Source organism: Mesoplodon densirostris, chromosome 7, assembly GCF_025265405.1.
Source record: "Mesoplodon densirostris isolate mMesDen1 chromosome 7, mMesDen1 primary haplotype, whole genome shotgun sequence".
In the NCBI taxonomy this organism is placed as follows: domain Eukaryota; kingdom Metazoa; phylum Chordata; class Mammalia; order Artiodactyla; family Ziphiidae; genus Mesoplodon; species Mesoplodon densirostris.
The window spans coordinates 9,889,316-10,031,092 of NC_082667.1; the positions used below are offsets into that span (position 1 = coordinate 9,889,316).

The following is a 141,777-nucleotide window of genomic DNA, read 5'->3' on the forward strand; positions in this document are numbered from 1 at the left end:
TCCCTCAAAAGCTGTGGACAGGGACTTCCCTGGTGGAGCAGTGGTTAAGAATCTGCCTGCCAGTGCAGGGGACACAGGTTCGATCCCTGGTCCGGGAAGATCCCACATGTCACGAGCGACTAAGCCTGTGCGCCACAACTCCTGAACCTGCGCTCTAGAGCCCACGAGCCACAACTACTGAGCCCGTGTGCCACAACTACTGAAGCCTGTGTTCCTAGAGCCCATGTTCCACAACAAGAGAAGCCACCGCAATGAGAAGCCCACACACCGCACCACAGTAGCTCCCGCTTGCCGCAACTATAGAAAGCCCGCATGCAGTAACAAAGACCCAATGCAGCCAAAAAATAAATACAATTTAAAAAACTAAAAAAAAAAAAAAAAGCTGTGGATAAAATACAGTTTCGGAAGCAAGGAGAGGGTTGTATCTAAGGCTGCCAGCAGCCCGACTAAGGCAGCCCTGACCCGGGAAAGGCTTATGGAAGTGGAGCAGGTCCTGGGGCAGGGGCAGGCCCAGCGATCCAAGTCCTGGGGCGCGCAGAGGGCACAGGGTGTAGCAGAGGCGGGACTTCGAGTGACAGGAACCTCAACTATGTGGTGACTCAGGCTCTGGGCAGCCTAGGCCCTTCCTTCCCTGCTCAGCCTGATTCTCCTTAAACTGGACTTGAGAAGTATGGGCACAAGAGGGAGAGAAACCCTGGGCTGGTCTTCCCTTCCCTGGGGAACTGGGGGAAAAGCAGAGGAATTTGGAGAGGACAGCAGAAAGGCAGATCCCAAAAAAGGAGAGAGGAGGCTGGTGTTCCCCTCTCCCAGCCCCTCCCTCCCTGCTCCCTGCTCCCTGCTGGGGAGGGGAGCTGCCTGGGGCGTTGGCTGCTCTGTTCATTCCAGCTCCCTCCCTCGGCTCCTGTTTACAAGTCCATCCGCCCAGTCCCTAGCTCAGCTCTGGGCTCTTTTTTTCTCTCTCTCCCTCCCTCCCTCCCTGTACAGCCTCATTCAGTGCTGTTTTCCCCCTTCTTTTCCTTAATCTTGGGTCTCCATTTCCTATTATCTTTTTGCTCCCCCAGCATCCTGGCACCCACAGCTCAGGTGCCTCTAGGCCATCTCTCTCTGCCGCTGGGAATCCAGCTGTCTTGATGTGGTCACCTGCCCTACTCTCCCTGCTCACATCTGTTCCCCGTCTCTTGCCTGGACAGCCTTTCTTTGCCTTCTTACATCCCAGAGTCTCTACTCAGGGCCCTGTGTCTCATCTCTTGTTCTCTAATCAGCTTTAACTTGGGTTCTGCTTGGGCCTGAAGATTTCAATTAGGACTGAGTGTAATGGGAGGGTTTCCGGTATCCTAGCTGTCTGATCTGCGTAATTCAGGAACTCCTTATTTGAAGCCTGAGGTTTAACACAGGCTGGGATTTGAATTGAGCTGGAGGAGGATGGTTTGATTTGGCTTCCTATTTTGGGTTTGGGTTAGGAGTTTGGGGTTTGAGAATTGCTTAGAAAATAATGTTTGGATCCCAGAATCGCCCAATAATTTTGCTGTTCCACGAGGGAAGATGATAGATTAGAATCAATGAAAGTGAATGGAGAAGGACCTGGTGCTTGGCAGGGATGCTCATCTCTGGGCTGGTGTGGGTATGAGGTAGAGGTGGGGTCTGGGAGATCCCAGATGGCACGAAGAATGGGTAACAGTAATTTCTGTGCTTCTAAAGCTGACATGCCAAAGGGCCCTCATCCGGGGAAAAAGTCTGCTTTCAAAGAGACTGCAAGCAGACTGCACACTTCGCTTCCGTTCTGGGATCAGAGTTTAAAAGCCATGATGACTCTTGGAGCAGTTGGCTTCTTTTCTTCCTCGTCGTAACACACTGATTTCAGAGAAGGGGACTGTGGAGAGAAGGGAGGGGAAGGGGAATCCCCTGGCCTGGGGCCTGCCCACGGAGCTCCCCTCTGTGGTAGCTATGGAAACAGGCATAATAAGAACAAAACAGAGGCACGTTGCCTGGCAACAAAGGAGCCCAGGGTTCATCACACACATACTACATACATATCAGGGAACCCCCAGGGAGGGCGTGACACTTCTTGGGGAGCTAGGGTATCCCAGTGATGAGGAGTCCTAGAGCTTACCTGGCTTTTCCAGTGAGTCTGGAGGACTGGTGTGGGATGCTTCTGAAGGATGGTGGTGTGGCAGGGGAGGGCTCACGTCCTCTCAGATCCCTGGGGAGCCCTTATTTTGACAGGGAAGTCCGAAACAAAGGTTTTCTTTGCGACGTTGGAACCAACTGAGGGGACACATAACTAAAAAATAGTGTGTCTGTGTGGGGGGAAGTAAGGTAGGGGTGTAAAAGATCTGTAAGAAAAGATAATGTCCAGTTTCTCCAAAGCATAGGACTCGAGTACAAGGTAAGGTGGCATCAGAGGATAGTGCCTTCTGGACTGAGCGCCTTGAGGGCAGGGATTCCATCTTGCCAAGTACTCCATTACCTGCACAAGCACCACCAGCACCCCCCCCCCCCCCCAGCGGCCTCTGACCCAGTGCTGGACACAGTGAATGTTTGTGCAGCTGCATGAGAGACCTACACGTGGGGGAAGTGCTCCCTGGGGCTGAGAGCAAGGGGAAGCTGACTTCCCCTCGTGAGAATCATGGGGTACAGGATGCTGTTGTATAAAGAACAAGGGCTTTGGGGCCAGTTATACCTGTAGTTCATTCATTCATTCACTCATATAACCAAGTGTTCTGGAGTGATTGCTTGGTGCCAGCCACTGCTCTAGGCATGGAGTATACAGCAGAGAACAAAGAATTCCTGCCCTCGTGGAGCTTAGACTCCTGCTTCTGAGGGTTGTGTGATTTTAGCTAAATCACTGCCCCTCTCTGAGACCCTTTCCTTCCTTCATGTGAGGATTAAACGAGCTGACACGTCAAGTGCCTGCAGCAGTGTCAGGCACAGTCCCCACTGAGGTAGCTTTGGGGAGTGAAAGCTGGGGGCTACAGCAGTGGGCGGAAGGAACAGGGTTGGCAGAAGTTTCTAAAAGTGTGTGTCTCCAGTTGCACCATTGCCAACTGTTGAAAATATTCCCTTCACCTGGGCTGAGGAGGCTGACCCTAAGAAACCCCAGCTTTGGTCTGGCAGGCACGATCATGGCTTTGTAGGGGGCAGGGTCTAGGTTACCCCTTATCTACCCTCCTAGCCTAGAATGGGGCAGGAGCCAGTCCCCAGGACCACCTCCCAGCAGGTATCCTGACCCTCCTACCCCTGAATGAAGTACCTGGACAGTAATCCCTGCTCTGTGGCTGCTCCCCAGACCATCCTCTCCCACCTTTTTCTCTGTTGACCAAGAGGGTGGCCAGAACAAACAATGGAGCAGATAAGTTGGCTCTGAGCCCAGGACACTAGCCTCTGCTCTTTCACTCCTGGGGGGCTGATGGCGCCCAAGCCAAGGTGAGGGGACAGTATCCACACCCGTTCCCCACTCTTCCTTTCCTGCTCCAGCCCCTCCCTCCAAACTCCCATGGCCATCTTTTCAGAGCTATCTTTCTGAAAAACCTACCTGTAAATCAGCTCCCATCTTAATATGCACTGGAAACCCTTGTACTTTCAAGGAACCAAATGACTCATTTCATAAAGTTAAAATCCTCTGGTAAACTGTTAACAGTGATTACTTTGGGGGAGAGGGACTGGGTGTGGGTGGGAGATGTCTACTTTTTATTTTTTTTTGCGGTACGCGGGCCTCTCACTGTTGTGGCCTCTCCCATTGTGGAGCACAGGCTCCGGACGCGCAGGCTCAGCGGCCATGGCTCATGGGCCCAGCCGCTCTGCGGCACGTGGGATCCTCCCGGACCGGGGCATGAACCCGTGTCCCCTGCATCGGCAGGCGGACTCTCAACCACTGCGCCACCAGGGAAGCCCCATCTACTTTTTATTGTTCTACTTTTCTGTACTGACATTCTTCACCCTATGGAGGTATTGATTTTGTTTCAGAAACAGCAACAAGGATTATCCGACTTGTAGGATCACAGGACACTTTGTCTGTATCCTTGGTTCATATTTAAAAACCGAGTAAATGTTATTTAAAATGAGATAAGGGCTTCCCTGGTGGCGCAGTGGTTGAGAGTCCACCTGCCGATGCAGGGGACACAGGTTCGTGTCCCGGTCCGGGAAGATCCCACATGCCGCGGAGTGGCTGGGCCCATGAGCCATGGCCGCTGAGCCTGTGCATCCGGAGCCTGTGCTCCGCAACGGGAGAGGCCACAGCAGTGAGAGGCCCACGTACCGCGAAAAAAAAAAAAATTACAAAAAAAATGAGATAAAATTTAAAAAGCCATTGGTATAAGGAAATAACTAGCTCTTGGTCTCTATTTTTATTTTTTAAAGCATCCCAAAGTTGAAAAGTTTAGATTTTTTCTTTAAATAAAGTAGGTGCTGGGAAAGGGGTGCAGACCACAATGGAGGTGGAGGTGATTCTTCAGAAAGTCTGGGTTTCTGATTGTGTGCTTGTGATATGGGTGGTGGAACCGCCTCTGCTGTGGGTTTGAGTCACTGTGTGTGTGTGTGTGTGTGTGTGTGTGTGTGTGAGAGAGAGAGAGAGAGAGAGAGAGAGAGAGAGAGAGAATGAGAGAATGCTGGTGCCCAAGTCTGTGCTTTGACTATGTGTCTCTGCATGTCTATGCCTGTCTGAATGTCTACACATGTGTCTCCACCTTTCTGTGTCCATTATCTGAGTGTCTGCCTGTCTGTGGCTCCTTTGGCTGTCTCTTCCCTCCCCCATGCCTGTACCCTGTGCTGGTAACTGGACCTGGGACACAGCCCCCAGGGCTGGCAGCAGAGTTGGCTGCTGGGTATTTTTAGCCTGTAAACATGCTTGCCATTTCAGAGGACAGGGCCGCTGGTCTCAGCCCCAGCCCACTCATGATCATACAGCGAGGAGGGCGCTCCCTGCCGGGGCCAGGTCTTCTCAGGTCCCCAGCCTGGGGTCTCCCTTCTGCACGCAGCATTCCAGAGGAAGGAAATCTGGCTTCGCGTGGGTAGTGGGTGGCCATCCAGGAAGGAGGATAAGAGAGCTCACGGGGGAGAAGCGAATGAGGGTGTAGCCAGAAGGCCCCTGCACCCTGTCATTAAGCGTTTAATAAAATCTCCGTGTAGTTAGAAGTGCCTGTGGGAAATGGCTTAAATTTGGAAACTCAGCGTCCGGCCAGTGGGGCGGTGGACGGAGGGGGTCGGAGAAGAAATAGGTAGGAAGCGAAAAGCGGGGGGGGCAGGGAGGTAGACAGCGGGCTCTGCTCCTCCAAGGGGTGCAGGCCTGACTCCCGTGTCGCTGCAGCGGCCGGAGCAGCACGGTGGCACGGGGGTCACTGGTGACCCTGACTCCAGCAGGTGGGGCGAGCGTCTCCAGGTCGGTTCTGTGGGGGGAGGGGCTGAGGGGCCCCCAGAAAGAGGGAAGGCGAGAAATGCGCGCGGCTGCGTGGAGCCTGGGAACCGAGTGAGGAGCCTGGGGCCGAGGATTTGAAGGGTAGCTGCCCGTGTTGAGAGCAAACTCAAAGGTCCGCGTCAGGCTGGCGGTCGCGGCTGAATCACCCAAGCCCCCCAACCCCTTGGTCCTTCCTGAAAAATGGGCTGATTCGCAGTTCCAGCTGTGAGGATGAACCTCAGGGAGCTTCGAGGAGTTTCTTGCCGAAGAAGCCACATAGCGCATCCTTTGGGGGTAGATCCAGGCCCGGGCCAGGCCGAGGGGCAGTGGATGGGGGGAGGGGAAGGCAGCACCTCGGACGTGCGGCGCCCCCGGGTCCCCGCGGCCCCTAGTGCCCTCCCAGCAGCCCGTTCCCTGGTGCCTCCAGGGTTGGCCCCGCTCACCAGTCCCAGCCCCGCTACGGCCCCGCCCGGCCCCGCCCTCTCCCCACCGCTAAGGGCAGACCCGCCCGCCCGCCCCAGCCGGAGTTACAAGAGCTGCCTCCGCGCGCGGGGGCCGGGCCACTCGGAGCAGCTCCGCCGCGGGGACTGCACCGCCCGCCCTGCCGGACCCGCCCCGACCGGGGCTCGCCGCCCGCAGCAGCCGCAGCACCGCGACCTCGGGCCCCGCGCTGGCTATGGCTGTGCCCTGGGGCTGAGCGCGCAGGTAGGGGCGCCGGGCGCACCTCGGCGCAATCGGGGAACGGGACTCCGGGAACGCGCGAGGGGAGGTGGGTGGCAGGGCTTGGGCGAGGCCCCTTGGGCGGGTGTCACTGGGAAGATTCAGTTCGGCGCAAGGTGGGCAGCCCCGGGCCGCACGGGGAGGCGACGCGTAGCGCCCTGGGAGCCGAGCTCTGCCTCCGGAGTTGGGGCGCTGGTAGGGGCGCAAGTTGGGCAAAGTTGGAAAATCGCTCCGAGGCGCGCTTTGCTCCAGTCTGTCTTTCTCTCGAGGGCTGACTGTGGTCCCTGCTGCACGGCCGGGCGTCCGTTCTTGGCCTGGTGGCCCCTGTCCCACCCCCTCCTTCTCCGTGGGGCGGTGGCTCAGCGCGCTACTCCGTTCCTATTCCATGTTTACTGGAGAAGTTTCCGAGATCGCGGCGCGGCCCCTCGGCCCCGCCCGGCGCCCCAGCGCCCCCGCGCCGCGCACTCCCTCCGCCGCCGTCCCTCCCCGCGCCCCACACCTCCGCCCCTGACTTCGCGTCCCGGGTCCTCCCGGCCCCACCCAGTTCTGCACCACCAGCCTCTTCTTTTCTTGCTCCGGGCGGCCCCTCAGCCTCCCTCCAGCTGCCCCGCCCTAGTCTTGCCCCTCTGTGTTTCCAGCTCCAGAAAACTCCCTTCTTCCGCTGGGGCCGTTGAGCCTAGGAGTTTGCAGCTCGCCCGGCAGCGGGACGGGTGGGAGTGGGGGTGGGGGACATAATTGGGGAGATGCCTGCCCTGGGGTGGGCGGGGAGGGGGGCTGTGCCGCGGCATAGCCCTCGGGACCGCCCCTTCCCCTTCCGAGGCGGCGCTCTCTCCCCAACCCTACTCCCAAACCCGGCCGGGTGGGACAGCCCCCGCCCCAGCGCCTGGCTCGGCGCCAGCAGCCTGAGGAATGTGGTGGTTGGAGCCGGTGACTAATTCAAACCAGAACTCGGGGAGGAGTGGTGAGGGGCAAAGGGGAGGGGGGCGAAGGGTCTGGTTAGGGAGGCGGGGGCAGGAGCCCGGCTGGCGTGGGAGGAGGGCTCAGCTGCCCTCCCTGGCTGGAGCCCTCCTCTCCAGAGACGCGCTCCTGGAGAGGCGGCTGGGGGGCGAGGTCCTGCCGTGGAGTTGGAAAGGCACTGGGCTTAGGGTGTGTTCAGAGAACTGTTATGTAAGGCTTTCCCATGCAGGGAGAGGGTGTGCAGTGTGCGAGGGCCGGCCCTGCTGGCGGGCTCGGCGCCCCCTGCAGTGCCAGGGCCTTGGGAGGCGGGGGCGCAGCCCTTTGGCGTCTCTGGCCACGAGGGACACGTGGGGTCTGAGCAGGGCTGACTGTGCCCCATGCGTGGGAGGGGAGCCGAATGGGCAGACGGGGCATCTCACGGCACTAGCTGGGCCCCAGCACCACGTGGGGACAGCTCTGGCGCCTCTGCGAGTCGTGGCCACGGAGAATTGTGTGCCTTGTGGGTGTGCGCCTTTCACAGGGCGTGGCTGCCACCGAGGAGGAGGTTAGGCGCCCCCAGGGAGGCTGCCGCTGGGTGCCCTGCTCTGTGGAGTGGATTTGTGGAAAGGCAAAGTGGGATCCTCCCATGGCAGTGAGGTCCTTAGAGAATGACCTGGACTTTCGGGAAGAAAAGGGACCCAGATATTTACCTCTGGGTCCCCAGCACAGCGCTGGGCTGCCAATAATTGGTTTTGAAACAGTTTATTAGAATCCAGCCTCTGACTGCAGGGATCGCATGCCCTGTGCACAGCCTAGCACATGATAGGGATTGGGTTGATTTTGTGGGACACGGTGACACATTGGAGGGCTGCGGTAACAGGTGACGGTGAGGGATTTTGGGGAAAGGAGGGAGAGATTGAAGATGCCTTGGAAGGCATTTTAGGGCCTCCTCACCTGTAATGTGTCTAAACTCAGGGAGTAGATTCTGCTTTCATTTCCCCCCCTCTTCCCCTGCCCCCCATGAGGGAAATCCGTGGGGCAGGGTACTCACTTCCTTTCCGAGGCTGAATGGGGCAGCTTCCTTCTCCTTGGCACCCAGGGATGTTGGGTTGGGCCAGCACTTGGTGGGTGTGTGTGCAGAGTGGGGAGTAGAAGGGAGCCCCAGGATGAGGGGGTACCTCCTTGCTCTGAGCTGGGAGCTGTGGGATGAGGTAGCGGGGAGAGGACCTGGGACCATGAGAGCTGGGCTAGCAGAAGTCAAAGGGTCTGGACTATTGGCAATGGGGATTGGAGGGTGTCTGAGCCCCTCTCCAAAGCCCTGTCTTTAAAGGTTATATGCAGGGACATTGTTCAGAGAACCAGGACACAGAGGTAGCCACAGAAGTCATGTGGGGCTTAGTGCTGCAGCTGTGGGCCCACAGCAGTGATGCAGGGGTCCTGGTTTGGGCAACTTCTTGCAGAGCTAACCCCACAGAGCTGAGAACTTGTACCAGCCAGACTTGGTTGAGGGGCATGCGACTACAGGTCCAGGGCTCAAAGTGGGACCCAATAGAGTGAACCATGGGAGACCTGTGGAAGGAGAAAGCCAGCATCAGTCAAGGGCAGGGTATGGGCTGGGGGTCCCCAGGGTCACCTTAGTCCCAGGAAGGCCGTGGGTGGAGGTGCCTGGGGACCGCTGGGCTGGATTCTTAGGCTCACTTGGAATTGGCTGGCTGGCCCTGGCAGAGCACGCCACCCAGAGCCTGAGGATCTTGTTTGAGGGGTTGGGGCAAAGCTGTGGGAGTGGAGGCGTGTGTGGGGCTCTGGGGTGTGGCCATCACCTTCCTCAGGGGGACGGACAGAGAGGCAGACGGGGAGAGCTAGTCTGACTCCTGCTGGGAACTCTCCCATGCCGGCTCTGTCCTACCCCCCACACCTGGAAGCCCCAAGCTTCTCTCCCTGGAGCTGGGCTGATCAGGTACGTGTGCACACGAGGAAAGGAGGTGGCCCCTGGAGAGCGGTGAGAATGGGACGTTTCAGCTGGTGGGTGTCTGGGGCCTTCTGTTCTCCCTCTGACCCCCATGGGCTTTATCCAGGCTCCCAGGGAGCTGGCATTTCCCTGGGCTCCGACCATCCCACTGGGCTCCCAGGCCTTCCTGAGAACAAGCGGTTTCCTCCAGGCCTGGGGGAGCCCGAGGAGTTGTGAGGACCACGTTGGGGGGAGGGGGCACAGCGGGCTCAGCAGGAACGTGTTTTGATTGAACCCTTCTTCCTCCCTGCTGGCCTCAGTCCACATCCGGGGGCCCGCTGGGCTGTTGTCCTGGAGGTCTTGGGTCCGGGGTCCCTGTTTCACTGTGGCCTTGAGTCCCTGTGACCGCTAGTGTCACAGTAGAGAGATATGTGTTATTACCTATGAGAAGGCGTCTCTGGCTGTGCTCACTGGTCCTGAATGTGTCACCTCTGCTTGCCTCTGGGGTTTATAGGGCAGGGGACACCAGTGGGACTCTGTCCCAGTGGTGGAGGTTTCATGGGGGCTTCAGGGGCTGTAGGTAAGGACTCAAGTAAGTTTCTCCGTCCTGGACAGGTTCCAGGCCCTGGAATTTGTGTCCAGAGGCCCCAGGGAGGGTGAGCACAGACGTGGGAGTGAGGCTGCGCCGATCCAGGCTGAGCGAGGCGCCGCACAGGGCCGGTCTGGGAGGGGCATCCTGCCCCGTCCCCGGGGGCTGGAGCGGAGGTTCTAGGGAAGGGGAAGCGCCTGGTTTTGCGTCCTGGCCAGGCTTGGGGGGTGGCTCTTTGGCAGCTGAGCCGAGTGGCCTGGCCCCGAGCCCCTGCACTAGTGTGACCCGACCGCTGGGCGGAGAGATCCGCCTTGGTCTTGTCCAGACCCGGTGAGACAGCGAGCTCTTCTTCACCCCTTGCCCCAGTCAGGAGGACCGCCTCCCCATCCCCCATCCGCAAGCTGCTGTCTTAATCCCAGCCATCCAGGGTCAAGGCCCACTCTTCCCTGGCGAGGTGGCCAGGTGTGGGGACTGCCCGCTGGAGAATGGAAGCTGCCCCCAGTCCCTGCCACAAGGAGAGGGGAGTCCATTTTGGTCAGGGGAGGAAGAAGGAATCTCTCTCCCTGTTGGAAGCTTGAACTTGGAGCGTTGGGGCTGCGGGAGTGGGAGGGGCCAGGGGACAGAGGTGGAGAAAGGCGGCTGGGCGGAGCCCTGAGAGCGGCTGGCTGGCTGGCTGGAGTGGGGGTGGGGGGCTGCCCTGGAAGTCGAGGGGCAGGAAACTCTAGCGTGATGGTGAGGGGCCAGGGGAAGGTGCTGACGCGGAGGAGAGGGCTGGAGTGATGAGGCTGGAAAAACTTCCTCCAAGTGGGAGGTGTGGGCGGGACCAGCAGCCCTGGTAGCCTGGGAGGAGCTAGGCTGGCGCACGCGCTAGAGGGAGGCACGGAATCTGGGCACCAGGTTAACAGGTATAGGCTCCCTCCATGATGCGCAGGGCCTGGGGCTGCCCAGACAGGTGTCTGTGGTGAGCTGGGGGAGGCAGGGGCTGTGGGCCTGCTCTGAGCTGTGAGGAGGGGGGACTGAGGAGTGTGTCTGCGCGCCCGGGTTGTGTGTGCTTCCTCGTGTGTCTTTCTTTGATTGTTTCTCCAGTGCTCACGTTGCCCGTGTCTTGCAACATGTTCGTCAAATTCTCCCTGATAATTCGACCTCCCCAACACACTATCCCATTCAAGTTGAAGGTGCCCGCTGGGGGTGTGCCATCCAGAATCAGCTGACCTCAGCTGAGCTCTTGGTGCCAGCTTAGACTCTGAATATAACTACGCAGTGCTACTCCAGTTAGAACGGGGCGGGTTGTTTTCCAGACCAAGGTCTGGCGGCTGCATATGTGGAGGTCCGTTTGGAGGCTTCGGCGCTGGAAGAGAGGCGCCCCCGTATTCCTCCGTGTTCCTCTGGACCTGGGATTTCCCAGTGAGTGGAAATGTTTGCCTTGCCCTGCCGGTGCCTGTCTCTAGAGTGGGCCTGGTGCCTGCCAAGCCCCAGAAGGGGATGATTCCCTTGGTCTTCACCGGCTGGGGTCCAGAGAGTCTACAGGTGAGCTGGGTTCTGGGTGGCTCAGGATCTCTGACTCCTGGGGACACAGCGTTGATGAGCCTCAGAACCAAAAAGGCCCTCAGATCCTGGGCTCCGGGATGCCTGGGACTCTGCCCGTTCTGGGTTAGCTGTCCCCAAGCTGGGCCAGGACAAGGCTGGCGTGTGGGCAAGGAAGCTGATGGCCACTCACCCTTCCTCTTGTGCTGGTGGAGCTTGATGGGCATCACTGCTTCTTGGGGTCCCTACCCGTGCCCCTACCCAAACCTCAGCCCCTCTCTTTCTGTGTGTTTCTGTCCCTCCGAGACATCCTTCTCCCACCATGCCTGCCTCCCTCTGGATGAGCACGGAGGCCTCTCCGCCTTCCTGTGGACGTCTCTCCGCCTTCCTGTGGACGTCTCTCCAGCTCTCTGCCCCGCTCCAGTATAGGTCTCTCGGTCTCTCCCTCCCGTGTATCTCCCTTGTGCATCTTTCTCTGTGGTTTCTCATCCTCTGTGTGTGTTTATTTGTGCCTTCGTCGCTGTCCGTGGGTAAAGAGGCCTTGGCGTCAGAGAACCCCGGGCTTGTATTTCAACTGTCTCATACTCGGGCCAGTCATTTTACCTTGGGGCCTATTTCTGCACTCTAAAATAAGGATATTAATTCTTAATCACATAGGGTTGTTTGGGGAAGGAAGGGGACCCCTTGGTGCCCCAGGCATAGAACAAGCACAGTCCTGGGGCACCATAGGAGCTCTACAAAATTCTCTTTCTCTCCCCCTGGGGCAGGGGCTGGGGGTGGCAGTGGCGGTTTCTTTTAATGTGGAGCTTTCTCTTCCTTTTTTACCGCCCGCCCGGGGAGTGTTCGTGAGCCTAGACGGCCTCTCCGGGTGTGTCTCTCTTTTCTCCGAATATCTCAGCCCCTGGTCCTGGTTATAAGTGTTCACAGCTTTCCCGCTGGTGGAAGTCTCTGGCTCTGGTTGTGAGTCATCTCATTGTTCTGAGCTTGGGGACTGCTTCTCCCTGGCCTGTGTGTATGGTGGGTCGGTTTGCTCGTGTGCTGGGTGGAAGTTTCATTGCTGTCAGTGTCCTCCCCACCGTGGGTGGGTGTGCTTCCTTCTGCCTTGGAGTGCCACCTCCTACGTCCCGCCTGTGCTGGGCTTATGCACAAACTTCTGTCCCTCTGCTATGTATCTTGACTTCAGGGTTCGTGCGTGGAGGCCTTGAGGCCCGTGGGCCTGACTCTCGGGTGTGTGTATGTATCAGTTCCTGTCATCTTGACACTGACGCTGGCTGCGAGGTTGTCTTTGGCTGCTGCAGCAGTTAGGCTGGGTCCCCTCCCTGGCTGTTTTCCTACTGGCTCTTGGGCAGAAGGGGCTCTGTTTCCTGGGAGCAGTGGGAGAACATGTTCCTCTGGAGGTAGCACCTGGCGGAGACCATCTTCCTGGGGCAAAGAGTCTGTTTCCTGGGCCTTCTCCCGGATCTGCCTGGGTGTTGCCCCCAGTCTGCAGAGGTGGCATGAGCAGAGCCCTGCCGCTCTGCACATCCTCTTTGTGGTTTTGGATTGTCAGGGCAGCTTCGCTCTTCTCTAGCTGCTTCTGGCCTGAAGTACACTGTCCCTGCAGCCTCAGATGCGTGTCCTCTACCTTGAAGCTGGAGTGGCCTCACCAAATCACTCCTTTTTTGCCCTCCAGGCAGCCCTGTGTCTTAGCGGGTCTCCACTCCAGCCCCTCCCATCACGAAGGTTACTGTGAGCCAGTGTCGGGTGGACTGCAGACAGGGAGCTAGCTGTCCTGGGTTCTAGGGCCCCAACACTCCCGCATTCTCAGGGCTCTGGACCTCTCTCTCCCCATCTGTAAACAGCAGGCGGTGCTGTCCCACAGGACTTTGCAGCGGTAGAAACGTTCTGTATTTGCGCTTCTCATATGGTAGCCCTGCGTGGCTGTTGAGCTCTTGAAGCGCGGCTACTATAACCAATGGACTAAATGTTGAAGTTAAATTGACTTACATTTAAATAGCCACGCGTGGCCTCAGTTTTCTTCCACTCCGAGGGCTTATGCCACTTGACTGAATGTGCAGAATTCCCCAAAGCTCTAGAGACCCTGCTTTGGGTAGCAGCAAGGTGGAGCCCCCAGCCCCCCGGGTAGCTGGCTTCACCTGACTTGTGTGGGAGGAGAAGGAAGGCCCATCTGGGCTCAGTACAGGCCCCAGGGGTGGGCGAGATGGAGGGCTGGGACCCAAGTGCAGAAAATAGGCCCTTGCCACCGTGGCCTCGAATCCCCTATCAGCACCCCCGTGTCCGGCCAGGTCAGATGAAAGAGGAGGGGAGTCTTTCCTGGCTGTGCCAGGAGGTGAGGCCTGAGCCAGAGCAGGCGTGGTGGTTGGCAGCCCTGCCTGGCCAGGAAGCCAGCGGGTGCCCTGCCAGGGCCAACCTGTAGCCTTGGGTCCAGCGCCTCCTCTTCTCACGGGCTGTGGCCCTTTCTCTGCTCACGATGGCCTCCTCACTAGCCCCAGGGGTTGAGGCATGTGGCACATCCCTCCTGAGCCTCCCAGCTGTGCTTCCCTGGACTCCGGGGCTGGGGCTCTGTGCCGAGCAGCTGGCAGGGAAGCTCACTGCCTCTCACTGGGCCCCAGCCCCTCTGGCACCCAGGGGTCTGGCCCGTGAAGCACTTGGTCGATCGGGTTTTAGGCGTGACCCTTGGTGTGTCTGGAGCTACTGCAGCCGCAGTGACTCACTGGGGAAGGAGGGAAGGTGGGGCTGAGATGTGGGCGAGGGTGAGCTGTCTGGCTTGCTGCCCCATCGCCGCTTGCTGGCTCAGCACCAGGATGCTGGGCTGAAGAAAAGGGGCCCCGCTCAAGGAGGAAGAGGGGCGTGCCAGTGCAGTCGGTGGCTTCGGAGATCTGAGAAGCCCTCGGGTGGAAGCCCTTTCCTTCCCTGCCCTGCCTGGCTCCTTGTCTGCAGGGCTGGCTTCTCAGTGCTGGACGCCGGGGGAAGACACCATTTAAGCTCCAGCTTGCTGTTTCACTATGGGTAGGGTCAGCGGGACTTCCGGTAGGAAGGGAGGAGGTGATTTCCTCAGCTCACACCTGTGCCAACTGGCTGCCCGCTGGCCTCCTAGCCGGCACCTGTGCTGACATAAATACTGCGTGAGCGAGTGCAGGTGGTTGGCGAACAAGGTGTCTGCGGCTGTCTTCACCAGGGTGGTGATCTGCCTGACACTGGAAGTCCTAAGTGCCTATGAATTTCCACGAATCCCATCCTCAGAGGCAAACTCAGCACCTTCAAGACTCCATTTAGATTTCATTCCCCCAGAAGGCTCCCAAGCCTTCTGGAACATTCAGAGGCTAAATTGGTCACACCCAGAGCACCTTGCTCATAACTTATATCCGGGACAGGAGCTAAGTCTTTTAACTCTCCATATCTGGCACGTGGAGTGCATTCAATAAATGTTTGGAGTGAAGTTAGGTAATAGCCTGACGCAGTGTATAGTTCAGTGCTGGGCTGAGCTGTGTCCGTCCCTTGCTAGTTTTCTCGGCAGTGTCCTGTACAATGTTGGACATACAGGAGACGATCAGTATGCATGTATTTATTGATTGGTTGGCTAATTTCTGGGTGTCAGCAGGTTCAGGGAGGAGCTTTGGGCGGGTTCTCCACGATTTATAGCACCCCCCGCATGGTTTCACAGGTGTACTTCTGGGTGTCTGGAGGCTGGAGGCCTGCCTGGTGTCTTCCCCTGCGCCTCTGCAGCCGACAGTTCATCCCGTGGCTGGAGGGTGTCTTTGCTCCCTCAGTGCCCGCACCTATGGGGGCCTGGTTTCAGGGCCCAGCAGGTGCAACCAGATGCACGTCCTTGAGGCAGCACAGCTGGACCGCAGCCTCTTGGGCTTTTGGGCCGGTGCTGGGGGGCCTGGGGCTTCCATTGTTTGGCCTCTGCCTGTGGCAGGGCTCCTGGAGCTCCCAGCTGGCGAGCGTCCCCCTGGTTCTGAGGCCGGGGTTAGGGTGACCCGGAGTCACTCACCGTCGGCCACTGGGGGACGGAGGGCACCACCAGCCCTGCTTGCAGGTTGCCAGTGGCCCCCAGTACCGGAGAGTCCGAGGAGGGGTCTCGCACAGGTTAGAGCTGCAGGCCTGATGTGGCATCGGAGGAAGAGTTACAGGCTCAGAGCCCGATCATAGCTGCTGTGTCACGGTGCACCCCGGCCGGCTGGCCTCTCCGAATCTCGGTTTCCCCACCTGCACTGTGGGGGCAGTAACATCTCCTGCCTGAAGCTGTTACAAAGGACCTAATGAGAATGGGGATGTTGGGAGGCTCCGGTGGGCCAGAGCTTTTCTCACATGCTTTCTCTCGCTCCTTCAGTCCTCATGGGAATTCTTTATCATCTCCATTTTCGCAGATGAGGAAATGGAGGTTCAGAGAAGTTAAGTGACTTGGCCCGGGTCGCGCAGCCGGGCAGATGCAGAACCAGGATTGCACTCTGAGTCTGGCCTCTTCCAAACCCCCTTCCTGTGATCCCAGGCTGGAGAGTCTTGTGTGAATGGAGCTGTTGACAGTAGCAGGGTTGGGGATTTGGTTTGGCCCGGCGGGCAAAACATCCAGCCCTCTCTTGCACAGCAGCTGGTCGGGGTTTCGACAAGCCGAGTGCTGAGTGTGAGCCTGATTGTGTCCTTCTCCCTAGGCTGTGTGACCGAGATTCCCAAGAGAGAGACACTCCGAGGAGAGGAGAGGAGAGGAAGGAGGGGCGGGCTCCTGGCAAGGCATCCGCTCCTGAGCCAAGTCCTGCGAAGGTCAGTAGGAGGGAGGGTGACGAGGGCGGTGGAGGTGAGAGGATGGGGAGGGTAGAGACCCAGGAGGCACGTGCTATCGGGAGGCAGGGCCGGGGTGGGGTACAGGACGAGGGGCTGGTTGCCTCCGCTGCGGCTGTGTCCACTTTCCACCTTGGGAGCCCGCCCACAGTGGAAGCAGGCACCTCGGAGACAGTGCCCCACACCCAGGGGGATCCCTGGCTTCCCCATCCCCTCATGCCCCCACTGCCCCGTTTCCTTACCTCATCCAGATGGAGAAGGAGGAAGAGACAACCCGGGAGCTGCTGCTGCCCAACTGGCAGGGCAGCGGCTCCCACGGGCTGACCATCACCCAGAGGGACGACGGTGTCTTTGTGCAGGAGGTGATGCAGAACTCCCCTGCGGCCCGCACTGGGGTGGTCAAGGAGGGTGAGTCACCTCGGGGTGCGGGCTACTGCTGGGGCGGGGAGGGGAGGGTGCGGGAGGGAAAGGCAGGGGGCAGCACAAGCGGGTGGGTGGTTGCAGAGGGCTGGGTCCCAGTGGCATCAGGATGGCCGGTACGTAAGCCCTGCCCTCCCCTGCCCGCTCTCTATCCCTCGTTCCCTCACAGTCCTCGCAGCAGGTGGTCCTGAGGGCTGGTGGACACGCTGTCCTCTGTTCCGACGCCGCCACCCATGAGCTCTGCCACTTTGGGCGAATTAATTGGCCTCTCTGCCTCAGTTTCCTCATCTGTACAACGGGTGTTACCACACCTGCACGTCAGTCCGAGGGCCCGGCATAGAGTGGTTATGTGTTGTTTCCCCGAGACCCTGGGTGGTCTTACCCGCTTCCTGCTCCTCCCTGCTCAGGGGACCAGATTGTTGGTGCCACCATCTACTTTGACAACCTGCAGTCAGGAGAGGTGACCCAGCTGCTGAACACCATGGGGCACCACACCGTGGGCCTGAAGCTGCATCGCAAGGGGGACCATTCCCCTGAGCCTGGCCAGACCTGGACCCACGAAGTCTTCAGCTCCCACAGCTCTGAAGTGGTTCTGGTGAGTGCCTGGCTGGCCGGCCATGCCCTTAGCTCCCCCGACCACGCCGACGGGCCGGTCCCCCTTCCTGAGCCTCTGTCCGCCCACTGGACCTTGCTCGCTTGTCCTTCCTGGCTTCTCTCCTGCTCTCACCCTCTGCTCTCTGTAGAGCCAGGCTGTTTCTCCTTTTCACGTGTGGCTGCCGCTAAAAGTCTTCCATCAGACTCTTCCGAGGGTCCCCGCCGGGGGAACCCACTCATTGGTCTGGTCCTTGGTGCCAGGAGGAAGTTGGCTGCTTTGCAAGCATCTTTGAAATGATTTCACAGGTGCCCAGTTCTGCCTCACAGACATCGTTTTTCTACTTCCAGAGGCCTGGACTCATCTGTGAGTCAGAGGCTGGGCAGCAGAGTGCCTGAGGGACAGTTCTCTGCTGCTTCTGATGGCTTGTTTATTTAACACATAATGAGTCCTCAAAGTGGAAGTGTTAACCCCGGCACAACCAGGCTCAACAAATGCTTTCCGAAGGGTCCCTGGGAGGATTCTCCTCCAGATTAAACAAACAAGCTAGGCAGTTGAGAGGTGAGAGGTGAGAGGTGAGAGCTGAAGGTCCAGTCAACACAGAGCTAGTCACCAGGAGGTGTCCATGAGACCTGCTGGGCCGATTTGAATCTAGAACTGATTGTAAATCCTCCTCCCAGACTCCACTGTCCAGGAGTCTACCTGTCCCCACTCCCCATGGCTTTTGCTTACCAGAGATTCCCCAAGTAATTTCTGTTTTCGTCCTGTGGTGTGGCTGTCAGCCCCTCTCTTCAGTCCCCTGTGCTGTGTCCCAGGAGGCTCCGTGGACCTCCCTTATGGTCCCGGCTTCTTTGGGAAACAGGCAACCATGCTGTGGGCTGGGCTGCGGCCAGGCGGCTGTCACTCACGCAGACTCTGCTGCAACCTGTGGGGGGCGTGTGTTTCTGCAGAGCGGGGATGACGAGGAGTACCAGCGCATCTACACCACGAAGATCAAGCCTCGGCTGAAGCCAGAGGATGGAGTGGAAGGGGAGCCTGGGGAGACCCAGAGCCGCACCATCACGGTGACTAGGAGGGTCACAGCCTACACTGTGGATGTGACAAGCCGCGAAGGAGCCAAGGACATTGACATCAGCAGCCCTGAGTTCAAGATCAAGATTCCACGGCACGAACTGACTGAAATCTCCACTGTGGATGTGGAGACCCAGCCTGGGAAGACAGTGATCAGACTGCCCTCGGGCTCGGGGGCACTGTCCCCCACCACAGGCTCCACTGTGGACATCCAAACAGGGTCCATTTCCACTTCAGGACCAGAGCTCCAAGGTGCTGACCACTCGAAGGTCCAGGTCACCGTGCCTGGGATAAAGGTGGGAAGCCCGGGTGTTAGTGTCAGTGCAAAGGGCTTGGACTTAGGTAGCAAAGGAGGGGTCCAAGTCCCAGGGGTGGACGTTTTGTCTTCTCTTGGGGGTGGGGCAGCAGAGTGGCAGGGCCCAGCTCTTGAGAGTGGCAATAATGGGAAAATTAAATTTCCCTCCATGAAGCTGCCAAAATTTGGTGTCTCAACAGGGCTTGAGGGTCAGGCCCCAGAGGCAGGGTTGAGCGTTTCTGCCCCTGAATTCTCTGTGGGGCACAAGGGTGGCAAGCCAGGCTTGACCATTGGCGGGAACATCCAGACCCCTCAGCTAGAAGTCAGTGGTCCCTCTGCCAGTATTAAGGGGTTTGAGGGGAAGCTGAAGGGCCCCCAAATCACTGGGCCATCCCTTGAGGGTGACCTGGGCCTGAAAGGTACCAAGCCACAGGGGAGTTCAAGGGTGGACATCTCTGTGCCCAAAATCGAGGGCAGCATCGCTGGCTCCAGGGTGGAAGTTCAAACTCCTAACATTGATATTCATGGGCCAGGGGGCAAACTGAATATGCCCAAGGTGAAGGCCCCCAAATTCTCTGTATCAGGTTCTAAGGGAGAGGGAGCTGGCATTGATGTTACACTTCCTGGGGTCTCTGGGGATGTTGGCCTGCCTGAGGTTGCTTCTGGGGGGCTGGAAGGGAAGATGAAAGGTCCTAAAATCAAGACTCCTGAAATGATTGTTCAGACACCTAAAATCTCCATGCAGGATGTGGATCTGAGCCTCAGGTCCCCTAAACTGAAAGGAGACATTAAGGTTTCTGCTCCTGGGGTTCAAGGTGATATTAAAGGCCCTCAAGTGGCAGTTAAAGGTGCCAAAGTGGACACAGAGACACCCAGCCTAGAGGGGACCATGACTGGCCCCAAGTTTAGGGGTTCTTCTGGGGAAGAAGGAACCTGTAAGATCTCTATGGCAGATGTAGACTTAAATGTGGCTGCACCAAAGGTGAAAGGGGGTGTGGATGTCATGCTTCCAAAAGTAGAGGAGAAAGTCAGTGTCCCTGAAGTTGATGTCAGAGGCCCCAAAGTGGATGTCAGTGCCCCAGATGTGGACATTCATGGTCTGGACTGGAACCTGAAAATGCCCAAGATGAAAATGCCCAAGTTCAGCACTCCAGGAGTTAAAGGGGAAGGGCCAGATGTAGATGTGAATCTCCCCAAAGGTGATGTCAGTATTTCAGGGCCCAAGATCAGTGTGGAAGCCCCAAATGTGAACACAGGGGGCCCGGTGGGCAACCTTAAAGGCCCTGATGTTCAGCTGCCTGAAGTGAGTGTCAAGACACCAAAGATCACCATGCCTGATGTGGATTTGCATGTGAAAGGCCCAAAGGTAAAAGGAGAGTATGATGTAACAGCAACAGAACTTGAAGGAGAGCTGAAAGGCCCCAAAGTGGACATTGATGCCCCTGATGTGGACGTTCATGGCCCAGACTGGCACCTGAAGATGCCCAAGATGAAAATGCCCAAATTCACTGTGCCAGGAATCAAAGCAGAGGGCCCTGAAGTGAATGTAAACCTGCCTGAGCCTGATGTGGACATTTCTGGGCCCAAGGTAGATGTCTGTGCTCCAGATGTGAGTATTGAGGGACCAGAGGGGAAATTGAAAGGACCCAAGTTTAAGATGCCTGAGATGAATATCAAAGCCCCAAAGATCTCCATACCAGATGTGGACTTACATTTGAAAGGCCCTAGTGTAAAAGGAGAATATGATGTCACAGTACCAAAGGTTGAAGGTGAGATTAAAGTTCCTGATGTTGAACTTAAAAGTGCCAAACTGGACATTGATGCTCCAGATGTGGATGTTCATGGCCCAGACTGGCACCTGAAGATGCCCAAAATGAAAATGCCCAAGTTCAGCATGCCCGGCCTCAAAGCAGAGGTCCCAGAAGTGGATGTGAACCTGCCCAAGACTGACATTGACATCGCTGGACCCAAGGTGGATGTTGAACTTCCAGATGTGAATATTGAAGGACCTGAAGGAAAGCTGAAGGGTCCCAAGTTTAAGATGCCTGAGGTGAATATCAAGGCCCCCAAGATCTCCATGCCTGATGTAGATTTGCATATGAAAGGTCCCAAGGTAAAGGGGGAATATGATGTTACAGTGCCAAAGCTGGAAGGGGACCTGAAGGGGCCAAAGGTAGACATCAGTGCCCCAGATGTTGGAGTTCACAGTCCTGATTGGAACCTAAAGATGCCAAAGATGAAAATGCCCAGATTCACCAGGCCCAGCCTTAAAGGAGAGGGCCCAGAATTGGATGTGAACCTGCCCAAGGCTGATGTCGACATTTCTGCATGCAAGGTAGATATTAGTGCTCCAGATCTGAGCCTTGAAGGACCAGAAGGGAAGTTGAAAGGCCCCAAGTTTAAGATGCCTGAGATGCACTTCAAAGCTCCCAAGATGACCCTGCCAGATGTTGACATGGATTTTAAAGGACCCCAAATGAAAGGGAATCTAGATGTGTCTGCACCAAAAATAGAAGGTGAGATGAAAGCTCCACATGTGGACATCAAAGGCCCCAAAGTAGATGTTAAAGCACCAGATGTGGAAGTTCAGGATGCAGACTGGAGTGTGAAAATGCCCAAGATGAAAATGCCTAAATTCAGCATGCCAAGCTTCAAAGGCGAGGGCCCAGATGTGGACATGAAACAGCCCAAAGCTGACATTGATGTCTCAGGACCCAAGGTGGACATTGAAGCCCCAGATGTGAGCCTGGAGGGGCCAGAAGGAAAGCTTAAGGGTCCCAAGTTTAAAATGCCTGAGATGCACTTCAGGGCCCCCAAGATCTCCATGCCTGATGTGGACTTACACTTGAAAGGCCCCAAAGTCAAAGGGGATGTGGATGTGTCTGTGCCCAAGATAGAAGGTGAAATGAAAGTGCCCGATGTGGACATCAAAGGCCCCAAAGTGGATGTTGATGTCCCAGATGTGGACGCTCAAGGCCCCGACTGGCAGCTGAAGATGCCCAAGATGAAAATGCCCAAGTTCAGCGTGCCCGGCTTCAAAGGAGAGGGCCCTGAAGTGGACGTGAATCCACCCAAGGCGGATATTGATGTCTCAGGACCCAAGATGGACATTGAAGCCCCAGATGTGAGCCTTGAGGGGCCGGAAGGGAAGCTCAAGGGTCCCAAGTTTAAGATGCCTGAGATGCACTTCAAGGCCCCCAAGATCTCCATGCCTGATATAGATTTACACTTGAAAGGCCCCAAAGTCAAAGGTGATGTGGATGTTTCTGTGCCCAAGATAGAAGGTGAAATGAAAGTGCCAGATACGGACATGAAAGGCCCCAAAGTGGATGTTGATGTCCCAGATGTGGATGTTCAAGGCCCCGACTGGCACCTGAAGATGCCCAAGATGAAAATGCCCAAGTTCAGCATGCCTGGCTTCAGAGGAGAGGGCCCAGAAGTGGATGTCAACCTACCCAAGGCTGACATTGATGTCTCAGGACCCAAGGTGGACATTGAAGCCCCAGACGTGAGCCTGGAGGGGCCAGAAGGAAAGCTTAAGGGTCCCAAGTTTAAGATGCCTGAGATGCACTTCAAGGCCCCCAAAGTCTCCATGCCTGATGTGGACTTACACTTGAAAGGCCCCAGAGTCAAAGGGGATGTGGATGTGTCTGTGCCCAAGATAGAAGGTGAAATGAAAGTGCCCGATGTGGACATCAAAGGCCCCAAAGTGGATGTTGATGTTCCAGATGTGGATGTTCAAGGCCCCGACTGGCAGCTGAAGATGCCCAAGATGAAAATGCCCAAGTTCAGCATTCCTGGCTTCAGAGGAGAGGGCCCTGATGTAGATGTGAACCTGCCCAAAGCTGACATTGATGTCTCAGGACCCAAGGTGGACATTGAAGCCCCAAATGTGAGCCTTGAGGGGCCAGAAGGAAAGCTTAAGGGTCCCAAGTTTAAGATGCCTGAGATGCACTTCAAGGCCCCCAAGATCTCCATGCCTGATATAGACTTACACTTGAAAGGCCCCAAAATCAAAGGGGATGTGGATGTGTCTGTGCCCAAGATAGAAGGTGAAATGAACGTGCCCGATGTGGACATCAAAGGCCCCAGAGTGGATGTTGATGTCCCAGATGTGGATGCTCAAGGCCCCGACTGGCATCTGAAGATGCCCAAGATGAAAATGCCCAAATTCAGCATGGCTGGCTTCAAAGGAGAGGCCCCTGAAGTGGATGTGAACCTGCCTAAAGCTGACATTGACATCTCTGAACCCAAAGTTGAGATTGAAGCCCCAGATATGAGCCTTGAAGGTCCAGAAGGGAAGCTCAGGGGTCCTAAGTTTAAGATGCCTGAGATGCACTTCAAGCCTCCGAAGATCTCCATGCCTGACATTGATTTAAACCTCAAGAGCCCCAAGGTGAAAGGTGATGTGGATGTTTCTCTGCCCAAAGTTGAAGGGGGTCTGAAAGGACCAGAGGTTGACATCAAAGGTCCCAAAGTGGACATTGATGTCCCCGATGTGGATGTTCATGGCCCAGACTGGCACCTGAAGATGCCCAAGATAAAAATGCCCAAGATCAGCATGCCCGGCTTCAAAGGAGAGAGCCCTGAAGTGGATGTGAACCTGCCTAAAGCTGACATTGATGTCTCAGGACCCAAGGTGGATGTTGAAGTTCCAAATGTGAATATTGATGGTCCAGATGCAAAACTAAAAGGTCCTAAATTTAGGTTGCCAGAAATGAATATAAAGCCTCAGAAGATATCCATGCCTGATGTTAGTCTGCATTTGAAAGGCCATAAAATGAAAGGAGATTATGATGTTACGGTTCCAAAAGTAGAAGGAGAGGTTAAAGCTCCTGACATTGACATTGAAGGTCCAAAAGTAGACATTAATGCACCAGATGTGGGAGTTCATGGTCCAGACTGGCACCTGAAGATGCCCAAGATAAAAATGCCCAAGATCAGCATGCCTGGCTTCAAAGGAGAGGGCCCAGAAGTGGATGTGAACCTACCCAAGGCTGACATTGATGTGTCAGGACCCAAGGTGGACACTGATGTTCCAGATGTGAATATTGAAGGTCTAGAGGGGAAACTAAAGGGTCCCAAGTTCAAGATGCCAAGCATGCATATACAAACACACAAAATCTCTATGCCTGATGTTGGACTTAATCTGAAAGCCCCTAAACTGAAAACTGATGTAGATGTTTCTCTTCCCAACGTGGAAGGAGACTTGAAAGGTCCTGGAATTGACATAAAACCCCCTAAAATGGATGTGGATGTTGGTGATATAGATGTTGAATGTCCAGAAGGAAAGCTTAAGGGTCCCAAGTTTAAGATGCCTGAGATGCACTTCAAAGCCCCCAAGATCTCCATGCCTGATGTGGACTTAAACTTGAAAGGCCCCAGAGTCAAAGGGGATGTGGATGTGTCTGTGCCCAAGATAGAAGGTGAAATGAAAGTGCCCGATGTGGACATCAAAGGCCCCAAAGTGGACGTTGATGTCCCAGATGTGGATGTTCAAGGCCCCGACTGGCACCTGAAGATGCCCAAGATGAAAATGCCCAAGTTCAGCATGGCTGGTTTCAAAGGAGAGGGCCCTGATGTAGACGTGAACCTACCAAAGGCTGACATTAATGTTTCTGGCCCCAAAGTGGACATTGATACTCCTGATTTGGATATTGAGGGACCAGAAGGAAAATTAAAAGGTTCTAAATTTAAGATGCCTAAGTTGAATATCAAAGCTCCCAAGATATCCATGCCAGATGTGGACTTGAATTTGAAGGGACCCAAACTGAAAGGAGAGATGGATGCTTCTGTGCCAGAACTAGAAGGTGATCTCAAAGGTCCGCAAGTTGATATCAAAGGTCCTAGTGTGGATGTGGAGGTGCCTGACGTTGATCTGGAATATCCTGATGCAAAGTTGAAAGGACCTAAGTTTAAGATGCCTGAGATGCACTTCAAGGCCCCCAAGATCTCCATGCCAGATGTGGACTTACACTTGAAAGGCCCCAAAGTCAAAGGGGATGTGGATGTGTCTGTGCCCAAGATAGAAGGTGAAATGAAAGTGCCCGATGTGGACATCAAAGGCGCCGAAGTGGACATTGATGTCCCAGATGTGGACGTCCAGGGCCCAGACTGGCACCTGAAGATGCCCAAGATGAAAATGCCTAAATTCAGCATGCCTGGCTTCAAAGGCCAAGGCCCAGATGTGGATGTGAACCTGCCCAAGGCTGACATTGATGTCTCAGGGCCCAAGGTGGACATTGAAACCCCAGACGTGAGCCTTGAGGGGCCAGAAGGAAAGCTTAAGGGTCCCAAATTTAAGATGCCTGAGATGCACTTCAAGGCCCCCAAGATCTCCATGCCTGATGTGGACTTAAACTTGAAAGGCCCTAAAGTCAAAGGGGATGTGGATGTGTCTGTGCCCAAGATAGAAGGTGAAATGAAAGTGCCCGATGTGGACATCAAAGGCCCCAAAGTGGATGTTGATGTTCCAGATGTGGATGTTCAAGGCCCCGACTGGCAGCTGAAGATGCCCAAGATGAAAATGCCCAAATTCAGCATGCCTGGCTTCAGAGGAGAGGGCCCTGAAGTGGATGTGAATCTGCCCAAAGCTGACATAGACGTCTCAGGACCCAAGATGGACATTGAAGCCCCAGATGTGAACCTTGAGGGTCCAGAAGGAAAGCTTAAGGGTCCCAAGTTTAAGATGCCTGAGATGCACTTCAAGGCCCCCAAGATCTCCATGCCTGATGTAGACTTACACTTGAAAGGCCCTAAAGTCAAAGGGGATGTGGATGTGTCTGTGCCCAAGATAGAAGGTGAAATGAAGGTGTCAGGTGTGGACATCAAAGGGCCCAACGTGCACACTGATGTCTCAGATGTGGATGTTCAAGGCCCTGATTGGCACCTGAAGATGCCCAAGGTGAAAATGCCGAAGTTCAGCATGCCTGGCTTCAAAGGTGAAGGCCCAGAAGTGGATGTGAACCTGCCTAAAGCTGACATTGATGTCTCAGGACCCAAGGTGGACATTGAAGGCCCTGATGTTAATATTGAAGGACCAGAGGGAAAGTTGAAAGGTCCTAAGTTCAAGATGCCAGAGATGAACATCAAAGCCCCCAAGATCTCCATGCCTGACTTTGATTTGCACCTGAAAGGTCCTAAGGTGAAAGGAGATGTGGATGTTTCTGTGCCTAAGATGGAAGGTGACCTAAAGGCCCCTGAAGTTGACATCAAAGGCTCCAAAGTGGACATTGATGTTTCAGATGTGGACGTTCACGGCCCAGACTGGCACCTGAAGATGCCCAAGATAAAAATGCCCAAGATCAGCATGCCTGGCTTCAAAGGAGAAGGCCCAGAAGTGGATGTGAACCTTCCCAAGGCCAACATTGATGTGTCAGGACCCAAAGTGGACATTGAAGGCCCTGATGTTAACATTGAAGGACCAGAAGAAAAGTGGAAAAGTCCGAAGTTTAAAATGCCTGAAATGCATTTTAAGACTCCAAAGATACACATGCCAGATATTGATCTTAATCTAATAGGTCCAAAGATGAAAGGAGATGTGGATATCACATGCCCCAAGGTAGAGGGAGATTTTAAAGGACCTGAAGTTGACCTCAAAGGCTCCAAAGTGGACGTTGATGTCCCTGATGTGGATGTTCAAGGCCCAGACTGGCACCTAAAGATGCCGAAGATGAAAATGCCCAAGTTCAGCATGCCTGGCTTCAAAGGAGAGGGCCCAGAAGTGGATGTGAACCTGCCCAAGGCTGACATTGATGTGTCAGGGCCCAAAGTGGACATTGAAGGCCCTGATGTTAACATTGAAGGACCAGAGGGAAAGTTGAAAGGTCCTAAGTTCAAGATGCCAGAGATGAACATCAAAGCCCCCAAAATCTCCATGCCTGACTTTGATTTGCACCTGAAAGGTCCTAAGGTGAAAGGAGATGTGGATGTTTCTGTGCCTAAGGTGGAAGGTGACCTAAAGGCCCCTGAAGTTGACATCAAAGGCCCCAAAGTGGACCTTGATGTCCCTGATGTGGATGTTCAAGGCCCAGACTGGCACCTGAAGATGCCCAAGATGAAAATGCCCAAGATCAGCATGCCCAGCTTCAAAGGAGAGGGCCCCGAAGTGGATGTGAACCTGCCCAAAGCTGACATTGATGTGTCAGGACCCAAGGTGGACATTGAAGGCCCTGATGTTAATATTGAAGGACCAGAGGGAAAGTTGAAAGGTCCTAAGTTCAAGATGCCAGAGATGAATATCAAAGCCCCCAAGATCTCCATGCCTGACATTGATCTTAATCTGAAGGGCCCCAAACTGAAGGGTGATGTGGATGTGTCTTTACCAAAAGTGGAAGGTGAGCTTAAAGTTCCTGAAGTTGACATGAAGGGCCCCAAAGTGGACATTGATGCTCCAGATGTGGACGTTCATGGTCCAGACTGGCACCTGAAGATGCCTAAGATAAAAATGCCCAAGATCAGCATGCCTGGCTTCAGAGGAGAGGGCCCAGAAGTGGATGTGAACCTGCCCAAGGCTGACATAGATGTCTCAGGACCCAAGGTGGACATTGATGTTCCAGATGTGAATATTGAAGGTCCAGATGCAAAACTGAAGGGTCCCAAGTTCAAGATGCCAGAGATGAATGTCAAAGCTCCTAAGATATCAATGCCAGATTTGGACCTTAATCTTAAAGACCCTAAAATGAAAGGAGAGGTGGATATTTCACTTCCAAATGTAGAAGGTGATTTGAAAGGGCCTTCTCTTGGCATCAAAGGACCGAAGATAGAGGTAGATGCGCCAGATATTGATATTCATGGCCCAGAAGGCAAATTAAAAGGTCCAAAGCTGAAGATGCCTGATATGCATGTAAACATGCCCAAGATCTCCATGCCAGAAATTGACCTGAATTTGAAAGGCTCAAAACTTAAGGGAGATGTTGATGTTTCTGGACCCAAATTGGAAGGTGACATTAAAGCTCCCAAGTTAGATGTAAAGGGCCCAGAAGTGGACATTTCTGGTCCTAAGCTCAATATTGAAGGCAAGTCAAAGAAATCTCGCTTTAAGCTTCCCAAATTTAATTTTTCAGGCTCCAAAGTTCAGACACCTGAGGTAGATGTCAAAGTCAAAAAGCCAGATATTGATGTAACAGGTCCAAAAGTTGACATTAATGCTCCCGATATTGAGGTCCAAGGAAAAGTGAAAGGACCCAAGTTCAAAATGCCTTTCCTGAGTATTTCGTCTCCTAAAGTGTCTATGCCTGATGTGGAGTTAAATCTGAAAGGTCCTAAAGTCAAAGGAGACTTAGATGTTGCAGGTCCTAATTTAGAAGGTGATTTTAAAGGACCCAAAGTGGACATTAAGGCACCAGAAGTTCATCTTGATGCACCTGATGTGGATGTTCATGGTCCAGACTGGAATTTGAAAATGCCCAAGATGAAAATGCCCAAGTTCAGTGTGCCTGGCTTAAAAGCAGAAGGGCCAGATATGGCTGTGGATCTGCCAAAAGGAGATATCAACATAGAGGGTCCCAGAATGGACATTGAGGGCCCAGAAATCAATGCGGAAGGTCTAGAGGGAGGCTTAAAAGGTCCCAAATTCAAGATGCCTGATATGAATATCAAAGCTCCCAAGGTCTCCATGCCTGATATGGACTTACACTTGAAAGGCCCCAAAGTCAAAGGGGATGTGAATGTGTCTGTGCCCAAGATAGAAGGTGAAATGAACGTGCCAGGTGTGGACATCAAAGGGCCCAAAGTGGACGTTGATGTCCCAGATGTGGATGTTCAAGGCCCTGACTGGCACCTGAAGATGCCCAAGGTGAAAATGCCCAAGTTCAGCATGCCTGGCTTCAAAGGAGAGGGCCCTGAAGTGGATGTGAACCTGCCCAAAGCTGACATTGGTATTTCTGGCCCCAAAGTGGACATTGATGCCCCAGATGTGAATATTGAAGGTCCAGATGCGAAACTGAAGGGCCCCAAATTCAAGATGCCAGAGATGAACATCAAAGCTCCCAAAATGTCCATGCCTGACCTTGACTTTAACCTGAAGGGCCCCAAACTAAAGGGTGATGTGGATGTGACTTTGCCAAAAGTGGAAGGTGACCTCAAGGCCCCTGAGGTGGACATCAAGGGCCCCAAAGTGGACATTGAAACTCCTGATATTAACATTGAAGGCCCAGAGGGGAAATTGAAGGGGCCCAAATTCAAGATGCCAGAGATGCACCTGAAGGCGCCCAAGATCTCCATGCCTAACATTGATTTAAACCTGAAGGGGCCCAAGGTGAAGGGTGATATAGATGTTTCCCTTCCCAAGACTGAAGGAGATCTGAAAGGCCCTGAGATCGACATCAAAGGTCCCAAAGTGGACACTGATGCTCCAGATGTGGATACTCAAGGCCCAGACTGGCACCTGAAGATGCCCAAGATAAAAATGCCCAAGATCAGCATGCCTGGCTTCAAAGGAGAGGGCCCAGAAGTGGATGTGAACCTCCCCAAGACCAACACTGATGTGTCAGGACCCAAGATGGACATTGAAGGCCCTGATGTCAACATTGAAGGACCTGAGGGAAAGTTGAAAGGTCCTAAGTTCAAGATGCCAGAGATGAACATCAAAGCCCCCAAGATCTCCATGCCTGACTTTGATTTGCACCTGAAAGGTCCTAAAGTGAGAGGAGATGTGGATGTTTCTGTGCCTAAGGTGGAAGGTGACCTAAACGCCCCTGGCGTTGACTTCAAAGGCCCCAAAGTGGATATTGATGTCCCAGATGTGGATGTGCATGGCCCAGACTGGCACCCGAAGATGCCCAAGATAAAAATGCCCAAGATCAGCATGCCTGGCTTCAAAGGAGAGGGCCCAGAAGTGGATGTGAACCTTCCCAAGGCCGACATTGATGTCTCAGGACCCAAGGTGGACGTTGATATTCCAGATGTGGATATTGAAGGTCCAGATGTGAAACTGAAGGGCCCCAAGTTCAAGATGCCTGAGATGAACATCAAAGCCCCCAAGATCTCCATGCCTGACTTTGATTTGCACCTGAAAAGTCCTAAGGTGAAAGGAGATGTGGATGTTTCTGTGCCTAAGGTGGAAGGTGACCTAAAGGCCCCTGAAGTTGACATCAGAGGTCCCAAAGTGGACGTTGATGTCCCTGATGTGGATGTTCAAGGCCCAGACTGGCACCTGAAGATGCCCAAGATAAAAATGCCCAAGATCAGCATGCCCAGCTTCAAGGGAGAAGGCCCTGAAGTGGATGTGAACCTGCCCAAGGCTGACATTGATGTCTCAGGACCCAAGGTGGACATAGACACTCCTGACATTGATGTTCATGGTCCAGAAGGGAAACTGAAGGGCCCCAAGTTTAAAATGCCTGACCTGCACCTCAAGGCACCCAAGATCTCCATGCCTGAAGTTGACCTGAATCTGAAGGGCCCCAAGGTAAAGGGTGATGTGGATGTTACTCTGCCCAAAGTTGAAGGTGACCTCAAGGGCCCTGAAGTTGATGTCAAAGGTCCCAAAGTGGACATTGATGTTCCAGATGTGGATGTGCATGGCCCAGACTGGCACCTGAAGATGCCTAAGGTGAAAATGCCCAAGATCAGCATGCCTGGCTTCAAAGGAGAGGGCCCAGAAGTGGATGTGAACCTGTCTAAAGCTGACATTGATGTCTCAGGACCCAAGGTTGACATTGATGTTCCAGACGTGAATATTGAAGGTCCAGATGCGAAACTGAAGGGCCCCAAGTTCAAGATGCCGGAGATGAACATCAAAGCTCCTAAGATCTCCATGCCTGGCATTGACTTAAACCTGAAAGGACCCAAAGTAAAGGGAGATGTGGATGTTTCTCTGCCTAAGGTGGAAGGTGACCTCAAGGGCCCGGAAGGTGACCTCAAGGGCCCCGAAGTTGACGTCAAGGGCCCCAAAGTGGACATTGATGTCCCAAATGTGGACGTTCATGGCCCAGACTGGCATCTGAAGATGCCTAAGGTGAAAATGCCCAAGTTCAGCATGCCTGGTTTCAAAGGAGAGGGCCCTGAAGTGGATATGAACCTGCCTAAGGCTGACATTGACGTCTCAGGACCCAAGGTGGATGTTGATGTTCCAGATGTAAATATTGACGGTCCAGATGCAAAACTGAAGGGCCCTAAATTCAAGATGCCGGAGATGAACATAAAAGCCCCTAAAATCTCCATGCCTGACCTTGACTTTAACCTGAAGGGCCCCAAAATGAAGGGTGATGTTGATATCTCTCTGCCCAAAGTTGAGGGTGATCTCAAGGCCCCTGAGGTGGACATCAAGAGCCCCAAACTGGACATTGACACTCCTGATATCAATATTGAAGGTCCAGATGGAAAACTGAAGGGGCCTAAATTTAAGATGCCAGAGATGAACATTAAAGCCCCCAAGATCTCCATGCCTGACTTTGACTTAAGTCTGAAAGGGCCAAAGGTAAAGGGGGATGTGGACTTTTCACTGCCTAAGGTAGAAGGTGATCTGAAAGGGCCAGAGGTGGACATTGAAGGTCCTGAAGGGAAATTCAAAGGACCCAAATTTAAGATGCCTGATGTCCATTTTAAAACCCCACAAATCTCCATGAGTGATATTGATTTGAACTTGAAAGGACCTAAGATAAAAGGAGATTTTGATGCTTCCATCCCTAAACTGGAAGGAGATCTGAAAGGCCCCAAAATGGATGTTAAAGGCCCTAAGCTGGATATAGACACTCCTGATTTTGACATTAATGGTCCAGAAGGGAAACTGAAGGGCCCCAAGTTTAAAATGCCTGACCTGCATCTCAAGGCGCCCAGGATCGGTGTGCCTGGCTTCAAAGGAGAGGGCCCTGAAGTGGATGTGAACCTGCCCAAGGCTGACATTGACGTCTCAGGACCCAAGGTGGACATTGCTGTTCCAGACGTGGATATTGAAGGTCCCGATGCGAAACTGAAGGGCCCCAAGTTCAAGATGCCAGAGATGAATGTCAAAGCTCCTAAGATCTCCATGCCTGGCATTGACTTAAACCTGAAAGGACCCAAAGTAAAGGGAGATGTGGATGTTTCTCTGCCTAAGATGGAAGGTGACTTCAAGGGCCCTGAAGTGGATGTCAAGGGCCCCAAAGTGGACATTGATGTTCCAGATGTGGACGTTCATGGCGCAGACTGGCATCTGAAGATGCCTAAGGTGAAAATGCCCAAGTTCAGCATGCCTGGCTTCAAAGGAGAGGGCCCAGAAGTGGATGTGAACCTGCCTAAGGCTGACATTGACGTCTCAGGACCCAAGGTGGACGTTCCAGACGTGAATATTGAAGGTCCAGATGCGAAACTGAAGGGCCCCAAGTTCAAGATGCCAGAGATGAACATCAAAGCTCCTAAGATCTCCATGCCTGATGTTGACCTGGATTTGAAAGGATCCACAGGCAAAGGAGATTTCGATGTGTCTGTCCCTAAGATTGAAGGGACTTTCAAAGGCCCAGAAGTAGACCTTATAGGTCCAGGTCTGGATTTTGAAGGCCCTGATGCCAAACTCAGTGGCCCATGTTTGAAGATGCCCTCACTGGATATATCTGCCCCTAAAGTAACCGCACCTGATACTGATTTGCATCTTAAGGCACCCAAAATTGGAGTTTCTGGTCCCAAATTAGGAGGCGGTGAACTGGACCTCAAGGGACCCAAAGTTGATTTAGAAGCTCCAAGCTTAGATGTACACGTGGAGAGCCCAGATATTAACACTGAGGGGCCAGATGTGAAAATTCCGAAATTTAAGAAACCCAAGTTTGGGTTCGGGGCAAAAAGCCCCAAAGCTGACTTCAAATCCCCTTCACTTGATGTGACAGTTCCTGAGGCAGAGCTGAATGTTGAGGCTCCTGAAATGAGTGTTGGTGGCAAGGGCAAGAAAAGTAAGTTTAAAATGCCTAAACTTCACATGAGTGGGCCTAAAATTAAGGCCAAAAAACAAGGATTTGATTTGAATGCTCCTGGGGGTGAGATCGATGCCAGTCTCAAGTCTCCCGAGGTAGACGTCAACGTTGCAGGGCCCGATGCCTCACTTAAAGTCGACATGAAATCTCCCAAGACCAAGAAACCTATGTTTGGAAAAATGTACTTTCCAGATGTAGAATTCGACATTAAGTCACCTAAATTTAAAGCTGAAGCTTCCCTCCCTGGCCCCAAAATGGGGGGTGAAATCCAGGCACCTGATCTGGATAGTTCCTCACCAGGGATTCATGTGGAAGGTCCTGACCTCAAGCTGAAGGCTCCCAAGTTCAAGGTGCCAGGTGTGGATGTCTCAGGGCCAAAAATAGAGGGCGACTGGAAAGGCCCCAGGGTGCAGGCAAACTTGGATGCATCTGACATCAACACTGAAGGCCCAGATGCTAAAGTCAAAGCACCATCATTCAGCATTTCTGCCCCTCAAGTCCCCATCCCTGATGTGAATGTTAACTTGAAAGGACCAAAGATAAAGGGTGACATCCCCAGTGTGGGACTGGAAGGACCAGATGTAGATCTGCAAGGTCCAGAATCGAAAATTAAGTTCCCCAAGTTTTCGATGCCCAAGATCGGCGTCCCTGGTGTGAAGATGGAGGGTGGGGGAGCTGAGGTCCAGCTGCCCTCTCTAGAAGGAGGCTTGAGCGCACCAGATGTTAAGCTTGAAGGGCCCGATGTGTCTCTGAAAGGGCCAAAAGTAGACTTGCCTTCAGGGAACCTCTCTGCGCCAAAAGTCTCTGGACCTGACCTTGACCTGAACTTGAAAGGACCAAGTTTGAAGGGAGGCCTGGATGTATCTGTTCCCAGCATGAAGGTGCATGCTCCCGGGCTTGACCTCAGAGGTGTCGGTGGAGAGGTGAAGGTGGAAGGTGATGGTGTGAAAGTGCCTGGAATTGATTCCACAGCAGTGCTTGATGTCGGTGCGCCAGATGTGACCCTGAAGGGACCAAGCCTGCAGGGAGACCTGGCTGTCTCTGGTGACATCAAGTGTCCTGAAGTATCAGTAGGTGCTCCTGATCTAAGCTTGGAGGCACCTGAAGGTGGTATCAAACTTCCTAAGATGAAGCTGCCCCAGTTTGGCATCTCTGCTCCAGGGTCCGACTTGGACATCAGCGTCAAGGGGCCACAAGCTGCTGGAGAACTAAAGGGGCCCGGCATAGATTTGAACCTCAGAGGCCTGAACCTGAAAGGGCCTCAGATCTCTGGCCCTCAAATCTCAGCACCAGATGTGGACTTGAACTTGGAAGGACCAAAAGTAAAAGGCAGCCTCGGGGCCAGTGGTGAGATGAAAGGCCCCACGGTTGGAGGAGGTCTTCCAGGCATCAGTGTTCAAGGCCTAGAAGGAAACCTCCAAATGCCTGGAATTAAGTCATCCAGATGTGAGGCGGAGCTGCCAGGTGTGAATGTGAAACTCCCAACCGGGCATATTTCTGGTCCTGAAATCAAAGGTGATCTGAAAGGTTCAGGAATAGGTTTCCACGGGGCCTTTCCTGACATTGGCATGAAAGGGCCTTCATTTAACGTGGCATCTCCTGAGTCAGATTTTGGTGTCAGCTTGAAGAGCCCGAAAATCAAAGGAGGCATGGATGTTTCAGGGGGTGTCAGTGCCCCAGATACCAGCCTGGGTGAGGGGCATGTGAGCGTCAAAGGTTCCGGGGGGGAGTGGAAAGGACCCCAGGTCTCCTCTGCTCTCAACTTGGATGCACCTAAGTTTGCCGGAGGACTTCATTTCTCAGGACCAAAGATAGAAGGAGGTGTCAAAGGAGGCCAGGTTGGACTTCAGGGTCCTGGGCTGAGCGTGTCTGGGCCTCAAGGTCACTTGGAAAACGGATCTGGAAAAGTAACATTCCCCAAGATGAAGATCCCCAAGTTCACCTCTGGCCATGAGCTGGTTGGCAGAGAAGTAGGGGTGGATATTAACTTCCCTAAAGCGGAGGCCAGTGTCCAGTCTGGTGCCGGAGAGGGCGAGTGGGAAGAGTCTGATGTAAAACTTAAAAAGTCCAAAATCAAAATGCCCAAGTTCAGCTTTTCCAAACCTAAAGGGAAAGCTGGTGTCACCGGCTCACCGGAAGCATCCATTTCAGGGTCCAAAGGTGACCTGAAGAGCTCCAAGGCCAGCCTAGGCTCTCTGGAAGGAGAGGCAGAAGTCGAAACAGCTTCGCCCAAAGGCAAATTCTCCTTATTCAAAAGCAAGAAGCCACAGCACCGCTCAAATTCCTTCAGTGAAGAAAGGGAGCATTCTGCATCTTCTACCCCTCCGGGAACTTTGGAGTTCGAAGGTGGGGAAGTGTCGCTGGAAGGCGGGAAAGTCAAAGGGAAACATGGGAAGCTGAAATTTGGTACCTTTGGTGGGTTGGGGTCAAAGAGCAAAGGTCATTATGAGGTCACTGGGAGTGATGATGAGGCAGGCAAGTTACAGGGGAGTGGAGTGTCCTTGGCCTCTAAGAAGTCCCGACTGTCATCTTCTTCTAGCAGTGACAGTGGGACTAAGGTTGGCATCCAGCTTCCCGAGGTGGAGCTGGCAGTTTCCACAAAGAAAGAGTAGCAGGCCTCTGTGTGTGTGTGTACATATATGTATAAAAATACATCAGCCTGGGGTGTGTTTGTATATAAACTCCAAAGAGAAACACGCCGCCGACAGCCTCAGCAGCAACGCAAACATCTGGCCTCTGGCAGGGGCAAGCGCTGAAAAGCCAAGCGCCTTTAGGCTCCTCCTGGAGCTTTACAGATAGGTAAAGAGTTCTAAGTTCTTCGTCCAGCCCGTGTGCAAAGTCAACAGTATTTGCCTTAAGTTTTCAGTGTTTTTTTTTTTTTTTTTTGCATTGAACGCTGAGAGCTCCTGTTTACTAAGCAAGCTTTTGTGTTTATTATCCTCATTTTTACTGAACATTGTTAGTGTTGGGGTCATGGAAACCCACTTTTTCATTGTAATGACTTTTGGGGCTTATGTTAGTAAGGGTGGGGGGTGGAGAAGGCAGTAGAGGGGGCCCAGACCTTCATTTCTCCTACCGTCAGATCTACTCAAACAGGAAACACCCAAAGATGGCTGAGAGGATCCGCCAGGCAGAGCACGTGGGTGTTTCTAGAACTCCTTAGCGTTGCTTTTTCTTCCCTAGGGGTGGCGGTCCCAGCCCATTTGGTGCTCACGGTGAGAGGGAATTTAGAATCTGTTTGCAAATTAGTCAACCCACCAACTCAACAGGAGGGCCTTCCATTCTGTGTGTTGTAAGAGAAATGTTTTCTTTGTGATCGCCACGTTCCTGATATTAATTCTGATTTCTTTTAACAAATGTTATTGTGATTAAGAAAATTTCCAGCACTTTAATGGCAAATTAATTGAGAATGTAAGAAAATTGATGCTGTCAAGGGCAAATAAAGCTGTTTATTAACCCGGATGTCCTGTGCCTTTTATATTCTGTAATGGGAGGATGAGGCCTAGGGAGGCTGCACACCCAGCCCTGACAGGTCAGACTGGGTCCACTCAGTGGCATTGCTAGTTGCATTAGTGGGTGATGGGAGGGATTCTTTGCTTCTCAATTCTCATGGTGAGGCTGGTTGCACCATTGCTGAGAAGTCAAGAGAGGCTGGGCACTGGCAGCCCGAGCCCCAGGACCTGCCCACCAATTTGGCATCCTCAGATAGGAATATACGATTCAGAAATGGTTCAGACATGAATGGAAGAAAAGGCCTGTTGGAATGGCAGAAAGGGATCTGGCCGTGGGTCACAGGCCTGCCAGCTATTCCAAACTTGGCTGTAGGTTTGCTGGCTGGCCTCGTTACCTGCCCTTCTGGGCCTCAGTTTCCTCTTCTTTGAAATAAGGGTGCTGATCTCGAATCACGTGTCTTTATGCTTCTTTCTAGTCCATGTGAGCGCTAAACTTCACGAAAAATCTCTTCTGACAGAAGTCCCCTCCCCCACCCCCTTTTTTTTGGCCTTCCCTTGAGGCATGCAGGATCTTAGTTCCCCGACCAGGGATCGAACCCACGCCCCCTGCATTGGGAGCACGGAGTCTTAACCACCGGACCGCCAGGGAAGTCCAAAAGTCCTCTTTTGATTTACAGCTCTGTAGACAATACAGAGTGGCGGGGGGGGGGCCTTCTAGAAACTGGCTTCTGATGTTGGTCATTGCTGGGCAGAGGGCAGTGCCTTCTTAGGCCAAAATGATCGAACCAAGCTCATTCCCCTTGCCATTCCCCAGAGCTGCTTCCTTTCTGCCAGTGGAAGCAGCTCTGTACCTCTCCCATCAGCCCTGGAGCGGAGATACCAGCTCCAACGCCCTCCTGCCCTCTCCAGAGCCAGCTTATTTGCGGGTCTCAGTGCAGAGCAGTGGGATCTCTTGCCCAGCGTGAAATCCACCTGCCCTTTCTTGGATTTCAGACGGGCCTTTGCCAGCTTCATCCACTCCCGCGTCAGCCAGCAGAGCCTGTGTCCCTGGGGGGTTTTGGAGCTCACGGGTGGCTCTTGGTTTTGGAAAGAGATAGGTAACAAGGGAGGTGCTTGATCCCCTGTGGCTTTTTAAAATAATTTTTAAAAATTTTATTTATTGAAGTGTAGTTGATTTACAATGTTGTATTAGCTTCAGTACAGCAAAGTGATTCGGTTTTATATATAAAAAAATATATATATATTCTTTTCCAGATTCTTTTCCCTTATAGGTTATTACAAAATACTGAATATAGCTCCCTGTGCTATACAGTAGGTCCTTGTTGGTTATCTATTTTATATGTAGTAGTGTGTATCTGTTAATCCCATACTCCTAATTTATCCCTCCCCCAGCCCCCATGGCTTTTTAAAAGCTGATTTGTGAATTGGGCAAGAGTTTCCTCACCCAGAAAATAGGGGTAGCATCCACAGGACCAGAGTCTGTCTGTTCAGGTGTTTGGGTTGTCTGCTGTGCAAGGGCATCGCATTTAAGGGTATAGCATTCATGTCACAGCCATATGCTTGTTTATTGAGAGCATGAGGGTGGGCATGGAGTCCTAGAGAGGTGGGTGTGAGCCCCTGCACACACACTGAAAAGCTAGAGTGTGCACACGCCCACTGGCACACGTGCCTACACGCAGCTGCCTTCCGTCCTAACCAGGTCTGGGCACCCCACAAGTGTGCTTCTTTCAACCACGGCTCAAATCCCAGTTCTCAGTTCTGAAGCTGATGAGTGTGGAGTGGGACAGGGTGTGCATGCTGCCTGAGATGTGTGGTCCTGGCGCCTGGAGGGGGGATAAGTGGGTGACAGTGCGGTGCACTTGTGTACACAGCCAGGGGGATGCCCACTGGGACGCTGGAAAGATCTCCCAGGCAGAACTACCCAGGTTGTCCAATTATATGGCAATTTAAAAAGTTTTTTTTTAGCTTGAGGAAGGGGTGATGTACACTAGTGTGGCCCTCAGCGGCCATTCATTCAACAAGTATTTTTAGAGCATCACGTGGTTAGATGCTGTCCCTGCCCCCCTGGTCTCAGAATCCTCCTCTGCTGACCTCCACAGATCAAATGATGTGATGGATGTGGGACACTGGAACACTGGAAATACACACGTGTAAGTGACGCTTCTACCAGGGATGATGAGGATGATGGTGATGTTCCCTGGACTCTCAGGGTGAGATCTCATTGGCTGGGACAGTCAGGGGTAGTGGGTCAGATGGATCAGGAACATGGCAACGGGCCATTCAAATGTGAGAAACTTCTCAGCTGCCCTCCTCCCACATCAGGCCCAGGCTGGAGGCAGTGACCACAGGACAGGAGCCCTCCCTGCTGCAGTGACTGTTACCACTGGAAGGGGACATGTGGAGGAGGTGCCGGGGGTGGAGACGCACAGGCAGGGCCCATCCCGGCGAGCTTTCCTTCGCTTGTTCCACCCACCCACTCTCAGTTCCCCCCTTCCTCCGTTCTTCCTGACGCCTTCCAAGTTATGGATGGTCCAAGTTATTCCCCAAAGTCCTACAGGGCCCAGATTCAGGAGGCCTTAATACTCTGAGGTCCCAGTTCCTGCATTTGAGGGCGGGAGTGGTCTCAGGAGACCTGGAGGGGGCTGGGCTGGGCTCCTCTGGGTCCTTCCTTGGAGTTCCAGCACGCGGAGCCACAGCAGGGCCTGCAGCCTGACAGTGCACCTTGCTTTAAGCAGTGTGACTGACTGTGGGCGTGGCTAAGGGGACATTTGGCAAATTCAATTCTTTTTTTTTTTTTTTTTACTTTTTTTGGCCACACCCCATGGCATGTGAGATCTTAGTTCCCTGACCAGGGATCGAACCTGAGCCCCCTGCATTGGAAGTGCAGAGTCTTAACCACTGGACTGCCAGGGAAGTCCCAGATTCAATTATGTTGAAATGCACCCCATGCTCACAAAAGGCAGTGTATGTTTTTCACCAACTCAAACTCATTTCTGTACGTGTCAGGGTCCCTACAGGAAATGTTCGTGAAGACAACTCAGCCACAGAGAATTTAACGGCAGCTGTTTATGCAGCAGTGGGCCAGGACCAAGCAGCCAGCAAGGAGTGGTGAGACCCCCAGGGACAGCGGGAGGCTGGTGCTACCCCTAGGCCTGAAGAGGCCTGGGAAGAGATGGTATTCCTGGAATCTAGCCATGAGGGGCCACAGCATCTGCCAGAACTGCCTTCCATGAGAAGCAGGAATAAGCACCCTGACCTTTGCTTCTGCTGGTGCCTTGCACTGGAGGGCAAGCGAGCCCAGGTCTTTTTTTTTTTTTTTAAGTTTATTTATTTGGTTGTGCCGGGTCTTAGCTGCGGTAGGCGGGCTCCTTAGTTGAGGCATGTGAACTCTTAGTTGCGGCATGTTGGCTCTAGTTCCCTGGCCATGGGTCGAACACGGGCCCCCTGCATTGGGAGCACTGAGTCTTACTGCGCCACCCGGGAAGTCCTGAGCCCAGAACTTGCGGGTAGAGGGACTGGCCTTCCGGAGGCACAGAGCAGGGCAGAGAAGCGGGTAGAAGGGGTCTCAGGGTGGATGGCGAGATAGAGAACAACCAGGACAATGCCCTCATCCTCATTTTTCTGTTTGGCAAGTGTGACTTTCTATGTATTGAGGTTTCTTAAAATAGCCACAGTCATGTGGGATGTATCTAAGGTATGATCATAAAGTAATACGACAATTTTTGTTTTAAACGAGCACACTTATACTTGGGAGGTGCTACACTTACTTCTGTGAAAATTTTACTGTTAAGAATATTTTTGTCCCCTCTCTTTTGGAACTGCTCTCAACATCACTTGTGCATTAAAAAAAAGTAACAATTTCCTTGGGGAAGCACAAATCTTCCTCTCTTGAGGCCTGCAAATAGCCAAAGGGCCTGGAAGATCCTCCAGGGTTCCCAGGACAAAACCCTGAAAAGACCACTAGCCTGGGAGTCAGTGGGATTCGCCATGACCTTGAACAAGTGAAGGCCCCTCTTTGAGCCTCGGTTTACTCATTTGTAACATGGATAAGGCACGCATTCTCTAAGGCCCTTGCCAGTTCCAATAGTCTATGATCTTTTCAGAAGCAAGGCTGGTTAATTAGGTGGATGGGGCTGTTTGGGGTCAAAAACAAGGCATGATTATAATGTAGTGCAACTAATTTTCCCATGTGGCTGGTAAACCAACTCAAGTGTTTTGAGCAACAGCACTGTTGAAATACTGCTATGTCTCTAGTGGCCCAAAGCCAAGGCACTGCACCCCCAGGACTTTGCATGTTGCTGGCACGTGCGTCTCATTTCTCAAGTCCCATCTTAGCTCTCTGGCATTGCGTGTTAGCTGTGACGTGAGAGATGCTGCTCAGCTTGTAACTGACGATCCTTTTTTTTTTTTTTTTTTTGTGGTACGCGGGCCTTTCAGTGTTGTGGCCTCTCCCGTTGCGGAGCACAGGCTCCAGACGCGCAGGCTCAGTGGCCATGGCTCACGGGCCCAGCTGCTCCACGGCATGTGGGACCTTCCCGGACTGGGGCACGAACCTGCGTCCCCTGCATGGGCAGGCGGACTCTCAATCACTGAGCCACCAGGGAAGCCCAGACGTTCCTTTTTTTTTTTTTACAGTGTATTTATTTTGAATTCAAACCTACAGAGAAGTTGCAAGTGAATATCCATATAACTTTCACTTAGATTTCCCAGTTTTACCTTGTTGGTTTTAATCTCTCTCTCTAGATGTTATAATTATCATTATATCTGCTGAATCATTTGAAAGTGAATTGCAAACATCATGACCCTTTATTCCTAAATCCTTCAGCATGTATGGACATTCTCTTATATAACCACAAGATAAGAGCCAAATTCATTGTTATTAAACATTGTTATTATTATCTGACATATTGCCCATATTTAAATTTTACCAATTGCCCCAGTAATTACAATTTCCTTGTAGCAATGTCTTTTTTCCCACTTAGGCTTCCACCATCTGTGATCCCATGTGACATTTAATTGTCATGGTCTCTTTAGCTTCTTCACTTTGGAACAGTTCCTTTGCTTTTTTTTTTTTTCCCCCCTTATTATTTCATTTTTTATTTTTATTTTTTTTACATCTTTATTGGAGTATAATTGCTTTACAATGGTATGTTAGTTTCTGCTTTATAACAAAAGTGAATCAGTTATACGTATACATATGTTCCCATATCTCTTCCCTCTTGCATCTCTCTCCCACTTCCTTTGCTTTTTGTTGTCATTTGTGACACTGAGATTTTTGAAGTGTACAGGGCCAGTTGTTTTGCAGAAACGTCCCTCAGTGTGGGTTTGTCTGAGGATATTTCCTCATGCTTGGGTTCAGGTTATGTGTTGTGGGGCAGAGATCCCACAGAAGTGGGGTGGGGTCACTGCTCAGGACCCTCATGACTTGGATCCCTTGGTGAAGGAGGAGATTGCCAAGTTTCTCCATTGTAACAGCGCTGTGTTTTTTTCCCCTTTGGAATTAAAAGTAAACCCAAGTTTTCAAGAAAGAAGTCCAAGTTTGGGCAAGTTTATTTTGCAAGCAAAATAGGGCTGAAAGGGCTGGTGGCCTTGAAAGGGCTGGTGGCCTGCGTGCCTCGGCCTTGGCGTGCTTTCTGGCTGGTGTTTGGAAACTGGAGTTCTGGCTTTGGGCTTTGCACCACAGAGTAGCTCTCTGTCCGTCCCCATCAGGACAAAGAATTCAGTGCATGAATGCTTGCCACGGGTTGGGAATGCCAGAGCTGTTTACCGGCCTCTGAATCGCCCCGTGGAGTCAGGCATTTGCTAGTGCTTCCCAAGGCTGACTGATGCCAGCAGAGGTGCTGCCATGCATGGGCCAGAGCAAATGTGTGTGGAACATTCTGCTGAGGCCGGTGGTTTCAATTCCCTTTAAAAATCTCTGTTATTTTCCACCACAAACTTGAGACCTGGCCTTAACGGTAAAACCTCCCAGCAGCGGGGCCGATGATCAGAAAGGGTTAAGAAAGAAGAGCTTCTCTCGGGACAGGGCCTGGTGGTCCACAAGGTGCCCATCTCTTGAGATCTCATGCTGAGTTCTCACTCGGCCCCTGGCCAGAAGGCTACAGAAAAGTGAGGTTCAGAGAAGTGAAGCAATCCGTCTCCACCCTTAGAGCTGGAAGAGGTGACTCTCTCTAGGTCAATCCAAGCTTTCTAATTAAAAAAAAAAAAAAGCATTTTGGGACTTCCCTGGTGGTCCAGTGGTTAGGACTCCATGCTTCTACTGCAGGGGTTCCATCCTTGGTTGGGGAACTAAGATCCCGCATGTCAGGGTGCGGCCAGAAAAAAAAAATTTTTTTTTAATTTAAAAAAGCATTTTTCCCCCTTTCCCCTGATGCCATTGCTGCTTCCCTGAGGAACCCGGGAATTTTTTTCTGTGGAGGTTTTAGGAAATGGAAGCTGTCTTTCAAAATTTGTAGGGCCTTGACCTTTTGAGAACTGAAGCAGTTATTAAATACTTATGGGCAAAGCCCATTTCCTCAAGGAGCCTGCAAGGGAATAAGTAAGGGAATAATGATGATGATGATGATGATGATGATGATGATGGTGGTAGCTATCAGTTCTGCCACTTCCTAGCTGTGTGATCTTGGGCTAGTTATTGAACCTCTCTGTGCCTCACTTCCCTTATCTATAAAATAGTGATGATACATTACCTCTCTCATAGCAGTTTTGTGAGGATGATGTAAGTTAACACATACAGTATAATGTATTTGGCATATAGTAAGTACTGGAAGTGTTAGCCATTTCTATTGAATACTTACTTTGTGTTAGGCATTGTATATGTATTGTACACACTTTATCTCTTTTGACTTCTACAACCCTATGAGGTGGGTATTACTTTCCTCAGACATAGAAACTGAGGCTCAGAGAGGTTAAGCAATTATGTTCAGGGTCACACAGCTAGTAAGTAGCAGAAACTGGAGACCCCGGCAACTTGGCTGGTTTCTGGTCCAGCCCAGAAAAGGCTCTTATTCATTCGCCCATTTGGGGGCTAGGGGTAGGCTCCAGGCCTCAAGCGAAGTGAACCCTTGGCCCCGGTTCAACCTTGTCAGCTGCTGCCAGCCCCTCTCCCCAGTCTTTTCCCCTCCTGAGTATTCACTCTTCCAGGATGATGATAAACAAGGGAGAAACGACAATCAAAGCATTTGCATTATAACTGCCTCACCCACTGTTCCTGACAGCTGTCCAGGAAGCCTGGAGGCCCCTTCCACCACCCCATCCAGTGGACTGGCTGCCCCCCAGCTTCAGGAATGCAGGCCAGCTGAGGCCTCTGGGGATCCTCTCTTGGGGAGGACCTGGGAATGTGAGGGGGCTCCAGAGAGGAGTTTTGGGCAGCAGAGTTGTTCCCAACCGTGGACAGTCTCCCTCATCCCTTCGCCTGCAGGCCTCCTGGGCTCCAAAGCTGAGGCCAGTTGGAGCCCAGCTTGAGAACTCGCTAACCCTGAGCCGTGTGAGCGGAGCACTTGCTCTGTCCCACCCACCAGCGGCGCCCCGCCCAAGGGGAAGGAACTGAGGCCTCCACGAGTTTGGACTACTGGCTCTTTCCTCCGGAGATTATGGGGGCCCGAGGGAAGAAGGAAGTAAAAAGTAATCTATGGGGAAAACTGAAAAGCGAGCCCGGGACAGGGCAGAGGTGATGCGGCGTGGCCGGTGCTGGGAGGGAGAAGGCAGCAGGGGAGGAGCAAAGCCCCAGGAAGGGGGACGATTTGGAACGAGCAGCTGGGAGCGTGTCAGGGCGCGCGGAGGGAAGGAAAGAAGACAGGACCTACAGGGAGCAGGGACTGCGCCGAAGGCCTTTGAGGGGACTTTAGCCCCGCTCCCTATCTAAGTCCCTCCTAGCGCCCCAAATGAATTTACCACCTAAATAAAACAGCATTCTTGCAACTTCAAGTTCTTCCGCTCCAACCAGAAACCAGGTGACACCCTTAAGCCCTCCATAATGTAATCATGGGGCCGCCATTTTCCAGGGAGTAAGGGAGCCTTCCGGAGACTCGCGGTCCGGGAGAAGTGAGAGGGAGCCTGGGAGGGAGGGACGGGGGCGGGGGGGCGCACAGGACAGTCTCTAGGGAGCATGTGACGCCACGCCCCGTTCGGCCGAACTGCCAATTGCCAGGCCGCATCCAGGTCCCCGTGACTCGTTGCCAGGCAGATTTCTATCCACCTCTGGGCTGCTGCGAGCCACCAGCCCTGCTTTGGCAGAGTGGGGTAGGGCGCGGGGCACAGCGGGGAGGAAAGAGGAAAAGGAAGACCGGGGGTGGGGGGTGGGTGAGGGGCGTGGTGCGTCGGGAAGTTGCTGGAAGCCAGGTTCACACCTCCCAGGGAGGGCGCGGCCGCGGGAGCTAGCCACCTTACCCTGGTGGGTCCCTAAGCCCTAAGCCTTGCAGGGACACAAGCTTTTCCCTTAGTCAGTCGACAGCTTTGTACTCTGAGAAACTGCTGTGCTGGAGAGTGCCGGGGCCCTGTATGTTAATTCTTTGGGATATTTACATTTAACAAGAGGACTTTTGGGCCCTGAGGTGTGGGTCCCTCTTGGTGGTTATTTCAGGCCTTTGGGCGGGCCAGCTCTGGGTATTTTGGGTCTGGAGAGCCTTTTAGCAAAGCCTCACAAACAGCATGGGTAGGTGCCCGCCTTGCTTTCCCCTCTGGAGGCCTGACATGGCCCCTCGCCTGTAGCCTGGCATTCAGACTCCTGCCTTTTTGTTTGTTTTGTTTTGTATGGCCACGCTGGGCGGCTTATGGGATCTTAGTTCCCCGACCGGGGATCTAACCCATGCCCCCTGCAGTGGAAGTCCAGAGTCTTTACCACTGGATCGCCAGGGAATTCCTGTCCCCTGCCTGTCTTAAGGTCCCCCACTCCAGGCCAGGTGAGGGAGAAGGCTTTTGACAACCCCTGGCTTTCCAGCCGGTGCCCTGTGGCCTGGGTTTGGGGTTTTACCTGGGGGTGTGGTCTCCACCAGGACGCAGGGCCACCATCCTGGCCTCCATCCTCTGGCTCAGTGGCCAGGCAGTGGGGAGGGCTGGAATGTGAACAGGCAGGAGAGAATAATACCAGGGCTTTTTCTGCTTGTAAGAGTGCAAGTTCGCTCACAACTTGAATTTCAAGTGGGCCCTTCAGGCAGATTAGGGATGTTAAGTGAGAGAGTGGAGGCATTCGGTGTGGATTGACTAAATTCCTAGAAAATAAATTCTAGGAATTTAGCTGCGGGAGGGAGAAGTGCCAGGTGGGCATTGTCGGTGCCAAGCGTGGCTGGGGTTAGAGCTGGTGGTCCAGGAGGCCTGGAGGGGAAGAGGTGGTGTTTTTCTTTCCTTCTTCTATTTAAACACCCTGTGTTCCAAAAAGTACTTGTTTCTTGAATCTTATCTAAGAGACAAATGAATGCTTTTAGCTAAAGTTTTAAAAAATTATTATTATTTGAAAAAACGGAGCTGCAGTTCTCTTACGGAGGAGAACCAGTCCTTCTAAATAATGTAAACGCCCTTTGGTAACTGCCCTTTGTTTGAAGTAATTATTGTCCCTAAAAATGGGAAATTACACGCTACTGTTTATCAAAAGGAAATAAACACCTTGGGCTAACAGGGTTCTTGCCACTGGATGGCGATTCCAGACCTTGCCAGCAACCCAGGGAAACAGCCTGCACTGCATGTTTTGCTCACACACGCTTTCGGTGTTTTGCAATTTTTAAAGGGGAAACGTCTGGATTCCGTGCGTCCCCCAAAGCTTGCTTGCCCTGTTCTTGTTATGTAATCATGGAGAACCTTTGATAGGGCTTCTCTGGTGGCTGAAATAAGTACAGGAAAAAACATGGGGAGTGGGGCGTGTCTGCCGCTCTCTGCTCTGACGTGGATGGGCCCCTTCTCACTGAGTGAAGAGTTGGCCGGGGATGCTTTATAGAGACAGCATGTAGGTTCACAGAGGGAAGAAAAGGTCTTGGAGGTGGCTCTGGGCGTGTCTGAGCTTTTCCAGCTCCACCCAAGGTCCCAGGGAGTCCTCGAGCATTCCCCTATTTTTTTTATACTTTCATGAATTTTATTCAATAACATGTATAGATTCATGTAATTACCACCATAATCAGGAAAACCTCCTCAAGCCCTGAAACCCTTAGCTCTCCCTTTATAGTCACACCATCCCTTGATTCCCTGGCAACCACAAATCTGTTCTCCCTCAGTATAGTTTTGTCTTTTTTTGTTTGTTTGCTTGTTTGTTTTGTTTTTTTGCGGTACGCGGGCCTCTCACTGATGTGGCCTCTCCCGTTGCGGAGCACAGGCTCTGGACGCGCAGGCTCAGTGGCCATGGCTCACGGGCCCAGCCACTCCGCGGCATGTGGGATCTTCCCAGACCGGGGCACGAACCCGTGTCCCCTGCATCGGCAGGCGGACTCTCAACCACTGCACCACCAGGGAAGCCCAGTTTTGTCTTTTTGAGAATGTCATATTAAAGGAATCACACAGATCATGTAACCTAAGACTGGTTTATTTCACTCAGCATAATGAACTTGAAATTTATCCAAGTTGTGTATATTGATAATTCATTCCTTTTTATTGCTGAGTAGTATTCCATTGTATGAATGTACCATAGTTTGCTTATCCATTAAACTGTTGAAACACATTTGGGTTATTTCCAGTTTGGCACTCCCCTCTTTTTAACTCTGGTCCTTGTCAGCCCCTGCAGCCTCAAGCCGGCCTCTCCAGCCACACCCAGCTCTTTCATCTCCTGCTCTCTGGCCCCCTGGCTTTCAACAAGCTTCTCTTCCGCAATCCTTTGGGTTTCAGCTTAGGGAGCATTTCCTCCTGGAATTCTTCTTCCCCTGACACACAAACACCCGCCCCGTCCTCCCCCCACAGTCTGTGCACCTGCGTTGCTCTGTACTTTCCTGTTCTCAGCACTATTCATATTAGATCATCAGTAACTGGTTGCTTGTCTAGCTGCCTCCCCATCAGACTGTCAGCTCTGTGAGGGAGGGAGGCGGTCAGCTCGTCCACCATCATATTGCCAGCACAGTGCCAGGCACATGGTGCACAGCTCGTGGCAGAAACTCCATCAGCCCTCCTATCACTGTCTTATCACTTAATACACTTCCCCTTAGCGACACGGACTCCTATTTTCCTTCTGTCCATTACTGCATATTTCCCTGCTCTCCAATGCATTCCCTTAGACTTTGGGTAAAAACAATCCAACAAAAACAAACAAAATGAAATCCAAAAGCAAACAAAAGAAACAAACACCAGAAATGATTCCCTAATAAGTTATTACGCAAGTTGTGCAAATCAGCTGCTCTCCTTGAGCTGTTGATGAGCCTGATTTAACTTCAGTAAAGGATGGAAAGTCAGCAAACTTCAAAATCCACACTTTTCCTGCATGTGGGACTGCCTTGTTGGGGTGGAAAAGGAGGTAAAGCAAAAGCTTGGAGACTCAATCTTGTAATAACCTATAATGGAAAAGAATCTGAAAAAGAAATATATATATATTTATATATGTAACTGAATCACTTAGCTATACATCTGAAATTAACACAACATTATAAGTCAACTATACTTCAATAATAAATAAAAAAAAGCTTGGAGACTGAAAAAGTGAAGAGCTGATCTAAGAAATGTGGGGTGGCTGCTTCAGAGGGGGTGCTGAGTGGGGAAGAGACCTGTGGGGTTTTGGTGGGAGACGCAGGTAGGTCACGGGTGGGTTGGAGATGGCCCACACCAGAATTACAGCAGAGATTTGATGGCCAAGAATTGCAGTTGACGAAGGGGGAGGGGAAGAATGCTGGGGTGTGGAGGAGGAGGAGGTTCCCCAAATCTGATCAGTTTGGTCCAGTACCGGTGACTGACATCTGAAATGTCAATTAAGTCTGGAAAGTGTGACTTTTGATTATTCTGTTCCCAACTGATTATTTTGTTTTTATTTTAAAAATGCATCTTTCAGGGCTTCCCTGGTGGCGCAGTGGTTGAGAGTCCGCCTGCCGATGCAGGGGACACGGGTTCGTGCCCCGATCCCGGAAGATCCCACATGCCGTGGAGCGGCTGGGCCCGCGAGCCATGGCCGCGGAGCCTGTGTGTCCGGAGCCTGTGCTCCGCAACGGGAGAGGCCACAGCAGTGAGAGGCCCGCGTACAGAAAAAAAAAAAAAAAAAAAAAAAAAAAAAAAAAATGCATCTTTCAGATGCAACTCTTTTTTAAAAAAAAAAATATTTATTTAGGGACTTACCTGGTGGTCTGGTGGTAGAGAATCCGCCTTACAATGCCGGGGCTGCCAGTTCGATCCCTAGTCAGGGAACTAAGATACCACATGCTGCAGGACAACTAAGCCCGCGTGCCACAACTACTGAGCTCGCACACCTCAACTAGAGAGCCTGCGAGCTGCAAACTATAGGGCCCACGCACTCTGGAACCTGCGCGACACAACTACAGAGCCCACGTGCCCTGGAGCCTGTGGGCCACAACTAGAGAGAAGCCTGCGCGCTGCAACGAAGTGCCCGCATGCCTCAACGGAGATCCTGCGTGCCGCACTAAGACCCGATACAGCCAAAAATAAAAATAAATAAATAATAAATAAATCTTTAAAAATATATTTGTTTATTTGGCTGCACTGGGTCTTAGTTGGGGCACGCGGGATCTTTGTTACAGAAAGTGGGATCTTTAGTTGGGGCATACGGGATCTTTAGTTGTGGCATTCAGGCTCTTTTAGTTGTGGCATGAGGGATCTAGTTTCCTGACCAGGGATCGAACCTGGGCCCCCTGCATTGGGAGCACAGAGTCTTAACCACTGGACCACCAGGGAAGTCCCTCGGGTGAGATTCTGATGCCCTGACCAGGCTTTGTTATTTATTTATTTATTTATTTATTTATTTGGCTGCATTGCGTCTTCTTTGCTGCGCGCGGGCTTTCTCTAGTTGTTTCGAGCGGGGTTTACTCTTTGTTGTGGCTTCTCTTGTTGCGGAGCATGGGCTCTAGGTGCGCGGGCTTCAGTTAGTTGTGGCACACAGGCTTAGTTTCTTTGTGGCATGTGGGATCTTCCTGGACCAGGGCTCGAACCCATGTCCCCTGCATTGACAGGAGGATTCTTAACCACTGTGCCACCAGAGAAGTCCTTAGGCTTTGTTTTATTAAGGGAGCAATACAAAAAAAATCACCTTCATTTTTCTCCCCCATCCCTTCCTTCCTAGTGAGATTTGTGACCAGAAATCCCAGCCAGGATGTGCAGAGTTGTGTTTTCCCCCTGAAGCAAGGTGGGGCTGACCCTCTCTCCATGGCAGCTCACTGCCACCCTCCACCCAGCTGTTCTTTCTGAGCTGGACAGACACGGTGACAGTGGCTCCAATACCAGTGCAGACTGTTGCAGATTGAGACAAAGCCCTTGTGTATTTTGCTGGGAAGCACTTGGCTGTGAAATAGTGACATGTGAGCAGGGGAGCATATGCGGTGTCTGAGCACATGGCACTCACATCCACGCCTTTCAGGGCGTTTCCAAGCCTCTGTTGAGGACAGTGAGGCTGGGGTTTGCCAAATGTGTTTATCTTTCTCAGGTTTGGGCAAAGTCCTTCTAGAAAGTAGATTTGAAAAAAGAAAAAAAAATAGAAAGAAAGATTTGGAGGCATTGAGATCAGAAATCTCCTGGGGAATTGTGTATTTTAAAGCAATGCCATGTGTTTAAGCAATGTACACCTCGAGTTGCCAAGAGAGAAACACCATTGCCAGCCCCGTGCAGACTTGTGCAAATGGTAGCTGACCCAGGTGCCTTATGCTGGTTCCTTGTTCACAGAACAGGCTCCTGAGCTGGGAAGGACTTGCCAGCCGAGACCGAGAAGAAAGCATTATTTTTATTTATTTATTTATTTATTTTTCCCGGTACGCGGGCCTCTCACTGTTGTGGCCTCTCCTGTTGCGGAGCACAGGCTCCGGACGCGCAGGCTCAGCGGCCATGGCTCACGGGCCCAGCCGCTCCGCGGCATGTGGGATCTTCCCGGACCGGGCACGAACCTGTGTCCCCTGCATTGGCAGGTGGACTCTCAACCACTGCGCCACCAGGGAAGCCCAAGCATTATTATTTTAATAATTAAAAAAAATTTTATTCAAGTATAGTTGATTTACAATGTTGTGTTAATTTCTGCTGTACAGCAAAGTGATTCAGTTATACATACATATATATACACATTCTTTTTTAAAAAAATAAATTTATTTATTTATTTATGGCTGCGTTGGGTCTTCATTGCTGCACACAGGCTTTCTCTAGTTGCGGCGAGTGGGGGCTACTCTTTGTTGCGGTGCGCGGGCTTCTCATTGCGGTGGCTTCTCTTGTTGCGGAGCACAGGCTCTAGACACGCGGGCTTCAGTAGTTGTGGCTCGCAGGCTCTAGAACTCAGGCTCAGTAGTTGTGGCACATGGGCTTATTTGCTCTGTGGCATGTGGGATCTTCCCAGATCAGGGCTTGAACCCGTGTCCCCTGCATTGGCAAGCAGATTCTTAACCACTGTGCCACCAGGGAAGCCCCATATATGTACATTCTTTTTCATATTCTTTTCCATTATGGTTTATCACAGGATATTGAATATAGTTCCCTGTGCTATATGGTAGGACCTTGTTGTTTATCCATTCTCTATTGAAAGGATTATTTACTATGTGAGGTGGTGGATCAGGAATCTCCCCGTTGATTCTCTGAGTTCAAAGTGGAAAAGAAATGAAGTGGAGGTGATTCTTTAGCTTGAGGTCCAGTCCGGTCAACTGGGCATGGCAGTTTTAAACCCACTTGGATCTTATAAATCATCAGACCTCTGCAAAGCTGCTCACACCGCCCTGCGTTTCTCCCTGTCTTGCTCTCTGAGGTACAGCACGTGGGTCTGGGAAGAACAGGTTCAAACCTGACACTGATCTTTAACAGAGCCAGTCTTCCCTAGCAAACATGACTTTCCAGAACAATCAGATTACCTTTGCCTCCCAGCACCCGTGTGAACTGGCATCACATGACGCTGGCTGGGTCAGGGTCAGGTGGGGCATCCCTGGGGCCTCTGAGGGATGATTTGAAGGCCTCAGGAGAGGCTGCCCGAGCCTGAAATCTCTCCCTTACTGGCTTTTTAAGGATGTCTCCCATTTCACTATTATTGAGTCATTCCTCTGTGTGTACCCCAGGGTCCCCTCTGTGCCATCATCCTGTGGATGCAGGTTGCTCTGGGTTACAGGATTCCCTTAACCCTCTCTCCTTAAACTGTACATTTAATCTCTTGAGTAAGCCACAAATTCAGTTCCACTTTTTCTTTTTCCAGTTTTACTGACATGTAATTGACATATAATGTTGTGTTAGCTTTAGGTGTACAAGATAATGATTTGATCTATGTATATACTGTAAAATGATTACTGTGGTAAGCTTAGTCTCAGTTCTGCTTTTTCAGGTTAGACCTCTCTGGAGTCACTTCACCTATCCTATTCCCTATTCCGTTCAGCTCAGACAGGAAGCAAAGCAGAAATCAGGTGCCCTGGTGTCGGGGACAGAGGGGCAGGAGGAGGGGAAGTGAGGATGCTGAGGAATGGCAGGCTCTCACATAGCTCCCAGCACAGTCAGGGCTGCTGGGCCTTGCTCTGGCGCCACATGACACTTGAAGGGAGTGATGGTCTCCCCGCTTTTGGCCAAGGTGGAGCAACGCCTGCTCCTCCACGAGCTCCTTTCCTCTCTAATCTTACTTCCTTCCACTCACTTTCCTCTTACTCTCTGTCCCTCTGTCCCCCTACTTGTTGGCTCTCAGCCATCATCATTCTAAGTGGCCCCGTGCAGGAAGGGATCTCTTCTTGGTAGCCCTGAGGACCAAGGCCTCCTAAGCCAGACCAGAGCTTGGCTGTCCCCTTCCCTCCTTCCATACTTGGTTCTCAATCCCTTCACAAGGCCTGGGGAGTGGCACTGGAGCTGCCCAACTGCAGACACCTCTTCCTCTTTCCCTGGCCTAGAAGAGCTGACCCTGCCTCTGGGCAGCTTCTCTCCCAGAGACACCGCCCCCTGCCGCCCCAAGGAGATGATGCCATAAACTCCCCTGGAATATAAACTCCACGAAAGCAGATATTTTTAATATTCCCCAGAGTCTAGAACAGTGCCTGGCCCATAGTAGGTGCTCAATAAATATCTGTTGAATGAACCTCCTCTTGTTGAAGTAATTACAGCTGGTAAAATACTTCCAACCTTGATGGACACTCGATTGGGCAGGTAGACATTTTTAGAGCTAACATGTTCAAAGATTTAGTTTTTAATTACACCGCATAGCAAGTCGTTTTTATAAAAAATTTTAAAAAGGGCTGTTCTCCTTGTCCCAAGCCCGCTTGCACGCTCCTCCATAGTGCTAGCCACTGCCATAATCTTGCCATGCCCCCTGCAGACTTTGCTCGAAGCTTTTGGACATATCTGTAGAGTAACCCAGACGTCTATAGTTTGGTGGGTTAAAAGAAATCATAAATAAGACCATAGCATTGGGACTTCCCTGGTGGCGCAGTGGTTAAGAATCCGCCTGCCAGTGCAGGGGACACTGGTTCGAGTCCTGGTCCGGGAAGAGCCCACATGCCACGGAGCAACTAAGCCCGTGTACCACAACTACTGAGCCTGTGCTCTGGAGCCTGGAAGCCACAACTACTGAGCCCTCATGCCACAACTACTGAAGCCCGTGGGCCTAGAGCCTGTGCTCTGCAACAAGAGAAGCCACCACAATGAGAAGCCCGTGCACCGCAACAAGGAGTAGCCCCTGCTCACTGCAACTAGAGAAAGCCCACGTGCAGCAACGAAGACACAACACAGCCATAAAAAAAAAAAACAGACCATAGCATATTGTTTTGCAATTTGCTTTTTTCCCCTTAATATGTTTTGGAGATGTTCTGTGTAGGTAAATACAGATCTGCTTCATTCTCCTTCACTGTTGTGAAATATTGCATAGCCTAGATGAAATATTGTATGTTGCATGTTGTTTCCCGTGTCTAGGAACATCCCGGCACACGCCATTTTGAGCACATGTACAAGGATTTCACTCAGATACCTAGCAATGGAATTGCTGGGCGAAGGAGCACATGCATTTAACATTTTAATAGCTGCTCCCAATCGCCCTCCCAAAAGGCAGTATCTATGTACATTCTGGGCATGAAAGCCCCTGCTTTCTCTATACCCTTATTTGTTTTTATTGAGCTGTTTTATTTTTTACCAATCTGTTGGTCAAAAAAACATGATTTCATTGTTAAAATAAAAATTTTGGTTCAATCTTCCTGGCCAGGAAACTGTGAGCGATTCACATTAGTAACATAATAACATGTATAGTAATAACACTATTTAACCACTATGTGCTCTGTTACTATTTTACAGGGAGTGAGTAACTAAGCCGGTCTCTACCCTTTTGCAGGGGAATCTCGTTATGTATCAGTTTTCTCCACACAGTTCACTGTACCTTTTAGATGTAAAACCCAGCGTCTGGGGTCTTGGAGGGCCACTGGGGAATGCCCCACCCAGCCCCCCATCCTCTCTTCTCTGGAATGGCTCCAACGAGTTCTTTGGCCACAGCCTGCCCTTCCTTCACGTCCGTTCCTGCCACACAGTGGTCATGCCCTGGAATGACGATGCCAATTGTCTGGTCTGACACAGCAGTACATTCTCTGCTCCCGGCCTCTGGGTTTCTCCTTTGATCAGCATGGGACACGTCAGCAGAAGTCGTTGGTTTTGTCCCTTGCTTGACTTAGATGATACCAGGCCCATCTTCTGGTACATCAGAAGCTGTACCACTGGCTGGATCCTGCCTTAATCTTTTCCAAGCTCACACGTCATCTAGTACAATGTTTTCCACAGAGGAGTCCCTTTTATTTGTTTTTTATTTGTTTTGGCCACACTGTGCAGCATGCAGGATCTTAGTTCTCTGAGCAGTGATGGAACCCTGTGCCCCCTGCAGTGGAAGCATGGAGTCTTAACCACTGGACCGCCAGGGAAGTGCCGGGGAGTCCCTTTTAAAACGAAAAGCTTTGGGCTTCCCTGGTGGTGCAGTGGCTGAGAGTCCGCCTGCCGATGCAGGGGACACGGGTTCATGCCCCGGTCCGGGAAGATCCCACATGCCGCAGAGCGGCTGGGCCTGTGAGCCATGGCCGCTGAGCCTGCGCGTCCGGAGCCTGTGCTCCACAATGGGAGAGGCCACAACAGTGAGAGGCCCGCGTACCGCAAAAAAAAAAATTATAAAAATAAATAAATAAATAAATAAAATAAAAGGAAAAGCTTTAAGAGCATTTAAATTTTTACACCATTTAATTTCATGACTCTTTCTCTTCCCCATCTCCACCTCGATGTCTTGGGTTCTTTCTTCTATTTTTCTCATCCTCTGTATTCAGGAAGACACCAAAATGGTGGCTGTGGAAGGATTTTTCTCCCTGAAAGTTTCCTCTGGGCACTGTTCTCTGTTACTAACAAGATACACCTTAGTGTATCACTTAGTGCCTTAATATTAATCTCTGGGGATTGAATTGGACTCACCACTCAGTACGCCTGGATTTAATAGTGGCTTCCTTCCGAGGTTTACATATTTAGAGGGATTATAGGATTTTAAGGCAGGGTGACTTGTTCTGATGGTTTCAGAATAATTTCCTATTTGTATCAGATTAATTTCATATTTGTATCAGAAAACCATTTGCTTGCTGATTTGATTATCTCCTTTCCTAAAGTCAGTTGAAACCGAATTTGGTTTTTACCCCTTTATCCAGTCCAACTACTACAGAATCTTTGTTTTGCTAGTTTAGTAATATTAATCTCTTGTTTCTAAAGTGCTCTAGTTTTGGCTATGAGTTTTGTCAACAGGACAGTGCGAGGCAATCTATATAATTAGCTAAGAACCATATTTTCTTCAGGATAACTTCTTCTTTGGGATATTTTGGTAACTTTGCCTTGGACTTTTTTTTTCTTTCATATTTTCTAGTATATGCTGTGAAACATAAGTGGATGGTTTAATAGGTTTGAGTGTGGGTTCATGAACCCCAGGTGGCCTGGGTTCAAATCCCAGCTCTGTGACTTCCTAGCTGTGTGATCTTGGGCAAGCTACTTAAGCTCTCTGTGTCTCAGTTTTCATGTCAGTGGTTGTTAAAGAAATGCAAGTATCATTCAGTCGAAAAAATATTCCTTCCTCCTTCCCTTCCTTCCTCCTCCCTCCCCCGTCCCTCCCTCCCTCCCTTCCTCCCTCCCTCTCTCCCTCCCTTCCTTCCTTCCTTCCTTTATTCCTTCATCAGTCATCCATCCAAGCCACAAGCTTTTCCAGAGTGCCTGGGACAATGTGCTAGGCTCTATAAACAGGGATACAAAGACAAATAACTCATGGTCTCGGCCCTTAGGAAAGTCTAATGAGGGATTTGCTTGTTACTTACGGTGAGGATAGATCACCTGGAAAAAGAAAGCATGAAGAAGAAAATTTACCAATTTGAAGTTGAAGATCCAGACTCATTCCATTCATCAATCTCCAAGTTACTTTCTCCTGAGAAAGAGTAATTTCTTGGGATGATGTTCAACTTGAGCAAACACATGAAAAGAACAGCCTGTGGCAGCTGCTGATGGTAACTGTTCTCCACAAACTGGTTTCCATGTCGTTGCCAGACAGGATTCTGCCATTGGCCAGGGAACCCCGTGCTCGGGTAGGCTTTCCTGCCTCAGGGGACCCCCTACTCTGAGACGGTGGTGACCCCTGCGTTGGAGATCTACCACATAGGCTTAGGAGCTCTTAGTGGAATTCAATCCACTGGTTAGAGCTCCTGCTGCATGGCATCCAGGTCGGTTGTGGTTCAGAGAAAAGATGCAGAGCGGACAGTAACTCACACCCTCCTTTCTACACATTCCTCACCTGACAGCATCTTGTTCCTCAGTATTGAATTGCACCTTATCTCTTTTCTTCTGCCACCGCCAAACCCTTGAGGGACTGGGTCTGCTGTACTGATGAACCTGAGATGGCATTGTCCCCTTTGTACGAGGGTCACTGGACTTTCACAGAAGGATGTCTTTCAGCTGATGCCAGCTAACTTCTTAAGATCCTGTTATCTCTTCTACAGGCAGAGCTTCCAAGTGATGGGTGGGCTGGACTGAGAGGCGGTGGGGCATAAACATGGGGCCCCTCGTTTTTTTATATATTAGGCATTTGAGAAACGTTCATTGGTTGGGTGATTTGATGTGCGACTGGTAACAATCCTTGTCCTTGTTGTTAGAATGCACCACAGCCATCAGCCCTGGAATGCAAAGACCAGAATAAACCTGAGGAAGCCACCAGCCAAGCCTGGGCAGAGTCAGTCTCCACCCCAGACACAGGTGAGAGAAGTTTCGTGGGCACCGAAAAAATGATAACTTTAATTGTAATAATGATACCTCCATCCAGACATGAGGCTCATGGGAGCCTCTGCAGATGACCATGCCTCCCTGGACCAGAAGTCACACTCAGGAGAGAGCTGGCTCAGAACACCAGGGGCCCCGCCCCTTCCTCTCTAGGACCTAGAAATTCAAGTCTTCCTCTCTCCTTTCAGCTGTTTGAAAAGCCTGTGGAAAATGCACAGAAGAATTAGAAGAATATAGAAGAATAATTGACTCCTTCCAAAGGAGTCTCAAGGGTTTCTTTGTATGTAGGGCTGTTAACATTTGTGGCATATGTGGAACATGTACACGGCTTATAGGACAGTATCTGTTGAATTCAGGGTGGGGCAGAGACCAGAGACTTGGAACTTAAGGGTTAGTAGCTACGTTTAGTGAAGATCTACAGAGTTTAGGAAAAAGTATTTTGGATCCTGTAATGGAAATGCTTTCTCCAGAGGGGAGACGCCCACATGAAGGAGGAGATGAGAGGAAGAAGTAACTGTGGGAAGTGGAAATCCTGGTCATAGGGATCTTAACTTGGGCCATAGTCAGGTTTGAGGCTTACTGTATTTGAGGTAGTTGTGAACATTTAAAAATCAGGAGATTTCCATGGGCTTCCCTGGTGGTGCAGTGGTTCAGAGTCCGCCTGCCGATGCAGGGGACACAGGTTCGTGCCCTGGTCCAGGAAGATCCCACATGCCGCGGAGCGGCTGGGCCCGTGAGCCATGGCCGCTGAGCCTGCGCGTCCGGAGCCTGTGCTCCGCAACGGGAGAGGCCACAACAGTGAGAGGCCCAAGTACCGCAAAAAAAAAAAAAAATCAGGAGATTTCCAGAAAATCGAGAATGTATTCAAGAGGAATAGCCTAGCTTCTCTTGAAATGTTGAAATCTTCACCGAGCCTGCAGCTCGCATGGCCCCACCAGCTGGAGCAGTCACTGTTCGTCACCAGGGAATATTGGGGTTTCCTGTCCCTTCTCCCCCGCAGACGCCCCCCACCCCCACCTCCTCCATCCCGGCATTAGCCTTGGCTGCCCAGGCTAATCCCTCCAGGGGTTCTGTGCATACGCTTCCCTCACCTCCCTCAGTCACCCCCGCTCTCCTCAGCACCCCACCTCTATCTTGGCAGCTCCTTTCAGCAAATGAATGTGCTCTCGCCCCTCCCCCTTTAAAGCAGCCCTCCATCAGCCCCGTCCCCCTTGCTGTGGTGGTGTCCTTGCAGAGCCAACCTGCTTGAAAAGGTCACCTGCTTTCTCTGTCACCTCTTCCTCATGTCCCACTCATGCCAGTGCTCCACCCACTGCTATGGGGCTTCCCCCGTCTCCATCCAGAGCTGTTCTTGCTCATCCTTCATTCTGCCCAGGGAAGTCTTGGGGTGCTTGGTGCTGTGTCCTCTCCCTCCTGGAATCCCCCTCCTCCCTTGGCTTAGTGATTTCTCTCTTTTTTCTTTTTTTTGGCCTCACTGCACAGCTTGCGGGATCTCAGTTCCCCGACCAGGGATTGAACCCAGGCCACAGCCAAGAAAGTGCCAAGTCCTAACCACTGGACCGCTAGGGAATACCCTAGTGATTTCTCTTTTGTCTGCATGGTTAGGACCACTTTGCCCCCTCTTCCAAGGCCCCTTAAGGCCTTGTCTCTTCCCACGAGCTCACAAGTGGCAGAATTTCCCGAGGACCTGTCCTGGGCTCTTTATTTTTCTTGCTCTGGACTCTCTGGGCAATCTCTTGGGGCCACTGATTCTCAAGCCTGCTTTCCAGCACTGGGCCCACCTCCGCCTCCCCTCACCCTGCCAACCGGACCCCCGTCGAGTTTTCTCTGCCTCTGATCAGCTCTGTAACCATCTGGTCGCCACACCAGCACCCCCATCCTTAACATCCCTGACATCTTAGGTTTTCATTATTTACTGCAATTGCCACCATTATTTACTGGTCTGCCTGTCTTAGACCTTTTCCTCCACAGAGGGAGTGAGCTTTAAGTAGAGGCCAGTCTAAAATAAAAATCGGATCATGTTACTCCCCTGCTTATAATTCTTCAGAGGCTCCTCTTGGCTTTCAAGGTGAAGTTCATGTCTTTGGCTTAGCACCCAAGGCTGCCATGACCTGCTTCCATTTCAGCACCCATGGCTTTCCCATGTGCACCTTTCGCCCCAGGCATACCAAAGTGCTTGCTGGTACCCAAATTCATGATGTGGGTCCCTGCTCCTGTCTTCACAATTCTCCCCAACACTCTTTCTGCCCCCCGTTTTTCTGGGCCTTTGAGTTACTACCTCAGACCTCCTGAGCCTCTGGGTCTGGGGTCAGTGCCCTCCTGCGGTGCCAGGCACCCCTGTTTCAACTCCCACAGTACTGAGCTTCTGCTAGACTTCCCATGCCCTGGGGAGCCAGGAAGGTCCCCTGCACAGTATGCCTGGCACATAAAATAGAGAGATGATGGCAGGAGCTTCTGGCTGGCTTCCCAGCTCTCACATGGCTGCATACTCCTCTCTCGTCCTTTTGGGAGTAGCTTAGCCTCTCACAGTGTTTGCGTTTCCAACACAGCACTTTTTTCTAGTACAATGTACTTCAACATTTATTAAGCGTCTCAAGATTTAAAGATGATTGGGATTTGACCCCTTTCCCCAAAGGACTTGTTATACACTGGATGCATCACATCTATTCATTCAGTAAGCATTTACCAACAGCCAGCACAGAAGGAGGTAGAATTAATGCAGCCAGGCACGGGGATTCACATAAAGTCTGTGGAGCTTAGAAGAACTTGCTGTGGCTTTTCATCTTCACAAGCTTTGCTTTAAACGACAGGAGAAAGATGACAGCTCTCCTTGCTGGGACTCCTCTACTGGCCAGGTTACAGGCTTTTCCCTGCTCACAAATGTTTCCTTTGAAACCTTCTTTCATGGCCCTCACTTTCATGGACTTTGAAGTCGGAATTTCATGTAAACGCGACTTCAGCAGAAACGAACATTTCCTGCCCCTGCCATTGGCCTCTGGCTTTCTCTACTTCAGCTTCTCAAGAGGATTCTGCCGTGTCCCTTAATAGTTAAAAACAGAACAGAGCTTGGGGTCGGCCTTCTCACAGCAACACTGCTGTCAGCTGTTGTCATAAAGAGTCATTTTGGTAAATAAGCAGAAAATCAGTGCGTTTGATCAGAGAGCCATGGCTGGACTTTGAGATAAGACTGTGAGGGTCAGACCAGTGGGGCTTTTGCTCAAGACATCTATCTGGCCACGTGGTGTCTTAAGTGCCTAAGAGGGTTTTGAAAGATGAAATGCTGGAGAGTTGAATCTATAAATGTCCACCCCCAAAGTCACAATGTTTGCACGTCACACTGTCTGGCCTTGAGAGCTGGGTAGCCTAGTGGTTAAGAGCTCCACTCCAGAACTGGACTGCCGGGGTTTCAATCCTGTTTCTGCTACTCTAACCTTCTGATGGGACAAATTCTTGTTTCCCCATTTGTGAAATCAGGATGATTAGAGTATTTCCTGTGGTGGTTGTGAGGATTAAGCCCGTTAGTAGCTGTGCAGTGCTTAGACACACAGTAAGTACTCAGTAACATGAGCTCTTGTAATTATGCCCCTTTATCAGCTTCACACAGGATGTCAAGCACGATGACTTTCTCTGGGTCACCAAAGCCGTCATCAGATCTCCCCACCTTTGGTGGTCCACGGCATCCCTGCTCCCGTTGTTTCAATCCTCTTTGCTTCTCGGGCCGTCTTATTCAAGTCCTCTCTCTCTCTCTCTCTTTTTTTTTTTTTTTTGGCTGTGCTGCGTGGCTTGTGAGATCTTAGTTCCCTGATCAGGGATCCAACCTGGGCCCCGTCTCTTTATATTTGAGAGCACCGAGTCCACTGGGAGTTCACTGGACCACCAATGAATTCCCAGTCGTATCTCTCTTTTTTTTTTTTTTTTTGCGGTACGCGGGCCTCTCACTGTTGTGGCCTTTCCTGTTGCGGAGCACAGGCTCCGGACGCGCAGGCTCAGCGGCCATGGTTCACGGGCCCAGCCACTCCGTGGCACGTGGGATCTTCCCGGACCGGGGCACGAACCCGCATCCCCTGCATCGGCAGGCGGACTCCCAACCACTGCGCCACCAGGGAAGCCCAGTCGTATCTCTTTCATATGTTCTTTCTGCCTGGAATAGGCTTCATTTCACCTCTGCCCCTCCCCCAGTGCTCTGTCTCTCCCTGTTGAAGCCCTCTTGGTGGATTGGGTAGAGATATTCCTGCAACTACCACTAACCGTGGGGAAACTCTAGGATGACTCTTTTTTTTTTTTGAGTTTGTATTTATAAATCTCTAAAGCCTTTATTTATTTATTTATTTATTTATTGCACATTCGGGATCTTAGTTCCCTGATCAGGGATCAAACCTGTGGCCCCTGCAGTGGAAGTGTGGAGTCTTAACCACTGGACTGCCAGGGAAGTCCTTCTAAAGCCTTATAGAGCCCTTGCCAGTGGACTAACCTGTGAGATTGCCATCTTTTTTTTTACTTGTAAAATATACGTAAGATTTAGCGTTTTAACCATTTTTTGGTGCACAGTTCAGTGGCATTAAGTACATTCACATTGTTGTGCACTCATCAAGATTCTCTGTCCCCAGAACACTTTCATCTTCCCAAACAGAAGCTCTGTACCCATTAAACAATAACTTCCCCTTTTCTCCCTCCAGTTCCTGGCAACCACGATTCTGTTTTCTGTCTCTATGAATTAACTACATTAGGTGCCTCATATTGGTGGAGTCATACATTTGTCCTTTTTTAAAAAAAATTTTATTTATTTATTATCTTTGGCTGCGGTGGGTCTTCATTGCTGCACGCAGGCTTTCTCTAGTTGTGGCGAGTGGGGGCTACTCTTTGTTGCGGTGTGAAGGCTTCTCATTGCAGTGGCTTCTCTTGTTGTGGAGCATGGGCTCTAGGCACGTGGGCTTCAGTAGTCATGGCACGCGGGCTCAGTAGCTGTGGCTCACGGGCTCTAGAGCACAGGCTCAGTAGTTTTGGCGCACGGGCTTAGTTGCTCCGCAGCATGTGGGATCTTCCTGGACCAGGGCTTGAACCCGTGTCCCCTGCATTGGCAGGCGGTTTCTTAACCACTGCGCCACCAGGGAAGCCCCATACATTTGTCCTTTGATGGCTGGCTTACTTCACGTAGCATAATGTCTTCAAGGTACGTCCATGCTGTAGCATGTGTCCGAACCTCCTTTCTTCTATAGGCTGAATTGTATGTATAGGTCACATTTTGCTTATCCAGTCATCTGTCAATGGACATTTGAGTTGTTTCCACTTTTTGGCTATTGTGAATGGCACTGCCGTGAACATTGGTGTACAAGTATGAGTCCCTGCTTTCAATTCTTTTGGGTGTTATGCCCTGTGGTGGAACTGTGGGATCATAGGGTCCATCTCTTAGGCAAGGTTGACTTTATAAATCAAGATCAGAGCTTGAACACCTGGTGGGAAAATTCTCTCTTTACCTCCCTTCTCCCCCACCCACACCCACCCCAGGCCCTCCCACGGACTTCATCTCCATCAATGTCAACTCTACCCTCAGGTGCTTCAGGCTAAAACTCTGGTGTCATCTTGGACTTCTCGAATTCTTTTACAACTCATATTTAGACAATGAGCAATTCCCATGGCTCCATCTTCCGTATCCAGAATCGAATCACTTCTCACCATCCCGAACATTGCTGCCGGATCCAGGCCACCACACCTCTCATCTGGATTGTGACAATTGTTTCCTAACTGCTCTCCCTGTTTCAGTCTTGGTCCCCCTCTGGTCTCTTCTGAGCACAGCAATAAATTCAACCCTTTAAAAACATTAGTCAAATAATGTCATTCCTCATTCCAGTATCTCACTCCCCATCTCACTCGAGGCAAAATTTAAGTGCTTGCAAAGGTCTGTTGGCCCTCACTGCTCTTCTGACCCCACCTCTCCTCCCCTCATCAGCTCAGGCCACAAGTGTCCCCTTGCTGTTCCGCCTCAGGGCTTTTGAGTTTGCGGAGAACTATGCCTAGAATGTTCTTTCTTTGACAAACTCTTCCCCTTCCAATGCCACCTCTCTAGAGAGCCCTCTCTGAAAAGTTACTTAAAGTAACAAGCCCTTGCTCTCCTGATTCCAGGCATCACCCGTGCCTTTTACCCACTTACTTATCACTGTCTGACACATATTCACTCCCTAATCTGTTCCTTTCCTTCCTCCTCACTAGAATGTAAGCTTCATGATGTCAGGGGCTTTGTTTGGTTTCCTGTCATATCCTCAGTTCCTGTAACAGTGCCAGGCACACACTAGGTGCTCAATTAGTATCTGTTCAATGAATGGATGGATGGTGCTTTGAGGTCCCCACCTTAACGGCCCACAGATATTCCTAGTCTCTGAGAGTTATGCAGATGTATGAAAGTCCCATGGCTACCAGGCTCCAGTCTCATCCTTCTGGCCCAGGGCAGCTTCAAAATGAAGCAAACTGGGTTGATCACTTTTTGCAGCTCCCTTTAGCCTTAGTAGTTCTTGTAAATGCCCCTCATCACTGCAAGGATTTATCCTATAACAAACAGCCCTTCAAAAACCTGTGCCATATCTGAGTTCCCCAAACTGGACTCTGTGGGTATCTTCTTAGGGGCTCAAGGAGTCTACACAAATCAAATAGTGTTTTTACATTTTGATGACAATCTGAGGGGAAAAAAAGGCAACAAATTTGTGGTCTTTTGATGGCTGCCTTACAGCTGAGGAGTGTCCTGTAAGTGGTTCCAGGGTGGTTGCATTTGTGTGTGTGGTATTCTTGGTGCCCAGGGATGCCCTGAATTGATGGTCTTTAATTTTTATTTGTTCAAACTGGGGTCACTGGTTCGTGAATGTCTTCTTGCAAATCCATGATAATTTTTTTTTCCCTGTAAATGTGTCTGAAAGAGATATATTCAGACTGCACAGCTAATAACCATGAGCTACTGTGCAGGCTGAAATACAACACCAGGAGAAATCTTCCAGGCTCCAGGCCTCAATTTTACATGGTCTGAGTCAGCCTAGGGCAACAGGGTATGAAGCAGAGGCAAGAATATTGGTCTTAGAGTCAGGACAATGGAGGTGGCACCAATCTCGATCTCTGAACTAACCGTGCGACCCTGGCTTTGTCGGCCCACCTTTTTGGGTTTCATTCTTCCTCTATAAAATGAACCAGAGACTCTGAGTCTCTTCCAACCCTGACACTGTCTTTTGTGAGATATGTTGGGGAGAAATGCTCATTTGGACACCAGGAAAAATACATTGTTGGCACCAAACCCTGGCACCAACAGGACTGGCCATGAGGATAATAGTGACATTTACTGAGGTGTCCATTCAAGGCTCGTCTTCTCTGAGTGGACTTTGCTGAGGAGTCTACCTAGAAATCCCACCTCCATCTCTATCCTATTTACCCTAGTTGATTTTTCTTCATATTCTTCTCCTGTGCTTTTGAGGAAATCTGACCTTTATTAAGGTTATTTCTTATTATCTGTCTTCTCCTTCTAAAATTAAACTCCATAAGGGAGAGTTTTTTGTTTTGTTTTGTTTTGTTTTGTTTTGTGCAAGACTGTGCTCCAGTGCCTTGGAATAGTGTCTGTTCCTTAGTGGGTACCTGATCAACAGTTTCTGAATGATTTGGGCACCTCCTCTGCTTTGGGTCCTGTGCAAGGTGCTTTACATTTTAATCAGTAAGTGCATGGAGTAAGTATTATTATTAGCCTTGTGTATTGGCTGAGAAAACTGAGGCTTCACAAAAATCAGGTAACTTGCCTGTAAGTGTCAGAGCTGAAACTTAAACCTGGGTAAGTTGCACTCCTTGTTGTATTCATCCTTAGCTTCGGCACCTCTCAGCCAGGAGGGCTCTAGTGCCAAATGCATGAAGCACAGATGGGCTATTCTGTGGCTCTGGTTTTTTTCCTTCTTTTGTGCAGCTCTGTGTACGGGGAAGGGGAAATTAAACTCTCATTTATTGAAGAGACTATCTTTTTCCCATTGTATAGTCTTGGCTCCTTTGTTGTAAGTTAATTAACCGTAAATGCATGGTTTAATTTCTGGGCTCTCTATTCTGTTCCATTGATCTATGTGTCTGTTTTATGCCAATGCCATACTGTTTTGGTTACTACAGCTTTGTAATATAGTTTAAAACCAGGACGTGCGATGCCTCCAGCTTTCTTCCTTCTCAAGATTTCTTTGGTTATTCAGGGACTTTTGTGATTCCATAAAAATTTTGGGATTTTTTTTTCTATTTCTGTGAAAAATGCCTTTGGAATTTTGATGGGGATTGCTTTGAATCTATAGAGTGCTTTGGGTAGTATTGATGGAAATCAAACTCTCAGAGTCCTCCTTGACTGCCTTTGCTTGCTCTGACTGCGCAAAGAACTCACTGTGCAGAATTGCAGAACTGGGTGGTTTGTTAGCTATCCTCTGGTTCCACCAATCCCTTCATTTTAAAGTGGAAGAAATGGAGACCTGAAACAGCTGAGTGCCACATAACTCCTGTATTGTCTTGATCTATGGACTGATTCATGAGCTTTCAGTGGTCTGGGTGGTAAACCAGAAGGCCCTTGGCAGCAAAGCTGGGAGCCTGCACAGCATCAGGGGCCCACCCCACCTTGATGCTATGGCCATCTGCTGGCCCCTTGGGTCCTGGGCCTTTGGGGCCTTCTGTTACTTGGGTGCTGTTCAGCTTCCAGGGAGCAGACACTGGCTGAGGGCCCTGCCTCTGGTCAGGCCACCCCCCCACCCAGACAGTGCTTCTTGATGTGAAAACCATGTCTGTCAAAATGTCATCTTCTTGGTGTTCAAATGTTCCAGGAGGATGGGTTTCAGAACCATTCTGTGGGCATTTTCGTGTCTTCCTGTTTCTGACATGTTGTCCCTATCTTTTCCCTCCTGGGTCTCTTAGGGGTTAAATGCTACCAGGAAGAAGCAGGGCAAGTTCTCCCCCTTATGCTGCAAGTAAAGAATGAGGAATAGTTTATGTTCATGAATAAGCTACTGCTTATTGATATTCTGATCACAGATAAAATGTTCTTGTTCATGTTTGTTACACATGAAATTGCAGCGAACAGTACAAGACTGATTATAATTAAGTACTTGAGTGATGTGGTCTCTATTATACCAGGTGTAGAAATTCAGGGAAAAGAGTCTTGGAGAGGGATGAAATGGTCAGGTAATAATAAAAATGAAATAAGAACTAACCCTTATCAAGTGCTTTCTATGTGTCGGGCACGATACAAATATTTTACGTGACTTAACTCATTTAATCTTCACAATAACCCTGCACACCCTCTTCATCTCCATTTTCCAGTGGAGGAATCTGAGGCACAGAAAGATTAAATAATTTGTTCAAAGTCATACAGAGCTGGAAGTGCAAAGCCAGGATTTGAATCCAGACAGCCTGGCTCCAGGGTCTTTTCTCTTAAATACTGCACCTAATGGCCTTGATGAAGGCTTTGTGAAGGAGATGAGACTTGAGCTGGACCTTGAAGAAGGAAGGGTCTGACAGCGTGGGGACATATCTGAGTGATGGAGTGGGCATGGCAGACCCCAACAGGGAGGAAGGGACTGGCCTCACTCGGCAGAGCGCATGTATTGGGGAGCAGCAGGGAAGACGGCAGGGCAGTACGTTGGGAACAGATTATAAAAGGTCTTAGCATCTAGTCAGAGGGTTTAGACTTGATCTGGAAGACCCAGCCTTTGAAGTGTGCTGAAGGATGACTTGCTAGAAGCAGAGGTTTGGGGAGGTTTTTTTTGTTTTGTTTGGTTTTTTTGCAGTACGCGGGCCTCTCACTGTTGTGGCCTCTCCCGTTGCGGAGCACAGGCTCCGGACGCGCAGGCTCAGCGGCCATGGCTCACGGGCCCAGCCGCTCCGCGGCATGTGGGATCTTCCCGGACCGGGGCACGAACCCGTGTCCCCTGCATCGGCAGGCGGACTCCCAACCACTGTGCCACCAGGGAAGCCCCCTGGGGAGGTTTTTTTGGTGGCAGTGGTAGGTCTGAGGGTAGGAGGTGCAGAGGCAGGAATGAGGCGCTGGAGGGTCGAGCCTAGACTGCTGGTCTCAGCTGGGCCAGCTTGGGAGGGAAGATGCACTCAGAGTGGGAAAGATGGGGGACAGACCGGAAGGGCTCTCGCCACCTGACATCACCATGATGCAGTGACATTCTGGGCAAGCAGGGGCCCCGCACCCCAGAGCTGCACACACCTGGCCCAGGAGTGGAGGCGCTTCGGGCCAGTGGCTGCCCCAACACTAAGAAGTATGCCTGAACTGCCCCGCATCTGTCTGTCCTGCTCCACCCTCAGAGCACAAAAGGGCTGCACTTCCCCTGCATCCTCCAAGTCCTGCACACCTTTCTCGTGGTCACCGCAACCTAGGACCCCACAGGGAGGGGAATTCTGGAAATTCCACATACAGAGCAGATTCACTTTTCTTTCATTCTTCTCTTTTCCTCCTCAGCGATTTGACTGAAAGGGCTTCCACAGATGCAGCATAAATTTTCTCAGCAAATCAGTTGTAGCCAAACATCATATCTGAGGATCTCCCACCCTCCCTGCAAGTTCTTAATAAATCTCACCTCTTCTCTGAACTTCCTGAAGTTTCATCTGTGCCACTCACATCCGGGGCACGTGGTTTTCTACAGCTGCATCTTCTGTACTAGTTTGCTCGGGCCTGCAGGACAAAGTGCCATCGAACAGATGGCTGAACAACAGACATTTGTTTTTTCACAAACCTGGAGGCTAGAAGTCCAAGATTGAGGTGTGGCAGGGTGGGTTTCTCGAGGCCCCTCTCCTTGGCTTATAAATGATGGTCTTTTCCTGTCTCCACGTGGTAGTCGTCGCTATGTAACTGTCTGTGACCTTATTTCCTCTTGTTATAAAGACACCGGGGTCGTATGGGGTTAGGGCCCACCCTAATGATCTTATTTTAACTTAACTGCTTCTTTAAAGACCATCTTCAAATACAGTCACTTTCTGAGGTACTGGAGGTATTTATACATGTGAATTTGGGGGGCAGGGGACACAGTTCAGCCCATAACACCTTCCTTCTCATGCAAGTTACCTCAGGGTGAAGGGTCAGCCCAGCAACTACCCAGGCTGCGCTGTTCTTACATCCAGTCCCTCATGGGAGACAGCCTCTGGGCTTTTCTGTGAAGGGTGTTATTTACTGAGGGCGTTATTTACTGAGGCCCGGTTTCCTCCGCAGTGTTGTCCTCCTCCAGGCAAGGAGCGTTTCTCCATGCAGGCATTCCAACTTGGTCAGATCAGAAAGTAGTAAATCCAGTGGAGATTTTTTTTTTTTTTTTTTTTTTTTTTACTGTGTGCAGAATTCCTGGCATAGCAGAGAGCTCAGGAAGGAAGGCCCTGTTTGGGGCCAGAGATCAAGGCTTTGGAGCCTTAACCCTCTGAGAAAGGGTTAGGCCCTCCTCTCACTAATCCTGTTTGCTTGATTAGCCTCTGAATTGATGTACCTAGAATGACGCACTTTGTCACAACCAATGATTTAATGTAACCCTTGAGCTTTTTTTTTCTCTCCCACCCTTAGAGTACCAGTCACTGGGGGATCTAGAAAGGAGTAGAGAGGCAAGATTGGCAAAGGGGAGGGTTCTGTGGCTCTCAGGGTCCAGGACAGGCCACTGGGTCCAGTCTGCTCCCCCAGCAGGCACCAGTGGGGGCCAGAGGGCTGCCTGCCTGGCAGGAAGTGGGGGTCTGGGCGAGGCGAGGCTTCCCAAGCCCTGCCTTCTGTCCTCCTGCTGGAAATGGGGAGAGGGTGGGTGACAGCCTTCTACAGATCTGGCAGAATCAAGCCACAAGGGCACTGGGCATCTTACTCCCTCTTCTCTAGATTCCAGCTCCCAGGCACCGGCCAGAGTTGCCATCGCTTTTTATTAAAGTGAAAAACACTTCACTGAAGTGAAATATTCGAGATACGAATATTCTCCAAAGCCATTTTGGAAAATTTTCAAGAATAGTTTCTTAGGCAAAACAGGGAAAAGGACAAGATTGCACACAGGGCTGGATGACCCACTTGGAGAGCCGGTTCTAGAAAGACTTTGATTTTATGCTACAGCCTCACGCAGAGGGAAGGAAGGGAGCGGGAGGGCTGGGTTGGAGGGCTGGAGGCCTGGCGCTTCTCCAGGGTGTGACACGTGACAGGCCCTTGGGGAGACACCTTGATAAAGGGGTCGCGCGAGCAGCCTGGCAGCCTTCTGACCCTCCTGGTACCCAAGACAAAAGTGTTAGCCTGAAGTGACTCTTTAGGTAATTTCCTAGCACATTTACCCCTTTACAGACCCCAAACTACGCAAGTAAATGGACCTCTTTAAAAAAAAATAAAGGTATTAAAAACATCCAACTATCTTATTACGGTAAGTGCTGAAGTAGATGCACTTTGTAATCTTAGCTGTCGACATTAGTGAAAAACTTTTTTTTTTAAAATTTATTTATTTTTGGCTGTGTTGGGTCTTCGTTTCTGTGTGAGGGCTCTCTCTAGTCGTGGCAAGCGGGGGCCACTCTTCATCGCGGTGCGTGGGCCTCTCACTATCGCGGCCTCTCTTGTTGCGGAGCACAGGCTCCAGAAGTGCAGGGCCCAGTAGTTGTGGCTCACGGGCCTAGTTGCTCCGCGGCATGTGGGATCCTCCCAGACCAGGTGCTTGAACCCGTGTCCCCCTGCATTAGCAGGCAGATTCTCAACCACTGCGCCACCAGGGAAGCCCTAGTGAAACACTTTTATCCCAAAAGGCCTGGGAGGTATTATTTTAAAGCTATTTTTGTACTAGTGTAGACTTTCTTCTTTTCTAAACATGGCTAGAAGTGGTCAATTTGGGAGAAGTAAAAGAGGAGAAAAAAGGAAACGAAGAGGCACTTTCCTACCAGTGCTTTCCTGAGGTCTAGAAGCTGGTAGAAATGGCCTGAATGAGAGCTGAACCAAGTGCCCTGGGTCGGTGGTGGAGGCTGGGAGGGGCACTGGCAGGGCCGGAGGGGTCCAGTTTTGGTGTGAGGTGGCCTTGGGGCCTGCCCCACTCCTCCCAGCCCCTGGGCTCTTGCTGAGAGGAATGGAATGTGTGTGCGGACCAGACCTGCCAAGCCGAGGGCTCTGAGAAGTCAGGAGCCTCCTTACCTGTTGCCAGATGTTGTTTCTGGCAGGTAACTCTTCGGAGGCCTGAGCATGGGGGAAGGGAGACGACCCCTGCGGTGTGCAGGCGCTGGGGCTTGAGGGATGACTGAGGGCAGGTCCTGGCTCAGCTTGGTACCCAGGCTGCTCAGTAAGTGTTTGTGGACCGACTGTCAAGTTCATTTTTGTTGGGCAGCTCCCACACTCCTGGCACCTTGTATTCCTCCTCTAGTGTAATCCGCACAAGAACAGGTGAGGAAAGTCTCATGTCCATTTCCAGACAAGGGACTTTGGGATCTGTACGTTCTGTGACTTGACTGAGGTCGTACAGCTAAGAGGCCATGACATTCCCAGCTCTCGTGCTGAGGGGGCATAAGAACCACTGGGGGGCTGGTTAAAAACGTGGGTTTCCCCGCACCACTCAAGATTCTGATTTTGTCATAGCATTTTTTAAAAATTGTGGTAAAATATACAGAATAGAAAATTTACCATTTAACCATTTTGAGTGTATAGTTCAGTGGCATTAAGTACACTCACATTGTTCTGCAACCATCACCACCAACCATCTCCAGAACTTTTTTCATCTCCCCAAACTGAAACTCTGCCCCCATTAAACAACCACGTCCCCTCCCCCTCCCTCTCCCCCAGTCCCTGGTGACCACCGCTCCACTTTCCGTCTCTGAATTCGACTACTCTAGGGACCTCTGTAAGTGGAATCATGTAGTGTGTGTCCTTTTGTGTCTGGCTTATTTCACTGTCACAGTATTTTAAACAAGGGCCCCTGGCAATCCTCATGTAGGGGTCTGACCTCTCTGAGGAATTCTGGCAGAGGCTGGGAGGAGGGTGAGGGGAAATGCCTTCCTGGCACAGGCTTTGCTGGCTGAGTTTATAAGCATGGGAGGGCTGGGATGAGTCAGGGAGTGCTGGTTGAGAGGTAGGAAGTGGGAGGTGATGGTATGGTGTCAGAGGGACCCTGGGGTGGGCAGTGGCTGGTTTCTGGCAGGTATTGCTTAGGGTAGGGTGTTGACCAAGGCCTAAGAGCTCAGGGCGGGAGGACTGGAGGGACAATTGTGTGGACTGGTCAGTTCAGGGAGGGCTCCCCCTTTCTTCTTAGCTTCTCTTTCTCCTAACTGCTACAGAGGATGGAGGTGAGGTGCGCATGCACTGCGCCTGCGCACGCCTAGCACTCTCCCGCCCCCAAACCGCCGACCTGGCTGCGGTCTGCCTGGCCTCCTATTAGTTGCCTGACCCCGGGCAGGTCTCCCTCCATCTCTGTACCTCTCTTTCCCCATTTATGACATTTATAGTTACAGTACCAATCACATAGGTGTGTCATAAGGATTAAATGAGAGAATTCCTGCAAGGGCTTAGAACGGTGCTTGGCACAGATTAAGCGGCCAATAAATATCCAGCATAACACAGAGGTTTCTGGTGGGGGTGTGATTTGCCCGACTGTTTGTTTTTTTCATAGTAACGCAAATACAGACTTGGAGAGGAGGTGGCGGACTTGTAGCCGCAGGGTGTACTGATAACATGGGTAGTGAGGGTGGGCGCTGGTGGGTGGTCCCCTTGCCAGCTTGAGCCCGTGCCACGTCTTCTGCTTGGTTTCAGCCTCTCTTTCTCTCAGCCATATGAGGATATAGCAACTAAGAGGTCGTCAGCAAACCGGGAAGAGGGTTCTTACCAGAACCCTACCATGCTGGCACTCTGATCTCAGACTTTTAGCTTCCACAGCTGTGAGACAGATTTCTGTCGTTTAAGGCACCCCGTCTATGGTATACAGTATTTGTCATAGCAGCCTAAACCGACTGAGACACAAGGGATGGGGCTAAACATCCTACAGTGCACAGACCCGTCTCCCACAACAAAGAATTATCCAGCGCAAAATGTTTTTTTATTTTTTTATTTTATTTTGGCTGCGCCAGGTCTTAGTTGTGGCACGAGGGGTCTGTAGTTGCAGCATGCGGACTTCTTAGTTGTGGCATATGGGATCTAGATTCCCGACCAGGGATCGAAACCGGGTCCAGGCCCCTTGCATCGGGAGCGCGGAGTCTTACCCACTGGACCACCAGGGAAGTCCCAGCACGAAATGTCTGAAATGTCACTTCGAGAAACTCTGCTCAAGGGTAGCTTTTTTTTTTTTTTTAAATATTTATTTATTTGGCTGCACCGGGTCTTAGTTGCGGCACACAGGATCTTTAGTTGTGGCATGCCGGATCTAGCTCCCCGATCGAACCTGGGCCCCCTGCATTGGGAGCGTGGAGTCTTAACCACTGGACCACTTAACCACCAGGGAAGTCCTGCTCTAGGGTAGCTCGAACTGTGCTTGCAGCCAGAAAGTACTCCTCCAAGGACTGCCGGCCTCCCCATGGTTCCAGATAGTGACCCCTTTGTCCTCATCCCTATGGCTGCAAGAGGCTGAAGCTCATGCCCAACTTCTCCCGTAGTGGTGCAAATAAGCTCAGAAGTTCTTTAACTTGCAGTGGTAGACCACAGGTGGAGCGGGCATCTGGGGCGTGGCAGGGAGGGTTAGGCCCGAGGGGTTGCAAAAGACCCATTATCTCGTATTATCTATGTATTGAATTGACATTCACCAGCTGGGTTAACACAGGGTTATTGTGGATAACTGGGCTGTTTAGAAGTCCCACTGCTCCCCCATCCCCGACCCGGAAAGACCAGAGATGAGTTGAAGATTGTCAGGAGATGATGATCTGCTGCAAATGGTCATTCACAAAGTTATTGACCTGCCCACCTGCGATGGCCACTCATTGGACCCTTTACTCAGCACTCAAGCCTCACTCTGTGGCTGCATGACAAAGCAATTGGATGATGTGATGAGTTTTAAACTTCTCAACTTTTGTGGTTTTGGTGGCTAGGAACCAGAGCCCTAGTTACAGGAGTGTTTTCTAATCTCTATGGGGTTTTTCCACGTAATTTTTGGTTTATGATCCAGCGCTCATACGTGGACGAGCTGTACTTTCTGCTTTCCCCGTGTTGTCCACTTTGTAAACTTGAATGGTTTCACATGTCACCTTCTCTGTCCCTGACACCTCTCCCTCTTGTGGAATGACCTGTTGCTTTACCTGTACCCACACAGCCCGTTATGCTGTGAGAGCCCATAGCTCTCATCATAGTCTGGTTATGTCAATATAGTCCCAATATAATGAATATAACTCATATAATTCTCCCCAATGGAAGAAGATGCTGGAGGGGAGGGACTACATGTTTTCTCATCCTTGAGCCCTCAGTACCGGGGCTGGGTCTGACCCAGGATCAGGCTGCAGGAAATGTTTGCTGAGCTGAACTGAACTTCAAAAGAGTAAAGCAGGGCTTCCCTGGTGGCGCAGTGGTTGAGAGTCCGCCTGCCGATGCAGGGGACACGGGTTCGTGCCCCGGTCCAGGAAGATCCCACATGCCACAGAGCGGCTAGGCCTAAGAGCCATGGCCGCTGAGCCTGCGCGTACGGAGCCTGTGCTCCACAACGGGAGAGGCCACAACAGTGAGAGGCCCGCATACCGCAAAAAAAAAAAAAAGAGTAAAGCATATGCAACAATTTGATGGTGAAAATGGCAGATCTGGGCCACTCGATATATATATGGAGGAAAGAAAGACACTGCAGCAAGTTCTAGCAGGTTATGTTGGAAACTGCCTGAGAGTGTGTCCATCTTTCTTTTTCAAACCAACTACAGCTGCTAGCATGCATTCCTCAGTGTCAAAAGGCTTGAGTGTTTCAAGATGCATTTTTGGAATGCTGGGCTAGCCATCGAGAATTTAAGATGTTTATGGGATATGCTTTCTGGTGAGATCACTGCAAAAGTTTGAATTGTAGAATATGTATTTTCTTTTAAAGAAATGCAATTATATTACTTTGAAGACTATACTAAGTGTAATTGAACTAAGCTGCGAGGAAGGACCTAGGCTTTGCATAACCACCAAGTAAACTAGATCTTTTAGAAGAGGATCTTGGGGACCGTAATGAGTATATGAATGATTCATAGTTAACAGGCATGTTGTTTGTAAATAGTTTATTATCCCACATAGTTTAAATGCTTCCTCATTTTAGATATACGGTCAATTTGCTTAATAGCCTCTGTTTAAACGATCACAAATACTGGATCAGGGATATTAAAATTTTATTTATTTATTTATTTATTTATTTTGCGGTACGCGGGCCTCTCTCACTGTTGCGGCCTCTCCCGTTGCGGAGCACAGGCTCCGGACGCGCAGGCTCAGCGGCCATGGCTCACGGACCCAGCCGCTCCGCAGCATGTGGGATCTTCCCGGACCAGGGCACGCACCCGCGTCCCCTGCATCGGCAGACGGACTCTCAACCACTGCGCCACCAGGGAAGCCCTATTTTTTATTTTTATTTTATTTTTATTTTTGGCTGCGTTGGGTCTTTGTTGCTGCGCACGGGCTTTCTCTAGTCGCGTTGAACGGGGGCCACTCTTCGTTGCGGTGCGCGGGCTTCTCATTGCAGTGGCTTCTCTTGTTGCGGAGCACGGACTCTAGGCACACGGGCTACAGTACTTGCGGCATGCGGGCTTTAGAGCACAGGATCAGTAGTTGTAGCGCACGGGCTTAGCTGCTCCGTGGCATGTGGGGTCTTCCCGGACCAGGGCTCGGACCCATGTCCCCTGCATTGGCAGGAGGATTCTTAACCACTGTGCCACAAGGGAAGTCGCGGCATGTATGAATTGATAAGTTTTTGTTTCATTCATTGATCTAACCAGTATTTATTGAAAGCGCATTATGTTCCAGACCCTGGGGATAGCAATGAGCAAGATCAAGTCCTTGTCTTCTTGGAACATTCTAGTGAGGCGAGGTGTGTTAAGGGTTGCAAAAATCCAGATGGCTAATATTCTGTATAATTAATTTGTTTCAACGTAAGGCACTTTTGTGTTGTCCTGGAATAACTGAAGATGGATACATCATTAGAAACACATTCCTGATCTATAGGACTTGGAGATAAAAACAGAGAGAATGACACCTTCACCCTCACCTTGGATTTCTTCCATTAGGGACTGTTCACACTTATAGCGCAAACCCTTTAAAACCACATCACCCTTTGGTTCATCCACAGAAATGCGTTGGTGGCTTGTTTATACCCAACACTTCTTTGCAATTAACAGTTACAGTGATTTGCATGAGCAACGATTTAACACTCATGGGAGTAAGAAGTCATTGTCAGGCTTGATTCCACTGATCTTCATATCAAAGGAGCTCAGATATTTTCAGAGTTGGTGATTCAAAAAGTAGCAAAATATATGGATTTGGAGTTAGAGGGCCTGGATTCACGTTATCCACCCGCCATTTATTGGTCAGGTGACCTTATGAAGTTCCTCTAACCTGTAGACCTTAATTTCATCATAAAAATGTGGCTAAAGCTGCCTGTGCTGGGTACTTCGGGGGTGTAAGTGCTTTATAATAATTTATAAATGAAAGCGTCCTATGTTGAATGAACATGGGCCGTTGCTATGATAATTTATAACACAGTTCTGTGACTTTCAGTAGTTTTCAGTTCTGTAGCTTTAATAAATAGGGACAGAGAAAACTGCTGACCCACTGGGCGTGGCAGCTGAGTATTCAATAACTGTCAGTCCTAAGGAGGGATGAGGTGCAGGACTAGAGACCAGAGATGAAATGAGAGGGGAGGGCAGGGGTGGTGGGAGTGAGGAACAGCTGGTGGCCGGGCGGGGGGCTGTGGTTATAGAGGGAAAGTTCTTTTTTTGTTGTTGCTGTTAATTATTTTATTGAAGTATAATTGATTTACCATGTTGTGGCAATCTCAGCTGTATAGAAAAGTGACTCAGTTATACACACACAGACGTTCTTTTTTTAATATTCTTTTCCATGATGGTTTATCCCAGGATATTGAATATAGTTCACTGTGCTACACAGTAGGTCCTTGTTTTTTATCCATCCTATATATAATAGTTTACATCTGCTAATCCCACACTTCCCTCCCCCACCAACCTCCCCCTTGGCAACCACAAGTCTGTTCTCTATGTCTGTGAGTCTGTTTCTGTTTTGTAGATAGGTTCATTTGTGCCATGTTTTAGATTCCACATATAAGTGATATCATATGGTATTTGTCTTTGTCTTTCTGACTTACTTTACTTAGTACGATAATCTCTAGTTGCATCCAGGTAGCTACAAATGGCATCATTTCATTCTTTTTTATGGCTGAGTAGTATTCCATTGCCTATATGTACCACATCTTCTTTATCCATTCATCTGTCGATGGACATTTAGGTTGTTTCCATGACTTGGCTATTGTGAATAGTGCTGCTATGAACATAAGGGTGTGTGTATCTTTTTGAATTATAGTTTTGTCTGGGCATATTGCTGAATCATATGTTAATTCTATTTTTAGTTTTCTGAGGAAGCTCCACACTGTTTTCCATAGTGGCTGCGCCAACTTACATTCCTACCAGCAGTGTAGGAGGGTTATAGAGGGAAAGTTCTGCATGTAAGATACTGAAAGTGGAGTAGTTTCAGGCCCTCTTAAGCCCTAGGGTGCCACCTAGAAATGGCGTTGCTGAAACGAGGTCCCAGCTACCCTGTTTTAGAATGCAGAGGCCAAGAGGCCATTTTAGAAAGACTTCTATTTAAAAGTTTAAATGTCTATCCCTTAAAGGTTTCATCTTTAGCCATTCAGGAAATTCTACTCTATAAAGTGACTCATTCATTCCCCGAGGATTCCACAACGCCAAGGTTTTACTGGGCCAACCGCAGAGACGTCCATTCCTGGAAGATTGTTCCCATTTTGTCATGGACTTGGAGGGAATATTTTTGAATTCTCAGTTATGGAGAACTCAAAACACTTTTTTAGAAATTAGTTCTAAAATCCTTAGGTATTGTCCTTCTCTTACTCTTGAGTATGAAAATTGGAAATGTCTTATGATCTCCAGATTAAATAATCTTAATGTGCTTAAAAAGGCAATTTAGATTCCAACCCTACTGCAATACAGACACCCCCTCTCCAGGACATCCCAGCCACCTTCCCTCCAGTTAGTGGGGGATTCTTTGATCTTTCTTTCTTTTTTTTTTAAAATAAATTTATTTATTTATTTACTTTTTATTTTTGGCTGTGTTGCATCTTTGCTGCTGCGAGTAGGTTTTCTCTAGTTGCAGTGAGCAGAGGCTACTCTTCATTGTGGTGTGCAGGCTTCTCATTGTTGTGGCTTCTCCTGTTTTGGAACTCAGGCTCCAGGTGCACAGGCTTCAGTAGTTGTGGCACACTGGCTCAGTAGTTGCGGCCTGTGGGCTCTAGAGCGCAGGCTCAATAGTTGTGGTGCACGGGCTTAGTTGCTCCGGGGCATGTGGGATCTTCCCGGGCCAGGGCTCGAACCCATGTCCCTTGCATTGGCAGGCAGATTCTTAACCACTGCACCACCAGGGAAGCCCTGATCTTTTTTCTGTAATCTCATCTTCAACCTTAAAATCCCACTGCCTCACCTCTCTGCTTCCAAAGCTCAGGGCTTAGCCTCCTGCTCTTCTCTATCCACTAAAGAAAGACTTATTTCCCCTTGAATCATTTTTTCCTTTTTTTATTGAAGGATAGTTGGTTTACAATACTGTGTTAGTTTCAGGTGTACAGCAAAGTGATTTGGTTACACATATACACATATATATTTTTAAAAATTCTTTTCCATTATAGTTTATTACAAGATAGTGAATACTGTTCCCTGGGCTATATGATCATTTTTTAAAGATATGACAAAAAAGCCAAGTTTTTACCAATTATTTCAGATAACTCAAAACTGTTGAGAGGGAAAAGTGGACGTCACCCCCGATGCCCTCTCCAAGGTAAGCCCCACTTGGCCTGCATATGCACTCTTTCTGGGAAAGCTCTCCCAGGCTGAAGGCTTTGGGACAGGGTCTCTGGATCCAAGTGTCCAGCTCCAGCTCTTTGTGGTCCAGCCCACATTTCTGCTGGACATGTGAGTCCCTCATTTCAGATACAGCAAATCTTTTTTTTTTTTTTGGTGGTACGCGGGCCTCTCACTGTTGTGGCCTCTCCCGCTGAGGAGCACAGGCTCCGGATGCGCAGGCTCAGCGGCCATGGCTCACGGGCCCAGCCGCTCTGCGGCATGTGGGATCTTCCTGGACTGGGGCACGAACCCGTGTCTCCTGCATCAGCAGGCGGACTCTCAACCACTGCGCCACCAGGGAAGCCCAGATACAGCAAATCTTAAGATCTGCTGGCAGAATCCACTTCTATAGCCACTGTGGACAGGCCTTTAGTGACCTGCAAGACAGGTTTCCTGTATGTAACTGTGGGAACTACCTTGGACCTCTGTGTGCCTCAGTTTCCTCATCTGTAACGTGGGTTAGAACACCATGATCCCTCACACACTGTTTTGCTCTGATCAGTCTATGCGTCCAGCCTCCTCCTCAATTAATATTTCTAGTTTCCCTTCCTGCACGGGTCATTTTTTTTGCCCAGCAGAAGGGCTTGTGGAGCAGTGCGGAGAACAGGAAGACCGAGGTCACCTTTGGGCTGTTAGCTGTGTGACCCTGCCAATCATGTGGTCCTCTGGACCTTAGTTTTCTCATATGAGAAATGGGGGACCAGGGCTGTCTGATCTCCAGGAGATGTTCTGGTTCTCATCTGAAGCCCATGATTCTCATGACCTCCTCCTGCCCAGGGTTACCCCTCTGATCCTGAGGGAACAGTCAGCTCAGCGTAGGTGTTTGCTGCTTTCAGCACACAGTGACAGTGGTAGGTTTTGGGGAGGGGACAGTCTGGGGAAGATGGACCCTTTTCTAGAGCCCCTGAGTCAGTTCCTCATGGTCTGACTTCCTTTTTTCCTTTGAAGTGTTGTGAAATCTCAGCATATCACCCACGCGCACATTCGACTCTGAGTGTATCCCGACACCATTCCAATCCCAAGTACGAGTGATTTGGAGATAATCTCTCACCTGTGAGCTTGGCAACCCCTGCTCTTTGTCCTTGCGTGGTGTTTTGAAGGGGCTAGGATAACCAACCATCCCGGCTTGCCCTGGACTGTTCTGGCTTTAGCCCTGGAGGTCCCATGTCCCAGGAAACCCCTCAGTCCACACCAGGATGGTTGGTTCCCCTCCCTGTGGTCCCCATCAGGGCCTGGCTGATTTCCTCAGTGGGACGGGCCACAGTTAAATAGAGTCCGCACGGCAGTGAATCTCAGAATCAGCTGGGGTTCTGGGTACATACAGATTCCTGGGCCCCATCCTGGAGGGTCTGAGTCAGTAGATCTGAAGTGGGGGCCAGGAATTTGATGTTATCAGGCCCCCAGGTGGGTCTGGGGTAGGTGGTTCAGGTACCACACCTGCTAGGCTTGGGGAAATGGAGGAGACAGAGTCAGCTCCTGCTCTTCTGACACAGGCAGGAGCCAGGTAGAGCCAGAACTCCCTCTGATATGCAGGGGAACAAAATCAGAGCTGTAAAGTGAGTAACATGAGTACTGGCCAATTTTTTTCCCTCCTCCCACCCTCCAAAGTCATTCAGTGCTTACAAAGCTTGGCTTTGTTCATTATGAGGGCTGACGTGGCATTTTTTGGCAGGGGGTCTGCACAGAGGGTGGGTAAGTTGCAAGAAATGGCCATTGCCTGAGGCTCACATCAGACTCACCTGTCTCAAAACACCTCTGCACTGGGTGACCCCTCTGGTGAGGGGACTGAGGGGGACCATCATTAAAGCCCCTTGCAGCTCTGATGTTCTGGCCCCGGGTGGTGAGGAAGTAGCCCTGTCCTTATTCTTGGTGGGCAGCTGTCACTGCTGTTGTTTACAAGCTAAGCCTTATTCTAAGGTGAAGTGATGCTCTGGTGTCTTCAAGGGCCCTTAGTGATAGGGTTGATGGAACAGGACCTGGAGGTCGGGTGGCCGTAAAGGGCTCACTTATTCTCTGGGTTCGGGGATGCTCCCTTGTCCCTGATGCCAAAGGATAAAGTGGCAGAGATGTCCTTTTTTTTCTTTTTCTAATTGAAGTATAGTTAACTTACAATGTTGTGTTAGTTTCAGGTGTACAGCACAGTGACTCATATATATATATATATATATATATATATATATATTCTTTTTTTCAGATTCTTTTCCCTTATAGTTTATTACTAAATATTGAGTATAGTTCCTGATGTCTTCTTATTCACACCTTGCGTTGTTCTTTCGATGGTTTGGTTTTCCAGAGTCTCTCTGTCCATGGTCATTCTGAGGGTGCTGGTTGGTGGTGGAAGATGGTATTCTTTCCAAACCCTTTGGTGGCCTCAGAGTTAACTTAGAGCTTCGGACTGTGCACATGGCAGTGCGTTTAGACACAGTCCTCTTGCCGAGATGTGTTCCGGGAGCAGAACCCCTACATGCGGACCTACAATTCAAACTCCACCTCCTGCTTCCAGTCTCCTCCAGTCCCCACTCCTCTGGGTGAGCTGAAACCCCCCTGAAGGCTCTCTCCCCTCCTGTGGACACCAGACTTGACCTTCTTGGAAGACAGTGGTGCAGTGCCAAGTTCAAGTCCTGGGTTCAAATCCTAGCTCTGCTATTGACTAGCTGGGTCTCCAAGATAAAAACATGGCAGGGGGCTTCCCTGGTGGCATAGTGGTTGAGAGTCTGCCTGCTGATACAGGGGACACGGGTTCGTGCCCCGGTCCGGGAAGATCCCACATGCCGCGGAGCGGCTGGGCCCATGAGCCATGGCCGCTGAGCCTGCGCGTCCGGAGCCTGTGCTCCGCAATGGGAGAGGCCACAACAGTGAGAGGCCCGTGTACCGCAAAAAAAAAAAAAAAAAAAACATGGCAGGGACTGTGATGGCTCTAATGAGGCAGTCGCTAGGAGACTGTTCTGACAGTTCCTTTCCACCTTCCCCACCCCCCAAATAATAGCAGCTAGGAAGAAACTACAGGAATGTAACAGACCCCCAATCCACTAAGCCCATCTGCAGACAATGCAAAGGAACAGGCTGTGCAGCATCGTGGGTAGGACCTCTGGCTCCAGAGAGGGGCTGCCTGCATCCAGTTCCAGCCCCCCCCCACCCCCTACAAGCTGTTCTTCCTTAGCCTCAGTTTTCCCCTTGCCTTGTAGATAGGGTTGTTTTACTTATTTATTTATTTTGTTTATTTGTTTATTTTTCTCCCTGCATCGGCAGGCGGACTCTCAACCACTGCACCACCAGGGAAGCCCCGGGTTGTTTATTAAATGAGGGACCACACGTGAAGTGTTTGGCACAGTGCCTGGCACGTTGTAAGTGCTCAATAAACATCAGCCATTTGCTATTTTTGTTATTGTTGTTGCTATTGTCTGCTTTAGAGAGGGCCCCCTGGCATGCTGGGTATTGGCTGGTGTGACTGAACTGTGCCAATAAAGCCAACCCCGGCCAGAGATGGATGCTTAATAGGATGTATGGCCAGCATCTACTGCGCCCTCCCCGGTTGCCATGGTTACTGACCTGGGCACCTGGTTCTCTCTCTGTTGCTGGCGCCTCTCCAGCTCAGGTCTAGGTGACCCCATTCAAACCTGGTGTCATTCCATAACTGTTTCTCTGCGGTCCCCTCCTGGATGCTCTGGTTTCAGTTTTGCTCCAGCTGAGCAGAGGCAGACCCCACAGGTGGCAGAGTGAAGGGTGAACTGGAGGGACCAAAGGCCAGGTGTTGGTTGAAAATCTCCAGGGGAGGCACGGTGAAGGCTGGAAGGGCACCAGCCATGGCAAGGGAGAGAGGACAGCTTTAAGAAGTGTTCTGAATTTAGAACTAATAGGATGTGGCATTCTAACATATGAAGAGAAGAAGTGAAAAATAAATGATACTTCTAACTTGAAAAGCCCTATCCTATTCTTTCTATGCTTCACTCAATGGATCTCATCAATTCCTGTGACTTGAAAGACCGTTTCTAGGCTGATAATCTCCAAATTCTCAATTCCTTGAGCTCCAGCGTTGCCCCCTTCATTTGGATGTCTCTGGAGGCATTTCAAACTCAGCATTTCCAAAATGAAACTCCAAAAATGGCTTGCTTCCCTCACTCCCAAATTCTTTTCTCCATCTCAGTAAATTGTACTACTTTCCCTTGTGTCCAAGGTAGAACCTATGAGTGTCATCCTCCATGTCTCCCTCTTCCTCATCCCTTGTATCCCACCCACCAGCAAGTCCCATCATGTGCATCTTGGGACTACATCACAAAGGAAACACACCATCTCTCTCCATCTCTACTGCCACCATCCAAGGCCAAGCCACCACCATCTCTCACCTGGGAGACTGTGAGTCCACACTGGGCTCCCACTTCCACTCTGGCTCCAAATTCCAGCCATTTGTTTTAGGAACACAAATTTGATCGTTAATCCTCTTACCCAGTGATTTCCAACGGCACTTAGCACGACAATCACCACCATCCCATGGCTTACCCTTTTCTACCCTTTTCTATCCTGGATCTCGCCTTCATCTGACTTCCCTCCATCACTCTTCTTTGGCCTCACTGGCTTCCTTGGGGTCCCCGTGAGGCGCCACGTCTTTCCTTCTTTCGCTCCATCATGGTTCCCACTGTCTGGAATGCTCTGCCTCATCTTTGCATGGCCAGCTTCTTTTCATCCTTCAAACGTCAGCCTAAGTGTTCCCTCTCAGCTCACTGCCCAAGACTTAAGGAGGCTCAGCATCCTTCTCATCATCCTCTTTAGCCAATCATTTCACTCAGAGCACTCACTGTTCACAACTTGACATTTTCATTTGTTCATCTTGTTTATTGTTTGCCTCCCCCACTGGAGTGTCAAGCCTATAGGGCAGCCTGGCACACAGAAGGTGCCAACAGGTATTTGTTGAATCGATGAACAGGTGGCTGATGGGGCTATGCACTTAAGGAGCACAGGGGGCCAGGAGAACGCTGGTAGTCAAGGGGTGGCAGACGGGCTGTCAAGGGGACTTGAGACCAAGGGATAGGAAGGTAGTGTCAGTAAAAAGAGAGGAGGGTCACATTGGTAGGGTATACTTTTGGCTGCAGGTAACAGCAAAAGTGTCCAGTGGTGAGGTAGACAAGAGGGATTATTTTTAAAAATTTAAAAATTAAAGTATAGTTGATTTACAATATCATGTAAGTTTCAGGTATACAGCACAGCAATTCAGAATCTATATATTCTTTTTCAGATTCTTTTCCCTTATAAGTTATTACATAATATTGAGTGTAGTTCCCTGTGCTATACAGTAGGTCCTTGTTGGTTATCTATTTTATACATAGTAGTGTGTATATGTTAATCCCAACCTCTCAATTTATCCCTCCCCCCACCCCCTTTCCCCTTTGGTAACCATTAGTTTGTTTCCTGTGTCTGTGAGTAAGAGGGATTATTTTTCTCGTGGTTGAGATGGTCAGTAGCCAATCTCTGGTCAGCGTCACTGAGGTCCTTTTGACCTCCCCTCAGCTTCAGGCATCACATCCTCACACGACTGAGTTCAAAGACAGAAAAGGAAGCAGCCTGGGCAGACACTGTCCTCACGGCTCCCTCGTATTGGTGGGGGTGGGTGGTGGTAGAGGGGTTGTCCCCAGAAGACCCTCACTTATCTCGCCCTATATCCCACTGGTCAGAAAGGACCCATGCTGCCCTTGGACCAGAAGCTGTGCCCATCTTGCTGAAATAAAAGAATCTCTTTCCTGTCCTTGAACTAAGTTGGGATTCTGCCAGCTAAAGAGAAGGGAAATGGCTCTGAGTAAGCAACAAGCAGTACTGGCCCCAAGTACCTCTCACAAGGAAGCATCTTTTCCGTTGGGTTCACTGCTACAGAGAGGTCAAATGGGATGGGTGTTGCGAAGCGGCCACTGGATTCAATGCTTGTAGACTATTTGTGGCCCTTGAGAGGCAGTTCCCATCGAGTAGCCGGGCTGGGCTGCACCCGGCAGGGGCTTAGGAATCCCTGGGAGAAGTTCAGGAGATGAAAGTGGGCTACCAGGAAGTTTGGAGTTAAAGCTAAGAGGAGAGATGGGACGGTCTCTGGGCACAGGAGGCAGACACAGGAGGTCTGACTTTTCATCCGGGACAGACTTGAAGATGCTTATAGGCGGAGCAAAAGAAGCCAGCAGGAAAGAGAGGGTAGGGATTTTGAAGCAAGATGGGATAGTTGATTGCTGTGCTCTGAAAGAAGCATGGGAATGGGATCAGTGCACAAGAGGTGGTGGCTGTTACTGGAACAAGTGGGGAGGCTTTTATGAAGAGACTCAGATGCCTTCTGAGACTGGGGGGAAGGAGGGCAGGATGGTGAAGACACCCAGGAGGGACAAAGATTCCTTATTTTCTTTGATGTGACAATGGGCTCACTTAGAGATTGAATTCATGATCTTGATCTTTCCATCAACCCATCATTTTAACATCTGATACAATAGACTCTAAAGAGACAGATCACGTTCCTGTGGTCGTACACTGGAAAGTCCAAGGACAAAGCCTATCCTTGAGTTTTCTTGTTCAGATGGACGCAGCCACCCAGGACATGGTCAGGGGCATGGTTATTACATGATGCAATCCAGAGGGTGGAGGTCACTTCACACACAGCATGGAGCTGCCAGATCCTGTAGCCGACGGGCAGCAGGGTGGAGAGGGAGAGTCCTGGGCTGTACAGAGAGGACTAGGGAGCCAGGTCAAGGTCCACCACTTACAAGCTGGGGTTCGCTGGCATCTTCCAAGCCTGACCTTATCTGCAGGGGGGTGGGTTATGATGCTTGTCTCCTCCCTCCGCTGTCCACAGTTATAAAACGTGTTGGCTTCTCACAGGGATTAAGGGAATGCCTTCTTGCCCCGTCACCACTCCTCTATGGGGAGTTTTGACCCTGCTCAGTAGCCCCTGGAATAGGATGGCAGTTTTCGTCCCCATTAGCCCTGGCCTGTCACTTCTGAAATCTTTCCCCTCTTGTTTTGCGGGATGATGGCACAGCGCCCAGCTCGTAGAACAGGGAGCCAAACCCTCTCCTCTGTTTACTCAGATCGTAGCTATGGCTGCAGCAAAAAGCAAACAGCAGTTTGACTAGATGCATGAGCTCAATATTCCACAACATTGGAAGCTCGTGTCTGCTTACGTAGGAGGCATAGAACACAATATTATGTTGAAATGACTAATAGTCCCTACAGAAAAAAAAATGCATTTTTAAGAAAAAGTTCTTAGCAGGAATGTTCAGATGCTGAGTTGGTAAGACTGACACTAGTTCTGTGTGTCTCCTCTTCAGAATCTCCTTCCTGTCCATCCCCATCACATGCTGCCTCGGGGTGTGGGTTCTGAAGGGGACATGTCTGCCGTGTGGTCACCCTCTTTACCCAGCCCGTGGGGTAGGACTTGGGGCTCCACACATGTTCACGGAGTCGCTGGGGGAGGCTGATGCTGGTAAGAAGTGAGGAACAGGATCATTTGATCCCATTAAAGCTGTCATCATTGGATCAGTCCTGCCCACTGGCTGGGTCGCCTGGACCCCACTTCGTCATCTCTAAAATGGGACTAACGATAGTTTCTCCATCACGGGATGGCCGTGGAGAGTCAATGAGTTTATTGTGAAGTGTTTAAGAGGGTGCCCAGAGGCAATCAGTTACTCAATCAACAAACACAGAGTGCCTGTAACTTGTCCCTGTTGTGCCTTGCGGGAAGGAAGCCCCAGATGCGTCTATGCCCTCGAGGAACCAGCATCTATCTGGAGAAGGAAAATTGGACACTCTGGACATCAATAGAGAGCAGTGAGGCCTGGGGGAACAGCCTTTCCCGTGGGGAGGATGTCCTGGAGGGCAAGCAGCTGCTGGGTGGGGTGCGCTGTCAGCCAGCCCTGCTTAATCTCCTGGCAGCCGAGGCAGGGAGAAAGGAGAATCTGGTATTCATTGTGTGGTTGTTTCTGATTTCCTTCTGCTTTTGAGATCCTCTTCTGAGGGAGAACAATGGCCCAAGAGGCTCAGGCTTCCTTGGCCAGGTACCCACCAAGCTGTGGGGGAGGCAGCGCCCAGAAGGAGGCAAGAGCCAGCCGGGCACTCGCAAGCAGGTGGCATTTGATTCCCGTCTTCTGAGAATCTCTGGGGACACTGGGTTTTGGTGGCTCGTTCGAATCCCAGCCTATTATTTATCATTATATCCCTGGGGCTTTGAGTGAGTTCTCCCAATCTCATTTACGAGTATTCTTTTAAAACTTTCTCTATTTGCCAAGGAAGAGCAGTCCTTCTTGTACCACCAGGAAGGCAGTACCGTCAGACGCTGGGTGAGCAGAGGGGGCCGTTGAACACATGGGACTCCCTGTGGGCTCTTGATTTTGGAGCCACGAGGTTGCTCCCTGCCACTGTGTCCCCAGCAGGAAGTGGAGAGTGCAGGGTCCTCGAGCACATCGTCCAGCCCACAGACCAGCGCCGGGGAGGGATCCTCAGCGGAGGACCCCGGGGGCTGGCGTTTCCCCAGCTGGTGCCTCGTAAGGCCAGCTGGGGGCAGAAGGCCCAGGACTGTGTCCAAAGAATGAGGTGGGGTTTCCTCATTCCTCTCTGTCGTCACACTTGGCCTCTTATTTGTGGATTTTAGTACATTTAGCGGCCTTGCTGGATTACTCTTTCATCACCAGAAAGCAGAGAGAATCTAAAAGTGACTGACCCACATGTGGAAAGGGGCAGAGACAGCCGGAGGGCTACTGGATTACGATCTTCAAGTCTATTGAGAAAGAGGCTCTGAGGATGACAGGTCAGCGTAAGAGGAGGGAGGGGGCGACACAGCCCTGCAGGGGCTAGGGCAGGGGTCAGCTGTCTTCAAGATGAGACAAGACCAGAGCAGGGTTGCCCAAGCTTAAGATGTCCAGTGCCATCATCACAATTTCTGCCACATCCACATGCCATCGTATACTATTTGTTTAATAACTGTCTTTAAGTAGGTTTATTTTAAAAACCTTACTTTTTAAAAAAAACCACCTTACATTTAATTAGAAAAAACAACTTTATGTAATTACCATAAATGAAATCCAGAATTTTTCTAATAAGCACTGAAAAAAGTTCCTAACTGTTAAAGTAAAAATATTCATCGTGTACCACTAAAATTTTGACCGCCACCCAGAGCTTTGTGTAAGTTCTTGGTGTAGGCTTTCTTTTTGAAATTTATTTATTTATTTATTTATTTATTTATTTTTTCTGCAGTACGCGGGCCTCTCACTGTTGTGGCCTCTCCCGTTGCGGAGCACAGGCTCCGGACGCGCAGGCTCAGTGGCCATGGCTCACGGGCCCAGCCGCTCTGCGGCATGTGGGATCTTCCCGGACCGGGGCACGAACCCGTGTCCCCTGCATCGGCAGGCAGACTCTCAACCACTGCACCACCAGGGAAGTCCTTGAAATTTATTTTTCTTTAACAATTGTTTTATTGAAATATAGTTGATTTACAGTATTCTGTTAGTTTCTGGTGTACAGCAAGGTGATTCAGTTTTATATATATATATATATATATTATTTTTCAGATTCTTTGTCAGATATATATATATATGTTCTTTTCCAGATTCTTTTCCATTATGGTTTACTACAGGATATTGAATATAGTTTTCTGTGCTGTACGGTAGGACCTTGTTGTTTATCTAATTTATATCTGTTTTGTGTCTGTTAATCCCATACTCTTAATTTATCCCTCTCCCCCCCTCCCCACCTTTGGTAACCATAAGTTTGTTCTCCATGTCTGTGAGTCTGTTTCTGTTTTGTAAATAAGTTCATCATATTTTAGATTCCACATGTAAGAGATATCATATATTTGTCATTCTCTGTCTGACTTACTTCACTTAGTATGATAATCTCTAGGTCCATCCATTTTGCTTCAAATGACATTATTTCATTCTTTTCTTTATGGCTGAGTAGTATTCCACTGTGTGTATATATATCTTGGTGTGGGCTTTTACACACCAGGGGGTCCACGTGTGTCTGAGGGGGGCGAGGTTGACATTAGCTCCAAGCAAGGAGAAGCGTGATTTGTGTTGACTTGTGACCCCATAAAGATGCTCCAAGAGAGCATCCTGCTGCTTGACCAAGGTTTCCCCAGGCCCCATATCCACATCTCCAACATGGGAGAATGACAGTTTTTCCGGGGGAGGATGGACTGAATTCATGTATTTACAAGGTATTTAGAACAGCGTCCAGTGCATAGTAAGGGCTCAACAAGTGTTAACGCCCACCATGACTTGGGAGATTCTGGCTGAGGGCTCTTGGCTGCCCTGGGCATCCCATCGCCTGTCTTGGAGACAGGGCCAGGGCTGACATGGTCTTGGGATTCCCTCCTCCTCTCATGGTCTCTTGCTCTGTAACTTCTCCACTGGGACAGGTGTGGCCGGGTGGCCTGACCATCATTTACCTCATGATTATAGGATTAAGTTAGGATGCAGTCATGGCATTAGTCATCATGAAACATCCCCGTTGGAACTGGTGGCCATCTATGTCCACTGGAGGCTCTGGCATGGGCTCCCAGGGGCGGGCACTCATGTTGGATCTGGGTCTGCACCTCCATCTGAGCAGCCCCGTGTTGTTTCTGGAATGGGACTGATGGCTTGGAGAAAGGAGCTGTGGGAAGCAATCCCAGGTTCCCCGGCGGGACTGGAAATACTGCTTCAGGCCCTGGAATTTTACTTTCCTGTTTGGCCTGGCACTTGTCCTCCCCTCCCCCAGCCCACCACATATTCGTCTCGGATGCATCCTCTCCCTCCCCCTCTCGAATCCGTTTCCTCATCTGTAAAAGTGGAGGTTGCGCTAGATCGTATCTGAGGCCCCTTTGAGCTTGAGAAAGCTATGATTCACCTCTCAGCCACCCCCTCACTTTTCCCGCGGGCCTCTTGATTGACACTGAGAAGAAAGGTAGGAAGGAAAAGAGAGAAACAGGGGGAGCCGTGCATCCTACAGTGTAGGCACCGGCCCCCACGACACAGAAGTATCCGGTCCAAAGTGTCAGTAGTACTGAGGCTGAGAAACCCTGCTTTAGGGAAGGAGAGACAGAAGGAAAGAAATGATTTAAAAGGCAAATGTATAACGAATGCCCCCGAGATGATAAGTGATTAGACAAATGATACTGAAAGGGAAAATTCAGGGAGCAAAGGAAATGCATGGGAAAAAGGTTTATAAATGGGGAGAGAAAACATCGCTAGGGTGGAGAAGGATGTGTTTGTAAGGTGATCACGGTGTGGGTTGTGAAAGCGAGCTGCTGGCCTGAGAGTATAAACCAGCGCTGGGGGGATTGCCATCCCCCTTTCTTGGTCACTCTGGAAGCTGCCGCTCCTCTGCAGCTCCTCCTATGGAATTTCAGCAGTGCAGCCAGTCAGCAATGGTGCCTGTTAATGCCCCCAAGTGGCTTTAAGGTAACAGGCTGGATGGGCCAAAGACTTAGGCGGTCATTACCGTGTGAGTATTATCATGTGAGTCGGTCATGCTTCGTTTTTTCTGTGAGACCTTTGCTCCTCATTGAATTAACCACTCAGTTCTCTCCAACTCGAGAGGAAGACAGGAAGACACCACAAACACACGATGAAAAGAAATTAGCATAGAGTGTATTTATGACCCCGGGGGTAGGCAAACATTTCTAAAAGGGAACACCAAAAGCACTTCTAACCATAGAAGAAAAATGGATACATTGGACTTTATCAAAATTAGAAGGCTCTCTTCATAAAAAGGTACCATTAAAAACATGAAAAGACGAAAACTCTAATTCAAAAAGATACATGCATCCCAATGTTCAGAGCAGCACTATTCACAACAGCCAAGACATGGAAGCAACCTAAATGTCCATCAACAGATGAATGGGTAAAGAAGATGTGGGTATATATGCATATATTTACAATGGAATGTTACTCAGCCATAAAAAAGAATGAAATAATGCCATTTGCATCTACATGGATGGACCTAGAGATTATCATGCTAAATGAAGTAAGTCAGACAAAGAAAGGTAAATATCATATGATATTGCTTATATGTGGAATCTAAAAAAATGATACAAATGAACTTATTTACAAAATGGAAATAGACTCACAGACATGGAGAACAAACTTGTGGTTACCAAAGGGGAAAGGGAGGGGAGGGATAAATTAGGAGTTTGGGATTGACAGAGAAATGCTACTATGTATAAAATAGATAAACAATAAAGCTCTACTATATAGCACAGGGAATTATATTCAATATCTTGTAATAACGTATAATGGAAAAGAGTCTGAAAGAGAATATATATGTGTGTATATGTGTGTGTGTGTGTGTGTATCTGAATCACTTTGCTGTACACCTGAAACTAACACAGCATTGTAAATCAACTATACTTCAATAAAAAATAAATTTTAAAAGGCACCATTAAAAACATGAAAAGGCGAGTCTCAGTCTCAGAAGATGTCTGCAATACATATAACTGGCAAAGTATTCATTTCCAGAGTAAATGAAGAGCCACTATAAATCAGTAAGAAAAAGGCGAATGACCCAATAAAAACTGGGCAAAAACCTTACAGGCACTCACAAAAGAGCATATCCAGATGGTCAAATAAACTGTGAAAAGGTGCTCAACATCATTACTCATCAGGGAAATGCAAATTAAAAGCACAGGAAGCTACACTGCACAGCCACCAGAAGGGCAAAAATAAGAGCGAGCACCAGGCATCACTGAAGATAAGGAGCCACTGGAACGCTCGTGCATTGCTGTGCGGGGTGTAGAAATGGCACAGCCGCTTAGGAAAATTGTTTGGCAGATTCTAGTAAAGCTAAAGCTTTCCCACTCTAGAACCCAGTAATTCCACTCACAGGTACACATACCCAGTGCCTGAGCTGACAAAAAGATATGTACAGAGTGTTCAAAGGAGAAATTCCCTGGCGGTCCAGTGGTTAGGACTTCGTGCTTCCGCTGCAGGGGTTACAGGTTTGATCCCTAGTCGGGGAACTAAGATCCTATGTGCCACGTGGTGCGGACAAAAGATTTTTAAAAAAAAAGAATATTCAGGGCTTCCCTGGTGGCGCAGTGGTTGAGAGTCCGCCTGCCGATGCAGGGTACACGGGTTCGTGCCCTGGTCCGGCAAGATCCCACATGCCGCAGAGCGGCTGGGCCCGTGAGCCATTGCCGCTGAGCCTGCGCGTCCGGAGCCTGTGCTCCGCAGCGGGAGAGGCCACAGCAGTGAGAGGCCCGCGTGCCGCAAAAAAAAAAAAAAGAATGTTCAAAGGAGTTGTCTCCAAATCCCATCAACAGAAGATGGGACATAGATTGTGATATATTCATACAATGGAGTGCTACACACACAACCATGACAGAATCCACATTGTCTGAGTCCATTCATATGAAGTTCAAGAAGAGGCAAAGCAAAAATATGAGTCAAATCATGGTCGTAGCTGGTGGGCATATGGATTGAGATGGTGCAAGGGGGAACTTTTTGGGGTGCAGAAATAGTCTATATCTGGACTGGGGTGGTGGGTATACACATGCATATAAATGTAAATAACTATCAAGCTGTCCATTGAAGATGAGTGAGTTTTATGTACTTTATATATGTTATGCTTCGATTAAAAAAAACGAAAAGATGCAGATTCTTATGTCCAAGTGAAGTAATAACAACAATAATAATTTATTGAATACCTTATATGTGCCAGGTGCTTAATACAGATTATTTCACTTCATCCACCCAAACTCACCTGTCGGCCAGGTATTATTCTCATTTTACACGTGAGGAAACCGAGGCCTAGAGAGGTTCACTAGCTTGTCTGAGACTCACAGCTAGTGGGTGCCGGGGCCAGGACTCGAGCTCCACAATCCAAGCTCTTGCCACTCGGCTTGGGATCTCACAGTGATTCTTGGTTCACCACCAAAGCTCTCTGTTTCGCCTGCTACTCCTCCCAAACACAGAAGCCTTAGATACCATATTTTAAAGAGAACTTCATCGTGTATCCTGATATTCCAGGAACTCAAATCCCTCTACCTTCTTTAAAAAAAAAAAATCCCCTTTATGCATCCTTTCCATGAATTTGTTCCAATCGGAAGAAGAACTCATGGTTTCCTACCCAACCCGTTCTTTTTTTTTTTTTTTTTTTTTTTTTTTTTTTGTGGTACGCGGGCCTCTCACTGCTGTGGCCTCTCCCGCTGCGGAGCACAGGCTCCGGATGCGCAGACTCAGCGGCAATGACTCACGGGCCCAGCCGCTCCACGGTATGTGGGATCTTCCCGGACCGGGGCACGAACCCGTGTACCCTGCATCGGCAGGCAGACTCTCAACCACTGCACCACCAGGGAAGCCCCCCTCTACCTTCTTTAAAAATCCCCTTTATGCATCCTTTCCATGAATGTGTTCCAATCGGAAGAAGAACTCATGGTTTCCTACCCAACCCGTTCATTTTAATCGTTCCGTGTTGTAAATTCTCTGAGAATGAGGCACTGAGTATTGGCTATAGCGGTCAATGTTGTGAGCCAAGCTGGAGCACCAACTCTGCTCCCCTTAAACGCTGAGGCTCTCAGGAAGTTAATTTCTCAAAACCCTTGTTTCCTTATCTGTACAAAGGGGACAGTGGTACTTACCTTATAGTCTCATTGTGAGGGTAAAATGAGGACCTACGTCAGAAGTGCTCAGCTCATTGTCAGCCCCATAGCAAGTGCTCAGAAAAGGGTGGTGTAGAAATGTCAGGGCTTTCCCTTTATTGACGCCCAATTCCTTCCAACCCTCTTCTTCTTATTATTATTATTATTTAAAATTTGTTGGCTGTGCCGCGCCAGCATGTGCAATCTTAGTTCCCCAACCAGGGATCAAATCTGCGCTCCCTGCATTGGAAGGTCGGAGTCTTAACCACTGGGCCACCAGGGAAGTCCCCCGACCCTCTTAAAAACACTTAGCACTTTGCTCCTCTAAACGTTCAACACATGTTTGAAAAAAAAAAAAAAAGTTATCCTCATGATTTCTCCAGAAAGTGGAGATGCAGAAGGAAGGGGTCAGAATCTCAGTGCTTCAGTGAGGGAGAGGGGAGGGAGGTCATTTTCAAGTAGATCAGTCAGCGAGAGGGTATTATTTGTGTAGATCTTCAAAAATGGGTAGGATTTAGTCCCAGAGGGAGGACCAGGAAGATCATTCTAAGTTGGGGGAGGGGGAGGAGGTGGGACCTAGAGCATGTGGGGGTTGGGGAATGGTGAGCCCGCCATTTTGGTTGGCACCTAAGATTTATGTTGGGACTTGTGGAAGATCAAGTTGGCTCCAGATGAGGTCCCACCAAAAAATCTGGACATTTTCTATAGGACGTGGAGTTGTGGAACATTGTTTTTTTTTTTTTTTTTTTTTTGCGGTACGAGGGCCTCTCACTGCTGTGGCCTCTCCCGTTGCGGAGCACAGGCTCCGGACGCGCAGGCTCAGCGGCCATGGCTCACGGGCCCAGCCGCTCCGCGGCATGTGGGATCCTTCCGGACCGGGGCACGAACCCGTGTCCCCTGCATCGGCAGGCGGACTCTCAACCACTGCGCCACCAGGGAAGCCCTCGTGGAACATTTTTGAGTAGGGAGGTGTATGAGGAAGCCCGGACGTGCACACCCACATGGGAGGTGAAATCGACTCGGTCAGGAGGCCAGTGAGGAGAGAAACGTGAGGGTCCAGGTGGAGATGAGTTGGGTGTACCTCAGGGTGGTGGTGGTGGGATGGAAGGAAGGTGCAGGTAGATGGGGAAGCGGGTGAAGGACTCCTCAAATCTGGGAGCCACTCTTCTGAGTTCATGAAGCAGGGAGAAAGTCAGTTTGGAGCTGATGATGAAAGGGATTCCTTGGTGGCTAAGACCAGAGGGCGTACATCTCACCCCGCCCCGGTTCCTCACCTCCCTCGGCCTGCTATTGGCACATTCTCAAGAACACACTGTCCTCTCCTGGCCTCAGACTTGCACAGGACACCCGAAGGACAGACACTGGCTTTCTAAAAGCTTCCTTTCCACCCTTGCCACACGGGAACCCACAGAGGGAGGCGTGTCAAGACCCAAACAGATCCCACAGCGGAATCGTTTCCAAATAGACCCCTCCCCAAAGTAAGAGTTTGTTGAGGTGCTCTTCCAAGGGGTGGGGGGACCTTTTTTATTCAGCCTGTGAAAAGTTAACGAAAGGCCTCCCGATTTTATGGAGAGACGCAAACAGTGTTTTGAATAAAAATCCCTTTGTTATTGTTGTTTTACAGAGCTGTAGCCGTGGCCAGGAAGAAATCCGCCCCCTCTGAGGGTTGTTTTTGTGACTGTTCTTGGGAGCATTGTTCTAAAAATGGGAAATTACATATCCCTGTGCCAAAGGAAACAAACACCTGCAGTTAAAGGAATACCTTCCACGAGGTGGCTTTTAGAGTCCCAGCCAGCTCTGGACGAAGGGCTGCTGCACCAGTTCTTTTGGGTGCGTTTCTTCACTTCTAAGGGAATCGGGTTTGTAACCAGAGTGGGCTTTGGCAACGATGGCGCTCGGGTGATGGTCCTTCGCTTATTCACTCAGTAAACATCTATCAAGCATCTGTGCTGGGTCAGTCTTGTTGGTTTTTACTACTTCCTTCCCTGGCGTTGTTAAAATTACTGGGAGCGTTGGCTACAGGCAGCGACTTTCTGACACTATTTTTCAGAGTCAGTATTTGACTTCTGCCCCCAGATGATGAGAAGCCAGAGAGAACATCAACTTCTTCTCTCCTTCCTCTCCTTTCTTTCTTCCCTCCCTCTCTCCCTCCTTCCTCTTCCTTAGTCTACAGAAGTAAAACCGCTATTTTCAACATGTCAGTCAATACACTTCTTTAGGCAAAGGATTTTTCTTTTCTTTTCTTCTTCTTCTTTTTTTTCTTTTTTTGGCCATGCCGCGCAGCAGGCGGGATCTTAAGTTTCCCCACCAGGGATGGAACCCGTACCCCCTGCAGTCTAACCACTGGACAGGGAGGGAATTCCCAGGCAAAGCATTTTTCAAAGTTTCCGGTCACTGGGGTACAGTCTGAAATTCTTGCCTATGGTGTAAGATATCGAAAGATAAATTTTTGGTTATCTGGTTAATATTTAACATTTTCAGCATCAATATAATTGCAACATAATCAGGTCTTGAAATTTATTGATCGTGAAATGAATACATTTCAGATGGATTTGTGGTTTCAAAGAATCCAGTTTCATAAGCTGATCTCATCTTTATGAGAAACAAGAATGAAGAAGGGAGCAATGGGAAACAATGAGCTTCTAACTTTGGGGACTGCGTTGACTTTGGTTAGAACTTCCTGCCCATGAAGTGCTTGCCTTCCTCCAATGGGTTGGCCAGAGAGTGACGGAAGATCTTTGGGAGTCAGGGGTATCTCCCTGGGACCACTTGGTTATTGACGTGGTCCCACCGGGAAGTAGATGGAATAAAAAGGCTCTCCAGTCCCGTAATGTACTTAATCTACTGTCTTAGTTTCCAGATGGGTCTTAACTTAGCCACTAGAGGAAGAGCCTAGGAGCTGAGTCTTGAAGGAATCTTAAGGTTGCCAGATTTAGCAGATGATAATAGAAGATGTCAGGTTAAATTTGAATTTTTTTTTAGGTTTTTGAAAATATATATATTTATTTGACTGCACTGGGTCTTAGTTGTGGCATGAGGGATCTTTAGTTGTGGGATGTGGAATCTAGTTCCCTGACCAGGGATCGAATCCAGGACCCCTGCTTGGGAGATCAGAGTTTTAACTGTTGGACCACAGGGAAGTCCCTAAATTTGAATTTTAGATAAATAATGAATTTTTTTTTTTTTTTTTTTTTTTTAGTATAGCCATGTCCCAAACATTGCATAGGGCACGGAGGATGGAGCTTGGGTCTTCAAGTGACTTTGGGAAGGGGAGACATTATAGTCTGTGGAGGTGGGAACAGCATGGGTTTGTTGCCTGTTTAAATATTAATGTGTGTGCCTCATGGTAATGCAGGGAAGTGTCACCCAAGGAAGGAGGTCTGCCCGCCAGGAAGATGGTCTGTTCTGGGCTGGTGGCATCAGGAGATTGACCCTTTGCTCTCCCTTCTCTGGGCTGGCAGGAGACAGATGAGAAGTGGGTCCTGGTTGTCCCTAGATAGCACTGCCCGGGTCTGCCTTGTGGTTCTGTGGCATCAGGACCTGCCTGAGGGACACAATGAGAAGGGCTCCATGTCCCTAAGGCAGCTGCACACTAACTGAGCATCCACACCGAGAGCTTCAGTGAGAAGCACGTTGGTGGATTAATCAATCAGAGGCTAGTGGACCAGCTGGCGTATCCTCCCCTGTGGACGAGCATCAGGAAGGTCAGGAAGTGAGCACAGACTTAGAACCAGTAAGCGTTCTTCCATTGCTTTTTCTCCCTGCTCAGGACCTCTGTGCCTCCCTCGCACTGCTGTCCATCCCCTCCTGTTTGGCACAGGTTATCAGGTTAGATTTCCATGTCCTACACGACACCCAGATTCTGGTCCTGCCCCCCAGATGACTCCCTCATCACCTTGCTGGAGTGTAGGGTGTGGCTGCATTCTTTTCTCCTAGTTAGAGACAATCTCTTGGTTCATCCCCATAGATAGCTCACCCCATATACCATCTGTGAATTTACCAGCCTAACCTGGAGGGCAATCTTTTTTTTTTTTTAAACATCTTTGTTGGAGTATAATTGCTTTACAATGGTGTGTTAGTTTCTGCTTTATAACAAAGTGAATCAGTTATACATATACATATATCCCCATATCCCCTCTCTCTTGCGTCTCCCTCCCACTCTCCCCATTCCACCTCTCTAGGTGGTCACAAAGCACCGAGCTGATCTCCCTGTGCTATGCGGCTGCTTCCCACTAGCTGTCTATTTTACATTTGGTAGGGTATGTATGTCCATGCCACTCTCTCACTTCGTCCCAGCTTACCCTTCACCCTCCCTGTGTCCTCAAGTCCATTCTCGATGTCTGCGTCTTTATTCCTGTCCTGCCTCTAGGTTCTTCAGACCTTTTTTTTTTTAATATTCCATATATATGTGTTAGCATATGGTATTGGTTTTTCTCTTTCTGACTTACTTCACTCTGTATGACAGTCTCTAGGTCCATCCACCTCATTACAAATAACTCAATTTTCTTTCTTTTTATGGCCGAGTAATATTACATTGTATATATGTGCCACATCTTCTTTATCCATTCATCTGTTGATGGACACTTAGGTTACTTCCATGTCCTGGCTATTGTAAGTAGAGCTGCAATGAACACTGTGGTACATGACTCTTTTTGAATTATGGTTTTCTCAGGGTATATGCCCAGTAGTGGGATTGCTGGATCGTATGGTAGTTCTATTATTAGTTTTTTAAGGAACCACCATACTGTTCTCCATAGTGGCTGTATCAATTTACATTCCCACCAACAGTGCAAGAGTGTTCCCTTTTCTCCACACCCTCTCCAGCATTTATTGTTTGTAGATTTTTTTATAATGGCCATTCTGACTGGTGTGAGATGATACCTCATTGTAGTTTTGATTTGCATTTCCTGGAGGGCAATCTTATTTCCAAACCTTGTCCACTGCTGTACCCCCAGCGTAGGTGGGGGAAGCAGCAGGATTTGAGTCCAGAGCACCGGGGAGGACCAGGCTCTCAGGAGGGCCTCCTGGACCAGGCGAAGAATCTGGAATTTATCCTGTAGGAGCCTGTTAGCAAAGGGAAATGAAGGTTGCAGATGGAATTAAGGTTGCTAATCAGCTGATGCTGAGATGAAGAGATCATCTTGGATTACTGGGGTGGGCCCAGTGCAGTCACAAGGGTCCTTCCGCATGGGAGAAGGAGCCAGAAGAGGAGGCTGCACTGCTGACTTTGAAGGTGAGAGAAGGGGCCACGAGCCAATGAATGAAGGTTGCCTCTAGAAACTGAAAAAACAAGAAAACAGACTCTCCCTTAGAACCTCCAGAAGGAACACAGGCTGCCAACACTTTGATTTTTAGTTCAGTGAAATCATTTTGAATTTCTGAGCTCCAGATCTGTAAGATAATAAATGTGAATTTTTTAAAAAAGCCATTAAGTTTGTGGTGATTTGTTATAGGAGACATAGGAAACTAGGTTAGAGAACTATTTGCAATACTCCAGGCCACAGATGGTAAAGACCTGCTACTGGAATCAGAGTAAGGAGAAGGGGACACATTCAAGGTAAATTGAGAAGAGACGGACTCAGAGACCGATGGACGCATAGGGTCAGAGGTCAAGAGATCCCTCCTCTGGCCCCAGTGCCCTGAGGCCTGGCCCTCATCTTATCTCTCCCAAGGAGTCCCTGACCAGCATCTCCATCCTGTCCCAGAGCTGAAGGACTATCTACATGTGTCACCAGGGCCATAAGAGGGAATTTTAAAGGACTCTCTGTAGCTACATGTCTTGCAGTCACACAGGATGCTTGGGTGCTGCAGGCACATAACTTTAGATATTTTAGGAGTTATCTACTGTCATAGGCTAGGAATCCATTCACTTGATGGGGGACAAATCTGAGTTCCAAACGCCTGGTTTATCCATTCTGATGCGACCGTGCATGCTAAGCTGAATCTATTTTCAGATTTATTTATATTTGCATGTATTATAGCGTTATAATTTTAGTTTGCTCACAGAAATCCGTTGGGTGGCTAACTCCTAATGATTCATGCTCACATGGTTTCCACGTGCCCGCTGGTGTGTTCCATAAGTGCCTGGGAGGAACGTTCCCTAATTACACGTTGCAGAAGGCATTGTTTATGTGGCCCCTTCCTCATCAATCAAGGTTTTTTTTATCATTTGTCTGAAGCCATTCTGAACAGCAATCACCCTACGGTGAATTACTACCCACAAATCCCCTGGCATTCGCAAACAGCACGCTGGCATTAGCCATAAACTAGACATCATTTTATCCATATCATCTTCATAAAGTTGGTAAGGGCTGGTTTCACCTCCTCTTCCTGCCTTGTGAATCATTTATAGATTTTTCTGCCTGGCTAACATTAATCCTCTCACATGTTGAGGGTGTAAAACTGCAGCTTTCCTACTGATCCATCAATTTAGGCATTGACATAGCAAGGGCAAGTCTTTGGATTTTGCAACGTGGTGGCAATGTTTGGTAATGACCACTCCTCTTTAGCTTTTTTTTTTTTTTTTTTTAACATCTTTATTGGAGTATAACTGCTTTACAATGTTGTGTTAGTTTCTGCTGTATAACAAAGTGAATCAGCTATATGCATACATATATCTTTAGCTTTCTTCAAGAGTAAACGTTCCGGGCTTCCCTGGTGGCACAGTGGTTAAGAATCTGCCTGCCAATGCAGGGGACACGGGTTCGAGCCCTGGTCCCGGAAGATCCCACATGCCACGGAGCAACTAAGCCCGCGTGCCACAACTACTGAGCCTGCACTCTACAGCCCTCGAGCCACAGCTACTGAGCCTGCGTGCCCCAACTACTGAAGCCCGCGTGCCTAGAGCCCGTGCTCTGCAACAAGAGAGGCCACTTCAATGAGAAGCCCGCGCACTGCAACGAAGAGTAGCCCCTGCTCGCTGCAACTAGAGAAAGCCTACGTACAGCAACGGAGACACAGTGCAGCCAAAAATAAACAAAGAAAAATAAATACATTTATTTTTTAAAAAAAGAGTAAATGTCCCTTTGGTGGCAAAGTAATATACTTTTCAAAGATCAATTTCACCCAGATTCACGGTTTCATTGACAACGTGATCAAGAAAAAATGTGGGGCTTCCCTGGTGGCGCAGTGGTTGAGAGTTCGCCTGCCGATGCAGGGGACACAGGTTCGTGCCCTGGTCCGGGAAGATCCCACATGCCGCGGAGCGGCTGGGCCCATGAGCCATGGCTGCTGAGCCTGCGCGTCCAGAGCCTGTGCTCCGCAACGGGAGAGGCCACGACAGTGAGAGGCCCGCGTACCACAAAAAAAAAAAAAGAAAAAAAAAAAGAAAAAATGTGATCTTTCCCCTGGGCTCCTCAGAGGTATGAATGCTAAAAAATGCTAAAAGTAATATAGTGCTAAAAATACATTTCTTGTTTTTAATCTTTTTTTTTTGGCTTTATTGAGATGCATTTTACATTTTTTTTCTTTACACACTTTGTGCGTAATACTTCTCAAATGCAGGAAGCTTATATTCATACATTGGCTTCCTTGTGTTTTAGAGTTTGGCAGATTCACAGTGAAAAAGGCTGATTATATAATTATATATTTATATGATCCAGGGCTGGACACGCTTTTTCTCCTCCTCCTCCTTCTTCAAATGTACAAATCATTCTTAGCTTGAGGTCTGTTCAAAAATAAGCCATGGCTTTAGTGTGGCCTGCCAGGCGTAGTTTGCAGACTCGTGCTATATAACGTAGGCCAGGAAAAAAAAAAAAAAAGACAAAAAAGAACCCAGTGACATACCTTCATTTCTCTAATCTCCTTTTGCTTTCTGGCAACATGCGTCACACAGATACGTGCTCCGTGGCTGTGATCAGTTCATCTTGCCTTCTGCTCTTTTCAGACTAAATGTACATTTCTGTGTGCTGACAGCTCACATTCTTTGGATCCCCTACCTCTGCAGCTCCCTTGAGGTGGAGACTCCCTTTTATCCGCAGATACCTGTTGTATTTGCCCTAGGTAAATATTTCCCCAGTTGTGACTAGGTAATTAAAATTCTCAACCTTTTATGACCCTGGATCTTTATCTGTTTGAACAACACTCATCTAGGTGGATGGCTCAGAGGAGCCCCGGGGACTCCGCAGTGAGGAAGTGGGGGAGGAGGGGGAGGCAGGAGGCGCCCCACCCTCTACCAAGAATCTTCTGGAATTGCCAATCCCCCTGACCTGCTCTGGAATTTTTACAGTCACAGGCCCTCTTCTGTGGCACACAATGAGGGAGGGGTGCAATGGCTTTACAAACGGTTTGTGTGTGTGTGTCTGCACAAGCATGCACACACGTGTGTGTTTGGGGCAGGGTGGGTGGACATTTCTCATCGGTATCACTTCAGTTACTAGCTCAGGAAATTCCTGCGTCTGGGATCCTACTCTCTGTAGGGCAGGGGTTGGGGCCTGGGCTCTGGAATCCGGGTTGTGTGAGGAATAAATAAGAAATTGCAAAAAATGCCTGCCAGCGAGTAAGCGATCAATAAAAGAAATTGTTAGGTTACTTGAGACTTTAAAAATGGGGTGGATGGAGGTCAAAGGTCAGCTCCACCAGCGCCCCGTGGTCCTCTGTACCTCTGGGGCCATCGTTGTAGATTCCGTTGGACTCGCCCTTGGAATTGTTTGGGAATGGAATTATTACTAATTCCAAAAGTGCTGACACATCACTGGCAGGGTTCAGCGGGCAGCAACTTTGTGTGACTGCCCTTGCTTTTCCTCAGAATTCTGATGAAAAACCCCCTGAAAAATCAAATTAAAGCAATCAAAGATGATAAAAGATCCCTAGAGATGAACTGTGTTTCATCATCTGTCCCGCGGAGTGAGCCGGGCTGGGTGGAGCCGCAGGGCTCAGAAGTTCCAGGGCCGGACCAGCGCGTCCGCTCCTGGACACCTTGGTGGACACTGCCCCCCAGTGGTCTCGGCGGCACCGGCCGCTGAGGGCGGGGGAGGCACGTCCCCGTGGGACCACGTTGCTTCTTGGAAAAATCCGGACGGAAGAGGTTTCTCTCTTCAGACCTCTCCTTGCGTGCTCTCTGCTTATGCCTCCTCCATTCCCGCTTCCCTGTGCGCATCCTCCACTTTCATTCAATTGCTGGGGATGGTGTGGCCTGGACAGAGGATGTTTGGGGGATATTTATATCCACATGGGACCCATCTTTAGGACGAGTTCTAACCTTTGCCCATTTCGCTCTAGGGCGAATCCCCCGCTCCCCCGCACCAGGAGGCATGTGGGATCTTAGTTCCCCCTAAGGGGATGGAACTAAGGGATGGGACCCACACCCCCTTCATTGGAAGCGCAGAGTCTTAACCACTGGACCTCCAGGGAAGTCCCTAGGGGGAATTTTTACAGCAATCATCAATAGTTTTTGTTTGTTTGTTTGTTTGTGGTACGCGGGCCTCTCACTGTTGTGGCCTCTCCTGTTGCGGAGCACAGGCTCCGGACGCGCAGGCTCAGTGGCCATGGCTCACGGGCCCAGCCGCTCCACGGCGTGTGAGATCTTCCCGGACCCGGGCACACACCCGTGTCCCCTGCATCGGCAGGCGGACTCTCAACCACTGCGCCACCAGGGAAGCCCCATCAATAGTTTTTGAGCAGCTTATGCTCTGTGGCCTGTGTCAAGGCCCTGAAGTAGGAAGGGGCTTGGTGGCTTGGTTCTTAAAAAAACTAAAGGCCAGAGGGGTGGACTGCAGAGATGGAGTGAGCAGTGGGAAGGAGGGTGGGAGATGAGAGCCAGTGATGAGCCCGTTCTGCATTTGGAGGTTATGAGAAGAGTGCTGGGAAGCTTTGAAGGGCTTTACTTGGTTGGGGTGGGGGAAGTGGCCCAGGAAGGGGGTTTTCATTTGATAAAAACTACTTTGGCCTCAGTGTGGAGTGTGGACTGCAGGGGCGCTAGAGTGTGAGCTGGGAGCCAGTTAGGAGGCTTCCCTCCCCCGGGTTGTGCGGCAGAGGAATGGGTAGTGTGGCCCAGGGTGGCTCTGTGGACATGGAGACAGTTCTCAGAGGTGCTTTGGAGGTAAGCTGCTTGGCTGGACGTGACAGTGCTGGAGAGGGAAGGGCCGGGGATGCCCCTTGGACTTCAGGCGAGAGCAACTGGGCGGCTAGGGATAGAATTTACAGAGATTGGAAAGAGATGGGGTGGCGTGGGGGGCAATCAGACTTCTGTTGGACAAGAGGAGTTTGAGATGTTGGGTAGATGGTAGGATATAAGGGGAAGAGGTCTGGGCTGTTTTGGAGGTAAAGTTCTTTCTTTCCTTTTTTAGTTTTATTTTCGCTGCACCACACAGCTTGCAGGATCTCAGTTCCCCAACAGGGGTTGAACCTGGGCCCTGTCAGTGAAAGCCCAGAATCCTAACCACTAGGCCACAAGGGAACTCCCTTTAGAAGGTTCTGAATTTTCTCCTGGGGCCCAAGGGCAGGGCTCAGTGGGGCCTCAAGAAGGGCAGGGGTTGGGCTTCCCTGGTGGTGCAGTGGTTGAGAGTCCGCCTGCTGATGCAGGGGACATGGGTTCATGCCCCGGTCCGGGAGGATCCCACATGCTGTGGAGCGGCTGGGCCCGTGAGCCATGGCCGCTGAGCCTGTGCGTCCGGAGCCTGTGCTCCACAACGGGAGAGGCTGCAACAGTGAGAGGCCCGCGTACTGCAAAAAAACAACAACAACAAAAAAAGAAGAGCAGGGGCTCAGGAAGAAGCCCAGGCAGCCTCCCCTCTTCCCTCTTGCTTCACCCTCTGCCTGCAATGCTCTGTCCGCCTCCCCCCACCTCGTTGAATTCCGCCCATCCCTGCTCAGACCCTGAGCAGCGGGACTCCCGGGCTGGCCTGTCCATGCTGCTCTTGGTCACATCACTCCCTGTATTTCTTTTAGGCTTTTATCAGAGTTCTCTCTATCTGTCTATTTGTTTCCTTGTTGATTTGCAGGGCGCTGACCATCTTCCCTGCTAGATTGCCAGCTCCTTGAGAGGAGAGGCCACTGTTTTCTTCACTCTGCTCTACTTGGGCCTCAGTGTGGTTCTGGCGCTGAGCAAGGGCTTCATGCATATTTGTTGGGTTATGAAATCTGCTCCCGGGTTCCTCAGAACGCCCAGCACCACTATGAACACGTGGAAAGTGCTGGTAAACACCCAGGGATTGATTTCACGCCTGAAGACTCCTTCGCCACAAGACAAAAAGGGGGTGGTGTGAAAGTTGACTGGGAGGGGACTCAGGGAACGGCGGGAGACGGGGGCAGGTCAGAGAGGGGCTTCAGGGTCGAACAAGAGCACCATCGCCAGTGGATGGCAGTCATTAGGTGCTGACCAGCCTGGTCCCGACCCACCCACCCCCCAGACTCCTCTTCTGGGCAGAGACTGACGTGAATGGACAGTTTGACACGTAGGCCTCTGCAATTTCAGCCTGGAAATAGGATGTCCTAACAATGATGACTGATAAAGGATCTAGAAAATGCATGAGTAGAGGGTTTTTGCTTTAAAAAATAGTTTGACAAATAATTTCGTGTAGCAAATATGAAGTGAGCGAAACAGCCTGCCTTCTCTGGGGATGCCCCTCAGAGGCTATTGCTCCTTGAAATTAGCCCCAAGGACACTGGATTCCTAATCAAGGAATCGAGTCTGTTCCTCCCTCCAGCCTTTGTTTCCTAAGTTTCTTAGGAATCTGATCCTTCTGTAGGTGGAGGGCGTCAGTCGTGTGCTGGGTGTGATTTGCAGGACTGTCACAGGGCCACTCAGCCCCTCATAGCACCCTACTGCTCTGTCAAAATGCTTGAAAAGTCCACCATTTATCTTTTTTGTTTTTTTTCCTGAGGTATGCAGGCCTCTCACTGTTGTGGCCTCTCCCGTTGTGGAGCACAGGCTCCGGACGCGCAGGCTCAGTGGCCATGGCTCACGGGCCCAGCCGCTCCGCGGCATGTGGGATCTTCCCGGACTGGGGCACGAACCCATGTCCCTGAATCGGCAGGTGGACTCTCAACCACTGCGCCACCAGGGAAGCCCCACCATTTATCTTTGGGAGACAGAACTCTCTGGAAAGCTCCATCTTTGTCTGCAGGCATGTCTGGGTAGCATAATCACCTGAAATATTTCTTTTTCCACCCAAGAGTGGGATCCCAAAGGGTCTGGAAGAAACAGAACACTTACTTCCATTATTTTTTTTTTTTCTTTTTTTGTGGTACGCGGGCCTCTCACTGTTATGGCCTCTCCCGTTGTGGAGAACAGGCTCCGGACGCGCAGGCTCAGCGGCCATGGCTCACGAACCCAGCCGTTCCGCAGCATGTGGGATCTTCCCGGACCGGGGCACGAACCCGTGTCCCCTGCATCGGCAGGCGGACTCCCAACCACTGCGCCACCAGGGAAGCCCTTACTTCCATTATTAAATGGGTGTTAGAGAGGTCAGCCTCAGGTCAGCTGCCACCCTGTCTAACCTCTCCCCGCCTTCCCCCGTACGTCAAGTTTGAGCAAGGCCCTGGGAACGATTCCAGGCCAGCTCTCTGCCCATGGAAGGGAGTATGTGCTAGAAGCTGGTCTGGCCACCTGTGGACCAGAAGTGAGACAGGGCCTGGGCCCCTTGGGGATGTGTTTCCATGGCCACTGCTTTTTTTTTGCTCTAAACGTACCCCAGGAGCAGCACACCTTCTCACTCTAGCAGGTGAATAAAAAAGAGATGGGGACACAGAGATGTGATGCTTGTACTTTATTGCAGGGAGCCAGACAGCGCTGGTGGGGATGGAGTGAAGGAAATATCCGGGGAGTGGCAGGGGCCTCGGCAGGTGGAGATCTTCAGCTTCTAAATCCTAAGCACACTGTGGGCTTTTGATTATTTTGTCCTAAAGCAAACAAACAAAAAACCCAATACATAGTGAATGAACGTCAAAGTCAGACCCAGAAACTTCAATGTCACCTAAGAGGTTCGGTGTTTCTGGGAGGAGCTAAGCTTAGACTATTTCTCAGAAGCTTCTTTATTTTTATTTTCTTATTTTATTTATTAATTTTTAAAACTTTTTGGCCGCACGGCATGCAGGATCTTAATTCCCTGACCAGGGATCGAACCCACACCCCCTGCAGTGAAAATGCCTTAACCACTTAACCACTGGGCCGCCAGGGAAGTCCCTCAGAAGCTTCTTTAGAAAAAGTAAGATGGGGCTTCCCTGGTGGCGCAGTGGTTGAGAATCTGCCTGCTAATGCAGGGGACACGGGTTCGAGCCCTAGTCTGGGAGTTCGAGCCCTAGTCTGGGAAGATCCCACATGCCGCAGAGCAACTAGGCCTGTGAGCCGCAATTACTGAGCCTGCACGTCTGGAGCCTGTGCTCCACAACAAGAGAGGCTGTGATAGTGAGAGGCCCGCGCACTGCGATGAAGAGTGGCCCCCGCTTGCCACAACTAGAGAAAGCCCTCGCACAGAAACGAAGACACAACACAGCAAAGAAAAAAAAAAAAAAAAAAAGTAAGATGGCTGTGTCTGCTCCCTGGGGACATTTGCACTATGACTCTCCTCTCTGGATTAGAAAAGGGTTCCCAAAGGGAGTTGACACTGCACCTGAGGGATGTGGGAAATCCTCCATTGGGCAGTGGGAGAGGAGGGAGCCGTGTACCGTGAGCTTTATCATGCTGTCCTTGGCCTTCTGGGGGAGATGTCCACCAGCATCTTCAACTGGGCCCCTGCATCTTTCATGTCTTCCTCAGGGCTGAAGGGTTCAAGGGCAGCCTCATAGCTGGAAAGCGTGCCCATGAAGAGGTTTTCAACGACATGTAGAAAGTTCAGGCAGACCTCTGTAGATGCTGGAGCACAGAAAAGAGAGAGCACATGTGTCCAGGCCCTTGTCTACACTGGCCAGCTTCCTGCCTGGGCCTGGCCCAGATGCACATAGCTGGGCCTGTCAGCAAGAAATAGCAGCCCTTTCATCGACGGCCTTGAATGTGAGACCTGGTGGCACTCCAAGCAGTTGGCTCTTTGACGCCATGTGGATGCCTTCTGGGTTGCGGCCAGCTTTTCCTGGCTTGCCTGAGCCTCCCTTGTCCTTCCTGGGTTGCGGTGGGCAAGGTGCTACTCGCTCTTTCTGATAGAGTTCTAGGCAGGCACTGAGCATAGAAGCTGCTGATCTGATGTGTTTGGTGTGCGTGCGGGGGCTGGGAAGAGGCCGTCGAGGGTTTTGGCTCCCACATGCCTCTTACCGATGGTTAGTGATGGTCTGAGCCACACGTGACAAAGTCAGGCTCTGGCAGGAAGAGGCACTTGTACCAGCCAAGCATGAGCCCCCGAGCCTGGCCCAGAAGAGGAATCCACTGTGGGCTCCAGGCCTTGTGGGCTCATCCACAACACAGACACACCTCTGCGTCTATTCCTGGCCCTGCCATGTTCCCTTCACCAGAGTTCTCCCTACCCCGCCTCCGGTTGTGCTCCTTTTTAGGTCCCTGCCCCCAGGAATGTGGGGAGAGTCACCATCCCCTACTCCCTGCTTGCCCATCTTCCTACTGAGTCTCAAATCCCCGTCCTTGAATTTGCTGCCCGGTGGCAAACTCCCCTGCCTGGGCTCCAGGGCCCCACTCAAAGTGGCCACTCCAAGTCAGACCCTCTCCAGAACTTAGATCCCTGCTTTGCAACTTACTATGCCATCAGCCAAGTTACTTTATCTTTCTTTAGCTCAGTTTTCTCATCTGTAAAATGGGGATAATGTCCCCACTTCATAGGGTTGCGGTGAACGGGGTTCAGCACGGTGATGGGCACGTTGTAAGCGCTAAATAAATGTTAGACCTTATTATTGGTATTATCATATGTGCACACACAGGAACATACCAACGCATCCCAGCCCCACCTCCTAACATATTTCAGTCCTGTCTTGCTGGGCCACCCCGCTCTGTACCTGGCATTGAGATCTTCTAATTAACATACGTTTCAGTCCAAATGATGTTATTTCCCCTTTAAAATAGACATCTCTGCACCACAGTTGTTCCCACTGCCTCTTGGTCTTGGTTTTCTAACTAACTCCCCCGCCTCGCCAAGGTCATAAAACGTACCTCCATGGTTGTCAGGAAACTTTGTTTGAAAGTGAACTAACTTTGAAAGTGAACTAACTTTGAAAGTGAACTAACGGGAATTTGTTTAAAATTTTTGGTTGTAGAAGGAGTAGAAGAGGCTGACACAGAGTAAAAAACAGTTCAGTAACCCAGCTCCCAAGAGATCAGAGGATTTCTGGGCGGGGGGTGTGATTCACCCCCCACCCCATTCCTTTCCTCTTAGTGACAGCTGCAACTCTTCAGAGACTCCTAACCCTTTTTTTGCAGAGGACAGAAAGTGTTTAGAAATCTCCATTCTGAGTTGGCAGTTTCCCAAAGGGAAGAGCCCTTTCTAGAATATTCCTCTCTGTGCAGAATGGGAGACCTTGCCTTGGGTTGGGTTTCTTTGGAACCCATGAGGCTCCTTCCAGCCCCTTTGGCTGCCAGAGTGGTGTGTTGACCCCAAATCCGGAGGCAGCATCCAGGTCTCTTGGCATCTCAGGGTCTGTCCAGGCCTGGGCTTTGAGAAGCTTGTTTGTTACTCTTATTCCGCTGGTCATTGCATCTAGGTGGGATATTCTCCATCCCTCCCTCCAGTCTGTTCCATTCCCTGCACTTCTGAGGTTGTTGGATATGGAAGATGGGGTCCTTTTCAGGTTTCCCCACAGCCTCGGGGCTCTCCCCAAGTTCCCAAGATGAGCTTGCTCGCTAGATCCAGCTTCCTGGCTGGGAGTCAGCTTTCCCAGCCTCTCCCGGCAGCTAAACAGAGGGCACGGACAGCCGTCCCCTCTCTCGAGAAGAACTGGGAGAGTTCTTGAGCTCGGCTTGGGGCGGAGGGCTCTGGACACTCACCAGGGCTGCAGAAGAGAGTCAGGGAGACCAGGGTGAGGGCAAGGGCGAGCTTCATGGTGGGAGGGAGGCTGGTGAGGGAGGCTCTGTCCCTGTCTCTGGATCTGGTGGTCTTGTGGGAGATGTGCCCATCCGGGTATCTTCTTATATGCTCCTGGAGCGGGTAGGGCAGGGCGAGGGCTCCACTTATGGGACCACACTGTTTACATGGGCATCAGCTCAGTGGAAAAAGTAAACATTCTCCTTTCTCAACCCGGTTTCTGTCCCCATGGAAACTGAGCTCACACAATAGGCCACTTGGGAGGGGGGAACCCAGGGTCCAGTGTGGAGGAAGCAAGGGTTCCCAAGTCAAAGGGTCTGGAGAGCTGGCTGCCTGTGCCACTCTCTTTGAACCTGAGCACCGGGCAGTCCAAATCGACAGACAGAAGCAATTGTAGAGCCCACCTGGACCCATCACCCTGGGAGAAACTGAGGCTTAAGGCCCCATAGCAGTGGCAGCAACAGGACTAGGACTCGGGACTCCTGATACTTCAATGGGCTCCTCTCCAAGGAAATGGCTGGACCTTAAGCTTCCAGGGTCCCACGGTCCAGAGCATCTCGTGGTCAGACTTGGGGGAGAAACTGGACTGAAGCATGCTGACAGGTGAAGGAGTTCTCCAGAAGGCCCCTGAAACCCAAGCCCCAGGTCAGGCTGGAGGACGCACTGCACCAGCTGGGTCTGGAGTCCTGCCCTCCTGAAGGCAAATCTACGGGCACTTTGGGCCTTATTGCACTTGACCTCTTAATGGCCTTGGCCCGTTTCCTTCTTGAACTGTTCTCCCACCTGCACTCCCACGACTCAGTCCTTTCCTGTTTTCCTCCCTGACCGACCTTCTTGTTCTTTAGACGTTGATTCTTCACTGACCGAGCTTACGTACTGGTGGTTCCAGGCTGTGGCCGTGGCCCCTTCTGGCCTCCTGACGCTATGTCAGAGGCTGCCTGCTTCTCTCTCCAGTATCCGTGCCTTAGAACACAGGCCTGCCCGGGTCAAAGTCACCTCCTAAACGGCCTCTGCCTCCTAGCTCGTCCTCCTTGGCCATCCTGGGAAAGGCCACAAGAATGATCTTTCTAAAGCCTGCTGATCACATCCTCCTCCTTCTTTTTTTTTTTTTTTTTTTTTTTTTTGCGGTATGTGGGCCTCTCACTGTTGTGGCCTCTCCCACTGCGGAGCACAGGCTCCGGATGCGCAGGCCCAGCGGCCATGGCTCACGGGCCCAGCTGCTCCGCGGCATGTGGGATCTTCCCAGACCGGGGCACGAACCCGTGTCCCCTGCATCGGCAGGCGGACTCTCAACCACTGCGCCACCAGGGAAGCCCCTCCTCCTCTTTTTTGAAACCCTTTTAAAGCCTCCTTGGGCGGATGGGATAAAATTCAAGTGTGATTTATTACAAGGCCCTTGTCCACTGGCCTTTGCTACCACTTGGGCCTTATTCCTCTGCTCCCCTGCTTGGGAATTTAACCCTATCTTAGTATTTGCCGATTTGGGAAAATGCCTCGTTTTTCTTCATGCCTTTTTACCTTTGTACAAGCTGTGCCTCGTGCCTGGAACACACATCTGCCTTGTCTCCTCCAAATCCTATCTGTACTTCAAGATTCAATCAAATGTTCATTCATTCATTCATTCATTCATTCATTCAATAAGTGCTGACCACCTGCTAGGAGTTTCAGGCACTGTGCTAGGAGTTAGGCGTTGGCTTAGACATGGAGCAGCCCTGCTCTGGAGCCCCTTCAAGATGAAATTGCCGCTGGGCTTCGAGGAGTGAGGTCAGCAGAGAGCAGCCAGTGACCAGTCCTGGGGGGTTTGCCCAGTCCCGGGGGGTCTGCCGCAGCTGCAGGGAGCTCCTTGCTCAAGGTCACACCCTCCCCAGGGCGCTCGTACCTGGTGACCAAGCAAGAAGGGTGCTTCTGTGCCGTGCGGGGCAGCTCTAGCAGGTGGTCCTTTCACTCCAGTGCGCTGTGCCTGGCTGGCCAAGTCTTTGTCGGGCCTGCGTGGCCTGCAGGCCGGTTTTCCCCTCTGCCCAGCCCAGATTCCGCCCATTTCCCTTCACAGTGTTTTTTGTTTGTTTGTTTGTTTGTTTGTTTTTTGCGGTACGCAGGCCTCTCACTGTTGCGGCCTCTCCCGTTGCGGAGCACAGGCTCCGGACGCGCAGGCTCAGCGGCCATGGCTCACGGGCCCAGCCGCTCCGCGGCATGTGGGATCCTCCCAGACCGGGGCACGAACCCATGTCCTCTGCATCGGCAGGCGGACTCTCAACCACTGCGCCACCAGGGAAGCCCTTCTTCACAGTTATTGATCCCTAGGAATAATCTTGTACCCCAGACTCCGACTCAGCATCTGCTGTCAGGACAGCATCGACCCACAACAGGGAGGCAGGAATGAACCAGGCGGGCCCAGGTCCCTGCTGCCGTGGAACTTCACTCTGGTGGGGAGACAGCAAGCAGACGGTGAGACAAATGAAACACTTGCAGGTGTGCTAAGTGATAGGGGAGAACGAAGCGGGGACCCTATGGTGGAAAAGGAGAGAGAGACTACTTAGTGGGGGGATGGGGTGGTCCTCTCTGAGCAGGTGACTCGGTGCCAAGATCTACAGGGGAGGGGCCTGGGCAGAGGGGGTTGCCCAGCACTGAGGCCCTCAGGTGGGAAGGACCTGGGCTTGTCCGGAGCACTGAGGGGCATTGTGCCTGGAGTGGGGAGTGGGGGCCAGATCCCGAAGGGCCTCCAGTTAACTTCTTTATGCTCTTGAAGGGGTTTCCTTGTTCACTGCTTTAAAAAAAATTGTGTTAAAATGCACATAACATAAAATTTACTTTCTGAGCTGTTCTTAAGTGTCCTGCTCAGTGGTATGAAATACTTTCACACTGATGGGCACCCATCACCACCATCCACCCCCATAACTCTTTTCATCTTGTAAAACTGGAACTCTATACCTGCTAAACACCAACTCCCCACCCTGCTTCCTTCAGCCCCTGGCAACCACTGTTCCACTGTCCATCTCCATGATTTTTTTTTTTTTTTTTTTTTTTTTTTTTTTGCGGTACACAGGCCTCTCACCGCTGTGGCTTCTCCCGTTGCGGAGCACAGGCTCTGGACGTGCAGGCTCAGCGGCCATGGCTCACGGGTCCAGCCGCTCTGCGGCATGTGGGATTTTCCGGACCGGGGCACAAACAGGTGTCCCCTGCATCGGCAGACGGACTCTCAACCACTGCGCCACCAGGGAAGCCCCATCTCCATGATTTTGACAAGTCTAAGTACCTTATAAAAGTGGAATCATGCCATAATTGTCTTTTTGTGACTGGCTTATTTCACTCAGCATAATGTCCTCAAGGTTCACCCATGTAGCATGTTGCAGAATTCTTTCCTCTTTGAGGCAGAATAAGATTCCATTTTATGTCTAGATCACATTTTTCTTATCCATTCATCTGTCGATAGACACTAGGGTTGTGTCTGCATTTTAGCTATCGTGAATAATGCTGCTGTGAACAGGGGTGTACAGTCTGGAAGGTGTTGATAGGGGGTGATGGGGTCTGATTTCCCTTTTGATGAGATGTCTCTGACTACTGCTCTGAGGGGAAAGGATGGGGTGGGGTGGGAGTGACTGAGCGGCTCAGCAGAAGGGATAGTGGGTTTGGACCAGCTGATGGCAGTAGGGTGAGGATGTGAGAGACCCAGGGACAGGCTTGACGTTGGATAGAATAAGACCGGTTGGGGAGGGAAACATCAGGCTGGGGCAGCCAGGGGCCTGGGGTGCTATTTCCTGACCTAGAAAAGACTCGGGAGGAATAGGAGGGGGGTGGGATCCGAGCGAAGCGTTCTTCAACCTGCGGTGCCTGTCAGCTGTTGCTCTCGCTGTCAGCCTCTACGTCCCTCTGTTTTGTGCTTTAACTTTGCAATTCTTTACTTGTTCTAACCTCTTACATAATGTTTGCTAAACAGGAATCCGTGTGGCATTAGTCAATGAATGTGAGAGTTGGAGGCTCAGAGCTGCCTTAACACGGTTAAAAGCACAGGTTCTGAAGTTGCCATCGTGTGGACTCATGGAGTATATTACTGTGTAGCTGAAAGATCAGGAGAGGAAGGTCTTCTGAACTGATCATGAAACGATCTCTGAGGCAGGCTGCAAAGGGGGAAAACAAACAAACAAACAAACAGATAAACAGGGGACTTCCCTGGTGGCTCAGTGGTTAAGAATCCACCTGCCAGTGCAGGGGATACAAGTTGAAGTCCTGGTCCGAGAAGATCGCAGCTACGCCCATGTGCCACAACTACTGAGCCCACGTGCCACAGCTACTGACGCCCGTGCACCTAGAGCCCGTGCTCCACAACAAGAGAAACCACCGCAATGAGAAGCCCTCGCACCGCAACAAAGAGTAGCCCTCCCTCGCCGCAAATAGAGAAAGCCTGCGCACAGCAACGAAGACCCAACACAGCCAAAAATAAAATAAACAAATAAATAAATTTATAAAAAAGCAGACAAAAACAAAGTGGAACGGAGTAAAAAACAGAATATAAGAGCAAAAGAATCCACATATGTAATTGCTTGTCTATGCAGAAGACATCTCTGGAAGTGGATGGTGCTGGCTGTTTCCACAAGGTGCGTGGAGGGGACCCAGAGAAGGAGACTTCACTGTAAGCACTTTGGTGCCCTTTGAATCAGGAATTATATAAAAATATTATCAATAAAAAAGGAAGAATAGGTCTGACACTTGCCACAACATGGATGAACCTTGAGGACACAGAGCTAAGTGAGATAAGCCAGTTACAGAAAGACACATGCTGTGTGAGTCCACTTATATGAGGTACTGAGGGTAGTCGGATTCATAGAGAGAGAGAGAAGAATGCTGGGTGCCAGGGGCTGGGGGGAAGGGGACAGACAGCTATTTTTGTTTAATGGGGACAGAGCCTCAGTTTGGGATGATAAAAAGTCCTGGAGGTGGACGGTGGTGATGATTGCACAACGATGTGAATGTGCTTGATTCTACTGAACTATATACACTTACAAATGGTTGAGATAGTAAATTTCATGTTGTATGTGTTTTGCCATAATTAAAAAATAATAATAATAAAAAAAGGGAGAGAACAGCTCAGAGAATGAGCCTGTCTGAGTTGAATCCCAGGCGCATCGCTTACCAGTTGTACTATCTTGGGCAAAGTACTTCACTCCTCTCTGCCTCGATTTCCTTGTCTGTATTATGAGCATAATAATATTATCTATTGCATCTGGCCATGAGGATTAAATCTGGGTGATGCACGTTAAGGAGTGCCTGACATGGAGAAAGGGCTCAGTGAATGTTGGCGAGTATCCTACTGGCATGTCTCCACGTTGAAGGCAAAAGAGAAGTCCTTTCAATTTTGAGTTTCCTGGGCTTCCCTGGTGGCACAGTGGTTAGGAATCCGCCTGCCAATGAAGGGGACATGGGTTCGAGCCCTTGTCCGGGAAGATCCCACATGACGCGGAGCAGCAAAGCCCGTGCGCCACAACTACTGAGCCTGCGCTCTAAAGCCCACGAACCACAGCTACTGAGCCTGCACACCACAACTACTGAAGCCCGCGCGCCTAGCTCTGCAACAAGAGAAGCCACCGCAATGAGAAGCCCGCACACTGCAATGAAGAGTAGCCCCTGCTCGCCATAGCTAGAGAAAGCCCTGGTGCAGCAACAAAGACCCAATGCAGCCAAAAATAAATAAAATAAAATAAAATAAAGAAAGAAAGAAAAGAAAAAAAAAGAAAATGCATGGTATTAAAAAATTTTGTTTTGAGTTTCCTTGTTCAAATGCACACACGTGACTCTGGGGGATGCAGAGGATCTTGGGTAAGCTGTGCTGCTTTCACGCTGGGCCTGGGCCCCCAGGATGAGGGTTTCCTTTGTTCCTACTACACTGCTGTGTCCGTGACATACACCTGTGGGCTTAGCTGACTCCCACGTTCCTGACCTGACCCCAGGGCAGGGCTTGATAGGCAAGGTTACATGAACAAAGAGTAGTTCTGAGGTCCCCCGGTAGGTAAGAGGCTTAGTCCCCTCTTATCCTCATCCTTGAGCCACAGAACTAGGTTGTCTCCATGAAGCCTCCCCCAAACTGGCTGTCAGACAGGGATGGCCTTCTGGGCACATGGCCTGTCTCCTTAGTGACACCGCCCAGGGGCTGTGCAGAGAAGGGCCCTATGAGTGTCATCAAGACAGTTCATCAGGTCAAAAACCTTCAGCCTTCATGAAAAACCTTGGTCTAATCCCTCCAGAGCGGTCTGTGTGCTGTTCTCCAGGGCTGTGTCGTGAGGAATCGTGAATGTACTGTTCTGGCTCCTGTTCCTCTCTCTGGATACTCCATTCCTGGTTCCAAGTGTCGCAAGACGGGCTCTTCCATCCTGGCCCTTGGTGGGATGGTGGGGAGGGGCATTTCTCTCCCCTGCCCTGGAGTCTGCAGAGCAGCTGCTTCTCTGCCTTGTCCTGTGGGCAGTTAGGCAAAAAGGGTCAGTCAAGGCTCAGAGCCCAGAGCTTCTTAGACCCTAACAACTGCTCCTCAAACCTTAAACACCCCCACACTGCGAATTCCAGGCCAGAACCTGCAGCTCACCGTAGCCCATGGTGAGAGCTGGGAGCCACCGATTCTGGCCACATGTGGGCAGTCACCTGGTCACTGTGCAAAGACAAACTGTCTGCAGGAAGACAAGACTCTTGGTTATTAGCACCATGGGTGTGGCAGTGAGTTGGCACAGTTCCTGCTGGGTCCCCCTAGTAAAAGCTGTACCCTGTGTTGCCTGGGCCTGGCTCTGGATCTTCAGGGAGAGGGCCTGGCCGCAGCTAGGGAAGTGGCCAAGGAGCCTGCCCTGGGTGCAACCTTCCCTGGGCTCCAGCTCGGAGGGTGAGAACACCTTGTGCTTGGCTCCAGCGTCTGCTGGGGCCCGAGGGTGGGAGGGACCCAGGGGATCTGGAAACCCTGCTTGGGGTTCTGGATTTTAAGGTATGCCGATCCCTCTCCCCTGCATGTGGCGTGTGTGTGTGTGTGCACACGTGGCTGCCAGGTTGGTGAGCTCTGTTCAATGCCCCTTGGGGAGCCTGCCCAGGTCCCCACTTAGAGGTCCGGTAGGGATGGTGGTGGGAAAGCCTGGGCCAGAAGCAGCCCATGGAAGGTATTGACTGAGACCTGTTGTTCGCCCCTGGGCTTGGTGCTTGGTATAGACTCTGAGCCAGAAGCTGGGGTGCAGCCTGGGCTGGCATCTGGCCTATTGCAAGTCCCAGCCTGGCCCAGAAAACAGGTTGGAGGCTGTGGGAGGGCCATGCTGATCCTATCTATCTGGCTGGGCCAGCAGACTGTGGCTGGTCAGGCCATAGGCTCATGGGGTCAGCTCATGGGGCAAGCTGTAAGTGTTCAGCCTCCTCCCTCCACCCTGGGCTTCTGGCTCCATGCCCGTTCAGGAAACAGCCCCTGAGCAGAGCAGAATTTCCCTTGTGGGTTTGCTGCATTCTTTTCTGCCTCAGTGGCTCCTGGGGATGGCCCCTGCTTTGACCCAGTCCTACCAGGAGGGGTCTGGCAACTTCTGGACATTTCAGCCAGAATGAACAAAACTCCACTGGCCATGATGCCTAGGGCCTGTGAGCTTTCAGAAGACCTAAAAAATTGTCATGTATCTGTTGGATTCCAAGTGTAAAAAGAAAATCAAAATTGTAATTAATGAATATTTATCTAGGTAACATTATTTCCACTAGCTTACTGAGACTATCTTCAGCTGTGATATAGTTATATGTGGATGCAGTAATGTTTAAGTTGTATGAACCCAATGCATAACCTATTCTTAGGATCAGAATTATTAAATTTATACAAGCCTCGTTCAAAAGTTTATGGCCAAAATTATATTTATTGTGGGAAGCATATATATTTGAATGTGTTTGATATGATATGGGACAGAAACATCAAAACTAATAGAGCCTCCCAATATCTGCAGCTGTGGCCATAGCAGAACACAGCCACCATCCAAACAGGCAGGGAGGGACCAGAGAGAAGAAATACCCCAGCTTCTCTCTTGTCCTGTCCTCTGATCTATAGCCAGAGCCTTCCATTGGCCTAACTAACTGGCATCAGCCAGCAAGGAAGCCCCGGTTTTGTGGCCCTTAGAGGTCAGCCTCCAGGGACATGGAGTAGATCATAGAAAGGTGGAGAATGAATGGGAGGAGGGGGTGAGTGTCAAATATAAGAAAACCAGCCTTGGGACTTCTCTGGGGGACCAGTGGTTAAGAATCCATGCCTCCAATGTGGGGGGCTTAGGTTCAATCACTGGTCAGGTAACTAAGATCCTGCATGCCACGCGGCATGGCAAAAAAAAAAAAAGAAAAACCAGCCCATAATAGTATCATTCTACATACGCAGCTCTGGATCTCTCTTTTCCCACTTAATATATGTCTTGGATATCTTTCAAAACCTTGGCACTTACAGATTTTGATTTTTTTCATGCTGCAGAATATGCATTTGCAGGATGTAATAGAATTTAAGTTACCAGTACCTTTTTTTTTTTTTTTTTTAATTTTTTTTGCGGTATGCGGGCCTCTCACCGCTGTGGCCTCCCCCGTTGCGGAGCACAGGCTCCGGACGCGCAGGCTCCGGACGCGCAGGCTCAGCGGCCATGGCTCACGGGCCCAGCCGTTCCGCGGCACATGGGATCCTCCCAGACCGGGGCACGAACCCGCATCCCCTGCATCGGCAGGCGGACTCCCAACCACTTGCGCCACCAGGGAGGCCCACCAGTACCTTTTTGATGGACACTTGTATTGTTTCCAGTTTTCCTGCCATTATAAAGCACTCGGCAACTACATACCTCCTTCTGCCCAACGCCTGGATTTCGATGGGCTTCTCTCTGCACCGGTACTGACTTTCTCTGCGGAGTGGTTGTTGGTGGTGAATGACAGGGCTGGGGAGGTGGGAGTGGGAGGGCGTCGGGGTGGGTGGGGAATGGGGGATCTGATTTGTGCAGAGATCTTGATCACCTTCCCAGGGGCAAGTTGTCCCTCAACCCGCAGAAGAGGGCAGTAGCCAGCCGAGACGCTCACGTGGGCTGCTGAGCAGCATCCTGTGAGTGCGTTACCCACCCATCAGTTGCAGGTTGTACCCAGGTATAAAGAGACCTGGCTTTTGCTGTTTCTGGAGTTCCAGGGAGGGGTGGGCTGCGGCAGGCTTCAACCCGCTTAGGATCTGAGCCTTTTCTTGGCTCCCCAGCCAGGCAGGCTCCTGGAGCTGGAACTTGGGGGCTGGGAGGGTGGAGCCGGGCTGGGAGCTGGGGAATGGGCGTTCCTGAGACTGGGGGCCTGGCAGAACCAGCAGGTTCTTGGCTCTGGGGGAAGCTCCCTCCCAGGGTGGGGACAATAAAGGTGATGGAAGGCCCTGTTCTGCAGGGTGGAAACTGGTTTCCCCTCCATTTTACTGGCAGCTCCGGAGATTTGGACAGCAGATTTGCTGACAGCATGTGACACGATTCACTTCCTGACCTTTCCCAGGGAGTTCGTGCACTTGATTGCTGAATTCTGCAGACTCTTTGTTCTGCAGTGAGTCACCAGGTCCTGCCCTCCACGTCTGTCCTGCCCTGAGCTTCTGCCCACTGTGGACTTGGCAGGTCACTGCCGAGGTCCCTCTGCCCAGCGTGCAACGGCCCTACCCTCAGCCATCAGGGGGGACATAAGCCCACGTGGTCAGCAGACGGGGCTCAGGGCCCAGCTCTGCTGCTGGCCGGCCGAGAGGCTCTGCAGGGCTGCGGTGGTCCCACACGCACAGGGAAGGGGAGAGAAGACAACCACGGGCTCCTTCAGGCTCGTGGTCTGAGACGCAGCGATGTCTCACCCAGAGGAGCCTGGTGAGTCCCTGACCTACGTCCTCCACCCACGGCCTACACTGTCCCCTCTGGGACCCACATCACTTTCCGTCCATCAGGGTGACGCAGAGTCCTCAAACACAGGTGTTCACGAAATGAACTAGAACTTTATTTATCATCTATCTCTATTGTTATAACTAAAATAGTTACAGTTTAAATTTAGATATTTTATATGTAGTGTGTTTTATCACATATACATATAAATATACATAATACATATAATAATAATATATAATATTTATATGATAACGAAAATAAAATGTAATTTCAGTCTCAAGCCTTCACTCTGCTAAGGGGGTGGAAATTTAGTCTCAGCCCTCTTGGGGCTTCTCCTGTCCAGAGCTGTGCTTAACTTCCAAGGGGGCTTGTTCAGAACCAAGGCTTTGGTGGAGTTTGTGTGGTGAGAGCGTCTGGTGCTTGAGGTCACCTATCACCAGCTCCTCTTGTTGCTGGCCATCAGCCTGTGCAGGCCTCCAGTTCACTGGCTTTCTCTGCCACCTCGGGGCCACTCCTGGGTGCACAGAATCCCACTGCTGCTCCCACGTGGTGCGGGGCTGGGAGATTCTGCTGTGACACCACCTCAGATGTTATCACACATCCATTTCTTCTTTGGGGGGTTCTGCTCTCTGCTCTCAGATTCTTCAGATGCATCTGAGGACTTTGCCATCTCACTAAGGCTTGGTCTCTCCGGTGGCTTACCTGGAGGATTTGATAACCAGAGAGGATCCGTTTTTAACGCCTCCCTACTCTAGACAACAAAACTTATTCTCATTAATAACTGTGAAATGAAATGAAGAAAAGAAATGAAACACAGAAAAGAAATGCAGACAGTGATCACTGATTTATTTATCTGTCAAGATCATTTTCTTTTATTGAAATACACACACCCTGCAGGCAAATATAAATATCAGAGCACACAAATATTCACACTTTAAAACACAGCTATTCAGCACTACTTACAATAGCCAAGCAACCTAAATGTCCATCAACAGATGAATGGATAAAGAAGATGTGGTACATATACACAACAGAATATTACTTAGCCATAAAAAAGAATGAAACAATGCCATTTGTAGCAACATGGACTAACCTAGAGATTATCATACTAAGTGGAGAAAGTCAGAAAGAGACAGACAAATACCATAGGATATCACTTACATGTGGAATCTAAAATATGACACAAATGAACTTATTTATGAAACAGAAACAGACTCACAGACATAGAAAACAAACTTATGGGGACTTCCCTTGTGGTCCAGTGGTAAAGAATCCACTTTCCAATGCAGGGGACACAGGTTCGATCCCTGGTCGGGGAACTAAGATCCCACATGCTGAGGGGCAACTAAACCCACACGCCACAACTACTGAGCCTGCACGCCTCAAGTAGAGAGCCCGCGTGCTGCAAACCACAGAGCCCACGTGCCACAATTACAGAGAGGAAAACCCGCATGCCACAACTAGAGAGAAGCCCCCGCGCCACAAAGATCCTGCATGCTGCAACAAAGATCCCGCGTACCACAACTAAGACCAGATTCACCCCCCCAAAAAAAGAAAACAAACGTATGGTTACCAAAGGGAAAGGGGTGGGGGAGGGATAAATTAGGAGTTTGGAATTAGCAGATACAAAGTACTATATATAAAATAGATAAACAGGGCCTCCCTGGTGGCGCAGTGGTTGAGAGTCCGCCTGCCGATGCAGGGGATACGGGTTCGTGCCCCGGTCTGGGAGGATCCCATATGCCGCGGAGCGGCTGGGCCCGTGAGCCATGGCCGCTGAGCCTGCGCATCCGGAGCCTGTGCTCCGCAACGGGAGAGGCCACAACAGTGAGAGGCCCGCATACCGCAAAAAGAAAAAAAAAAAAAAAAAAAAAAAAAATAGATAAACAACAAGGCCCTACTGAATAACCCAGGGAACTACATTCAATATCCTGTGATAAACCATAATGGAAAAGAATATGAAAAAGAATATATATATGTATATATCTGAATCACTTTGCTGTACACCAAAAACTAACACAACATTGTAAATCAACTATACTCTAATAAAAAAAAAAACCCACAAAAAAACAAAAGCACAGCTATTTATTCAATAGTTTGTATATTTACCTAATGAACTCTGATCCTTTGGTTATAGTCTGCTATATTAATACCTTATGTAAATAATTATCCAATTAAAATTCAGCCAGAAGTAAAGTTTTATAAAACTGAAATACGTACCTGTAAAAGGTAAAATTAGGCAACTACTAAGTTACACCACTGATGTACTGTTTTATTTATTTGATTTGTTCTTTAGTTTTAAAACAATCAGCAGTTGAAAAAAGAATACATTTCAACTTTAAAGATATTAATATTCAGTCCAATATTTCATGTATGAACGAAAATGTTCACTTCCTAAACAAAAAGATTATACCTTACACTGTTTTACTGTTTAAAACTTTAAACCCAACGAAAAGCTCAAGTGGCCTAAGATGACAGAAATGAAGCAATTCAAGTTCTCTTTCTTGCTTTTTACAAGCACAGCACTTTGGTTATTTACTTGGAATTTGCTGTTTGAGCACAGAAGTACGTAGCGCACAGGAGTTGGAGACGCACTGAATCTGAAGCCAGCTCCAAGGATTCTGCCCCTCCACAAACTTACTCTTTTTTTTTAAGCCACTGATAAAATAATGTTCTTTATTACAACAGAATATAGTATACAGATTTATAGCAAAACGACATAGGGGCTTCCCTGGTGGCGCAGGGGTTGAGAATCTGCCTGCCGATGCAGGGGACACGGGTTCGAGCCCTGGTCTGGGAGAATCCCACATGCCGCGGAGCAACTAGGCCCGTGAGCCACAACTACTGAGCCTGCGCGTCTGGAGCCTGTGCTCCGCAAAAAGAGAGGCCGCGATAGTGAGAGGTCCGCGCACCACGATGAAGAGTGGCCCCCGCTCGCCACAACTAGAGAAAGCCCGCGTGCAGCAAGGAAGACCCAACGCAGCCATAAATAAATAAATAATTTAAAAAAGAAACGTTTTGTATAAATTATTTAATATCCATATTTTCCCACCTTCTAGTCCTGTAGCCCTCCTGATTTCCTTCATGGGTTTACAAAGATTGCTATTAGTAGTTATGTGTTCCTGTCCTCACGACAAACTTATTCTTGACATGAACTCATTGGAGACCAACTGTATAACTGGGAGTTCTTAGAAATAATTTCCATGTAAAATACAATGCCTGTTAAAAGATAAGCAATAAACATGTGCTAATTTGGAGCTTACATATATATTATGAAAACTCTACATTACCTGTATCAGATGCTTGCAACTTGGACTTAGGAGAATATTCCAGGTAGGAGTATTTTATCACTGACATTGTTTAGAATTGCTGGTGCATGGTGATAGTATATAGACATAGAGAACGGACTTGAGGACCTGGGGTGGGAGGGGGAAGCTGGGGCGAAGTGAGAGTAGCATCGACATACATACACTACCGAATGTAAAATAGCTAGTGGGAAGCAGCCGCATAGCACAGGGAGATCAGCTCGGTGCTTTGCGATGACCTAGAGGGGTGGGATAGGGAGGGTGGGAGGGAGGCTCAAGAGGGAGGGGATATGGGGACATACGTATGCATATGGCTGATTAACTTTGTTGTACAACAGAAACTAACACAGTAGTGTGAAGCAATTATACTCCAATAAAGATGTATTTTAAAAAATAGCATACAGACTTTTAGGGAGTCTTATCATTGTTTTTAAATCCTCTTACTGCCTGCACTTGGAGGCCACTAGTTTCAGCAGGGACCATCAATCCGTGGTAATACAGGCATGTCGTTTTATTACGCTTTGAAGATTGTGTTTTCTACAAATCGAAGGTTTGTGGCGACCCTGTGTTGGGCAAGTCTATTGGTGCCATTTTTTCCAACCACATTTGCTCGGTTCATGTTTCTGTATCACATTTTGGCAATTCTTGCAGTACTTCAAACTTTTTCATTATTGTTTGTTATGGTGATCAGGGATCAGGGCTCTTTGGTGTTACTATTGAAAAAAGATTATGCCTCGCTGAAGGCTCTCTGGTGGTTGGCATTTTTAAGCAATAAAGTATTTTTTAAATTAATATTTATTGGAGTATAGTTGCTTTACAATGTTATGTTAGTTTCTACTGTACAGCAAAATGAATCAGCTATACACATTCATATATTCCCTCTCTTTTGGATTTCCTTCCAATTTAGGTCACCACAGTGCATTAAGTAGAGTTCCCGGTGCTATACAGTAGGTTCTCATTAGTTATCTATTTTATACATAGTATCAATAGTGTCACACATATCAATATGTGTCAATCTCAGTCTCCCAATTCCTCCCACTACCCCCTTTAAGCAATAAAATATTTTTTGATTAAGATATATACATTGTTTTTTGCTTGTTTGTTTTCTTTTACTTGAAGTATAGTTGATTTACAATGCTGTGTTACTGTCAGGTGTACAGCTGTACCTTTTTTTAAAACATAATGCTACTGCACACTTAATAGACTACAGTGTAGTGTAAACATAACTTTTTTTTTTTTTTTTTGCGGTACGCGGGCCTCTCACTGTTGTGGCCTCTCCCGTTGCGGAGCACAGGCTCCAGACGCGCAGGCTCAGCGGCCATGGCTCACGGGCCCAGCCGCTCCGTGGCACGTGGGATCCTCCCGGACCAGGGCACGAACTTGTGTCCCCTGCATTGGCAGGCGGACTCTCAACCACTGCGCCAACAGGGAAGCCGTAAACATAACTTTTGTGTGCACTGGGAAACCAAAAATTCGTGTGACTTGCTTTATTGCGGTGGCCTGCAGCTGAACCCATAGTTGTGCCTGTTCTGCTCTGAGCTTCCCCGCTGCCCTGGGAATCCTTTCCTAGTCTGCGGGTGCGGTGGGCTCAGGAAGCCTGGCTCTTACACAAAACGAGTGCCTGGAGGTCTTTCCATTCCTCTGAAAGCCTAGGCTTTTGATTTGCAAAAGGCGGGAAAAGATTCCCCCTTTCTCTGCCTTCTCTGTCACAGCCCTTCCCTGGGCCACCTGGATCAAGGCAAGAGCCAAGAGAGGAAAGTAAATAAGAGGAAAAATAACATAGGCTCATGTTTCAAAGACTTGCCACTGCGAGTGAATGGCTTGGGGAGAATCTCCTCCACTGGTGCCCCAGGGAGCAGGCAGACACAGGGCTGCTACCCCCGAGGTGGCGACGCCCCATGAGGTCCTTGCTGTCTCTCCAGCCGAGACAGTGTGGAAGAGGCCAGGCTGCCCAGGCCCCAGCCTCCACGATCACCCGGTGGCTCTCCGCAGCTGCCTCTGGCTTGCCGCAAGCTTGAACTCCGGGAGGTTCTGCCTCTGGGGTCTGGAAGGGCTATAGCTCCATCCTCTTGTTCTGGAGAAGGGGTCTCAGGCCCAGAGAGATGCCGTAAAATCATCAGAGTTTGCACAGAGTTGAGGCAGAGACAGGACTTGAACCAGTTGTCTTCCCGCTGGTCTGAGCTGCAGAGCACAGCTTGGCTGGCTGCTTATTGCTCAGGTCTAAGTGCACCCAGCATCTTACGACCGAACAGTTCAACGCGTTTATGCTCTGAACCTCACGGGCCCTTGGGGCCTGGAAAAATGCGGAAAAACAGCCTCTGATGCTGTCATTTACTTTCCTCTAAACTCACCGGTGGTCTTTCCCCGGTAGATGAGGAATGCCAGGAAATACGATAACTAGAGGACAGGTGTCCCTCCGTCCCAGAGGCTGGAGAGGAAGACGCGCTGGTCAGGCGAGACCAGCTGGGAGCAGCCTGTTCCACGGTGGCCCCGGACAGACAGGTGTCCTGGCCTGAGGGGACAGAAAGTACGGGGGCTCCTCCCTGGGCCCCTGGTGCAGCATGGGGCTCATGTCATGTCCACAGCACACTCCTGAGGTCCGTTCTCCCCAGGGCAGCCAGCGCGATCTTTTAAAAATAAATCAGATCATGTCACCTCTCTGTGTAAGCCCTTCTTGGCTTCCCACAACACTCAGAAGAAAATCTCAAGTCTCACCTGGTCCACATGAACTGGTGTGACCTGTCCCCCCTGTCTCTGCAGTCCCATCTTGTGTCACACATCCCCCCCCACCCCAACTCAGTACCCTGTGGCCACGCTGGCTTTCCTCCCTGCAGGGCACATGGAGGGCAAGCCCACCTCTGGGGCTTTGCTTTCGCTCTTCCTCCGCCTGGATGCTTCATCCCAGATTATTTCCTGATTGCGACTCTTACCCACCTCTGTGGATAAGCCTTCCCTGATCACTGCAGCCCCTCTCCGCAGTTGCTCTGGATTTCAGAATCCGGCTTTCTTTCCTTTAGAGCCTTCATTACCATCTGAAATGATCTCATTTACGTGTTTGTCGATTATTTGCCTTCCCTTCCCTCTCCCAACGTAAGCTCCATGCTCACCTATGATTCTCCAGGGCCGTGCACATAGTAGGTGCTTATTAAGTATTTGTTGAATGAATGGATGGGGCTCTTAGCCTCTCACACACCGCCCCCGCAAGCCTCAGCACCAGGTGTTCTGTGAGCGTCGGTGGTGGGGAGGACGAGGATGGCACTCAGAGCAGGGCCTGGCACATACTAAATACTAAAATACTCAGTGTTTTCTGTGACAGTTATTGCACCCAGGCCCTGGGGCTTGGCCTCAGTAATTTTCCCCATTTCCTGAGATGCACTCAGCTGTCCTTCCCATGTTTACCTGCTGAGATCTCCCTGCATACACCGACCTTCCATTCCCATCTCCACTTGCTGAAATCCTTCTCACCTTTGAGACTCAGGCCAAAGGCAACCTTCCACTAAGACTCCTCTCAGGGAGAATGTGGCATCGGCAGTGACAGCAGCAGCAATAACTCCCACCCGCCCTGTGCCCGGCACCGCACTCAACTCCATCTTGGCCTTACAACAGTCCTACGAGGTAGGTTCTGCTCCCGTCCCCATTTCACAGATGGAGAAACTGAGGCTCAGGAAGTTGCCGGACATCTCGCAGTCACAAGTAAAGGAAGAAGTCAGACAGAGAAAGACAAATATCATGTGATATCGCTTATATGTGAAATCTAAAAAAAAAAAAAAAAGTGAAAATGGACTTATTTACACAACAGAAATAGAGTCACAGATGTAGAAAACAAACTTATAGTTACCAGGGAGGAAACGGGGGAGGGAGGGATAAATTGAAAGATTGGGATTGACATATACACACTACTATATATAAAATAGATAATCTAAAAAAGAATCTAAAAAAGAGTGGATTCATGTATATGTATAACTGAATCACTTTGCTGTACACCTGAAACTAACACAACATTGTAAATCAACTATACTCTAATAAAAATTTTTAAAAAAATCAAAGTTAAAACCAAACAAAACAAGTAGAGGAGGGAGGATCTAAACCCTGGGAGGCTGACCCTGGCCACGATCTCCAGCCCCTGTGCTGAGGGTCCCCACCCTGCCCCCGCCATTGACCATCCCATCTCCAGCCCTGGGTTCTGGAACCTGGGACATCGCTGGTGGGGGGGATTAAACCTAATTCTGGCCCTTCATCCCTCACCCCAAGCACCTGCTGTTTTTATTGCCAAGAAAAATTGGTTCCATAGAACTATTGTGAAAATTTTGAAGGAAAAGAAGGTCAGGTGCGGGGAAGGGACTAACAGAACTTGGCAAATAGAAGGTAATTACTGTAAATCGCATCTTAACATTTTTGTGTAATTACATACTTCTCTGTGGTTCAAACTGCTCAAGAGTTAGTTTTAAAATACAATCCTGGGGGCTTCCCTGGTGGCGCAGTGGTTGAGAGTCCGCCTGCCGATGCAGGGGACATGGGTTCGTGCCCCGGTCCGGGAAGATCCCACATGCCACGGAGTGGCTGGGCCCGTGAGCCATGGCCGCTGAGCCTGTGCGTCCGGAGCCTGTGCTCCACAACGGGAGAGGCCACAACAGTGAGAGGGAGGCCCGGGTACCGCAAAAAAAAAAAAAAAAAAAAAAACCAATTCTGGGACTTCCCTGGCGGTCCAATGGTTAAGACCCAGCACTCCCAATGCAGGGGGCCTGGGGTCGATCCCTGGTCAGGGAACTAGATCCCGCATGCTGCAATGAAGATCCTGTGTGCCGCAACTAAGACCCGGCACAGTCAAATAAATAAATGAGTAAATAAGTAAGTAAATAAATGAATATTTAAAAAATAAAATAAAATACAATGCTGACTGAAGTAATTAAGTTCTCCCCCCCTGCCACCATCTCCCCTCTGGAAGGCTGGGCCTCTGTGAGGAAAGAAAAGGCCCATGACCTGAAGCTGGCCGTCCTCCCAACAGGTGACACAGCGCCCAGCACAGGGATGTTTGGAGCAATGCAGGACTCTGAGCTTTTTTTCTCTTAGCCTCAGAGGTGTCATCTGTAAATTGGGGCTAGTGGAGGCCACCAGCCGTCCCTCTCAGAGGGGCTGTCAGAGTTCAGCAAGTGACGGGAGGAAGCTCATGCATTCCAGCGGCCTCTGCTTGAGTGGTTTGAGGGGAACGTGTGGGGAAGAGACAGTGGTTGGCCAGGGCCCAGGGCTTGGCCCTGCTTCAAGGGTCTCACAAGCATATGGGGAGGCAGACAGACAAGGCAACCATGGTTCACGGACTGTTCCCTAGGAGCTGCTCAGAGGAGGAAAAGACAGAAAGGCTTCCTGGAGGAGGTGTCTTTTTTTTTTTTTTTTGGCGGTACGCGGGCCTCTCACTGTTGTGGCCTCTCCCGTTGCAGAGCACAGGCTCCAGACGCACAGGCTCCAGACACACAGGCTCAGCGGCCATGGCTCACGGGCCCAGCTGCTCTGCGGCATGTGGGATCTTACCGGACCGGGGCATGAACCCGTGTCCCCTGCATCAGCAGGCGGACTCTCAACCACTGCGCCATCAGGGAAGCCCAACGAGGAGGTGTCTTTGAGTTGGGTGGGTAGGTGGGAGCTGGAAGGAAGCGAGGTCAGAGCTGGGAGAGGCCGGCCCCTCCATCAGCTGCTCTCCACATGCCGAGCCTGGGGCTGGTACTGGGGACACCGTTTAGAGTGGGAGACAGATGCTAATCGCAACAGTGACAGTTTCCATGAAGGAGAGATTCCGGCATAGAAGAGGGATCACTGGGCCTGGGTGTTGGAGCAAGGGTCCCTTGGATGGGCTCTGAGATCAGCAGGCCCTGTCTAGTGGGGGGAGGAAAGGGGGCTCTGAGCAGAGGGAAGAGTGTGTGAAGCTTGGTGGCCAGAGGGAGCAGGGCCCTGTAAGAAGCCGGCATGGCCGAGGCCCACGAGCTCGATGAGCTGGAGACATCTGGGCAGGGCCCGTCCACACAGAGCCTACAGTGACAAAGGGGCATTTGGGTTTAACTTGGTCACAGGACACCTGGAAAGGTACTAACGTGGGGTGCAGGGCAGGCTGGAGCAGGGGCGGGGGAGGCAGGGGCACAGGCGGGGCACGTGCATCTGGTGGATGCAGGAGAATGGGGCTTGTTGGGGTGGGGGAGGGCAGGTGGGCACAGCTCAGTTCATGGAGTCTTCTAGAAGCACCACTCTGGAGGGCGGGCTGGGACTGGGGTGGAGTTTGAGTTCATTGTTATTTCAACTCTGTGGTCATGGCTGTTACGCTTGTTAAATGAATGCAAACAATCCCACCTGGGCTCATGAACTTGGATTCGGAGAGGGACACTGCCCACACATCCACACCCACGCAGGCCTGGGGCTGGGCCTGAGCCTGACTCTGCCCTCAGCCCCACAAGCAGTCCTATCATCCAGATGGGGAGTTGGCTGTAGAAATGGCCCTCCAGGGGCGATTCCAGGCTGGTGACCTGGGCGCCCCAGCCGTGGACCCGCGCTCTGCCTGTTCCCTGTCCCTCTCACGTTCTCACGGAGCCCAGCCCCGCTTCCCACCCAGGCCCTGACCTGCTGGAGCCACTGCCTGCAGGGCCTTCACTTCAGCTGGGAGCTGATGTCTCTCCTGCAACAGCAAGGGGGCCCCTGACCCTGAGCCCACAGACCATGGGGCCTGGGGCCTCGTGGTGGGCCCGCCTCTGGGCTGGGGTTAGAGGGGGTGATGGGCAGAGCTGGCTCTGTTTCCCCAGGTCTTGGGTGGGTTTGCCCCCGCCGGGCGCCACTGTGACTAGGGCTGAGGCATGGGCTGTCATCCAGCCTCCTCAGGCATCCCTGCTTGCTCACCTGGACGGTCCCATCTCTCCTGGCCTCACTTTTCCCATCTGAAAAATGAGCGTAGCACCGGGTGGGCAGGGTTGTTGGGGTTAGGGAGGGTGAGTGGCAACACGGTTGGCCTTGGACACTCCTTGTTTCGACCCCGGAGATGAGTGGCCTTGCAGTCTGGCCCAGCTCTAGGGAGAGGCTTTCCCAGGCCCGGGGGCGGGGGCTCCAGGCCCTTTCTCAGGGAGGCTCCCTCTGCCAGGAGATGAGCTCACAGGGCGGGCCGGGCCTCGGGGGCCACACATTCGTTGTCCTCCCTTTCCTGGGAGTTGGTCCAGAGACAAGGGGCAGGGCGTCTGGTTTTCATCGGGTGCCTGTTTCTAATTCCTTTGGCCTCTGAGCTCCTTTTCAGAAGGAGGAAGATGCACTTAACTGATTGTGACCCAGCACGGTGCTGAGGAAGAAGTGCTGGGCTTGGCATCAAGGAGAGCAGGATCCGGGGCCTAACCGGGCCACTTACTGGTGTGTGACCTCGGTGAGGTGTTCACTGCGTCTCAGCATCGAGGGCCCCATTTGGAAAATGGGAATAATGATTTCTGCCCTGTCTACTCCACAAAGTAGAGAGAGATGGGAAAGTGCTTTGTAAACTGCAAAATATGAAACTTCCCCTCTGTGGCGGCATGGCTGTAGGTGGGGTCCTGCCCAGGGGCCTTGCCCCACACGGGGGCAGCCAGGCCTGCTGGCCGAGCCCCAGGTCTGTGTCTCCAAAAGGTCAAAGCAGGGCCTCCCTGGTGGCGCAGTGGTTGAGAGTCCGCCTGCCGATGCAGGGGATACAGGTTCGTGCCCCGGTCTGGGAGGATCCCATATGCCGCGGAGCGGCTGGGCCCGTGAGCCATGGCCGCTGGGCCTGCGCATCCGGAGCCTGTGCTCCGCAACGGGAGAGGCCACATCAGTGAGAGGCCCGCGTACCGCAAAAAAAAAAAAAAGGTCAAAGCAACTTTAGGTCCAAGGAATGGAGACCCATTTTAGGAGCTGCTGGCTGGGGACCCTAAGCATGGCAGGGGCTCAGAAAAGGAAGAGTTCAGTCTGGTTGGCGTGGCCTGGGGACAAACACACTAATGAGAGCTAACGCTTACTGAGTGCTCACTATGTGTCCGGCACACTTCTAAGACTTTTCTGTGTATTAATTGATTGAGCATCACAAGCACCCTCGGACAGAGGTCACTGTTTTTCTCCCTGTAAACGCTTCAAGGGTGGAAAGGCATTTGGGGAGAGGGAAAGGGGTGGGCAGAGGCTGGGGAGCCCCTTGCACGCAGGGGCAGCAGAAGGAGCGGGCCCAGGGGTAGGGGTCTGACCCTACAGCAGCAGGAACACTTGGAGGTTCCTGGGTGACCTAAACCTTGAGGGTGGGAAGGAGGGGGCTCTTGGGAGGACTGGTTGTGGGCCTTCCTTATTCCTCTGGCTTCATACTTGAGCACAGGTCCAGTGGCCACCCACGCGCCCCCCCGGGAATCCTCGACGCCAAGGAGGGCCGAGAAGCCGGGCAGTGCTGGTGCCCAGGCTGAGGCTCTCGGACCCCGGTGGGCTAGCGTGGTGGCCAAGGGGCCTGCAGCAGGGCCTGCGGGTGCCAGGCCGCACCCCATCCTGGGACCTGACCCCGGGCAGGGCAGGGCAGCCCTGCCTGCCGGGTTTTAGAGGAGCCACGAGCATTCCGCCCATGAGGACAGGACAATGGTGCCCTCCCGGTCTGAGCCCCCCATGCGGCCTGGTCAGGGGACTGGCCCAGCTAGGGAGGGGATGGTAGGGCCATGGCCCCAGTGGTCAGAGACAGGAGACAGCGCTGGAATCTTTCCTCTCAAAGAAAATGAAGCCCCTTCCAAGGGAGGCCACCCCGGAGTGCCAGGGTGGAGGCCCTCGGCCTGAGACCTGGGGTGCAACAAGGTTGGCGCATCGCCCTCCCAGGACAGCCGCCCATTTGCTGCCGTGCATCCACATAAGGCCTTGGGGCTGGGAGTGGGGAGTGTGTGGGGGGAGATTCGGCTCTGCAGGGCACCCCGCCCTGGGTCCTGACCATTTCTGCTTGAGAGCAGTTGACAAACATGCAGGAATTTAAAACAAAGACGGGGACAGGGTGCGGAAGGGCTTGGCGGGGAGAGGCCGAGGCTTGAGTCTGAGGCATCCAGGGTGCGTTATCTGTGCAAGAGCCAGAGATAAGATGAGCCGAGATGGATGGGAAGATCAGGGCAGCACAAGGCAGAAAGGCCGGATCCAGGGCGGGGTCACCAGGGGAGCAGGGCCTCAGTGAGCTGTGTGGGCTGAGTGGGCCCAGGGAAGGAGGGGACAGACAGGCAGGAGGGAGGGAGGGACTCGCCCGAGTCTTTCTTACTTTTTCAGAGATTTAAATACTCGGTGTCTCAATAGAACCCTGGGAGGCAGTGTTCTGAGTTCAAAGCCCCAGGGATCTAGCACCAGTGAACAGGAGAGTGTTGTTCTCAAGGCAAGGGCAAGCCCAGCCTTTGTTCTCATCCCACAGAAATATTCCTGCATTTGGTGAGACGGCACCCAGCGGGGCCCATTTGTAAATACTTCGGAAGATGCCCTTTGCCCAAGAGGCACTTGGCGGAGCTCCTGTGTGGACGGCAGGCCAGGCCTCCCTTGGGGACTGCATGGGGCGAACCCGCTCCCCACCTGCTCGACCCACTCCAAGTCACTCTTGGTCACATTTCTGGGTGGGGTCCTGTGCTCTGGCACAACCCACGCTTCCCTTTCCAAACCTTAAGCCTGCCTGTTCCCACAGCCCAGCACTGCGGGTTTCCACTGCAGAAGCAGAGGAGGGAGCTTGAGCGGCCGGGCAGGTGTGGCGCGGGCCCTGAGTACCCAACAAGCCAGAGCCATTAAGACGGGGTAGGACCTGGGAGGAGAGACCGAGGGCACAATCACCCACCCAGGCTAGGGACAGGCTTTGGACACAACTGCTGTCGGTGACGTTTTCTGAGTAAACTGGAGTCATCTGAATGTTGACTGAGTATTATAAAAGGTGAAAGTCTATTGACATGGAAAGGTGGATTGTTAACTGAAAAAAACATCTAAAAAGCACGTGGAGTGGCCTCATCGTGGACAAAATACTAATGAATACACAGTAGGGGTTAATAGTGATACTGACTGGGGTGCTAAGAAGTTTTTCCACTTATTTTTTTCTTATTTTGTGGATCTATGTTTTCTCACCCTTAAAATTTTTTTGGTCAATTTTTTTCCAACTTCTACAATGAACATATACCCCCTTTTATTATATTAAAAGGTTATTTTTAACTAAAAAGTGTTTGGTAAAAATTGCTACCCTGAAAAATAACAACCCTGGGGCTGCCTGAGTCATGGATGGAGCCATGGCCTACGGGACAGGGAGAACTAACCTCTCTGCTCCTTTGCTCCCAGCCAGAGCTTAGAACCCAAACCCCATCTGAGTTCGGCCCAGGATCCAGAAAGTACTGATCATTGCAGAGCAAAAAACAGACTTGACTCTGAGATGATCTGTGATTTAAAAAAAAAAAAGGATCCCAGCCTGGTCTCCTTTACCAATCCAGTCCAGGCCTGGCCCAAACATCTCTTTGTATGAAAATCCAAGTCCCTTTTAATCGTGGGTTGGGGAAAAACAGCAGAATTTGAAGGATAAGGTTGTTACGTGTGCTGTTCTTTTCTGCTCATTACCTGGAGCGCTCATGGGACGCCCCCTACCTGCATCTGGGGGCGCTGGGTGCCACGCGCGACGTGAGAAGACCACCATCACTCAGGGACAGAGGGTTTGGGACCAGGGAGGCCAAGACAAACCGCGGTTTAACTGGAGTGCAACGAATGCCCCGGGAAACCTGTTTCTCTGGGCCTTTCTTCATCTGTCAGCAGGGCCCTATCGTCCCTGCGCCTCCCCTGGCACGCTAACCCCTCACAAGAGACGAGCTGCATGCCTGTGGCCCAGCTCTTCTGGGTCACGCGTGTTGGGTGGATGAGCTGGACGGGCGGCCTGCCTCTCTAGTGGCACCTGTGCCCCAGAGGGAACCACCGCTGGGCACCACGCCCACCGCCAGCCCGGCCCTGTCCCCCATTCCTTCCTGGGTCCCTCCCACCCAGTGCAGGAGGCGGCGGAGGGCACCACACGCCCTTCAGCTGGTTGCTCTGCCGGCGGACCCCCCGCCCAGTCAGAACTGCCACCGCCTGTCCAAATGCAGCGACGGTTCTGGGCGAGGGTGAAGGCACAGGTGGGGCGGGAGGGACGGTGTCCCCGCGGGCTCCCCACGCCTTCCACTTCTGAGGAGAGGGCGACACAGCCCGCTCCCTCCCCCTCTGCCCTCAGAGTCCGTAATCTCTCATGCTAGAGAGGAACACAGCTGGAACGGACATTACTTGAAAAAACCATTTATTGTCCAATAGCTACACAGTTAAGGCCCTTCCTTCCCAGGACTGTTCCGTCCAGCGCAGCAGGTGGGCCCAGCTGCCCCCCGCAGACACCCACGCGCTCTTGGCTCTGGGCCCCCATATTCTCATTACCATGTAACCCTCTCCCTGGCTGGAAGGGGCGGCCGGCCCCGGCAGCAGGTGCAGAGCAGGCTTCACTGATTTAAGAGTCAGAGACGTGGTTGATTTCGATGCGTTCGGTGGGGCATTTGCTAGCATTTGTTTTTCTGGACAACTGTGCTCTAAAATAAATCATAGTATTTAGATGAAAGGAAGGTCAGGAACAGGAACCCCCTTGCGGTTCCAAAATTTCTGAGTAGATTGATTTGATTCAGAGTGGAGATGAGTTCTCTCCCCTTTGGGCTGAAACCGGTGGACAGTGTGTGGTTTGCTGCCCTCCTGTGGCAGAGAAGGGATAAAAGGCTGTCGTTCCCCTTCAGACGCTACCGTGAGCCTCCATTTGTTGGACAGTTAGGGAGCTGCCCCCTGGCAACGTGGGGGGCGGGAGAGACCCACGGTGGTCTCCACATAGGGGGCCCGGGCTAGTGGAGTGACTGTTCACTGAACTGAGGCCCGAGGGCAACAACACGCACCTTGGCTCACACAGAAGGGCTGGGGACCCTTCCCTAAGCGGGCTGCCCGACCAAAGGGGGCAGGTGGCCCGAGCTGAGGCCCCAGCGGCCCCTGGTGACTAGATCCGCTTCCCTCGTGAACAGAAACGAGAAGCGTAAAACCAGGCGCTGCTCCCCGCTCCTTCCTTCTTCCTTCTCCGCTCAGCGATGGTTACTTCTGCAAAAGCCTCTCCCGTCCCAACCCCTAACGTAGTCCTGCTCTGCTTCCTGTTAGGGGCCGCACGGTGTCCCCTCAGAATCCCTATGTTGAAGCCCTAAGCCCCGGGTATGTGGCGACAGGGCCTTTGAAGAGGTGAAAATGAGGCCGTTAGGTGGCCCTGATCCCATGTGACTGGTGTCCTTAGAAGAGGAGGAGATTTGGCCACAGACTCGTATAAAGAACAGGCTGTGCGCAAGCCAGAGAGAGCGACCTCAGGAGAAGCTACCCTGCTGACACCTGCACCTGGGGCTTCCCGCCTCTGGAACATCTGCCGTGTGAGCCACCGCGTGTGCAGCCCTAGCAAACGAATACACATGCTAACAAAATACTTAGCTCTAAAGGACGATTGCTGCACCTGAGGTGTTCAAGGACGGAACCACATGGACTCCCTCCTGGGCCTGGCCACATGTTCTCTATTTGTCCAGAGGATCCGGAGATAAACACTGAGCAGCTGTCCTTTGTTTTCATTTAATCTTCATAGTGACCTATTTTATAGATGATAAAATTCTCAGAAGTTAACCTGCCCCGGGTCACCCACGTCGTGGGGAGAAGCAGGATCCAAACTCCATTCTGCCTCCAAGTGCCACCTCTCTCTCTCTCTCGGGCTCAGGGCAGCTGACACGGGCACAGGGAAGGTCAGGGGACAGGGGCCTGGACTGAGCGACTGTCTCGTGCAATGGACGGCCAACGCGAGAAGCTGGATCCATAAGCCGTGCTGATTCCTGCAATGGTGTTTTGGCTTCTTCCTTAACCCATCCCGAAAAAACTCAATTCCTGTGAAAACTCTCGAGTAGTCTCCATGAGGCAGGCAGTCTTATCACATCCACACACCACACTTATGCTGGAAGCTCTCTTTGAGTTCACCTGTCTGAACTGACAGGCCAAGGGAGCTCGTGTACATTCTGGTCTTTGTCAACAGTGACTCCTAACCACACTGTTATTCTTTCAAAACACATTTTATTAGTGGCACATGGAATTTAAAGTGAAGCGATTTCTTTCCAGAGAGAAGGTAAGCCCTGACAGACTAAAAAACTGAGCAGCAGATATGTCACAGCAAAAATACCATTTCCAGTGTAAAGAGGTTAATAGGAATACTCTCCACCAAGGAAATGCCTTCCTTCACCATGCTGACCACAGTGGACACTTGGTTCAGCTGGGGGGACCCACAGCACTGGACAGTCATGGACGCCACTAAGTCAGGGTCATCTTGACACTGACTGGCCCTTCCCTGTCATAGTAGAGGTGGAGAGGTCACGATCCCCATCGCTCATCATGGGGACCCGGGGGTCTGGGAGGCAGAGGATGGCTGGGGGAAAACACGAGGTGAGCAGGCTCGTGTGTGAGCCTGAGAAAACCCTCAGACTTGGAGGGCGTCCAGAATCTCCATGACGACCCTTCATTAGCAGATTAGAGCCAGGGGTTACCAGAGCGTTCTTTTAAAGCATCTGGAAACACGCCTATGTTAGTAAGTCAGAGAAGATCTGCACTTTCTTAAAAAAATCAGTTTCTCTCTCAGAGATACTTCTACCTAATTTTCTTCTGGCTCAGAACGAGCTCTGCACCGTTCACGTGCAACATTCACCAATCCATTGGCTCTGCTGCCCTGTCTCCCCACCTCGTCCCAGCACTGGGTCCTGCCCCAGAGCGCTGCTCTCCTCCGGGCCCCCCGCACCCTCGTGCCTACAGCCTCTGTCACTGCAGTGGGTCCCCCAATTCCAAAAGGCACTCCCTGCACTGAGGCCGTTTCTGTCCTGTTAAGATCATGCTGTTTCTCTTTCTAACCTCAGATCATGGGGAGTATTCACGAGGAAGGCTCAGCGAGTTTGTCATCTTCACTAGTCTTAGTTGATCCTAACACGGGCATGTCGCACATCGCTTCGGAATCTGTCCCCAACCAAACACTGATCAAGGTAACAAAACGAGTGACAGACTGCAGAATTTTCCATTTCTAGATCTAATTGATTAAGCTAAGTCTTAGCGTCTAGAATACAGCTTCCGGGGGCTTAGGGCAGGGCAGTGATGCTGGCGTCGCCGAGATCAATTCCAGTGTACAGCTTGCCGTCCTTTGCGGCCCCCCAGGGCATGGATGTGGAGGTCCACTTCACCGCCCAGTCTCCTGCTTTGTTGACCAAGATGACACCGCCTACACCTTTGACCTTTGACTTCATATAACCCAACGACGCGTCAGCGGCCTCTTCTAACGTCTTTCCTGAAAACAATGAGAGGTGGAGAAACAACACAAGTTACTGAAAGGAACCTGATGGGAAAATTATTTACAGCATGAAAAACCAAAGCGTCTTAACAAAGATTCTTAGTAAGTGATTTCTATTTCAATGTCTCAAACAAGGACTCTCACCCTACAAGGCCCTCCCTGCGCTGGATGAAGCTGCCTTTTCTCCCACACGCAGGCTCAGAGTCTCTCTACTGCCCCCAGGAGGCAGAAGGCAACCAGTATTCCAAATGCTCTTCTTTCCTGACCCCAACAGAAGGGGGGTTAACCTGAAAGCAACGTCGGCAGCAAACAAGAAAGGGTTTCCCAACCTTCTCCGTCGATGTATACACAGCTCCTGTCCCCTCCCAGTCAGACGTGGACAAAATAACCTTGTTCCACGTACCCTGTTCCACGTGGAAGAGGGTGAGTCTGGCCAGATTCACCTTCAGGATGCTCTCTCCGTGCCCTGTTGTTGAAACGGCTCCAATATCGTTGTCAGCATAACCTCCAGATCCTGTTCGAGGAAGGGAAATGTTTCTAACTGAGCGGCAACCGTCAAGAAATTCACACACATATTACAAGTCTAACGCTACATAAATATTAAACGCCAAGGTGCACTAGTGAGCGCCGTGTGAATAATACCCTGAGATGGGGATGGAGGGCACGTCGGGGGGGGGGCAGGCCTAGCCTTCCCAGAGCAGCGACACCAGGGCAGCCCCTCCTCTGCCCCCAGCACATCCACCCAGCGCGCAGGGTAAGACATATCTACCCCGCCCCTCCCCCCACCCCTGGGAATTAAGATAATGTGCTCCGAGGTTAATGCGAAGAACACTTCGACATGCAATATCTCGTAGTGGTGGTGTGTCGCTCTCATGCCACTCAGATCTAATAACTGCAAAGTTAAAATTCTCAGCTTTCTTAGTTTGCTCATTTGAGCCCATGCCTGGGAAAAGGTTTCGTGTACTTAACCCTTTGGGAATAGTCTGCAGATCCTGAGACGGATTAGACAGAAGACAGAGGCACCGGGGGTGCTGCGGCGACTTCAGGACCCCAACTCCACCTCCCTCCCAAGCCCTCCACGCCCCCTCCCCAAAACACAGCATCTAGGAAACAGGTGCCTGCTGGACACGCCACCTTCTCCACGTGTCCTGGGCAACCCCCTCCAACCCACCGCCACTCCCAGAAATTCTAAAGCTGCCACCAGGAGGAGGAGGAAATGAAGGAAGAAAGAAGTGGGCGTGGGGGTGAAGCGAAGACCAGAGAACGAGGACGAGAGGATGGGGGAGGGCAGGGGCAGGGGCAGTGATCATCCGTCCAGCCCACCTATACACGGCGTGTCCCCGACGCGGCCCAGCATCTTGTTGACGATGCCCCCCGTCGAGGTCGCGTAAGCCACATTTCCTCGGCAGTCCACGGCAACGGCACCCACGGTCCCCAAGTTTCTGCCAAAAAACCAACAAAGAGTGGCTGAAGATGAGACACTCCCACAGGTGACAGGGTAGCTTAATACACTTCTATGTTAATGGCACATGGGACACACTTTGATTCCAGCATTCCCCACTCATGGAAACGGCAAAGAAAGCCTGTTTGCTTTACATTCTACATGTCAGTTAGACTGCTGGACATACTTTTAGCCCGCAGCTCTAAGGGTCCATCCAATCCCAGCACCACCATTTTCTAGCTGGGTGATTGAGTTAAGTTTTATCGTCTCATTTTTCCCATCTATAAAACGGGGATACAAATAATTGAGTGCATCTCAAACTTTCATGTGCATCAGCATCCCTTGGATCCTCAGCACCCCCATCCAGAGACCCCGAGTTGGCAGGTACAGGATGGGACCCAGCATCGTGTACTTCTGACAACCACCTGGGTGACGCTGCTGCTGCCTGTCCGCACACCCCTTTGCCCGTTTCATGGGGCTTGCTATAAAGACGAAATAAGCTGACTTTTTCTCTAACATTTTATTATAAATTTGCAAGTAAAAAAAGTTGAAGCAATTGTATGCTAACAGCCGTATACCCACCACCCCGATTCTATAGTGAACTGTATTTCAGGCACTGTTCTACATGCTGGGACACAGCAGAAAACTAAATGGACCAAGGACCTTCTCCCACGGAGCTTGCATTTGGGGCACAGGGTGACAGAGCAATAAAGAATGTCAGGCTTTACTGAACAGCAATAAACTATAGCCTATAGCTGCACGTGGGACACGTGATGGTGGAGAGGTGCTGCTTTCTAAGGGCCTCTCTGAAGGAGTGAGGGTAAGCCAGGCTGATTGCTGGGGAAGAAATTCCTGAAGCAGGACACGCTTGCCAAGTTCAAGGAACTTCAAGGAGGCCACTGTGGTTGGAGAGAATAAAGCCAGGGAGAGCGTGCAGCAGGGTCAGATGGACGGCCAGCAGGCAGAGCATGAGGCTTTGACAAGTCGGGTGACTCTACATCCTGGTTTCCCAGGACCGTCCTGACTTAGGCCTGTTGTCCCGGCTTACTTAATAGTGCCCCTTTCACTCTCAAAACCAAGCTCCAGTTTGAATCCTGAATCACACGCTCATCCATCCTACTTACAGGCCATTGGAAGGGCGTTTAGTCTGAGTGAGGTGGGAAGACGCTGGAGAGTTTCAACCGAGAAGTGTCACGAGATGAGTTAAGTTTTAAAAATAACCATTCTTACCACCATGCCCATCAGCGGCATGGCTAACATGAAACGGACACGGTATCAAGTATGGGCACAGAGGTGCGGGGACCGCGACCCTCACTCACTGCTGCCGGGCATGTGGACTGGCATGGCCACTTTGGGAGGCCACCCACGGGGTCTCCTAAAACCGACTCAGCCATTTTATCCCCATATTTCTGTCCAACAGAAACGTGGAGGTAAGTTCACCATGAAAGTGTACAGAATGTTCACAGCAGCACTACTTGTAATAACAGCAAACTGCAAATGACAGAAACATCCGCCCAAGTAAATAACTTGTGACACGCTATGCTTCAGTGAAGGTGGACTCCGCTACACACAACAGACAGATCTCAGAAACATAAGAAGAGGCACCCAAAAAAGCACGTACTACACAATCCCACTCAGATAAAGTTCAAAAACAGGCATCACTAGCCCACGGTGCTGGAAGCCGGGCAGGCGGTTTCCTTGTGGGGAGGGCAGTGACGGAGGGGGGTGCGTCGGGCTGTATGCTGATTCCAGGTGTGTCCACCCTGTGAAAGCTCATCCAGGGCTCCATATATGATCTATGCACCCGGAATGTGTGCTATACTTCTACAAAGAGTCATCTTAGGAAAACTGTTCTGGCTATTGTGTGTGGACTGAGGGAGATGAGAGAGGAAACAGAGACCCCTCAAGAGGCTTGAGAGGCAGTGGTTTGTGTCGGGGTGTTTCCAGAGGAGAGGGTGGGGAGGAGGCTGGACCTGGGACATTTTGAAGGCAGAGCTGACAGAATTTGCAGGTGGACCAGATGTGAGAGAGAGAAATATAAGGCAGAAATTGAAAGGATGCAAGAAACATTTATTGAAAGGTAGAAGACTGGGAAGACATTTTTTGCTTTGTGGTGTGTGTGGAGTGGGGTTGGGTAGGGAAACAAGTTTAGTTTTGGACAAAAGCTTGAGGTATCTGTTAGGCAATCACATGGAGAGACTAAATTGGAGCTAGAGATGTAGCCTGGCATTCAAAGGACTAGAAAGAGAAAGCTGGTATCCTATTAGAAGGAAACGGGAACCCTATCTCCTATCACTCACAAAAGCCAACCCAGATAGCTAAGGACCTAAATATAAAACACAGAATTCTTCAAGGAAATCTAGGCAGCTGTATGTCTCAGGGAGGGGATGGCTCCTAAGTTTCTCGTCTTACAAACTACCCAAGAAGAGGGAGAGTACTACTGATCACAGAAAACGTTCAAGTGGCAAAAATACCATAAGCAAAGAAAAAGCAAATAAAAACAACAGATTTGGGAATTTTTTTTAGCAGAGAAGATAGCCTTAAGATTGATAGGAAGGGGACAAAACAACTAAAGAGAAAAAATGATCACAGGACAAAAATAGGCAAATTCCCGGAAAAGAATGACCCACAAACAAATGCAAAGTATCCAAGCTGGCGGTTGTCAGGGAGGAGCAACGGCAGTGACGCGAGCCCCTCCCGCCACATAAGGAAAGAGGGACCCTGTCACTGCCGGTGGCAGCCCCCCAACACGTACAAGGAAGGGGCTGAGGCACAAATACAAAGGCAAGTGGAGGCCCACGTCCATGTAATACTTAGAAATAATAAAGATGCTCTATCCTCTTACCGTGATAAATGTATCTTGAGAAATACTGTAGAGCTATGCCTTTCATTCGACTGAAAGCTGACAAACTACCAGTGATGACAATTTAATCATTCACATGCACATTTGTATCCTTTGTTGATCAGCTGGTGATGGCTGGATGAGTGGGGAAAAAAACCCCACACAGACACATATACAATCTCATAAATTATGATGTATTTATTCCATAAAATTAATTTTCATTGCCTTCATCTCAAGGGGCATTGATCATGTTCTTATGATCGACATTTCCATGTAACATGCATTCTACTGACAATGTCACAAAGAACACAACTTTTCTTTTTTTTTTTTTTTTGCGGTACGTGGGCCTCTCACTGTTGTGGCCTCTCCCGTTGCGGAGCACAGGCTCCGGACGCGCAGGCTCAGCGGCCATGGCTCACGGGCCCAGCCGCTCCGCGGCATGTGGGATCTTCCCGGACCGGGGCACGAACCGGTGTCCCCTGCATCGGCAGGCGGACTCTCAACCACTGCGCCACCAGGGAAGCCCAACACAACTTTTCTTGAGCGATGCAGTTCTGAGGAAGTTTTTAATTAATTGTAACTTGGAGAAGCTTCACTCTGCTGAGGCTGTAGCATTGGAACTATATCTAAACCTCTTAAAGCAAAATACTTAGAGTTGGAAATGAATCCTGATGTTTACCGCGCTCAAGTGTTACATGGGGTTACGTTTGATAAACTGTTATCACAGAAGATTTTACTAAATAGTTTAATTTGATCATTTAAATCACCATCACTTACTATAGTCATTTTTGTCATCTCTTAAGCAGTGTTTAAATCAATGCAGAGTATCTTAAATTCTTTCCAATTTCATTGCTGGTATATTACAAAGAAAATTGAAAATAGCAGTATGTTGTTCAATTTTGTTCAAATCTCTCTACAAATGATACTTATACTTCGATTTTATAATGAACAGAAAAACAGCCTCTAAAGAAACTGGTTTCAGGATCATCTGTACATGAATCTTCTCCTTCAAGTTAGGCAAATATTCTTGTTTCCTTTGTTTCAATTTCCTTATATTTTCTGCGGATGTCATTTTTCTTGCATATTTCCCATGCACTTTTGGCTTTGTTTCTCTAAATTAAAAAAATTTTTTAATCCTTTAAAAAATGTAATAGCCAAACTTAGATATTTTTTTTAAAGCTTCTGCTAAGCTTATCAATGGAGAGGAATAGTTCAGACTAAGTAACTGTAGACAGTGCAAATTCAAAATTAATTTCCCTTTCTCTCAAAGTCCGTGATTTGTTCTTTAAGGAACTCCTGCGATTTTTGCTGAACTCTTCTTATCTAAATTCGATTTCATTACTTCAACAGCATTTAGTTGGAATTCCCGCCACGCCTCTGAGGTCTGTTATAAGGTCAGATGTGAGTCTAATTAAGCTGTTCCACCTTTGGCCACATCGAGTCTCTTGCAGTGGACCCTCTACTGTCTCACAGCATCGTCAGTATTGGTGCAGCTGAGGGCGTGTCTCCTAGAAACAAATTCACGGTGAGCTGGCCGTGTCACACAGAATACTTCTGGACTCTTGGCCAAAGTTCGTGCTTACATACCTTTTATTTACCTACCATGTTAGCTCCATTATCACGGGCTTCCCTTTTAACTGTTAGTTTTTCAACATGTTTTCTGATCATGGTACACTCTAGTTGAACTGAGTTTTTTAAACTTCATGTATGATTTCATGTCTTGCTGTATTACCCATTAAACTAACCTATTTGAATTCTCTCTCCTAGATACTTATCATTAGGTTTTTTTCCTAATTACGTTTTGGCATTTTATCAAAGCTTGAAATAATTTTTATTAACCCTAGAAATTTCCCATTGTTTTCCGTAAACATTGTGTTGATGGGGTCATGGAAAGTACCATTACACTTGTCCAAATATTATTATTCTTTCAAGAACATTACATCTATGTTTTCTACCTTTGTCTTTTCTGGTTATCAACTGTCTTGTTTATTCAGCCTTTTCCCAGCGCTTCTAATAATTGCACGTGTCCTTTTTTGGTGTATGATTACATCAAATTGCTTTATGATGAGCAATTAAATCTTCCTTTAGTAAAGAACATGAAGTTGTCGGGATTTCATCTGAATTGTTCAAGTTGTGGATTTGGTGAGAATACTATTCCTACTAATTTTCATTGTTTTGATAAGTAATTAAATCTTCATTGAACAAAAATCTGTAATGTTTTCTTTGTGAATTTTATGTGGGTCATCCTGGAAGAAGACTGCTTACTTTTTTTTTTCTTTAATTTTTATTCATTTATTTATTTTTTGGCTGCATTGGGTCTTTGTTGCTGCTCGTGGGCTTTCTTAGTTGCAGCGAGCAGGGCTTCTCTTCATTTCGGTGCGCAGGCTTCTCATTGTGGTGGCTTCTCTTGGTCTGGAGCACAGGCTCTAGGCGCATGGGCTTTAGTAATTGTGGCGTGTCGGTTCAGCAGGTGTGGCTCGCGGGCTCTGAGCTCAGGCTCAGTAGTTGTGGCGCACGGGCTTAGTTGCTCTGCGGCATGTGGGATCTTCCCGGACCAGGGATCGAACCTGTGTCCCCTTCATTGGCAGGTGGATTCTTAACCA

General features: G+C 50.4%; 3 protein-coding genes across 8 annotated transcripts in view; 1 reads left to right on the forward strand and 2 right to left on the reverse strand.

Annotated features, from left to right (window-relative positions):
* The first annotated feature begins 5,946 nt into the window (after positions 1-5,946).
* Positions 5,947-98,193, forward strand: AHNAK (AHNAK nucleoprotein). 6 transcript variants are annotated; one of them, XM_060103211.1, is made up of 7 exons: positions 5,947-6,094; positions 15,762-15,870; positions 16,140-16,296; positions 16,716-16,903; positions 55,815-55,914; positions 76,802-76,858; positions 93,123-93,425. In XM_060103211.1, the coding sequence occupies exons 3-7, from the start codon at positions 16,140-16,142 to the stop codon at positions 93,128-93,130; spliced, it is 510 nt and encodes a 169-aa protein (XP_059959194.1). In that variant the 5' UTR covers positions 5,947-6,094; positions 15,762-15,870; the 3' UTR covers positions 93,131-93,425. The 6 variants fall into 6 exon arrangements, with proteins under 6 accessions (XP_059959194.1, XP_059959193.1, XP_059959195.1 ...); XM_060103210.1 differs by lacking the exon at positions 93,123-93,425 and adding an exon at positions 79,217-79,257; XM_060103212.1 differs by lacking the exons at positions 76,802-76,858; positions 93,123-93,425 and adding an exon at positions 98,122-98,193.
* Positions 98,194-104,305: 6,112 nt separating this feature from the next.
* On the reverse strand, positions 104,306-107,412 carry SCGB1A1 (secretoglobin family 1A member 1). Its single transcript, XM_060105502.1, is given in 4 exon segments — positions 104,306-104,338; positions 105,104-105,144; positions 105,147-105,290; positions 107,358-107,412. Coding segments are annotated over 4 exon segments (273 nt in total).
* Positions 107,413-133,638: 26,226 nt separating this feature from the next.
* The window catches only part of ASRGL1 (asparaginase and isoaspartyl peptidase 1), a 22,399-nt gene continuing 14,260 nt past the window's right edge, over positions 133,639-141,777 (reverse strand). The window contains exons 5-7 of the mRNA XM_060103651.1: positions 136,215-136,333; positions 135,295-135,405; positions 133,639-134,888 (exon numbers count right to left, since the gene is read on the reverse strand). Of these exons, the coding sequence (XP_059959634.1) occupies positions 134,683-134,888; positions 135,295-135,405; positions 136,215-136,333 (436 nt within the window). The 3' untranslated portion in view covers positions 133,639-134,682. The remainder of the gene's footprint in view (positions 134,889-135,294; positions 135,406-136,214; positions 136,334-141,777) is intronic.

Coding starts and splice junctions, on each gene's coding strand:
- AHNAK (XM_060103209.1), top strand. CDS start 16,140: ATGGAGAAGGAGGAAGAGACAACCCGGGAGCTGCTGCTGCCCAACTGG. Junction 16,297..16,715: donor CACTGGGGTGGTCAAGGAGG/GTGAGTCACCTC, acceptor CTCCCTGCTCAG/GGGACCAGATTGTTGGTGCC. Junction 16,904..17,850: donor ACAGCTCTGAAGTGGTTCTG/GTGAGTGCCTGG, acceptor GTGTTTCTGCAG/AGCGGGGATGACGAGGAGTA.